Source organism: Equus przewalskii, chromosome 13 (genome assembly GCF_037783145.1).
Source record: "Equus przewalskii isolate Varuska chromosome 13, EquPr2, whole genome shotgun sequence".
NCBI classification, from domain to species: Eukaryota; Metazoa; Chordata; class Mammalia; order Perissodactyla; family Equidae; genus Equus; species Equus przewalskii.
In genome coordinates, this window is record NC_091843.1 from 69,593,303 (window position 1) to 69,729,222 (window position 135,920).

General features: G+C 36.6%; 2 protein-coding genes across 3 annotated transcripts; one reads left to right on the top strand and one right to left on the bottom strand.

The window, feature by feature from the left end:
* Nucleotides 1-20,854: 20,854 nt before the first annotated feature.
* Nucleotides 20,855-26,008, bottom strand: LOC139075144 (uncharacterized). Its single transcript, XM_070569603.1, has 2 exons — nucleotides 24,955-26,008; nucleotides 20,855-24,828 (listed from the first exon to the last, which is right to left on the bottom strand). Exons 1-2 carry the CDS (start codon nucleotides 25,897-25,899, stop codon nucleotides 24,685-24,687), a joined length of 1,089 nt encoding a protein of 362 aa, XP_070425704.1. The 5' UTR covers nucleotides 25,900-26,008; the 3' UTR covers nucleotides 20,855-24,684.
* CHD1 (chromodomain helicase DNA binding protein 1) lies at nucleotides 23,969-104,146 on the top strand. 2 transcript variants are annotated; one of them, XM_070569601.1, is made up of 37 exons: nucleotides 23,969-25,070; nucleotides 27,108-27,307; nucleotides 50,306-50,507; nucleotides 51,566-51,682; nucleotides 52,509-52,573; nucleotides 57,082-57,231; nucleotides 57,371-57,645; nucleotides 59,236-59,461; nucleotides 59,857-59,957; nucleotides 60,176-60,354; nucleotides 61,207-61,334; nucleotides 62,333-62,549; nucleotides 63,253-63,342; nucleotides 64,393-64,583; nucleotides 65,304-65,492; nucleotides 66,818-66,980; nucleotides 67,829-67,981; nucleotides 70,565-70,636; nucleotides 71,102-71,251; nucleotides 74,142-74,290; nucleotides 74,673-74,769; nucleotides 74,884-74,979; nucleotides 76,746-76,922; nucleotides 80,188-80,348; nucleotides 81,899-81,940; nucleotides 83,064-83,194; nucleotides 83,910-84,048; nucleotides 84,270-84,420; nucleotides 85,416-85,538; nucleotides 86,351-86,479; nucleotides 86,936-87,196; nucleotides 87,549-87,689; nucleotides 92,970-93,148; nucleotides 97,284-97,380; nucleotides 98,666-98,717; nucleotides 99,237-99,447; nucleotides 101,285-104,146. In XM_070569601.1, exons 2-37 carry the CDS (start codon nucleotides 27,255-27,257, stop codon nucleotides 101,628-101,630), a joined length of 5,403 nt encoding a protein of 1,800 aa, XP_070425702.1. In that variant the 5' UTR covers nucleotides 23,969-25,070; nucleotides 27,108-27,254; the 3' UTR covers nucleotides 101,631-104,146. The 2 variants fall into 2 exon arrangements, with proteins under 2 accessions (XP_070425702.1, XP_070425703.1); XM_070569602.1 differs by lacking the exon at nucleotides 86,936-87,196.
* The last annotated feature ends 31,774 nt before the right edge of the window (nucleotides 104,147-135,920 follow it).

The window sequence follows — 135,920 nt, forward strand, 5'->3', positions numbered from 1 at the left end:
AGAAGCTATAGAATTCCTGAAAGTAGTCTATGACTGCCCTCTCCTGTTAATAATATAGTGAAGAGAATAAATAAACCAACTATAAAGGGTTTTCATTTTAAACTAACTTATAAGATTCCTACTACCCCTCCCAATAAATATTCATTTACTCAGAAAGGAGGAAATACCTTAAAATACTACATTCATGTGAGTTTGAGCAAACATTGTACATTTTTACAGTTAATGAGAAAGCCCACGGCTATCATTGCATTAAGAAATTAACCCGGGGCTGGCCCCGTGGCCGAGTGGTTAAGTTCGCGCGCTCCGCTGCAGGCGGCCCGGTGTTTTGTTGGTTCGAATCCTGGGCGCGGACATGGCACTGCTCATCAAACCACGCTGAGGCAGTGTCCCACATGCCACAACTAGAAGAACCCACAATGAGAAATATACAACTATCTACTGGGGGGCTTTGGGGAGAAAAAGGAAAAAATAAAATTTTAAAAAAAAAAAGAAATTAACCCAAAGAAATAACATGAAACATATTAAGCAACATGAATTCATGTCATTAAATGTAAATGTAATACTTAAAAGAATAAAAACATTTTTAAATGCCATGAAGGAGCAGAGCTACTGTGGCTACTACTTTGCCTCCAAAAAAGCAGCAAGAAAATTTCTATTACATACACGCGTGCCCAAACCTCAAAGTTCAAGGACGTATCCCAAATGTCTTTAATGTCTCGTGACGACTAATGGTGCTATTAGGTATTTGATTTAAATTTCCTTTGTTTTTATTTTATTTTATTTTTTTGGTGGTGGTTGTTTTATTCTGAGCATCAGAAATCAGCATTTTAAAACTATAACATGAATTCCTTTACTTCTATATTCAAAATACAACTATTTCATTCATTCAACAACTTTTTTTTTTTGAGGAAGGTTAGCCCTGAGCTAACATCTGCTGCCAATCCTTCTTTTTGCTGAGGAAGACTGGCCCTGAGCTAACATTCGTGTCCATCTTCCTCCACTTTATATGTGGGACGCCTAGCACAGCATGGCTTGACAAGTGGTGCCATGTCCGCACCTGGGATCCGAACCGGCAAACCCCGGGCTGCTGAAGTGGAACGTGTGCATTTAACCGCTGTGCCACTGGGCTAGCCTCCAACTTTTTTTTTTAATTGACATATAACTCACATACCATAACCTTCATTCTTTGAAAGTGCATAATTCAGTGTTTTTTTAGCATAGTCACAAGGGACAACTATTTATTGAATGCCTACAATGTGCCAGGTTTCTGTTCAATTTGATATTCACGTACCAGAATTCAGAGTTTTCAAATTGTAACATGAACATTCCTTAGCCATGCCAGATAAACCAGGTACTGTTGGAATAATTCTTGGTTCTTGACCAGAGATGAATTTAGACAATATGAAAAATAGAACATGCTTCCTGAGTTAAAGACAATGCAGAGTCAAGAATTGTTTCCCCTTTGGCATAGCCTGGCTTGCTTGCGAACTTAGATAAAATCTTGGGTATTGGCTGGACAGATGAGCAATGGCTTGTCACCAGGCAGAATTGAAGACCACAGAATTTTAGAGCCAGGAGGTGCCTTAAAGATCATCTATATTTTATATCTCCACTGTACAGATCAGGGAACCCGAGAGAGTTAACGAACAGTTTAAAGTCACAAACTCAGAGCAAAGCTTTCAGATTCTTACCTAGTGCTTGTTCCTCTATAACAGTTTCCAAACTGTATTTCTCAGGGACCCAGGATCCCTGGAGGAGCCTACAAGACTTCTAGGATGATGGAGGGTGGCTGAGTGGAAGGATCTCTGTGTCCCTCCCTAACTTCAACTCCAGCATCTCTACTTCTCCTTCTTGGACTTCACAAGATTCTATACAAGCTTTTCTATAAAGACAGTGTCACTGCTAAAATGTAAATAAATTAAGAAATTTTGGAAATTGCTAAACTACTCCATATTGTCCAGAGGAGGTATGTACCTCTCACTGCACACACAGTTTAAATAATCTGCTTAGAAAACTGCTCAACACCCCTAAGCACTTAACAGGTTTCTTAGTAAACGGTATATGTTTTAAGAATTGCTCCTTTCTCATGCTAGCAGAATTTTAAAAACATATTGTGCATGTTTGCAAGCCCCCAAAAGAAAGCATTTTTTCATTTACTGACCTCAAATTCAAGTACCAAAATTACAGGAAAAAAATACATGTGGGTAGGTGATAGTATTTATTAACTGACTGCAAATCTATCTACATTCAAAAACATACTTCTGACTATAGTTTCTGTAATATTCATCTGAATTGAAAATAGAGAGCATCTTCCCTAGAACACTTCATTTTTAAAAAGAAAGTACTTATAAAGGGTTTCAAGTCAAATTATGCCTACAGGACTAATAAAGGTGCTTTGCCGAATAGTCTACTCAAACATGTATTCTAGTACTCGTATAGTGCTACTGCTGGTATAGTGAGTATTTGTCTTTTTCCTGGGGCACTGGTCTTCCAAGAGTGCAAAAGGCTGACTTGGCACCTGGAGTGACCTGCAGGCTAAGTGTCACCAAAATGCAGTTGAGGTAAAAAAAAAAAGTGGGGTGCAGATGCTCACTAGATCAAAGCTCTTTGAAAGTCATTTCAATAAATTTACTTCTGTAGGAACTTTGATGCTTTCTTGGGTCACTTGCTATATTAGTTTTCTAGGTCTGCCATAGTAAAGTACCACAGACCAGGTGGCTTAGACAACAGAAATTTATTTTTTCAGAGTTCTGTGATGCTAGAAGCCCAAGATCAAGGTGTCAACAGGGTTGATTTCTTCTGAGGCCTCTCTCCTTGGCTTGTTGATGGCCATCTTCTCCCTCAGGCTTCACAAGGTCTTCTCTCTGTACTTACCTGTTTCCAAATTTCTTTTGATAAGGACACCGGTCATATTGGATTAGGGCCCACCCTAATATCCTCATTTGAACTTAATTACCTCTTGAAAGACCCTCTCTCCAAACGCAGTCGCATTCTGAGGTACCAAGGATCAGGACTTCAATATATGAATTTGAGGAAGACACAATTCAGTCCACAACACTTACTAGGCAGCAATAAATGCTGCTGGTAAATGTTTAACAAGGAGTTCTCCAAAAAAGAAAGAGCCCTGAATTGTAGAATTTGTTTATTTCTGTGCTAAAAATGTTCCCACCATGGCCAATTTCAAGCTGCCGATGTGATTCCTCAGAATGCAGAGTTGGAAGGAGATATGCAGCAGCACACCATTTTATAGTATTTCCACCATAGAAATACATAGATGTAAATAACCGTAAGAGCACAGAGCAGCACTCAGCAAATTTTTCTGTATAGGGCCAAGTAGCCAATATTTTTGATTTGCTCAACTCTGTGTCGTAGCAAGAAAGCAGCCATAGACAATATGTAAATGGATGGGCATGGCTATGTTCCAATAAAACTCCAATTTGCAGTTGGCCGTTGCCTAGTGATAAGGAGTCGGGGAGATCCAGCGTTCTACTTGCTTCTTCATCAGCTTTCAACCAGCCCTCCCTGTCTCAGTCTTCCTCTCCATCCCCTACTTGCTTCTTCATCAGCTTTCAACCAACCTTCCCTGTCTCAGTCTTCCTCTCCATCCCCCGATCAAGTACTTCTGCTACCAGTTGTTGGCACCTTCTGAGCCTTCTTAGGCTAGAACAGTAAGGCAGCCATTGAAATACACTACTTAGATCCCCCTTCAAGATATAACTTGCCATTGAGCTGCAATGAGTGCCATTAAGCTAACTGCCTCCATCTGCAGCATTTTCAAGATCTGCTACACCATTCCAGTTGAGGTGACCTCTTCCCTGGCAGCCCTGGCCAGTTACTGGGCACGTCAATGGTACTAGGGCCTGGCCATTTCTGCCCAGTGTAGCATTTTGCCGAAAAGGCAATATTTGCTCCAGAGCTCCACATTGTGTTGGCTGAGTTTCTGTCAGATCTGTACCACAATCTGAAGCTCTTCCTTCCCAATCCTGCTTTCTCCCCCTTTATCTTTTTTCCAACAGACTTTTTGTACTCCTAACTTCATGTCATCTTCTGCTTCTCGGGACACCCAAAGTGACACAGTCAGTAAAAGGAGTGGTCTGAGAAAGCAGGCAGTAAGATGGGGTCTGGAGAACTTGATGAGAACTGTCCTACTTCAATGAACCTCATCAAACGCGGGATTCAGGGCATGGATAGTCCCTGGTAGAATGTGGGGGCCTGGTTACTAAAACTTTCGCCAGTTGTGACTTGGGAGATTATTCTGACACAGAAGAATGCCCTGGTTAATGCAAAGATGCAGGCAGTTCAAAAGTGTGTGTACGTTTATGAACAATGGATACAAGCTCTTATTGGCTGGCTGTTATGTTGCTTTGCGGCCTTCAGATGGTTAATGAAAACCTGAGAGCAGTTAGACAAGTGAAAACTCACTACTTCGCTAGTAGTGGAGCTCCTAAAGCAGGCCAGATGGCTTCTTTAGCAGCTTCCAAAGAAGCCCTTGTCTCCTGCTCTGGGAAAACAGAAAAAGCTTGAACACCAAACTCAGAACTCAATCATCAGGAAGCTTCAAAAACAACTGAAGCCAAAGATAGGTAACTTGCTGGAAAACTTGGGACCCTGACACACAGGATGGGGACATCTGGGTGGATGATCCAAAGATTCTGGCTCCCTAGACTCCTCTGAACACACAGAGCCTGCAGAGGTTGCCCACCTTTCTCATTAAAAGCTAGCACTCCTTCCAAGCAGACAGCCACTGCGGTGAGTGCTTCTGAACAAGGCAACAGAGTGCCCTCTCAGAAACTTACCCGACCTCCCTCCTCTCATGGCAGCCACGTCGATAACTAGGGTTAAGTCATAGCATAATCTGCATGGGAATGTGCTAGGCCTGATCTATACCCCAAAGAAGCCACAAGAATCAGTCGGCATATGTTGACAGGAAACAGGGGAATATTTAGGACTGGATTTTGAAGGTGCCTAGTCAAGAGAGGTAGAATATAAGATTGGATAATGGTGAGCTTATTAACTTGGAGGCACTCTTGGGATATGGGCTTTTACACCCTGGTAGCCCCCAGGGGATGGTGCAAACTCCCTGTTAGGATGGTTCCCAGAAGTCTGGAGAAAGTAATGGCCTGTGCTGAGAGATGTTGAAATGCCTAAATTGCCATGGCAGTCAGTGGAAGGTGGGATTAAAAACTCAGGGGAGTGGGCAGGCTGGAGTGCATATGTTATCTGAGGCCACAAGCCCACAGGGAAGACTACGAGAGAGGCCAGAGGATACACCATTCACCAAGGACATCAATAAGAGAGACACCTGGTAAGAGAGACACCACCCTCACTAAGAAGTTCAGTGGCAGTTCACCTTTGAGGGCCAGGGCTCAGGAGATGCTATCACAGAGGGTTGGCTTGTTAATAGCAGTGGGAATGATGGGGTCCAGAAGTACAGTAGATCCAGGAGGTAGAATTTAATGCCAGAAGTCAGAGTAGTCACAATTATTATAATGACTGGCAAAATCAGAGTGAAAACCAATGGAGCTTGACCTAGAAAGAGAAGTGGAGATGTTTTAAAGAACCCAGTGTCCCCAGGGGACAAATAGATGGGCAGGCAACAAGGGTACTGCCTAATATATGTAATCAAAGAAAACAAGAGTGGCTAAGGAGACCGAGGGAGGTCACTACAATAAAAAGTGTCATGATCCCTTGTCCAGTTCCCAGATCTGAGCCAATTTTCAGACCCAGAACCCATTGACTGTAGACGTGGCCAAGTCCTGGAGGAAAGGACCCCACAACATTAGGGCAAGTATATATTGTAATGATTCTTCTAGTCTTTTCCCAAAGGGTACTATGCCCTTTTCTCAGGTGACTATACACTGAGAAAAGGGGAGTATCTAGACATTTCAGGGAACATTAGACATAGGGTCTAAATTAACATTAATACTCAGAAACCCAGAGTATCATCTTGGCCTCCCCATTAAGAGTAGGAACATACAGAGGCCAGATGTAGTCCTGGCCAAATCCTGGCTCAGAGCAGGTACTCTGGGTCCATGGCAACAGCTAGTGGTCATTTCCTCAGTCGCTTAAGTTACGATTGTGATTAACATACTTGGCAGCAGGAGTAATCCCCAGATTGGGTTTTAGTTCCTGAAATGAGAGCTGTTACAGTGGGGAAGGCCAAAGAGAAGTCTTGGAAACTGATACTCAGCCCACTTGAGACAAAATAAACCAAAAGCAATATATCATATTTTGGGTGTGAATAGGAGAGATTAGTGCCACTCATAAAGATCACAGGGGTGTCTGGGTGGAGTTCTGTGATGGTTAATTTTATGTGTCAACTTGACTGGGCCTCAGGGTGCCTAGATATTTGGTTAAATGTTATGGGTGTGTCTGTGAGGGTGTTTCTGGATGAGATTAACATTTGAATCGGTAGACTGAGCAGACTACCCTCCTCAATGTGGGTGGGCCTCATCCAATCTATTGAAGGCCTGCATAAACAAAAAGGTTGAGTAAGGGAGATTTGCTCTCTCTGCCTGACTGTCTTTGAGTCGGGACATCAGTCTTCTCCTGCCTTTGGATTGAGCCATGGACTGGAACTATACTATCAGCTCTCCTGGGTCTCCAGCTTACTGACCATAGATCTTGGGACTTCTCAGCCTCTATAATTGAATGAGCCAGTTCCTTATAATAAATCTATTTTTACATATATCCTATTGGTTCTGTTTCTCTGAAGAACCCTAATACATGGTCCCTATCATACCTCCATTTAATTTACCTGTCTGCCCCCTGCAAAAATTGGATGAATCCTGGAGAATGACCATAGACTACTGCAAGCCCAATCAAGTAATAGCCCTGATTGCAGGTGTCAACTCAACGTGCCTCTCTTTTTTTATTTTCCTCCCCAAACCCCCAGTGCATGGTTGTATATCCTAGGTGTAAGTCCTTCCAGATCTTCTACATGAGCTGTGGCCACAGCATGGCAACTGACAGGTGGTGTGGTTCCGTGACTAGGAAAGGAAACCTGGCCACCGAAGGGGTAAGAGCATCAAACTTTAACCACTAGGCCATCAGGGCTGACTCGACCTGTCTCCTTACGAGAGTGTATTAATATAGCTTCAGTTTCACAGTATACGGTAAGGCAAACTGAGCACAGAACCCTCTGAATGTGTATACTACTTTCTTTCTTTCTTTCTTTTCCTACAGTTGTCTCATCCACATCTCATTTATCCAAGTATTTTTAGCTGCTTGTCTTTCAGTTTTTCAGAAGCATTCCACAAAATTTTCATAGAAACAACTCTTTACCTTCTTATTTCATCAATTCACATAATTTTTTCAAATACGTAATTGCAATAACGAGTACAACTAGCATTAACAGGCTTAAGAACAAATACACAACCTCTTAAAATATACAATTCAGCTTACAGGAGCAGAAGTGTGTGTTGCACTAGAGTAGCTTGCCACTTGTAAGCAGTTAGAGATTCCACATGTCAATGGCAGCAGTGTGTCTTATAGAAGGAAGGGAGAGGGTTGGTCATTCATTCCAAGGAGTTATAGTGGATTTAAGATTCAATGGGGCTCAGTTATGTGTGTTTACACTCAGAAAGGACAAGATTCTCCTCTCCTTCTCCCAGACCCATGTGTGTGTATGTGTGTTTGGGGAGCCATGGGGGCAATGGTAGAGAAATGTACTTTTGCTCTTGTCAACACTAAACAGAGCTGATCTTATCATTTGCCTGCTCCCAAACCACCGTCAGTCCCCACGGCCTTCAAGACAAATAAAAACTCCTTAAAGTAGTACATAAGGCCCTTCACCGCCTCAGACTCCCTATCTTTTCAGTCATATCTCTACCTTGTGCCATTTCCCCCACCAACCCTCCTATCATGACAAACCAGAGGAGATCATGCCTTTTCACTTACCCATGACTTTGCCACTCAGTCTAGAATGAATTTTTCCTTCTTTTTAGGGTGATAATTTGCTGTCCAAACTGGTACACATTCGAGACTGAAAGGGGACACTAACCAGATGGGACAATGGGAAAACAGAGACAAACTTGGGTAGGCCTGAGTAAACAGGCCTGTGGTCACCTTGCTCATTATGGGCCCACTGATTTCCTCATTTCTGTGATGCCAGTGCCTAGCACTCAGTGGGTACTCCAAAAATCTTAGTTGAAATTGATTACATATTCTGTGACCTTCTCCTATTGTTGTTCTTATTTTCCTCTCCAACTCTGGTCATCACTAATATGTACAGAAACTTAATGTGAATTACAAAATGTGCCCTTTTTCCTAGCAGACTACACAGAAAGTAGGCGCAAGCTGAGTTTCAGTCATCACTTTCTCCTCACATGGGCATTTTTGTGTGGAGAAAAAAGTACTCAGTGTGTCTCCAACTATTTATCCTGTATAAAAATTAATTGGTTGTGGAAGATACTGAAACACTCCACTAAAATATACGTCAGATGACATTTGAAATCTGGATGAGAAAAGACGCAAAGCGAATTTGTAGTAAAAGGACGAAAGGATCAAACATTTATCTGGAATTTTATGCAGAGTGAACATGAAAGGACTGTGAAAATCTATTGGGGAGTAATAAATTTGCTTCACACTGAAACAGGGAAGTATTTTGCAAGTGGAACATGGGGCCATAATATTACTCAGAAATTGATATTAATATCAATCTAAGAAAAAGAAAAACCGATATTCTTACCACTCAGAAACGGGCTATGATAACCTTATGCATAAAATGTCTATTTAGTTTTAAGAAACTTATCTTAACAAACCAGCATCTAGTGCTTTTTTGGTTGTTCAATAGTACATACATCTAAAGATATTAGCCATTAGGCACTTAAAAAAACAAAAACAACTTCAAACTTCTTATCTTTGAAGACCCTGCTTTCCTTTTATATCTATCTATCTACCCCACTCCTCTATTACCATTCTTACATCTAGAACACCAAATACTTCAATTTTTAAATTGCCTGTATTAAAATAGTAATTAAAGAAATAATTTTTTTAAATGGACTCAATTTAAAATTCTAATCTTCATTAGGTTCTTTTTGAAAAAGTCTAAATAATTAAAGCTGGTTAAGAAATCAAATAATTTTGAAAGGCTAACAATTAAAAAGGACTGTGCCTTACCTCTCTTGTCTCCATCTCTCTTCTCTCCACCCCGGTCCCTGTTTCCCTGAGGCAAACACTTTTCAGCTATTAAAACTGTTTCTTCTGTTAGCAAGCTCCATTTTTCTCAATGATATATATTCACAGCTATTTCTTCATCTACATATTTTAGATAATATATCTTGACTTGTTGTTAAGAGAGAGTAGGATTTTGTCAGTTAGGATGCCTCAACTTCGAGTAATCCCAATCCCACCGGGTTTAAGAAGCGTGAACTGCCTTGATTTCCACAATCAGAAGCCCAGAGTTTCTGAAGAACCTGAGTCAGCTTCATTCAGGGGCTGTAGCTCCATTTGCCTGCGGTTCCCTCAGTTCTAGTCTCCTCTGTGTGATGTCCCCATCCTTAGACTGCTTCTCCCATGGGGGCAAATGAGCTGTAACAGTTCCTAGTTTCACAATGACACACTCAACATCCAAAGAAAGAGGTTCATTCTCTGATCTTTTACATTAGAATAAGGGAATCTCTTTTTCTGAATTCCTAGACAAACCTCTTATGGCTCTTTACTAGAAACTGGGTCATATGCTCATTCCTGAACCATCTCCTATGGCCTAGTGAAAGCTGTGAATTTATTGGCTTAGACTTGCCCATCCATAAATTTATTGGAGTGGCAAGGAGAATGGGATTATGCTAATCAATTTAGATTAATCAGGCCAGCCTCTAAAGCTGGATTTCATGGCCACCGTGCATGGGGGAAAGTGGAATGGATGTTGGATGGACAATGCCAACTTCCACTATGGGCATTTAGCACTCACAAACCACCTCCACCCATACCACTCCAATAGAATTACATCACCATATTTATTTAAATCAGTAACAGTGTAAACTTCCTGATGACCATGAAAAAGATGGCAATAGGATGTTATAATTTTAATTCCTTTCTGTAGAACTTTTACGCTTTACCTGTAATTTTTAATTACTTTAAAAAAATCCTATGAAATTTACTTTTAACATATCCTTAATTTTTCTAAATGTTTTGTCACATTAGTTTATCAGGGAGCTTACTTTCTAGTAGGAGAGACGACAATAGACAAGTAAGACAAAATGAGGTAACTGTAAATCATGGTCATTACTGTGAAGAATAAACAAGGTAACTAGAAAAGGTAACTGAGGAAGGCCTCATTAGAGAACGTTGTTTAGAGAGCCTCTCTCAGGAAGTGACATCTGGCTTGAGACCTAAGGATGACAAATATTCTGCATGAGAAGAGCTGAGAAAGCATTCCAGGCCTAGAAACAACCAAAGCAAGCCTGTGAGTGGAAAAGAATTTGGCAGGCTTGAGGATAGAAAGGAGGCCAAGTGGCTGGAACATAATGAGTAGGGGGAGCCTGATGGGGGTAAGACTGGAGAGCTAAACTGAAGTGAGATCATGCAGGCTTTTGGAAGACCATGGAAAGGAGGTTGGATTTTTCTGAAAGGGTCTTAAACAGTGGAGCAATATGATTTGTTTTATGTTTTGAAAGACCCCATCTGGTTCCATGTTGACAGTGGATTTGGGGTGGGGGGGATAGGGCAGAAATGGAATTATGAGAAGCAGGTAGGATACTATTGCCACTCTCTTGTTTGTAGCAATTCCACTAGACTGTACTTTTTGTCCCATGGTTTTTTAAGAAGAAGTTTGTTTGAACAGTTTTAAAACTGTCTAATCAGCTTTATTTATTAATGTACTGTCATTTAAAATGAGATGTTAATTTAGCTACGAAGACCCATAGGACACCAAACTTAGACAAAGTACTTGCACTTATTTTCCCTTCCCTTCAAATACGTCTGTTTGTCTTGGCTAATTATTTCAGATGAATCATCTAGGCTCACCTTCCATCTCCTCTGGAAGTTTTGTTCGTGATATGTATGAAACAACAGTTTCATGTAATTTTTAGTTACATTTTTCTAACTAAAGTGATATTAACTAATCAGAGGGAAAAAATGTGATCCACAATACCAAATAATATTAAGAAACCATAAAATCAAATTGAGCTTTAATTTTTTTAAAAATAAAGTGCTTATAGGGGCCGGCCCCGTGGCTGAGTGGTTAAGTTCACACGCTACGCTTCGGCAGCCCAGGGTTTCACTGGTTTGGATCCTGGGGACGCACCTAGCATGGCTCATCAAGCCATGCTGAGGCGGCGTCCTACACGTCACAACTAGAAGGACCCACAACTGAAATATACAACTATGTACTGGGGGGCTTTGGGGAGAAGAAGGAAAAATTTTTTAAAAAAATAAAATCTTAAAAAAAAAGTGATTATAATCACTGTTATACCAAGTCTCCAAATACTTCACATGTCACGTTAAAAAATTAAGATCTATGGAGAGTTTAAAATAGGAAAAGAGACGGAGAAGCTTCTAGCTAAATGAGCATTCTTACCTTCTCAAATTAGTGTTGATACAAACATTAGCATAAAAAAATAAATAATTAATTGAAGCAAGCTGCTAACACCAGTGTTCAATCTACTGAAGTCCCATTAGATTCCTTGCTGGTCTTATGGCTTTTGTCCTCGTTCTTCCCTCTAGTGGAGTGCCCCTGCCCCTGCCCCTGCCAGACATCTGCAAATCTCTCTTCTCACCTTATCCAGGTCTTGGTTCACATGTCTATTACCTTATCAGAGAAGCTCTCTGTGACCTGGTTTAAAACACCTTCCCCATCACCCTCTATCCTTCTCAAGACACATATTTTTTCTTCATAGCACTTACCACTACCAGATACAACACGTGTTTATCTTCTGGCTCCCCTCACAGGAATATAAGTTCCAAAAAATGGAGGGACTTTGTTTTTTTGTTGATTGCTCTATCTCAAACACCTAAACAAATGGCATGATACACAGATGTTCAACATATGGTTGTTCAATAAAATGTGCTCTTATGAAATTGACTCATGTTCTTAGCATTAACTGAGTCTAGGCTGTCAAACTAACAATGATTCAACTATATCCTTTCCAAGTGAAGACTTTCTTGGCTCCTATATTATCAATCTCAGGGTCAGGGTGTGGGGCTACTTTCCTCCTTGTCCCCAAGAATATAAGCTCTTTTGAAGCTAATTTCATTAGCTCAACTACTGGTCAGTCCTCTATAGCCATCCACTTATAGTCATTCTCCTATTATTGCTAACTTTAGCTTCCCCGGTTACTATAATATTTTCCCTTTCTAACACTATATGTAGTCATTCTCAGCGACTTTCAAAATATATGCAGATGGCCCATCCAACAGCACAGTCTCTTAATTCTTTTCTGTTACGGGTTTTTTTTCTTTTTTTTTTTAATCTCTAGGATTTATTTTTATTCTTTCTTAGGATTTCCATCTCTCTGCTTTTGTTGCCCATCTGTTCTTGCACGCTATCAATTTTATCCATTAGAGCCCTTAATATATTAATCATAGTTGTTTTAAATTCCCAGTCTGATAATTCCAACCTCCCTGCCATGTCTGGTTCTGGTGCTTGTTTTGCCTCTTCAAGTTGTGTCTTTTTACCTCTTGATATGCCTGGTAATTTTTCTTGATAGCTGGACATGATGCACTGGGTAAAAGGACCTGCTGTAAATAGGCCTTTAGTGATGTGGCAGTGAGGTGTGGGGGAGGGGAAGCTTTCTATAGTCCTGTGCTTAGGTCTCAGTCTTGTAGTGAGCCTACGCCTCTGGACTGAGAACTTCACAGTCTTTCTCAGTTTTTTCTGCCCCCTTAGGTGGGACAGGATGACTAGAATGGGCTGGAGTTTGGTATTTCCCTTTCCCTAGGTCAGTTAGGCTCTGATAATACTCCAATAGGTTAAGCTCTGGTTAACTAGTTTCCCCTGAGGACAGGCCTTGTTTAGAAGAACAGAGTGCTCTGGGGTATTTCAGAATGGTCCCCTCTACCCTCTGCTTCTGCACAAGGGGATTTTTCTCAGATATTTACTGTGGAACCTAGTTGAGCTCCTGGAGGTAAATCTCACCTCCAGGAGTGGGGACCTCCCTGTGACTGGGTCCCCTGAAGTTTTAACTATCACAGTTGTCCCCTCTGAGCCTCTAGCTATTTGTCAGTTACAGTTCAGGCCTTCCCACCTTGGCACCGGTTCCGGAGGAGGTTTCTGCTCATGAGTCTCTGCTCTGGTAAGCGCTGCTCCCTATATTTGCCTGTCTATCTCTCTAATCCTGGGGGCAGCAGTTTGCCCTGTGTCCTCTCCTCTCTTATGGATCCAAGAAGAGTTGTTGATTTTTCAGTCTGTTAGGATAGAGTGGTGACTTCCAAGCTCCCTATACTCAGAACTGGAAAAAACTTACTCTTTTAAATTCATCGCCTCCAGAGACTATTAGGCAACCTCAATTCACACTCTGGACTAACCCCGGCCCATGTAAGCACTGATATCTGCACTACCTGTGAAATATCAATTCTGAACATTCTATTCAGTGCACCACCTCCTATCCATCCAGCTCACTTAAGCTTGACCATGTCTTTAGCCTCCTAGAAACCTCCAGTGCATTGTCCCCCATCACACACACACACACACTACTTTTTAATTATCTATACTTACTCCAATGTGTACCCAGCTTGGATTTCACGGTTCATCATTATAAGCATTCCTTTTCAAGCACAATCAACCACCTTGGCTCCCATCTCTCTCTGTTGAACTCGCTTAACAAAATCCCAAACCTGCTTGAACTCAGTTATGGTTCTTTGTGCAGAAACCTAAGCAACTTAATAAAGAAATATGATTAGCTGACTGATTTCTCTTTAAATCCATCACTACAGACCACAAATGAGTGTTCAAGCCTACCTGGCAATCCTACTATGCTTCCCTAGGAGGTTCATCTTTACATTCTATGAGGTAAAAATGTCATTTTTTTCCCCTGTGATCTCAAACTCCTCACTCTAGCCATTTTCAGCAGAAGATCCTACTCTACAATTCATTGTGAGTACAGAAACCATCAGAGAGGATTGACTTCATTTTCATTCCAACAAATATTCAAATCTCTCTGCATCTGTACTCACTCCCCAGCCTCCTCTGTTAAAACTGAGTGTCATTTTTCCTATTATGTGCAATTCTAACTTTTGACACCTATATCTTCTCTTCTTCTCAATATTTTGCTTCTTCGGTTATTCCATTTGCTATTTGTCAAAATATTTAGATACAAATGTATGGTAAACGAGGACCTCAACTCAAATGTTACTTTTGCATCTCAAATTTATCTTGATTCCATCTTTTCTACATCGCCAAAGCTACTCTTCTAATCCTAACAACCATTGTGTACTAATAGCTTTCCAAGTGGAGAGCTAGAGTGTGGAAAGCCACTTCCACCCTTGCTATTACTATCCATTTTCCATTCCATTCCATTTCCCAACAATCTTGTAGAAAGTAAATCAGATTATGCTATTCTTTGGTCTAAAAAGTTTCAATGGCATTCTCTTGTGTTTGGAATTAAACCCCAAATGCTTTCCATTGGCCACAAGGTTCCGGAGCAAAGGGGGTTCCTTGACTGTCTCCTCAATCTACTATCAACTTCCCAGTCACAATGTTTCACTTATACTTGCCTCCTTTAGTTCTTTGCAAGTAGGAAACCCTTTCCTACCTTAGAGTCTTCGCAATTGTTCTCCTTCCTGCTCTTCCCATGGTTCTTACAATAGGCTCCACTTCATTCTTCCAGTTCCAGCTCAAAGAAGCCTTCCCTAACCACCCTACTGCTCTTTCCATTTAAGCATCTCTCTTTACTCTCTCTGACATTACCCTACCTTTTCTTTACAGAACCCATCCCAATTTGTAACTCTATTTCTTTATTATCTGTCTCTTTTCTTCCCCTCCCTTAAACTAGAATGTCAACTCCAAGTGAGAAAAATCCTTTTCCATCTTTACACTGTTTTCCATGTACCTAGCCCAAAGATAGGCATATAAAGAGCATCCAAGAAATACTTGAATTAATTCTGCAGTCTGTGGACTAAATATCGATTTAACCAGCTCAACTAAAGTATATATTGCATCCAGCAGAAGTGGGATAGTAAATAGTAGGCTCTTGAAATCTTATAAGGCATGAGTTAACTGACCTGCATCCTACTCAGTTAGTAGAAAACTTGGCTGCACCCAATTTGGATTCATTTTTAGAGTCCTTCGGGGACACTTCTGACAAGGGACACTAAGGTTCTTCATTTGGGGCAAGGGTACCCACTTACCGCTGGTGCAGATTCTTTTGTACTGGTGAACAGGAGGTGCTTGAGGAGTTGAGATAGCCTGTGGTCTGAGTCAACTGCAGACTTCGGGTTTTATGGCATGCAACTGCTCCACTGTGGAGGATTGCCTGCCAATTTTCTTTTAGGGAGATTCCTTTTGTATTTAGCTAATGCTGAAGACCTTAGTGGGTCAGGTTTCTTCTTAAGTTGTCAATTCTTCTGGACTTCTGTTTCTTAGCAACAGCTGGGACTCTGCCCATCCTCATTGTTCTCTGCTTTGGCCTTAAAGCAAACAAGAGAGTGAGCATGGCAGCTTGTAGTTTGCCATTTAGTAATATCTCCGGACACACAGTGCATTCCAACCCTAGGGGCTACTGACAGACACTGTGAAGGATCATCCACTTTTGTGAGGCATGGAAGGGGATGGACAGTGGAAAATATTTTGGAGGGAGCTGAGGAATTAGAGTTCCTTAATATCATTTGTTCCTCCTTGTGAGTCCTATTTCTATTACTAAAATTTCACTTTCTGGCATTCAACGTAAAATCTTTGGTGTTAGAAACAAGGTGGCAAAAAACTTATTTTGCAATTAATTGAGCCCCTTGAGTAATTTCTTGACCTGGTTATATATTCTCAGACCGAAGGCAAACTGGCTGCCAATAATTGTCAAATTTGCTAAATTTGGCACAAATTGTCATATTCGCTCCAATCTACTTTCATTTGAGAACTTTGTTTAGAATTCCTCTTTCCTAATGTACTTTTCAAAACTCCACATGTAGTAACTGATGCACTTCACATTTTTTATATTTGGCTACTAAGTTCTCTAATGCCCTACCTCAGTGCTATATAGTCTGAGTTCTAAGACAGTGTTGGAGAAAGCTGTGTAAATGATTTACTATTTCACAACACACACAAAAAAAACAAGTTCCCATTTTAGGGCAGGAAAGTCTTTATTGCCTGCTACTCTACCTTGATTCAGCCAGTTTCACTTTCTCTGGGGTTTGTTATTTCCAACCCCATTCACAGTCAAACTGGAGCAGGACTCTTCCAGTTGCAATTGGCTGAAATTCACTTAAACTTGTTTAAGCAAAGACATGAAATTGTATTATGATAAATAATTCAAAGATACGGAGCAGCCTCGACCTTCTCAAAGGCCTGAGATCAGGAACTGGAAAGCTCTCAGGAACCAAGGCGGTCATTATATCTGTGTCTGATATGTCAGCATTGCTTCATGAAAGCATAGACTCTGGATTCAAACTGCCTAGGTTTTATTTTAGCCTTAGCACTTACTTAATTTAGTCAAGCTTCTCAGTTTCCTTACCAATAAAGTAGGGATAATAGTACCAACCTCACAGAGTTAGAACACTTAGAACACTGAGTGACATGGTAAGTAATCTGAGATTATTCTTGTTCTACAACACGCTTCTGAGTCTCCACATGCTGCCAGTAGGGGTTGGCCCCGTGGCTGAGTGGTTAAGTTCGCGTGCTCTGCTTCGGTGGTCCAGGGTTTCACCAGTTTGGATCCTGGGCGTGGACGTGGTACCGCTCATTAGTCCATGCTGAGGCGGTGTCCCACAGAGCACATAGAAGGACCCGCAACTAAAAGCTACAACTATGTACTGGGGGAGTTTGGGGAGAAAAAGCAGAAAATAAAAAAAGAAGATTGGCAACTGTTGTTAGCTCAGGTGCCAATCTTAAAAAAAAAAGACTTCAACTCGTTCAAAATTGGGTTTCTGTTTTTCCCCTAATTTTTGATTTTTAAAAATTGGGGTATAGCACATGCACAGTAAAGTTCACAAAATTTAAATGTTCAGTTTGATGAACTTTTTCATATGTATACACTCATATCACCACCACTCAGATCAAGATATGGAATATTCCCATCATTTTATAAGTCTTCCTTATGCCCCTTCCAAGTCAATAGCCATGCCCAGAAAGGTAACGATCATCCTGACTTCTATCATCATAAATCAATTTTGTCTTTGAATTTCATATAAATGGAATTATATAATATGAATTCTTTTGTCTATTTCACTCGACACAATCCATGTTACTATGTGTAGCAGTTTATTCCCTTTTATGGCTGTGTATTCCATGCATGAATATAATTCACTTTGTTCCAGTTTGAGGCCAAAATGAATTGAACTGCTATGAAGATTCTTATACAACACTTTTTGGGAGACACTTGTATTCATTTCTTTTGAGTATACACTCAGGACTGAAACTGCCGAATTACAGAATAAGTTTAACTAGAATGTACACTGCCTGTCAATTTTCCAGAGTGGCTGTAACCAATTTACACCCCCACCAGCAATGATACTTTCAGTTGCACTATAGTCTTCTTTTTTTCTTAGAAAGATGAAGAACATGGCCTTTCTTCTTTTTTTTTACTTTTTCTTGAGATTATGATAGTTGACAACCTTGTGAAATTTCAGTTGTACATTATTATTTGTCAGTCATATTGTAGGTGCACCACTTCACCCTTTGTGCCCAGCCCCACCCCCTCCTTTCCCTTGGTAACCACTAATCTGTTCTCTTTGTCCACGTGTTTAATTTCCTCATATGAATGGAGCCATAGAGAGATTGTCTTTCTCTATCTGGCTTATTTCACTTAACACCATACCCTCAAGGTCCATCCATTTTGTTGTGAATGGGACAATTTTATCCTTTTTTATGGCTGAGTAGTATTCCATTGTATATATACCCTATCTTCTTTATCCAATTGTCAGTTGATGGGCACTAGGGTTGCTTCCACATCTTGGCTATTGTGAATGCTGCTGCAATGAACGTAGGGGTGCATGGGCCTTTTGGAATTGGTGATTTCAAGTTGTTTGGATAGATACCCAGTAGTGGGATGGCTAGGTCATACGGTATTTCTATTTTTAATTTTTTGAGGAATCTCCATACTGTTTTCCACAGTGGCTGCACCAGTTTGCATTCCCACCAGCAGTGTATGAGGGTTCCTTTTTAGCCACAACCTCTCCAACATTTGTTATTTCTTGTTTTGGTTATTTTAGCCATTTTAATGGGTATAAGGTGTATAGTCTTTTTTTTAAACAGGAATATAATATAATCAGACTATTATGCTAGTCATTTCTTAGTTCTGCAAACGTATTTTATTTGAAGCTCTTTTGTTGTTGGTTATAAGTAAGGCTTAGTTTAGGCTAAGTTGTTAAGTAGAATAGACCCTCCTCATTCATTAGCACCCTTACCAAACCACAATTCCCATCCATTAAGATTTCACTAAAAATATACTACCTAGCTCACCTGCCTTTATTAACAGGGCTTCTCAACAATGGCAGTATTGTCATTTTGGGCCAGATAATTCTTTGTTGTGGGGGGCTGTCCAGTGCACTATAGGATCTTTGGCAGCATCCTTGGCCTCCACCCAATATATGCCAGTAGCACCCCCCACCCCCAATTCATTGTGAAAACCAAAAATGTTTCCAGATTTTCCCAAATATCCCGAGGTGCAAAATCTCTGCCTGCCACTGCCCCATTAATAACCACTATTTTCTAAATATTCCAGCCTTCCACACTTCATTTAAACTGTTATGAGTCAAGCAGTTGTTAATACAATGATGTCCCTAGTTTTTCAATACTAATGGCATATTAGAATCATCTTTTAAAAAGGAAAGCTTTTAAAGAATGCATATGCCAAGGCCCCACCTCAGAACAATGGAATGGAATCTCTTGAGGCAAGGCTTGAGCAATTTTATTTTAAAGCTCCTCAGGTAATTCTAAATTTTGGCACAGCTGAGAACTACCTTCTTAACGTATTATTCTCCCCAAGAATATACGCTTTAAAATAGATTTCTACCATTGAATTTTCAAACATTAGTAGAGCATGAGGCATGTATTTGGGGAGTAAAAGGCTCACAGAAACCTCAAATCACATCAATTAAGTGACCACCTATAGCCCATAATTACAAACAGTGATATCTAGTGTTTGGTTCCTGACTGAAAAAGAAAATGATTAATATGTGTTAATCCTTCCAGCTAATTCTTACAGCTAACTCTAATATATTCAATCTCTCTCAAAAGGACATTTCCCATTGTCTCTGAAACATCTTAAATCTTTCACCTAAACAAACAAATAAAAACCCACAACCCTCCAAAAAACAAACAAAAAATTCATATTCCCTCCCAAGTCAAAGTCAAACCATGTGAAAGAGAAATTTAGACTCATCGATTCCATTTCTTCATTTACCACATCACACTCCAATCTGGCTTCTCGTCCTATTAGTCCAACAAAATAGTTCTTGCTAAGGTTACAAATGACTGCCATGTTACTAAATCTAATGGATATTATTCAGGTCTTATTTCAAGTAACTTTTCAACAGCATTGGACACTACTCACCACTCCTTCCTTGAAGCACTTAAGCCTTTGTCCTCCATTGCACACCACCTTTCTGACATCTGCAACTCCTTATCCAGCTAGCTCTATCTAGCCAAAAATTGAACTTCTTCATTGCACATTCCTAGGTTGTCTTCCAAGTCTATTACATGTGTGCTCAAGACTTTAGTTTCTCCCTACGTATTTAACAGTTGTTTTCAGTCTAGATCTCACTTCTCAGCTCTAGACTTCTATCCAAGTCTCCTGGATGACTCAAAGGCATCAGAAACTCATTAAGTCCTAATGATATTTATACCTACTCATCTCCAACCATATTATCATTCAAGCAGATGTCATCATTCAGTTCCATTCCATTCCATTGTATGTACAGCTTCCCTCCTTTTCCTAACCCTGAATCCAATTGCATCAACAAATCCTGTGGGCTTTTCCTTCCAAATCTACTCTCCTTCTCAGTACCACTACCCTGGTTCATCAAGTTACTTCTAATCTTTTACCCGCTGTACCTGCCTAATTCATTTAAGAATATTGTATCTATTTTGACCTGCCTCTAATCCTTTTTTGCAATTTACAGCTGGAGCAAAATTTTCAATCTGCAAATCCCATCATTACCACCCGATTTAAAATCTTTCAAAGGTTTCCCATTGTTCCAAGAGAAGAACCTTACTTCTTTTCCTGGCCTTTGGGCCCTGAATGGCCTAGCCTCTATGCAGCTTCGTCTTCCTGAGTTCTGTCTGCTCCAGCAGTACTGAGTTTCTTGTAGTCCCTTATAGATAAGATGGCAATGTAATCAATCATCCAAACCACTTCAGAAAGTAAAAAAAGTCTATCCTTGCCAAACTGGGATGTAAACTGACATCTTTCTGGCCCCAGAGTTTTTGCCCATGTTTTCTTTTACCTGGAAAGGAGCTCTTCACATCCCTTTTGTCTGTTTAATTCTTCAGTTCTCTGATCATGTCACTTTCCTAAAGGACTTTTCTGACTAGGCTCCTCCGTTATGAATTCTCGCAGCACTGTATGCTTCTTCATACCATCTTTCTCAGTTGTGACTTTGCAGTGATTGTTTTCTGCACTAGACTTTAACTCTTGAAAGTATCTGTTTTTGCTCTACTCTAATTCCCCTCCTCCACCCCAGCAGAGTGTCTGGTATGCAATTTATTGAATGAATGTCAACATAATAAATAGGGAACACAGAGAGTCTGTGTTCCAAGAGCTCATAATGAAGTATGGAAGAAAATGGTTTATTACAATACAAAGACAAGCTGCACTTACAGAATACACAATTTGATGTCTGAAAAGGGAAGTGAGAGGGCTGCCGGTCATGTCCCACAGGGTGTCAGTCCAATTGGGTCAGGGCACTCAAAAGTTCTTGATGACTTACTTAAACAAACCTACAAGAGACTGATTCACAGGATAGACAGACTGTATCCATTAACAATGAGAAAGATACCTTTCCAACGGCCTGAAGAAATACGTAGCTAGTGTCAAGTGTCTGCTGGGAACGATGGGAGGCGATGCTGGGGTCAGAGTGAACAGACTAAGTAATTAAAATATTATGTATGTATGCAAATATATGTGGTATATTTAAATATATGTATTTAAAGCAGGAGAGTGCTTTCATTAGATTTCAAGTCTGAAAGGAGCCTACAGGGTGAGCTGGAGGAAATGATAAGAAAATAGGGTCCAAATAAACAAAGTAGTGGGGATTAAGAAGAAAGGCTGATGACAACAGATACGAGGTAAAATGGGCAGTAAATAAAGGATTTGAGGGGAAGGAAGAGTGACATAGCATCAAGACACCAACTTGATATTTTGAGATTAGCTACTTAACTTTTTTCTTACTCTGTGTGCACACTTAATTTTGTAAGTAGAGGAAGTAGAATCTTTGTGTCCAGACTTGAATGTCTATTAGCTTTTATACATAGCTGCCTCTTAGTATCATCTCTAAGAACCTTCCATTTAAAACTTAATTTATTATGATTCAAGAATTTATCAGTAAAAATCCCAATACAGTGGCCATAAGAGAGGTGGATGAGCTGTTGGTGGATATCAGAAGAATCTAGGATATTTTTTCAAACACTACCTAGAACCTATAAATTCTGCATATCAGGAGAGGGGAGGAATGAGAATGTCAGGCATGTGTAATTAGGAAAAAATTTCCTAGGTGACTGACTCCTGCTCCCTGCCCAACACTGGGAACGACAGCTCCTCTCCTATAATTTTCATGATTAAGAAAACAGAAAATGTGTAATACATTTTCAGTGTAAGGTGACTTAGAATTTCATGGGTGCTATTTATAGAGGACTTCGTAAATTTAAGTATATTTGGAAAGCTGTTCCTCTGTTTGGCAACATCCTGAGGGATGATGTCATAGGTTGAGATTCTAGGGTAGTTTAATACGGTCCTGATTGTTTCAGCAGCTTCTAGTAGGCAAATCCTCTAATTAACAAGAACTTAATTATGGAATTCAAATCCCATCTGGGCATCCAAAACATTAACAGAAAAGTAAGAGTTATCATTGTCTTTATGTTACACATCTCACAATTCTGGATAAGTGGTTCTCAATCTCTCCCCACCTAGTAGGATGTGTTAGAATTAAGGACTCACAAAGCGCTGTCCTTGATTTCATAAAAGCAATATAGTTTCCAAAGAATATGAAATGTCCCAAATGGGAAATCAGCTAAGAATAAAAACTTCCTGGTTGCTGTTATTTTTCAGGGATTTTTGCTAGTCATGTGTTGAGATTATCAACTGTTTGTCTATTGTTTTTAATACTCATAGGTAGAGATAAAGACAGTTTATTCAAACAAAGTGAAAGTGAGAATTTAACTACGCAGATAACAAATGGTCAAACAAATACTTTTGCCTTATTTATCAACTGACTTTAAAAACTGAACTGGCAAGATTGTTCCAATTTTCCACTTACCTTGTATTTCTCCATATTCTCAACAGTCATTCTAAAATCCTATGGAGTTATAAAGTATACTACGATTTTACCAGAAATATAAATCTCCAAGGTTCAATATTTTATTACAAATTTGGCAAGATTTTTTTTTCTGCAAAAAAGTGTCTAGGATTTATATGCAGCATATCTCATCCAAATGGCAAGTCAGTAGTTAAAAAACGTGTGACGTGTGCTTTCAGAAAACATATAAAATAGATTAAGAACATACAGTAGTTCTTTTTTGTAAGACAACAATAAAAGGTAGTATAGTTACAATTAAGGGCTCTTATTATCTCAATCACACTTCTGACCACAAAATTCTTTATCTGCCACAGTTACTGTTTTTCTGGGGCTTTTATCTTTTACTTACCACTCTAGCAATGCAAAAAAGAAATTAGAGGCACAGGAAATTCCTATCATTAAGGCACTTTTATCATATTTTTAAAACATATTAAAAATTAGCACTTGGTTCCTACTTTTAGGCGCTTCAGAGATGGAGATTTCTATGGTCTTGTTATTCCTCACAACCCAGCACTACAGTTATTTAATAACTAGGAAAAAAGGAAAGAAAAAAGAGGCGGAGCACAGATCACTTTGCAAACTATGGTAGTTTTCCATTTTGTTTCCCTCTTCCGTCGATCACTGACACATTCTTTTTCAGTAGCCCATGTGTACCTGCTTGCCTTCCCCTACTCCCCAAAGGTGAATATACCCTTCCATAAAATGAACTCATATTTGGAGTTATGTTTTGAGATCTTTTTGAATCAAACTGTTTCAACAGCTGGTAGATTAAAACGAATATTTCCACATGCGAAAAGAATTATTTTGGGAATGCAGCTACCCCATTCAAACTCATTGAACTCGGAAGTTGGGCCTTTACACCAAATCAAATAACTGAAGAATGGGATTCGAAAGTTTCAAAAACTATCGTTAACCTAGAATGATTCAAGACTGATCTGTGGACCGGAAAAAATAATGAAGTGCAAAACAATGTTGATCCAAAAATAAAAAAACGCTTTCAAAAAGAGTGAAGAGGGACACCACCACGCTTGAAAAGACAGAGTTTCCATCCACACATCTCTAGGCTTGTAACTGCGGCCCGCAGTTACAGTTACGAAACAAACCGTCAACTAAATTGCAGCACGTTAAACATGGACAGTCACCAACGTCCCTCGAGTTGCTTTTTTGTTGCGATTCGGCACCGCACCCTCCACCCGTCCTCCAGGGAGGGACCTAGAAAGGTTGTAAAAGTTTTTTCTGAACCCACAGATGAATCAAGAAGTGTCACAGGATGTCAACAACTTCGTCTCTATTTTCTCTCCGTCTCCTCAGTTGCCCCGCCCTTAGGAGGCCTGAGGCCCCAAGGGAGCCTCTGTCGCAGGTCGCCTAAGAGTAGGAGGCGGTCGGAGGTGACCACAGTTGCCCAACAGTTGGGGTCTCAGGCTGCCTGGTGTGACGCAGCGGGTCCCTCTCCGTCCCTCCGGACAGGCACTCAGACGGGGCCGGGGACCGGAGAAAAGATGCGGGCCGAGGCCTGGGCGACAGGACACCGTGCACGACCCGGCTCCCTGGGCTAATCCAGCGCGACCCTTCTGCGGTTCCTCGAGCCCCATCACAGTCTTCAGCATCTCCCCATGCCCCTGCTTCCCCGGTTCCCTCTCAGTCTCTCCACCGCGAAGTCCTTGCGCAACCGTCCCGAGTGACAGCAGCGTCCATACCCGCACGGAGCGAGCCTGCAGCTCCCACTTCCCGGAATTCAACCCCGGCTGCTAAGAGAGGGCGCCCGAGCAAGGATCAGCAGCCCACAGCTTTAGCCAGAGTCCAGCGGCCTCCGCGCCGCCGGCGTGCGCGCTCCCATCGGTGCGCATGCGCGCACTCGCTCTCCGCCCCGCCTCAGCTCCAATCGCTTTCTTCCTACGCCCCACGACTCCACAACGTAGCCCCTCCCGCCGCCCGCGCGCCAGCAGGAGGGGGTTCGGCGTGCGCGCGCCCGCCCACCCGTCAGCCCGCCTCTCGCCCAGTGGGGAAGGGGAGTGAGCTGGGGAGCTTACGTCGCGCGGGAGGCGGAGGCGACGGCGACCTCGGTGGCGGCGGCGGCGGCGGCGGCTACGACGGAGACGGTTGCGCTCGCTCTCTCGGCGTCATGGCGGCTGCCGGGAGCCGATAAGCGGCGGGAGCGGGAGCGCGCGCGTGCCTGCGGCGACGACGACGGCTCTTTACTTCTGGCTCTGGCTGCCCTCGCCGTTGGTGCTTCAATAATGAATTGATTGTTGGATCCGCTCCGCAGGGGATCGCGCGTTGGTGCCGCGGGCCGGGGCTTCCCCTTCCCCGCCGCGTCCTTCCCCGTCCCCCTCCCCCTCCCGGACTCCTGCTTACCCCGAGACGCCCGGAGCCCGAGGACTCACTCGGCGGCGGAGACCGCGGGCCCGGGCGCGGGGGAGGCCGCCGATCGGAGTGGCTCCCTCCGCCCCGCGAAGCCTGCACGTCCGCCGGTAAGAAAAGGGGCGGCGGGCGGGTCAGGATGTGGCGGGCAGGACGGGAGCCGGCCGGGCAGAGGGCGGGGGCGGCGCGGTGCCCGGGCGGCGGCCCAGCGGCCGGGCGCCGGGCGAAGGCCGGGGCGGCTCTGCGAGGGCCGGCGGCGGCGGTGGCGGCCGGGTTGGGCGCGCGGGGGGCGTGTGAGTGGCGAGCGCAGGCCGGCGCCGCGGAGCGCATCCCAGCGCTGGGCGGGCGGGCAGCTGGGCGGTGGAGCCCAGGCCTCCTCGGCGTGGGCACCGCTGGGCCGCGAGGGCAGAGCTGCGGAGCCCGAGCGGCGAGCCCTTGGCCGGCGCGTCGGTCCCGCCGCGACCCGGCCTCCCAGCACGTGGGGAGCGGCGGGGAGGGGGAGGGGGCGGCGGCGGCCCGGGCGAGCCCGGGAGGGCGCGGAGCGGGTCTGCGGGAAGTTTGAGGCGGGAAGAGAGACTGCGGGACGAGGATAGAGGCCCTGGGAGGGCCGGGGGTGGGAGCGTGCGTCCGGATGGGAGACTGATTGGAGCGAAGCTGCGATGGACGGCTGAGGAAGGAGGAAGGTTTCCAGCCTCCTTTCGAGGACCGCCTCGGAAACTTAGCAGGAGCCGGGCTGCTGCTGAAAGCCGGGCCGGGAGGAGGGGGGACAGGGTCGGCGACTTGGGGAAGAGTCATTGTTAGGACGCGTGAAAGGCCCGAGGAGCTGCGTGTGCTCGCGGCTTCCGAACTGACGCTTGTGAGAAGGGTCTCAGAAAGAGGACTGACTCGGAGAGGGAAGATGAGGGGAAAAAGGAAGTTACAGTGTGCAGAGAAAGCCATTTTGAGGGGCGAAAGGGAGGTGAAAAGGAAAGAACGAAACGAGGAGTGAACTTTCTCAACGCTGACAGAGTTTCGGGAAAGAGGCGGTTTGTTAGAGTACCTAGATTTTTCAAGACTTAATTGTTTACTAGTAAAGCTCTTTGACTAGTTGGAATTAATATTTAACAAGAGGGATAAATGTTGCGTGGAATAGTTACTTTTTGGATAACCAGTTCTTGCAGAGTCTACCGGCTCTTAGTTTCTGGAGAATTAAAATCCCGATCTAGATGCAGAGTTTGCTGTGATTAAGTTGGCAACAGCCTGTTTCCCCCCTCTTTTTTGTGGAATGGAAATAGTCGTAGGAGTGAGTTCTCTTTGCTGAGGTCGGAGACAGCTCTGCTCTCAGTCGGCTATCTCGGTACTTTCTGGCTGGGGAAGGATCTGACGTCTCCTTCCCCCGCTTCTTCCTCTCCCTCCCCTGCCAGAGATCTCCTTTGTTTATTCGTGGATGGCTTGTAGGTGACTCTCCAGTGTTGTGCTGAAATCTTTGAAAGGTGGAAATGCTGTGTCTTGGTCCATGATTTCTGCCCCAAACCGTTTGCTTAAGAAATCATAGTGGATGTTCATTACCTTTTTTTTTTTTTAAATGGAATCTCCACAAGTCCAAACTGGATAAATGTTATTTAAGTTTTATCATTCCCCTGTTGGCTTACCTGTGAAAGTACACATCTATTTTGACCTATAGAGTTTTTGCCAGGATTATATGATAGCCTTTTATTCTTCTGTTCTCATGTGATCATTTTCAAAACTTTCCCTCATTCAAGTATATGAAGTTCTTGGTGATAGGAATTAGTGCTTGATTAAAGGTAGCCTTTTTCCCCCTTACTTCGTTTGACCAAGTATCTAAGAAGACTCCATTTTCTATTCTTGGAATGTATGCATATGTTATATACTACCAGTGTGCTTTAGTTATCTACTTATCCAAAGTGTGTATATATGTATCGCTACATAGTTGCAGTTAGTCTAAAAGTTTTAGCACTCCACACATATTTTAATTTCTTCTATCAAAAATAAGCAGTGGTGTGCTAAATTCTAATAAGTAGTCAGGAATATAGTTAATAGAAGCCTAGCTGTTTCTAAATGGCCTAGGTAGATTTGTATAAGTTCTAAACAGACTTGTCTTTTTCTCTACAGGAAATTTTCTTATTTTCTTACTGTGTTTTCTTTAGGTGAATCAAAAAGGGTCCCAGGAAACCTGTGAATGTTGAAGGAAATTCATCTGTGAATTTTTGATATTCAAGGAGGAGTCAGTATTTATATTCATCTTTTAAACTGGGAAGATTTATATTTTATTTTAAAACTTCTTGATATTTACAATGAATGGACACAGTGATGAAGAAAGTGTTAGAAACAGTAGTGGAGAATCAAGGTAAGCACTTATTATCAAGTATTTATTGCGAAGAGAATTGAAAACTTTTGTGACTCTTTTAGTTTTCTTAATAGGTAGGGAATTTTCAGGTTCAAGTTCTTCCTCTTAGCTACCCAAACAGTAAAAAGTTTCTAATATATGAAGCTTTGTTGATAATAGAGGATTTTAATTATTTTTTTCCTTTGAGATAAAGAAGAATTTAAATAATAGAAAGTTTGAGTTACTTAAGTCTCCTTGGAGGTTTATATTGTTTGGGTTAATAATTGGAGCTAGTTGGGGCTGGCCCCGTGGCCGAGTGGTTAAGTTCACGCGCTCCGCTGCAGGCGGCCCAGTGTTTCGTTGGTTCGAATCCTGGGCGCGGACATGGCACTGCTCATCAAACCACGCTGAGGCAGCGTCCCACATGCCATAACTAGAAGGACCCACAACGAAGAGTATACAACTGTGTACCTGGGGGCTTTGGGGAGAAAAAGGAAAAAATAAAATCTTTAAAAAAAAATAATAATTGGAGCTAGAGCCAGTAAAAAAAGACATTTAAATTGATTTGACTGATAGTGCACTCTCTAAATAAAGGCAATAAGAATTTCTTCCCTCATCTTTTTCTGCACCTGTGCTGTCCAGTACAGTAGCCACTAGTCACATGTGGCTATTTAAATCTAAATTAATTAAAATTACAAAATACTAAAAATTTAATTACTCAGTCACACTAGACACATTTCAAGTGCTGAATAGTCCCGTGTGGCTAGCGGCTACCGTCGTGGACAGCACAGATAGAAAACAGTACTATCACTACAAAAAGTCCTTTTGACAGTGCTGATCTGGGCATTTGTTAAAGTATTGTAACTCTTTTTTTCCTCTATTTGTTTTTTTAATTTGAGTTTTAATTTAAGAGTTCTTACTTGGGCCATGTCTCTGTAAAGAAGATATCGTTTATGGAAATAAGCCACATTAAGCTATTTTAATGTGAAAATGTGAAAGAAGCCTCTTCAAATATAAACTCTCTTTAAATTCTTCTGTAGCCCCCAAATTTTGAGTTATCTGCATATTAAACAGTCCATGTAGTTAGGTACAGTTATTGTATGTAGATATCAGGAATATGGACATTGGAGTCAGACTGCCTGATTACTTATCCTGGTCCTGCTTCTTATTAGCTGTGTATTCACAAATTATTTAACCTCTGAGGTTTTGATTTTTGCCCTTATAAAATGGGAATTACGGTATTATTTATCTTATTTGAAGTTGAGGATTAAATGAGATGCTATATATAAAGGGCTTAAAATATTTCTTGATATAATGAACACTTAATATTTGCTTATTATAATTAGCATTGTGTTTTATGTAATATAGGACACTCCATAACTGAAGCATTAATTACAGTGATTGAGTAATGTGATGGACAAGAAACAGGAAAGTTTTGGCAGTTAGGAGGGTTTCAGAAGAAATCTTGGGTAGAAAATGAAGCAGTGAGATATGTATTTGATTTAGTGGAACAAGTATTGGTCTGGAGTTACAAAACCTGAGTCGACACCATCTCTCCACTAACTGTTTCTCTGAATGATTTCCCAACTATAAAGTAATAAGAGTTGAACTAAGTGATTTTGAAGTTTCATCCTACCGCTTAATTTACAGTGTATAATAAGGTTTCAAATAATAGAGTTTGGCTAGAATCACCAGAGTTGAGAGGTAAATTAGAAGACTTTTGAATTAGAATCTCAGCTTTGATTGAAATCTCTACAGGTTTATTGGCTATAGTAAGTGAATAGGAGAGTCACATTGTCCACATTCTCTTATTCATTAGTGAGCAATGAAGTGGTTAATAGGTAGAAATATCTAGAGGAAACACAGGAACCAAACTATCCCAAAAAATAGGAAATAAGACTCTTGAGAGTAAATCCTCTCGTTGAGTATGCAGAGAGAGCACATGCTGTTACTTTCTGATTCCTTACCTTTTCCAGAAATTTTCTTATATTTCACTGCCACATCTAAAGCAAAGGGGAGTAGTAAGTCAAATTTGATAGTATAGATGAAAAAAATTAAACTCTGTGAAATTAAATTGACTTAAAGGAATCTTTTATAATGCATACTTATTTGAAATAATTGCAAAGCATATTCTCTAATTATTCTGAATCGTTTCTACTATGCAGGTTATGTGCTTCTGAGAAGTATGATTGTCGAGTTATCTAGTTCTTTCAACTGCCTTGATGTTTATCAGAAGGAGGGAGGCCTGCTTCTATTTTGCTTTCATTTTCTTCCTTACTGCTGTTATGCTATCCTTTTCCTTTGCTCTGCTGTCATTGTTACTAACCCTCAGGCCCCTACCCCAGAGCTTTCATAACAAGGCAGTACAGAGAAGGGAGATTGTGCCTAGTTAAAAGGGCCGGGAGGTGAACTTTATAAACATAAGGGGATTTTCTTGCAAAAAACAGAAGCTACTGTTACTATGAATATTATTATAGAGTGGTGAGAGGAGAAATATACCCTACTTTTAAAATTAATGTACATCGTAAATAGTTTTTAAAGTAAAATTTGATTTTTATTGGCTGAAATTTTTAAACATATTTTTGGCTTTAAATTTTCTCTTGTATTGTGGAAGTTTATGAAATGAAATAGACTTAAGCAAGAAGTCATTTGGCATTTTTGGTTGGTATAATTAGCTTTGTACTGAAAAATCATTTTTTGATTCTTTCCATGTGGAAAATTCTCTATAACCATGAAGAAGAAGAAGAATTGATAGGAAGATGTCTCTTTGGCTGTGCTATAACTGACAGTTTTGAAACTTATTTACTAAGAAATTTGGGTCAGGATGCACCTGTACATCAGTTTCAACTCAGCACAAAGTTTATTACATAACTGAAGTTAAGCTTTCTAAAGATACTGTTGGAAGATTTCAAAGTATCAGTTCCCAGCTGTGTAGATGTGTTGTTATTTGCAACCAAGTTTTTCAAATCCTTGTTATTTATTTTAAAGTTGTCTTGAATGATGATTTACTCCAGGACTAGATTTATGGGTAAAGATCAGAAATATATGGTGACAGTTTGCTAGTTTTTAGATGATTGATACGTGCTTAATACTCAGAATTTCTCTGCTTGCCTGTAGATTAAATTTTCAATAGTGTAAGTTTTTCCATGTAAATTTGAGAATTTATTTGAATCACTTTAATTAGTCTTTATATATCATGCTCTTGAAAAATTCTTATAGAGGAAAATTGTTAGTGGTGTGCTATAATGGTCTTAACCATTTAGAATTAATCTATAGCTGGCAATGAGCTTTGTTGACCTGATTCTTAGAATTCTTTTTTGTTTCATTATAGCTTTTTATAGCATTAACAGTACTTGATTTAATATATTTACGTATATGTTTTAAATATATATGTGTGTAAATTTTTTATTTACTTAGAAGAACTCTGTGTAACGCTTAAATTTCCTTGGCTTATAGAAAATATTTAATTATTGTGTTATGCTTCAAGAATCTTTGGATCTCAGCTTTTAAAGTGTTTTGGGTAGGCAGTGAGTAGGGAGTATGATCACTGGAAATGTTTAAATGAAAATCTCCTTTTTAGAAAATCAGAATCTTTAAAAGGCTTTTTAAAGGCTTTGAGAAGCCCTAGAGTCTAAATGACCTGTTAAGTGTAAGGAGAACCAATTCAAAGTTAATTTGAACACAGGCCACAATTTTCACCATGTATCTGTTAGTGTCCTGTTGAATTCTACTGTGATATACTATTTTTGGAAACATTGCATTTGTGTATACACATACCAGAAAGATTTCTTGCCATCAAAATGTTAGTTTCTTTCACTAAATAAATTTGAACAATTTTTAAAGTCAATACCAGTTAAAATGGTGTTTGCTGAGCTTGCTTTGCGGTTATCTCAGAGTTTTCAAAACAAACATCATTTTTTAAATTTCAAGTTTGTGCTAAGAAACATATTAAGGAAGATGGGAAAATGTGAAATCACAAAGCCAGAACGGCTAGAAATCATTGAGTTAAGGAAACTGATTTTTAAAATTTTCTGTGATGTCATTAATTGCAGGAAAGTATGACTCTTACATCTCATTTTTTGTTATTCCGTGTTTCTCAGTTCACTGTGTGCTTTCTTCATCTTTTCCTATTTTTCTCTGAAATATCCTTTATATGCTACTGAATCCAAGATCATCTAAGATCATTTCTTATCCTTTGACAACTCAGTAAACTATTCAGCAGGAGCTTTAGTAATAAGATACTCTCTTTCCAAATAGAATTTACCAAATTAAAATTTTCACAGGATTTCCTAAGGATTGTGGTTAGTCTAGGTTACTATAAAGTATTTAGACTTTTTTAACTGATAAGGATAAGAGAATTGTATATGATGTAACTTTCCAAGACGTCGTTCAAAATGTACAACTGGGGCCCTACCCCAGACCTGCTGAATCAGAATCTTCATTTTAACAAGATTCTCCAGTAATTCATATTCATATTAAATTAATGCACATGTATATGAAGTGGTTTGCATGGAGTCATTAAGCACTTTGCCACTTTTTTTGTTATTGATGTTGTTGTTATATGTGGTTTTTATTTTCTGGGAAGCCCCAAAGAACCAGGTCATAGGCCATGCCAACAGGAAGCTGGGTACATTTCATTTCTCTAGAAACAATAGTAATGGTAACCAATAATTATTGAGCTCTCACTCTGAACCAGGCATGGCGCACAGTACATGGTGCATTATGTGAATTTATCACAGTTCATCCTCACAAAACTCCCGTAATATACGCAGTATTATGATTCCCACTCTCCAGACGAGGAAACCAGATTTATAACCATTTAAAAGAATTTTTTTTAAAAAACTATTAACTAAATTTCAGACTTTACTTGGATTTCATTGATTTTTCCATTAATGATCTCTTTCTGTTCCGGGATTCAACCGAAAGTTCCATGTTGCATTTAATTGTCAACTCTCCCCAGCGTCCTCTTTCCTTGATTTCCTTAACAATCTTGAGAAGTACTGGCCAGGTGTCCTGTAGAATGCCCCCAGTTTGGATTTGTCTGATGTTTTTGTTAAACTAGGATAAACTAGGGTTATCAGTTTTTAGAAAGAATATCACACAGATGAAATGTTCTTCTAGTCACATCGTATGGGGAGCCTAATATCCACATGACATTACTGATGATGATAACCTTTATCACTTGGCCAAGGCAGCATTTGCCAGGTTTCTCCACTGTCAAGTTACTGTTTGTTTTTCCCTTTCCATACTGTCTTCTTTGGCCGCAAATGTCTATGTCTAGCTCACTCTCAAGGGGGTGGGGGGAGTGGGAATTAAGTTCCATCTCCTTCTGGGAGGTAGTATCTACATATATTAAATGGAATCTTTCGTAAAGAAGTCATTTATCTCCCATTTAGTCAATCATTCATTTGTATAAGCTTGGACTTGTGTATATGTATTTTATACTTTGGGTTATAATCCAATAAATTGTTTATTTTGTTGCTCAAATTGTTCTAGCCTTGCCCATTGTGAGCTTTCTTTCAGGTTGGCTTCTGTGTACTTTTTACACATTCCCATTCTTTTGTCCTAGAGTCACTCATTTCTCCAAAGAGCCCTGGTTCCTTTTATTGGAGAAAAGGATGTTAGAAAGAAGATTTGGGTGCTGAGTATGCTCGTTGCTGCTCAGGTGTCATTGCTTCTAGGCCCTCTCAGCGGACAAAGCAGACAGAGCTACGTAATATATGTATATATACTAAACCACGTATATCAACATATCTACAGTTGTTTCTGTATCTGTTCATCTGTATATATATTGACGTAAACTTGGGTTTGTACTGATGCCTCCGACGGTAATCCTGTACTACAGGATTCATCCTAACCTTCCTTTCTTGCTTCTTTATTAACTTCCGTCTCCAACAGAGAGAAACCTGGCTTGCACCATCCTCCATCCACCATCCATGACCTCACCCTCAGCATACAGATAAAGTAGTTTCAGAATTTTTAGGCCATTGTCACAGAAGAAAGAAATTTACCAACTAGAATACAGTGTTTATGTACAGTGTACAGTTCCTATTATATTTAGCCTTAGAATTTCTAGTCAAACACTGTTTTCCAAAGTTACTCCAGTTAGCATCTTTCCCCCCACCCCCTTCAGTATGTGATGTCATAAATTTATAATAAAGTTACTCTTTTATCACAATTTGCATTCCATCCTAGGATTCTCAGTCACATGGGTTGATTTTTTTAAACTTGCATATATTACATTTACTCTGTGATAGACAGTTTTATGGGTTTTGACAAATGCGTAGAATCATTTATTCTCCACCCCAGTACTGTCAGAATGATTCTTTCATCTAAAAGTTCCCCTGTGTCTCCCAGATTTACTAAATCAGAATTTTCATTTTAACAATATTCCCAGGAGATTTCTATGCATATTAAATTCATATGCATATATATGAAGCTATTCACCTGGAGTCACTTAGTATCTTGCCATCTTTTAAAACTATAAATTAACTTGGAGAAAGGGTCGTATGATCTAGAGGTGATAATGGAATAGCCGGGTTTAAATACACAGTCAAGAAAGTGAGTATATTCCAATTCATGGGGCCACGTAGGTATGCAAGTGAGGTGAAAGAAAATGGAATTGGGCAAATTACTGGACTAAAGTACTGGGCTATATGGAAGTTTTCACGGAGCTCTTTAACTTTTGTAATCTTCATAATGATGAGAAATGATGTAGTATTGTCTGTCACTGTGATATGAGGTGACTGCTTAGTCAAAAGTCACCTTGTTCAACTGCTTTCGAAAAGTTTCATTGATGTGGATAGATTAAGTGAGATTTAAATTATCATTGAGATCAAAATACACAAACATGCAAAGTTCTGGCTAAGCAGTACTGGGTTTTGGGATCTTATGTCTGCAGTATGTCTCAGAGCTGAGGCATAAGGCACAAAAATAGTGGGGAGCTCTTTTCTTAACAAAAACCTTCTGTTAGCTATTTCACATCTCTCCTATTCCTACTTTCAGAACTACAGTTCTCTGTCCTCAGATAGTTATTTAGTGTAGATGATTAAACAACTGCTATATGGTAAATACCATGAAATCCTAAAATTTGAGATTCTTCTCTAAATCAAGAAAAAGACCTAAGCCTTACATATTTGTAGCATCAGGTGGATATGGTAAATACAGAAAGATGCAGTCTACAGCAGTTCAAAGGAAGAGACAGAGAAGTTTGATCCAAAGACAAATGGTTAATTTCTGCATCAAACCCACTATCAGAATGAATTTTTTTTAAGAGATCATTCAAAACGCTGATAATCTTAAATTATGTGCGTGTTAAAGTCCTGGTAATGTGACTTTTATGATATGGTGAGATATTTTGACAGGCTTAGGCAAAAAGTCAAGAGAAATTTTTATACCCAGGAAAAATGATGTTAGAAGGCAATAAATACTATGCTGAAGAGATAATATAAAGGAATGGGGCCATTGGAGAAGACTGGAGTTACAGTCTAAATTCCCTCAAAGAAGACTGTTCTTGTTTTTGTGCTTGAGGTAGATAATAATATGATTATTGCCATTTGATGCAACTGCCACAGTATTCCCAGTTCTAAATGACTAAATCTTGAATTATGTTAATAAAAGGAAGAAATCTGATCTGAAAGGAAATTTTATAAGAAAATAAGAATTACAGTTAGCTGTACATGAGTCCTGAAAATGTAAATAACCTCCTCTTTTTTCCAGTTTTAGCGTGTGTTTTATACCTAAGGATTGACCTAGTGTGCAGTAGCTTATCTCTGTCATACCATTCTATGTTGATTAGTTCACTTTTTCGTTTTTTGCTAAATGACTCACAGTAGTTGGAGGTTGTTCTTGTGTGCAGTACACTCCCAAGGATTTTGCAGATGGGTGAAATACCAAATTACAAATAATTTTGTTAGAAAGTAAAGCATGTATTGCTGAGAACTTTGTCTTTTTGCAACAGTATTCATAAAAGTAATTTAAAAGCATGTAAATATTTTAAAAACCTTTTTAAAATCAAATTAATCAAATGGATAATCTCCTTAAAGTTAGACTTTTAAATATAGACATATACTTTACTACTTGTGCTAACTTGAAAATTGTGGAGAATTTCAAGTATATGCAAAATAGTGACAATAGTAAAACGGATCCTCTTGTACACATCATCTGGCTTCCGCATATTTCATCTCATGGCCAATCTAGTTTTATGTCTAGATTCTATCTTATAACACTCCCTCACTCAATTACTTTGAAGGTTATTTCTAGACATATAATTTCCACATGTGTTAGACTTCTGCATGATAGGTAATTCTAATGGAGGGGGGAGTATCATTAGCTTTACCTACTTGTAATTATAAATTACGTTACATGTAGTTTGGAAATTACAAATTCTATAGAATTAGAGATCTTTATCAGGTCATTAATATTATAACAAATTGCAAATGTTTTATGAAACTACTATTTAGTGACTTTCGAGTGTATATATATGTAGTCCTTGTTTTTCATCTGATTGTCTGAATGCTTACTAAAGAAACTTTTGAGTTTACTTTCTTTATCTCAGATTCAACATGACTAAACCCAAATAATCATCTTTGAAATTAGTTGTGCTAAATGTTAACCCTTCCCAGCATCTATTTCTAGCAGTTTTATTCTCGTTTATTCAGTCGGACACTTTAAGTGATTGATAGAATCAACTTACTTTAAGAAGGTTTTACTTTGTAATAGAATTTTGTCTTGGATTGGTAGTTTAGAATGCTAAAAGGGACTGTTTGCTTGCTGTTTAGTGCCTAAAAAATCATTGCTCCTGACTGGTTTTCAGAACCATACAGATGGATAGATACTTTCTGGATTTTCTGAAACCTTTAATAGTTTTTAAGGCTTGTAGTAAAAGATAAGGTGGATAACAAATTTTAATACAATATAATTTTATAGAATATAAAGGTGGTCTGACCTTAGTTATCGTCTAGCTGAACCCATCTTATTTTCCAAATGATTTGTTCAAGGCAAATATATTTTAAATAGTGAGTTGCAACAATTAGAGTTTCATGATCAAAAAAATTTTTTTAAGTGAAAGAGAATAATGTAAACTAGAATGGGAAATAGAGTGTTCCTCTTGTAGAGTATTATTTCATCCAGCTTTTGTTATGCTTACATGTGCATGTGTGTGTACTGCATCATGATGTAAAATGTATTTATTATATAAGTCATAGTCCAAAAAGTTTGAAAGCCATTGCCTTTGGTCACTAATTCATTTTTTAAATTGTAAGTGTTTATTCAATACCTACTGATTTCCATATTGTTTCTCTAGTCCTGTGGAAATGGATAATGGTTTATAAAAATAAGTAAAATAAATGCCCAACTTAAGAATTCCAGGGTATAGTTAGAAGAGAGATACATGGATAAAATTAATTGTAATATTGTAAAGGACTTACTACTAACATATAAGCAAAATATTGTGAACACGTGGGCTGGAACAATGACCTTGCCTGGAGAAAATGGAAAAGATTACATAAAGGATATGATATTTTTGAGTAATCTTGAAGAGTGGGAAGTTTTATCAGTTTCTTCAGAAAGAGTTCTGGGGCCAGCCCTGGGGCCTAGTGGTTACGTTTGGTGTGCTCTTCTTTGGTGGCCCAGGTTTGCTTCCTGGGCATAGACCTAGACCCCTTGTCGGCGGCCATGCTATGGCGCAACCCACATACAAAATAGAGGAAGATTGGCACAGATTTCAGCTCAGGGCAAATCTTCCTCAAGCAAAGAGAGGAAGATTGGCAACAGATGTTAGCTCAGGGCGAATCTTCCTCAGCAAAAAAAAAAAGAAAGAAAGGATTCTCTAGAGGGAAAAGTATGGAGAATACTAACAATCACTTCCTCCATGAAGCCTTGCCCCCATTCCATTTCCTCGACCTCCGGTTCCTCAATCAGGAATCTATCCATCTTTATATCTTTGATTCTCTTAAGTTTTGCTTTTTCCCATGGCAGTTTGTTCCTGATAGAAATTCTTCCTCAATGCTTGTTAGTTGAAGAGGAGCAAATGAATTCAAAATATATATATGCAAAACTTATTTCAAAAGTGTTTGTTGCAGAAACATTATTATAGTATATTAGAGAACCAATTAAGGTGCTGTATATGTTATAGACTACAAAACACAGGGTCTCAGAACAGTTATTTCTTATTCACTCTGAGTTAAGTGAGCTCCACCCCTGAGGTTATCCAAGTACTCTGACTAGTGGGACAGCTTTACTATCCTTAACATAAGGCTTCCGTTGCTTCAGTGGTGTCCATTTTCAGCCAGGAGGAGGAAGATGAGAATGGGGAGCATTTAAGACAAGCCACTTCCATTTTAAGGCTATGACATAGAAATCCCATATCATTTCTAGCCATATTCCATTGGTCAGAAACTGTTCACGTGGCCACATGTAGCTGAAAGAGATACTGGGAAATCTAATCTTTAGCTGAGTGGGCATGTGCCAGTGAAAACTGGAGGGATGGTTATATAATACTAATGGGCAAACAGAAAATGGATACTGAGTGAATGAGGAGGGGCAAGGAGACAACATATATGTGGCACAAACGTAAAGGGATATTATTTTGAAATAATCACTCTTATCATCCTAAGATATTGGTGGCTCTCATTTTTCTGAATTTTCTTTCAATTCTTTATATGTATTCATAATTTGTACACTTATCATAGTATTGATATTTGTTTTCTTTGCCTTCTCTGAGCCTCAGTTTATTTGTTTATTCTATGAAACTGAAAGAATTAAATGACAACCCCAGTGTCTGGCACATAGTAATCACTGTGTCTTCCTTTTTTTATTAAACAATTTGTTTTGAAAGTTTTAGTATTTCAGGTTTTATTCATAGATATTGCATATATTTGTACTTAAAGTTATGATAGTCCAAAGAACACCTAAAGCAAACTTTGAAGTAATGATTCTGATCTTGAACTCAGGAAAAAGATTAATGGTTTTTTATTTCTAATAGCTGTCAATATTGAACTCTGTAACTACTGTATATCGTACAGTATGCTCTATGTCTCTTTTAATCTTCACAGTAATCCTTAAGTATGTTTATTATTTTCATATGCCAGGAACCTGAGGCTCATCTAAAGGGTGTACAGGTATAAATATAATTACAATGCGGAGAGAGGGCTAGAAAGCTAGGAGGAAATAAGTCGATTAAATGTTAGAACACCATTATTAGCCCTGAAGTTCCCCCCCAAGTGTCTCTCAAAAAATTCTCTGAAAAACTCCCCTAAAGAAGTCCTTTTGAATGGCATTGACACTTGAGCAGTAAAAGGGGAAGGGTGCAAGGTATAAAGTGAGAATTTAGTGCAGTATGCTCGTTCTTTAACATAGTAAATACAATTCCTGTATGTATTACTGTATTTGTCAGGCACGTAATTCTCTGTTACAATATTTCTGTGCAAAATCAATATACATTCTATCAGTGTATCCTATAGCATGCCGCCTCCTTCTCCCCAGAGTCTAATCCATCCAAATTCTGCTACCAGTTTAAGAAAAAGTAGGGGAGTGGGAAAGGAAATCTTTATGTACTAGGGGCAAAAAGAAGTAAATAAATGAATGCATTGTTTAATAGAATTAAAATGAGAAATCATTGATCTAAACCTTTGATGTAGGTAGTCTGATTTACATATAATGTTTAAATACACAGTCTTTTTTCCTCCTTCTTTAGTGCTTCTGTTTTGAGATATTCTTTCCATTCCTCCTTAGTACTTCCACTCCCACTCCTATATCACTTTCTTGACTTTTTCAGTCTATTCCAAGATTTATCAGGGCTAGTTTCTTCTATTCATGATCTCGTCATAGGGAAAGCAGCTGCCCATTGCTACCATTGTCTTAGAAGGTCACTCATTATTTTACTCATTCTTCTTTTGTGTTCCATTGCAGACTGGTTTCCAGTTGACAAAAATGCAAAGAATACTTGAAGACTTTTTTTTCCTTGTAATATGGAAGAATCTTTGTTTATGCACTTGAGACTATATCGTTCTCATCTCCTTACTAGGTCTTAGTGTTTTCTTTAGTTCAAAGGACTGATTTGAGTGGAGAGTTGGGTACACAGAAAGGAGGTGTTGCTATTCTGTCATATTCTGAGCTAAGCTAGCATAGACTCACTCCTGGAGCACTTCCTCCCCCACAAACACGTGAAAATGCTAAATAAGATAGAGTAAAGGGAAAAAAGTAGGTGCATGGCTGAACTTGAAAGCAAACTTCCATGTACCAGGAACAATAGGGAACTCAAAGTCCGAACAGTAAGCTCCAAGCACATATGGCAGCACAGGGGATATTTGGAGGGATACAGGCCCTCAGGAAGGAAGCCAGGGTTGGGATTGTAACTAAGTATTTGACTGTGAAATTAAGTCTCCTTAAAGCTGGGACCCTGGAAGGACTGTCTCCTCTGAAAAGGGGTCTAGAAAAATTCCCTATATGTGCGTTCAAGAACATTCTTTTTTTATGAAGATAAAATAGAATGCAGTATGAAAATATTTTGAAAGTTATAAAGAGCTATTTTAAATTTTGTCTTAGAGTATAAATGAGAGAAAGGGCCATAAGGGCCAAGCAGAAAACATAAATAAATGAAGCTGTCTGAGTAGGAGACATTTGTTTGAGGGGGACGACTGGTGAATTGGAGATCATTTGCATCCTCGAAAAGAACTAGTGCTACTTTATTTTATTTTATTTTTTGGAGGAAGATTAGCTCTGAGCTAACATCTGCTGCCACTCCTCCTCTTTTTGCTGAGGAAGACTGGCCCTGAGCTAACATCCATGCCTGTCTCCCTCTATTTTGTATGTGGGATGCCTGCCACAGCATGGTTTGACAAGCGGTGCTAGGTCTCCACCCGGGATTTAAACCAGTGAACCCCGGGTGGCCAAAGCAGAACGTGTGAACTTAACCACTACACCACCAGGCTGGCCCCTAGTGCTACTTTAGGTATAGACAGTTGTGACCATGTGGGAAGTGGACCCAGTGTTTCCAGATTTTCTGATTTTTTTCAAAAGAAGTTTCTTAAAATTATTTTACCCCAAGCAATTTTAAATTAGATGATTTGGAGGAAGAAAAAACCCAAAAGAAAAGTAGAGGCTGGCACCAGGAGGAAGGAACAAGGAGATTTCTGTGAAAGACTTAGGCTTGTGGTGTTTTCAAATAAAAAGCAAGAGGAGGTGGTATTAGCCTTTTATTAATCCACAAATATATTTTCAGAGTCAGGTAGAGTGCTAGAAAGTAGGGATACAGTTGTTAAGTAAAACACCCCTGTGCTCATACTAGCTTCTGTTAAGGAAGTACTAAGTGCCAGACATTGTGCTGAGAGTGTGTTCTCTAGTGTGGAGGAGGTGGTCTAGGAACACTCAATTTGAGAAGTGAGAGAGTAGTAGAGTAGGAGTACTAGGGAAGAAGGTGGAGTGGGGATTAGCAAGCTTTCCAGGTAGGGGGAACTGCTTCATACCAAGGTTCTGAGGGGAGAAAGCTTGGCAAATTCAAGGACAGAAGGAAGTCAGTCAGGCTAGGGTACAGCATAGAGATAGGAGAGTGGTTTTAAGATGGAGTTGGAGAAGCAGGCAGAGATCAGATTTTAGTCATTTTATCCCAAGAATGAACATACACCTTTAAAACCTTCAAGCTCAGCCTTACTGCTGGCTTCACCACGGGATATGTGATGGGGCCCAGGCATATGCAATTAAACAATTGGAGAGGCATGGTGATCTTGATGTTGGTTAGTTTGAGAAGCATTTCTCTAAACTAATGAGGAAGTAAACCATTGATCAAAGCTGCACTAAAGTTCTTAAAAATTTAACTTGAAAAAACAGTTTAAAAATGGATTTTCATGTCTTACTGAACAGAATATTAATTTTTTCTGGTCACTCAGGTTATTAAGAACACTGACTTATAATAACCTTGGGAATATTGGAAAAGAATATTGGTCTCTATACTAGAAGAACCTGTGGAGATGTAAATTTTGAGCAATTTTCCCATCTTTTCCTCCTGTCAGCTGCAAACTTTGAAGGCAAATCAGAAGGACCAAAAAAGGGAGCATCTCCTAGCTGAGTCAGCCCCCATTGAACAGTCTTCTGGAAAGTACAACCCAACATTTCTGCTTTTGTCGCATTTGTAGAACTTAAGCTGGTGGCCATGTTTAACTGCAGGGAGTGTGTGCTATGTACTCTTTTATACGGGGTGACCATGATGTTGGGATTTCTGTTACTAAGGAAAGGAAGAAGACATGCTAAGTTAGGCAACTGCATTTTCTTGGGCAGCTGTTGTATACTGTTGGTTTTTAATTTCCCTTCCTTAATATTTTTACCTTTTCAGGTCCCTTAAGGAAAAGTTCTGTGCAGTTCGTATATTTTCATCTGTCTAGGTTGACCATGTTATTGACTGATTTTACATCAGATGCTTTCATATTTCACATCACTGTTTATCTACTTGCGTGTTTCATGTTCGACTTGTGGCTTCTAAATTTCCTTTTTATACCTTTTACTACCTGCAAATGAGATTTCACAATACTGAATATTAGTAAAAGCATGTGGTATTGGAAAAATAATTTTTTTGTTCATTAACATTTTTATTTTGGATTAATTTCAAGTTACAGAAAAGTTGCGAGAACAGTACCAAGAACTTATTTAATACCTTTGCCCAGATTCATTAATTTTTAACTTTTTGCCCCATTTCCCTGTTATTCTTCCTTCTTTATATACTTGTATATATGATATATTTATTTTTCCTGAATTATTGGAGAGTAGGTTGCAAAAATCCATGCCCCTTTACACATTAATACTTCACCATATGTTTTCTAAGAACAAAACCCTATATAGTTAATAAGTTCGGAAAAATTTACATTTGAAACAGTACTTTAACCTTCAGTCTGTATTCCAGTTTGGTCAGTCATCCCAGTCATCTTTCAGGACAGGGTCCAGTCTAAGATCACATTGCGTTTTACTGTCCTGTCTCTTTAATCTTCTTTAATGTGGAACAGTTCCTTTCTTTGTCTTTCATGACTTTAGCATTTTGAAGGCCGTAAGGCTAGTTATTTTGCAGAATATATTTCTCAATTTGGGTTTGTCTTCTGTTCACTTATGATTCAGTTCAATTTGTGCATGCGCTACCCTGTGGATCCTTGGCTGGAGTACTGTGTAAATTCTGATATTTCTTTCTCAAATGTATCATATCTGGCAGCTCATATTGTCTATCTGTCCCTTTTGGTGACATTAGTTTTGATCACCACGACAAGGTGGTGTCTGTAGTTCCACTGTAGTTTCTAATTTACCCATTGTAGCTACTAAGCAATTTGTGAGAAGATACTTTAAGACTGTGCAGATATCTTACTCATCATACTCTTCCCCTAGGTTTAACATCTCTTGATGTTTCTTGCCTAAACCAGTATTTCGATGATGATTGCAAAATGATAACTTTCTAACACTATCACCCTGTCCACATTTACCAGTTGGCACTCAGAGCTCTATGAGAGCCCTCCCCTGTCTGTCTGTCTGACTACCTATCATCAGTATGGACTCAAGGACTGTTTTCTATTAGGTAATAATCCTTCACTGTCCATTTTGATGCTGAACTCAGATTTGGCCAGTGGAAGCCCCTTCAAGTTGGCTCCTGTGTCCTATTTTTTTTTTTTCTGTGTCCTTTTGACATGCCCTCATCTTTTTCTTTTTTTTAAGTATTTTGTTTTTTAGCACAGCAAGATTGTTTAGGTTCGTCTTGTACCTTTCCTGTTCCAGCCCTAGAATCTGCCATGTCTCAAAGGACTCCTAGTTTATTTAAGTGTGGGATAGTATTTAGAAATCGAGATCTGGGTGCTAGGTGGTTATAAATTTAAAACTTCAAAGGGGATATGTTTACTTTGGTTGGTAAATAGCAAATCAAGAGAAACACTGCCATAAATACCAAAAGATATCCAAAGGGCCGTTTTTTGTATATTGTTTGTAGTATCAAAGGACTGGAAACAAAGCATGTTCATCTTTCAGGGACAAGTTGAAGCTGTGATGTATCTATAAAATAGAGTATATGCAGTTGCATAAAGGAAAGGAGAATATATCTACTGCTGTGGAATGATCTCCAGGATACAATATGTGTATAATATATCATTTATATGAGTCTAAATATGTTAATGGTTATTTATGAAAGGGGGATATAAACATATATTCTTATTCATAATTTGCTTGTGTTGAAGGAAGGGAAAATAAACACTTAAAAATAATTATTGTAGGGGAGAGAAGACATAGTGTAGAGCAGACAAGGATGGAAGCTGGACTTTGACTATAATTTTTGTAGCTTTCAAGTTGGATCCAAGTAAGTAATAAAACAACATTAAATCAAAATGAGTAAAAAGCAGTTCCTAAAAATGAAAAAATGCAATGACCCTAGTTAATCCAAATTGCTGGCCATGCAGAAATAAATTGTTTCAGTTGAATTTAAAGCAATAATTTGATTATGGGTGTGAGGACAGAAAGAATTGTAAAGAAATCTTACCATTCAGTAATCATATTGTTGATAATAATAGTATTGTTATTTTGAAATTATTATATTTTTATTCTAAGATAAACCAAATTTATAAGTGTCATTTGGAACCAAGCAACTGAACCCAAGTGATGCTATAAATATAAAATCACAGAAGTAAAACACCAATGAGTTTGAATTGGGAATACTAGTATAAATTCTTAATGCATTGTCTGTAAAAAATACACATATCCTAGCTCATTCCATTAAAAAAAAATCTTAAAAACAATCACCAGGGGCCAGCCCCATGGCCGAATGGTTAAGTTCACGCCCTCCGCTTTGGCGGCCCAGGGTGTCATCAGTTCGGATCCTGGGTGTGCACATGGCACTGCTCATCAGGTCACGCTGAGGTGGTGTCCCATGTGCCACAACTAGAAGGACCCACACTAGAATATACAACTATGTATTGGGGGAATTTGGGGAGAAAAAGCAGAAAAAAAAAAAAGATTGGCAACAGTTGTTAGCTCAGGTGCCAATCTTTAAAAAGAAAAAAAGGCCATGTGTTTAAAAAAGACAATGACCGAGTCAGTAGTAGTAGTAGTAGGCGGCTCACCTAGTGCTCAGATTGCAGTTTAAAATTTCCAGTTTACACAGAAGCAGGACTTTTTGATGAAATGTCTGTGTTACAGTCTGAGACAAGAAATACAAAAATGAGCCTGGTTCGTCTTGTCAGACCAGAAAGTGAGGAGGCTATTAAAGAGTATTTGAGGTCTTGTCAGAAGGACTCAGGAACTAATAAAGGGTTTCCTGTTGGCTAAAGATAGGACAGTTTGGGAATCACCAATGATACTGACAGTGGATTAAAACTCATCAAATAATTTCAAATCCATGAGTTCATAATGAGACTTTAAAAATTGTCTATTTTGAAAGGATGCTAGCAATTTAACTCATTTTCAAAACTAGGAAATAAGGGAAAAGATTAAAAATGCCTTTCCTGTGTGAACAGTGACAGGATAACAAATATGATAAGGGAAAATTTCTCTTTATACAAGGATTCCACCGTTACTAGTGAAGAAATGATATAATATCACCATTTTACTGCCTCTAAATGAATAGTAGGTGAAGCCATGTGATCAGTGGCTGCTAAAAACATTAAGAATAGAGCTTATGGGGAACTGTATAAGGGATGGATAAGGCTGAAAGTACCTGAACCCACAGATCAAACTTAACCTCACACAAAAAGAGACAGCCAAACGTTAAGTTCCTTCTGATAGAAGTCCACAACAACTCTTAAATATATTCCTGCCAAGAAGCGCTGAACTCCAGATCTAAACAGCAGTTTACAAGAAATGCAAGGGACAGAAAAAAAATCTTAAATAATACCACAGAGATGCAGTCGGCAAAATCTGGAAAGCAGGAAAGTCTACAGGAAAAACTACCTAATTTCTTCCATAAAATAAATTGCAAAGCGGAGTGGGGGAAGAGGGAGAGGGAACTGTCAGATTAATGAACAAGACTTAAGAAATACGTGATTCAAGTGCAGTGTTGCACTTGGGATTCTCATTCAGTCAGTGGAAGAAAGATAATCATGCTACTAAAGAGGTAAACTGAACTGAATAGTTAATATTTGATTTCATATTTAATATTAAGGCATAAGTGACTTTTTAAAGGTGTGATACTGGTATTGTAGATGTTCAAAAAGTGTTGGGTTTCTTTTACATATGAGTTCTGAAGTATTTATGGATGAAAATTTTTTTTTTCCCTGAGAAAAATTTGCCCTGAGCTAACATCTGTGCCAATTTTCCTCTTTTTTAGTGTGTTGGCCACCAGCACAGCATGCCGGCTAACAGAATTGGTGTAGGTCCACGCCTGGGATCCAAACCCTGGCTGTCAAAGCAGAGCATACTAAACTTAACCACTAGGCCACCATGGCTGGCCCTGGATGAAATTTTAAAATGTCTGAGATTGTGTGGGGGGGAAAGCTGGATTATTTGAAACAAGATTGGTATAAGTTGATGATTGTGAAGCTGGGTGATACTATGTGGTAATTCATTGTATCACTGTCTTGTTTATATTTGAAATTGAATGTAAAAATAAGCTTGAAAAGAAACTTTAATTTGAATTGCTGTTTTATCTTTTAATTGTGATATTTCTACTTAATTTACCGTAAGAAAACAATGTAATTTTATCAAAGTACCCATAAATATGATGATGGGTTTTCTTTTGTGAATTGAGAAAGATGAGGAAAAGAATTCAGTGTTTGCTTTATTGTGCTAGTAAGATTTAATATAATTAATAAGGATAACTCTTCAGTAGTGTTCGATACTTATGTTATATAGAAGATCAGTGGTATTGATTATTACTTAAATAAATAAAATGTTAGTTGGAGCTCAGAAATACTTCTCATAGCCAAATTATATTTGTGAATTTTATACAAGAATTTGTACCCGTATGTATCTGTGGTTTGTTGATCTATACATCCATCCACCCTTCAAACATATAGAGTTCTTGATTTAATACTCAGCATACAAAGGGCAACAAGTGAAGACCCCAGCAGTCTAGGAACATAAGGTAGAATACCAAAGGTAGGATACCAAAAAACAAAACAGAAAACTACAATGATTTTTACGTGGTGTGCTCACAGCTCAGATAGTAGTATGCACAGGATGTTTTTGGGAGCGCTGAGGAAGGATGCCTAATTTAAGGTTGGATTGAGAGTGGAGTCAGGAGATAATTTGTTGGAAAAGTGCATGTGAGGTGAGGCGCAAGTAAGAATTTTATAATGGGCAGAGGAGGGACGTAATTGTGCAGAAGCAGGAAGTGAAAAGAGAAACCGGCTCTCAGAGAATTACAAGTAGTTTGCCATCACTAGAACTAAGGGTTTAAGTGGAAAACTGGTTGGAGATAGGTTGGCAGAGAAATTCCTGCATGGCCTCATGGATGTTTGAACTTTGTTATTGAAACACTGACGTCTTAAAAAGTTAGCCCATTCTCAGATTTTTATTCTAGAAAGAACTTTAGGAGCAGCAGCTGAAATAGAATTACTTTATCAGGGAGAGACATTTCACCTGTTTCAGCTCAAAATTTTATGTCAATAGAGATTTTTTTCTCCTCAACCTATATATATCTTTCTTTGAATTTTTAGGAATTTCTTTTAAAATAAATTCTGTAAAACATTTACATGGTTCTAAAAGTGACCACTCATTTCAATCCTCATGCCCTCTCTTCGTTCTCTACCTTCCTCCCTCCCTTTGTAGGTAACCATTTTTAACTTAATTGTTGGTTTATGCTGCTGTTATTGCTTTTTTAAAAGTATAAGCAAGTGTGTATAAATATTTCCCCTTTCTTATGTGAAGGAAGCATACTATAAACATTGTTTTGTATCTTGCTTTTTTTTTTTTTACCTAACTATATCTTGGAGATCGTTCTACGGCAGTATATAAGATACCTTACTTATTCCTTGTATATTCTTAATCCTACTAAGAACAACTAAATAAAGGGAGTAAAGACTTTATGCTTCTAATACCTGATGTAAAGCCATTCTAACAATAAACCTGTGCCATTAGAGTAGCCTGGACTTCGGCTGTTTGCTTTTGTCTTCAGCCAGAACTACTACTTCCCAAAAAGCAGAATCTCTGAAAGGTTCTTTGAAAGAACCTATGAAAGGAAAGATTCCTACATTCACTTAAGAATTTTTTTTATTGTTTTTTAAATTTTTTTTAAAGATTGGCACCTGAGGTAACAACTGTTGCCAATCTTCTTGGTTTTTTTTCTGCTTTATCTCCCCAAACCTCCCCCATACACAGTTGTTTATCTTAGTTGCAGGTCCTTCTAGTTGTGGCATGTGGGACCCCACCTCAATGTGGCTTGATGAGCGGTGCCATGTCCGCGCCCAGGATCCGAACCGTTGAAACCCTGGGCCACCGCAGCGGAGTGTGCAAACTTAACCACTCAGCCACGGGGCCAGCCGCTCACTTAAGAATTTCGATTTATTGACGAGGACTTTTGGCTAGCTATTCATCTGGAATGACTAATCATGATATAATTAAGAATATAGGCCCAAGATAGCCCCCTAAATTCAATCATTCATTACTTTTCAAATATTTATTGAACACTTACATGATACCACTGTGTAAGGTACTGTGGTAGGTACTATGGAAAAAATAAACAGTACCCTCAAGAAGCTTATAAGCAATTAAAGTGATACCCCTTCTGCTTAATTCTTCTTTCCTAAAGAATTAGTTCAACTGCACCTTCTTCTAAATGTTCCTCGATTGCTGTACCGGTTGTATCTTCAGTGCTCCCCATACACCTGAATCAATTATCTTAAACATAGCACAGAATGATATTTAGTGGTTGACATGACTCTCTCTCCATACTAGGTTAGAAGTTCTTTTTTTTCCTGAGGAAGATTAGCCCTGAGCTAACATCCGCCACCAGTCCTCTTTTTGCTGAGGAACATCGGCCCTGAGCTAACATAGGTGCCCATCTTCCTGTACTTTATATGTGGGACGCCTGCCACAGCATGGCTCTATAAGTGGGGCGTAGGTCCGTGCCCAGGATCCAAAGCTGCAAACCCTGGGCCACCGAAGCGGAGTGCATGAACTTAAACTGCTACGCCACCAACCTGGTCCCAGAAATTCTTTTAATGTTAGAGATTTTGTCTCATCTCAGTCTTCCAATGCCTAATACCTAATAGTTCTCAAAGTTTATTGAATAAATGAAAGATGTCTCTTACCTAGTGGGTTTAAGGAGAAATAAAATTGTGTGTCAGGAAAATATCTTCTGTAATATTCTTGCTGAAATTTCTCTCCAGGGACCCAAGTAAAATATGGTAGTGTTTTTTCTTTTTAAATTAAAAGGCACAATGTTGTTTTTGGAACTCAGAACCATGTGACCAGAGGGTAGAAATTATGGCAAAAATGATCTTGATATTGTAGTCTTTAAGAGGCAAATTTTTGTTTACTGTTTCTATGAAGAAAAACGTTTTTTACACTAGATCCCTAGATTTTAAAAATTTGTGTTTTGGGGGGCCAGCCCCGTGGCTGAGTGGTTAAGTTTGTGTGCTTCCCTTCGGCGGCCCAGGGTTTCACTGGTTCCGATCCCAGGCATGGACATGGCACTGCTTGTCAGGCCATGCTGAGGTGGCATCCCACATAGCACAACCAGAGGCACTCACAACTAGAATATACAACTATCCAGGGGGCTTTGGGGAGAAGAAAAAGATTGGCAACAGTTGTTAGCTCAGGTGCCAATCTTTTTTTTTTGCTTTTTCTTCCCAAATCCCCCTGGTACGTAGTTGTATATTTTTTTAGTTGTGGGTCCTTCTAGTTGTAGTATGCTGAACTGGCGAAACCCTGGGCCGCCAAAGGGGATTGTGCAAACTGACCTTACTCGGGCATGGGGCCAGCCCCTCAAGTGCCAATCTTTAAAAAGAAAAAAAATTGTTTTTGTTCACACTTTAAGCATTTAATTTATATGTAACTTTTGGAATCAAAAGTCTTCTTTCAAACTTTTATGTCTGTGTTTCATGAAGAAACTATTAATTCCTTGCTCTAGAAAAAGAGAAATTAGTTTTAGAAAGGAATTACTACTTTTAATATTGTGATGTTTTCTTAGAGTAATACTTCCATCTGGTGGTATTTCTGAAAATTACAGCAGTGGACATGAAGCTTTAATTTTCCTGTATATACATAAAACATTACCTGTTGTTTCTCATAAAGCCAGATGAAATTACATCAAAAGCTGAGTCTACCATTGTATCAAAAATTTAATGCCGTAGTTTTCAACAATTCAAATGTAAACACCATGTGAACAAATGGCCTTGGGGATAATAGCAATTTACAATTAGGTGTTTAGTCCAAACCTTTTCTAGGCTACCTTGGGCTGAAAATGGGTAATGGAGAAAAGGATAGTTTCCCAATGAACTTTCACACGTGTATGTGTAGAGGTTAGGAAAGATTGTGAGAATCCGTTATTATTTTAGATTTATTACTGTGGAACCATGCAGTGATTTTCTCAGAGAAGCAATTACTGATTTTATTTTTTGGTAAATTGTATTTTGTCATAGCTTAATTATATTAAATTATCTTCCGCTGGAATGATAGACCATAGGTATAAACTTGAAAACAAAGAGAAACTGCTAATAAGTTTCTTTTCTACCTGTTACTCTGAGAATCTTCAACACATTTAACCTTTTCTTTACACGGTTCCTACTTTTTATTTACTACAGCTAAATAGCCTTTTAAGAGTAGGGACTGTGGCTTAAACTTCTTTCCAAGTTTCTAGCCCAAGGTTCTGCACTTGATAGATTTGGCTCGTTATCTTGGAGGAAGAGTGTGATCTGATTGCTAATGTTTTAACCAAAACTGTACTGAATCTATCAAGTATTTGTTATTAGTGTAGATTAACATTAGTTCCTGTTTCTATTTGGCTATAGAAAGTTGAAATATGAAATATGCAAAGTTTAATGATTTGGAGCTTTCTTTTGACTTTTAAGAAAAATTAAATTCCTGATGAATTTTGTTTGAAATCTGTTTATTTTCAAATTGTAGCCAGTCGGATGATGATTCTGGGTCAGCTTCAGGCTCTGGATCTGGTTCGAGTTCTGGAAGCAGTAGTGATGGAAGCAGTAGCCAGTCAGGTAGCAGTGACTCTGACTCTGGATCAGAATCGGGCAGCCAGTCAGAGTCTGAGTCAGACACTTCCCGAGAAAGTAAAGTTCAAGCAAAACCCCCGAAAGTTGATGGAGCTGAGGTAATAAAGTATCCAATGAAAAGTAGATCCTTGTATTACTTGTATTGCTTTGTAATATTTTGTAATACTTTTGTGTTACTTGTAATTCTTTCTGTCCCGTATACATTTTTATAGCATTGGTTTATAGCATTGTTAATCTAGCTTTTAGAAAACATTAATTTTAAACATTTCAACTATTCTCAAACTTGTGGTTAAATATGTATGGGCTGATTGGCTTCCAAGAGAAGCAGTCTGTAACTTCATAACAGCAAGTACAAAATAAACACACACAAATAAAACTTTTTCTTCTTTCTGAGGCAGAAATTGAGTTTCATAAATATTCAGTGTCTCGTGGATAAAAATTAAAGGCCATTAAGGTCTTCTTGTTAGTCTTACAGTGTCTGATCTCTACTCTCAAGATCTTCAAAGGAGACACTTGATTGCTAATAGCAGAAGATTCCACAGAGCTCTGCTTCCTTGGAGATACTTGATATAATAAGCTCAGGGCCATTCTGTTTGAAAAAAGCTACTGCGAGATTTGCTAAAACTTGACTGTACCTCATAATAATATACAGTAATGTTACTTAGAGTACCAGTAACGATAAGATGCTTGGGCCAGAATATAAATGAACACACAACTTCCTTCATGGAGAAAATCTTGTTACTAAAAAAGAAAGTCAGCTGAACTAAAACTGTGCTTAGTGACATAGTTGATTTGCGTTCTCACTCAAACTCTTCATCTCACACCAGTTAAAAAAGTAGGCAACCACACTTTGAGTAGCACTAGTATTTCAGGTTATCACTTTGTTTTTGAAAATAATACTCTTACCACCAAAGAACATACTGCTTAATATTGTCTGTCTATGAAACTCACCACACCATAAATTTTTTATATACAACTAAAGCTCAGCATTTTAATTATATTGCAATAATAGTGTGTTACATATAATGTGAATATTGAAATAGTTTTAATTCATTATTTGGAGGCAGTGAAAAAGTTGATACTGCTTTTCAATAAATTAATCTTTTTTCAGTTCTCTCAAACCTTTCTCCTTCACTGATTAATATTTCTGTTAAAGTTTTGGAAATCTAGCCCTAGCATTCTGGCTGTTCAAAGATCTGCAATGCTTAAGAAGCAGCAGCAGCAGCAGCAGGAGCAACAACATCAAGCTTCATCTAATAGTGGATCAGAAGAGGTGAGTTTTCATTATGAAAGCTGTTATTTTAAAAGAAGACACTTTTGTACTGGGTAGGTATATATGAAATTATTAGAAACAGTTAAGTGTTTTGAAAGAATAGATAGGAAATAACTGCATTTAAATATGTGTGTCAAGAGCCTTAAAATATAGACACATTTTTATCCAATAATTCCACCTTCAGGGATTAATCCAAAACAAGCAATGGTAATTTGTGTGTACTTAGTCATAATAGCAAAGCTAGAAATAAATGTGAGTACAAAGGAAATATACATACACGAACACAATGTATGCACACACATAATATGAATGAAGAAATATTGTACTATTAAATCATTTATATGGAAGAATAATAGAATTCTCAATGTAGTTTTAAAAGAATAGGCTGCAGCTGTAAACATTGTAGTTCCTGTGTGCACATGACCTCACATGCATGTGTGTTTGCACAAAACCATTCAGGAAGAACTATATCAAAAATTGTCTATTGGGAAAGAAAAATAATAGGTAAAATTTGACAAATGATGATTCATTTTTAAGGCCATGCTAGGCAACAGTAATGGTCCCCAGAGATGGTAGATTTTAAAGTTTTGTACAAAATTCTGACATTGTGATATTTACCTAATTTCACTGGTTGGGTTATAAATTTGCAATGAAAGTGTTATTACTTTGTGTGCTAATTAATGGTGTAAATATAACAATATGGAATAAGAGAATAGGCTTTACAGTTATTCTTATTAGCAAAGCGAAAAATAGTATGGCAAGCAAAAATTTTATGTAATGGTTAAATTCTAATCATTAATAACATTAACTTTATTTTTCTCTGCAGGATTCCTCTAGCAGTGAAGATTCTGATGATTCATCGAGTGAGATCAAAAGAAAAAAACATAAAGAGTATGTCATTTTGTTCAACTGATTACCTTCATAGCAGGCAAATCCTAATGATTTTATATTTCTTCCTTTGTGAAAAATTGTTGCCAAAAGCGGACTTTTGTGAATTCTTGGTTCATGGCATTTTATTAGGTTAATTTAAACCATTAATCCTTAACATTTATTTTTCTGTGGTGACCCGAGGTTTTTCTGCCACTTGTTTGTCTCCTGTAACCCTGTTCCCCTACATATTTTTAAATTTCAAAGATCTACATAGTCATAATATCAGAAAATCTTAATAACTTGGGAAACCTATATAGGAGTGTAAGGACCAGTGGATGATGAATTTTGGGTGGTTCTGTTAATTTATGTCAGTACCTTTCCTTACTATTCATCTACACTTGAAATTTATTTCCTCTGTAGAACTCATTTAGAAACTCACTATAGTTTCCTAAAGATCTTGACCCACAAAGTCTGAAGAGTATTTCAGATTCCCAATTCAGATATTTAGATGATCTGAGTTTTTTTCTCTCTTATTTCTTCAGAAACATTGTTCCATTGTCTTATCTCTTATTTTTCTATTTGTCTTTGATATTCTGCACGTTTACTTTGCTGTTCTAGCTTTGGATTTATTTATTCCACTTTCTGTACTTTGTTCTGTGCACCGTTAATGTGAAAGTTGCTGTGTTTTATTAGTTTCTGAAAATTCAGTCATTTTATGTCCAGACTTTTTCTCTTTTTTGTTCTGTAAATCTCTCTGTACTATAGGCCTACCTCGTTTTATTGCACTTCACAGATACTGCATTATTTGCATATTGAAGGTTTGTGGCAGTCCTGCATTGAGCAAGTGTATCAGTGGCATTTTCCCAGCAGCATTTGCTCACTTCATGTCTCTGTCACATTTTGGTAATTCTTGCAGTATTTCAAACTTTGTCATTATTACTGCATTTGTTATGGTGATCTTGATCAGTGATTTTTGATGTCACTGTTCTAGTTGTTTTGGGGTGCCATGAACCACACCCATATAAGATGGCAAACTTAACTGGTAAATGTTGCGTGTTTTCTGACTGCTCCACCCACTGACAGGTCCTCTATACCTGTCTCTCTTTGGACCTCCCTGTTCTCTGAGGCACAACGATATTGAAATTAAGCCAATTAATAACCCTACAGTGGCCTCTAGGTGTTCAAGTGAAAGGAGGAGTCACATGTTCCCGTTTAAATCAAAAGCTAGAAATGATTAAGCTTAGTGAGGAAGGAATGCCAAATGCCAAGATAGGCTGAAAGCTAGGCCTCTTGTGCCAAATAGGTAGCCAAGTTTAGAATGCAAAGGAAAAGTTCTTGAAGGAAATGTGAAGTGCTACTCCAGTGAACACATGCATGATAAAGCAAAATAGCCTTATTGCTGATATGGAGAAAGTTTTAGTTGTCTGGATAGAAGATCAAACCAGCCACAATAGTCCCTTAAGCTAGACCCCAACCCAGAGCAAGACCCTCTTCAATTCAGTGAAAGCTGAGAGGTGAGGAAGCTACAGAAGAAAAGTTTGATCCTAACGAAGGTTGGTTCATGAGGTTTAAAGAAAAGAAGCCGTCTCCGTAACGTGAAAGTGCAAGGTGAAGTGCTGATGTCGAAATTACAGCAAATTATGCTGAAGATCTAGTTAAGACAATTAATGAAAATGGCTGCACTAAACAACAGATTTTCAATGTAGATGTAACAGCCTTATACTGGAAGAAGATGCCATCTGGGATTTTCCTAACTAGAGAGGAGATGTCAATGCCTGGCTTCAAAGCTTCAAAGGATAGGCTGACTCTCTTGTTGGGGACTAATGCAGTGAGGCTGGTGACTTAAAGTTGAAGCCAGTGCTCACTGGTTTACCATTCTGAAAATCCTAGGACCCTTAAGAATTATGCTAAATCTGCTCTGCCTGTGTTCTATAAATGGAAAAACAAAGCCTAGATGACAGCACATCTGTTTATAACATGGTTTACTGAATATTTTTAGCCTGCTGTTGAGACCTACTGCTCCGAAAAAAATATTTCTTTCAAAATATTACTGCTTATTGACAATACACCTGGTCACCCAAGAGTTCTGATGAAGATGTACAGTGAGATTAATGTTGTTTGCATGCCTACTAACACAATATCTGTTCTGCAGCTGGTGGATCAAGGAATAATTTCAACTTTTAAGTCATGTCACTTAAGACATACATTTCATAAGGCTGTTGCTGCCATAGATAGTGATTCTTCTGATGGATCTGGGCACAGTAAATTGAAAACATTTCTAGAAACGATTCAGCTTTCTAGATGCCATTAGTGAAATTTGTGATTCATGAGAAGAGGTCAACATATCAGCATTGACAGCAGTTTGAAGAAGTTGATTCCAACTCCTGTGGTGGATGACTTTGAGGGGTTCAAGACTTCAGTGGAGGAAGTAATTGCAGATGTGGTGGAAATAGAAAGAGAACTAGAATTAAAAGTGAGCCTGATGATGTGACTGAATTGCTACAATCTTATGATAACTTTAACAGACAAGGAGTTGCTTCCTGAGATGGAAGCTACTTCTGGTGAACATGCTGTGAAGATTGTTAAAATGACAACAAAGGAGTTGGAATATTACATAAACTTAGTTGATAAAGCAGCAGCAGGGTGTGAGAGGCTTGACTCCAATTTTGAAAGAAGTTCTGTGGGTGAATGCTATCAGACAGCATTGCATACCACAGAATTCATGAAAGGAAGAGTCAGTCAATGCAGCAGACTTCATTGTTGTCTTTTTTAAGAAATTGCCACAGCCACCCCAACCTTCAGTAACCACCACACTCATCAGTCAGCAGCCATCAATATCAAGGCAAGACCCTCTACCAGATGATAGAATTTTTTACCAGTAAGGTATTTTTTAATTAAAGTATGTAAATTTTTTTTTAGATATAATGCTTTTGCATACCTAGTAGACTACAGTATAGTGTAAACATAACTTATATGCACTGGGAAACCAAAAAATTCATGTGACTATTTTTATCGCAATATTCACTTTATTACAGTGGTCTGGAACTGAACCTGCAGTATCTCTGAGGTATCCCTGTCTTTTTGGATCATATCTGTTGTTTGTATCTATTGGATCATCCATCCTATCCTCTGTGAATCTTACTGTATCATGTTTTTTATACCTTTCTTGCTATGCTACATTCTGGCTAATTTCCTTAGATCTGTCTTCTAGTTTACTAAGTGCATTTTCAACTACTGTGCCTCATCAGCTATGTAACTTTTCCACAGAGTTAGTAATTTCTAAATTTAGCACAAGTGCAAAGAATGTTTTTAAAAACAAGACTAATTTGGGATGATGGGTAGTATTTCTTGGATATAAAAATCATTGTAGTTTATATTATAAAAATATAAAATGGAGACTTTTTGATATATCCTGCCTATTGCTACTTCTAATGTGCAAATTCTGAAAAGATCTCAAGATAAAAAAGAATTTGCTTCTCTGATATGTTTTTATCATAAGCCAGGTTTTATCATATGTGCTTGCTTATGTAACCCTTAACATAGTTATAATTTATGCAAGAGATACAGAGCAGTGGAGTAGCAGCAGTAGCTGTGAGGTAGGATATAGTGTATATATAAGAACTTCATGTGTAGCTTTCATTTGAAGATTATATTATAGCAAAATGTTAACATGTGTATGCAGTATTTCTCCTCTACATGTTCACTGGAATTAAACAGACTAAATAGACTAAAAATAGTATGAACCGTAAGGTAATCATTTAATGTTGGTTAAGGTGGACTGATTTTTTTTTTTTTTTTACAGTTTTATATACTGTATTGTAAGCTTCTTAATGAATGTGTCGTTTTTTAAAAATCAGTTTTGAAGGGTAGATTTTTAAAAATCACAGTTTTCAGAAAATTAAAATGAAAGGAATTAGAATCTCTTTTTGAGAGGGTAAGTATGACAACTATATACGGTTTTCAAAATTAAATCCTGTAAACACTTTAAATTAGCCTGTTATGTTTTCATCCATAATGATCATCAAAATAACATTTACTGGAGCTGGCCCATTGGCATAGTGGTTAAGTTCACACGCTCTGTGGGTTTGGATCCCAGGTGTGGATGTACACACTGCTCATCAAGCCATGTTGTGGCGGCATCCCACATGTGAAATGGATGTTAGCTCAGTGACAGTCTTCCTCAAACAAAAAGAGAAAGATTGGCAACAGATGTTAGCTCAGGACTAATCTTCCTCACCAAAAAAAAAAAAATAGTAATAATAACATTTACTTATTTGCTGATAATTGAGGTATAACTAAATGAATAACAAAACTCCTGAGTTATGGGGGAGATAACAGGAGTGTGATCCAGTATTTTTCTTGTTCTACAGAGACATTTTAATATTCTTAGTATAGGTGAAAGCAACAATATGTTTGATATTAACTGGAATGTAATTTAGTTTATTTGATTATTTTTGTATTTTATTGGAGATGAAATTTACTATGTGATATATGTATAAACAAACATACTTTATATATTTTATGTACAGTGAAGATTGGCAGATGTCTGGGTCAGGATCTCCATCTCAGTCTGGTTCAGATTCAGAATCTGAAGAAGATGGAGATAAAAGCAGTTGTGATGAAACAGAATCTGATTATGAGCCAAAAAACAAAGTTAAAAGCAGAAAACCTCAAAATAGGTAAGTATAGTATGTTCTCTGTTTGATGCTGAAAAATGTTAGTTACTGAAGATATTCATCCTTTTTGTATATACTTTCTCAAATCTTGTTTTATGCCAGTGTTTCTATAGAACACCTCTCTGTCCCTGGTCTTCCCTAGATCTAAGTCAAAAAATGGAAAGAAGATTCTTGGACAAAAAAAGAGACAGATTGATTCATCTGAGGAGGAAGATGACGATGATGAAGATTATGATAATGATAAAAGGAGCTCTCGTCGCCAAGCAACTGTCAATGTTAGCTATAAGGAAGACGAAGAAATGAAAACAGATTCTGATGACCTACTGGAAGTCTGTGGAGAGGATGTTCCTCAACCTGAGGAAGAAGAATTTGAAACAATAGAACGGTTTATGGATTGTCGGATTGGGAGAAAAGGAGGTGATTTTTTTTTTAAAGCATATTTATTGCTTGGTTGTTTCACTAATATTTGCTAGAATAAAGTATTTTTTGAAGACTTTTCCATTTTGAAAGCCAAGAGAGTGGATTTTCTTCTGTTTTGCTTATTTGCTGTAAAATATTCTTTGCTTATTAGCCTGAGTGTTTTCTTCCCAGAAAATATCCACTTGATCCCACTTCTTTCTGCAGATAATTAGAAAATTTTCATCCTGCGTATTTGAGTTTTTCTGTCGCCATGCCTAAATAATAGTTCTTATTTAAAGTAGTTTAAATTTCACGAACAATTTGGTTTTTTAAAAATGTCTTTTTCTTTCATTTCAAATATGTAGGTTATTTTTAGTTATCTTAACATACATTTTTTCTTTCAGTTTTACTGAGATATAATTGATATACAGCATTGTGTAAGTTTAAGGGGACAGCGTAATGACTTAAATATTGCAAAATGGTTACCACAATAAGTTTAGTTAACATCCATCATGTCATATAGATGCAATTTAAAAAAAGAAAAAGAAGGTTTTTCCCTTGTGCTGAGAACTTCTAGAATGTACTCTCTAAGCAATTTTCAAATATACCATGTAGCAGTGTTAACTATTGTCATCATGTTGTACATTACATCCCCAATACTTAAACTTATCTTTTAACTGGAAGTTTGTTCCTTTTGACCAGCTTCATCATATCCCCCCTGCTGGTAACTACTAATCTGATCTCTTGTTCTGTGAGGTGTTTTTTTATTCCATATGTAAGTGACATCTGGTATTTGTCGTTCTCTGACTTATTTCACTTAGCGTAATGCCCTCAAGATCTATCCATGTTGTTGCAAATGGCAAAATTTCTCTTTCTTTATGACTGACTAGTATTCCATTGTATATATGTTCTCCATTTTCTTTATCTGTTCCTCTGTTGATGGACGCTTAGATTGTTTCCACGTCTTGGCTATTGTAAATAATGCTGTAGTGAACATGGGGGTGCAGATATCTCTTCAACGTAGTGATTTCAAACATGCAGTTTTTAAAGATGATTTTTCAGGGGCTGGCCTTGTGGCTGAGTGGTTAGGTTCGCTTGCTCTGCTTTGGCAGCCCAGGGTTTCACCAGTTTGGATCCTGGGGGCGGACCTAGCACCACTCATCAAGTCATGCTGAGGCGGCATGCCACATGCCACAACTAGGGCCCACAGCTGAAAATATATACAACTATGTACTGGGGGTTTTGGAGAGAAGAAGGAAAAATAAAGTCTTTAAAAAAAAATGATTTTCCATTATTCTAGTTTTCAGTTATCAGTGTTGCAGTCGTCAGTTATTATAAATTTTTGTATAATGTTAGGTATACTGTTGTCTTTTGATTTTGTTTTTTCTCATTTTAAAACCAATGAGATTAAATTAGATAATCTTTCTGTTCTAAAATTCTGTTTCTTTTATATGTGTGTAATATAATTTTCCATAAATTCTTGTACCCTAATACTTTAGTGATTTAAGAGAGCATGTATTTTTCTATTCATATTCTTCAATTTTTGAGTTTGAAAGGAAATACTCCTATAATAGACATACATGGAATTTATTGTGCTTCCTTTTTCAGCTACTGGTGCTACTACAACCATCTATGCAGTTGAAGCAGATGGTGACCCAAATGCAGGATTTGAAAAAAACAAGGAACCAGGAGAGATCCAGTATTTAATTAAATGGAAGGGATGGTCCCATATCCACAATACTTGGGAGACAGAAGAAACCCTTAAGCAGCAGAATGTTAGAGGAATGAAAAAATTGGATAATTATAAGAAAAAAGATCAGGAAACAAAAAGATGGTAAATATGTCTTATACTTATTTTTTAATAGTTCAAAGATTATTGCTGAGCTTTTTTGTTAATAAGGAGTGCATAGTCAGGAATCAAATGATAACCTAAAATAACTGTTTCTAGACTTATTTGTATTTCATCTCAAGGTAAAACTTCTTAGGAATACCCATATCTAAATTTCTCCATGATAATAGACACATAGAATGTGTCTCACATATTACAAATTACAAATTTTTAAAGTTAAAAATTAATGATGCTTTATTTCTGTTTCAATTTCTTCATTATTCAGACTGGCTCACATGATAAGTGGTAAAATGGGAGATTTTGTGCTACAGATAGTGTTTGGGGGGATAGGTTATGTAGGGGAGATTTTGAAGTCTATTCCTGGATTAATAATCTTTCAGGTTGAAAAATGCTTCTCCAGAAGATGTGGAATATTATAATTGCCAGCAAGAACTTACAGATGATCTACATAAGCAGTATCAAATAGTGGAGCGAATAATTGGTTAGTAATAAATGATTCTAATTCAACTTTTATCTTTCCATGCTTGAAATCGTCTGAAAAAAATCTTAAATTTACTCTTTAAACATCAAATACAGTAGCTTGTTCTTGTTAGAGTATTGTAAACCAGACGACTAATTTTTACATTTGTACTTTTTACCAAGAATTATTCCTTGGATAAGATTCAATGTAAAAAAATAAATACCTGATTTATCTCACAGCTCATTCCAATCAAAAGTCTGCAGCTGGTTATCCTGATTATTATTGCAAATGGCAGGGCCTTCCATACTCAGAGTGCAGCTGGGAGGATGGAGCTCTCATTTCCAAAAAGTTTCAAGCGTGCATAGATGAGTATTTTAGCAGGAATCAATCAAAAACCACTCCTTTTAAAGACTGCAAAGTGAGTATTGACATTTTTAGTTACTCAAAATGTATTCATTCATCATAAATATTTGTAAGCCCAAATAGAGAGTTGGATCCTGATTTCAGATGGGCTAAGGGAGAGAATTGCTTGGTTGGTAGTAAGAAAATGGTCCTATAATTGCTGTGTGATCAAAGATGTGGCACAGTCTTTTATCCCTGGTGAGTGAATCTGTGTCAGAAAGATGATAAATTGGCATTGGTTGTTGTGGGAAGTCGGTTGGGGAGACCGAATAGGGAAAATTCCTTGGAAACAGATATATGTGCTTGGTTTAAAAGGTAGTGAATATTTTCTTTGAAGGTAGAAAAGGAAAAGAGGGATGTAGCCATAAGAAAGTACCCAGGACTGCTTTGCCTAATTTAAGATTTGGCATTTAAAGTGATAGTTTTGGGGTCTATGTACTGCTAGAATTTGTTTTCTTATTATAAGACTGAATTAAATTCATACTGGTAATATAGAAATCAGAAATCAAGTGGAAAGTTAAGCCAGTGTTATGGCTTATTTCTAGATCATGCCTGGTGCAGTGGTTGAATGAATGAATGGAACATAGCTTTTGCTTGTAAAGTACATGAGACCCAAGTATTTCAGCAGGAACTTGCTTATCTCCATCCTTTTTGTTCAAAAAAGAGGACAGAACTGTACATTCTTACTATAGTAATTGAAAACTTTCTCCTTTGGCTGAATCCTTAGATGTATTTTGAGTTATAGAATTTCTGAGCTTGATGATTTGAGGTGAAATTTCAAAATTTATGGTAAAAGCTGAGATTGTCACCTTTAATATAATTTCTTATGTTTAATAATTCTTCATATTACCTTTTATTTCTGCTGAAGGTATTAAAACAAAGGCCAAGATTTGTAGCACTAAAGAAACAGCCATCCTATATTGGAGGACATGAGGGTTTAGAATTAAGAGATTATCAACTGAATGGTTTAAATTGGCTTGCTCACTCTTGGTGCAAGTAAGTATATTCTGAATGGTCTAATAATGAGAGGGTAAGAATTTTACAAATACGGGATTTGGAAAAGATTTCCACCAACTTAAGAATAAGACCCTTTTTTATTTATATGCAAGTCTTGAATTTTCTAGTATATAAACAATACATATTACATACTCAGAAGAAAATACGGTGGAGTTGGAGTTGAGCTTGGTTGATTGTTGCAGTACTTAAATAAGTTTTACTGAATTTAAAATCAGAATATATATACATTTCTGTCCTACACTAGTCCTAGACTATTTCTCTTCCTTTCAGTTACTTCTTTTTTGTTTTTTTGAGGAAGATTAGCCCTGAGCTCACACCTGCTGCCAGTCCTCCTCTTTTCGCTGAGGAAGATTGGCTCTGAGCTAACATCTGTGCCCATCTTCGTCTAATTTATATGTGGGACGCCTGCCACAGCATGGCTTGATAAACGATGCTAGGACTGCACCTGGGATTCAAACCGGTGAACCCTGGGCTGCCGAAGCAGTGCATGCAAACTTAATTGCTATACCACGGATCTGGTCCCTTTCAGTTATTTTTAATACCCATTTAGGCCTCTATTTTTTCCCCCTCTCTCCTATGTCCCCTACTCTATTCTTGGCAATATAGGTTACTCTAGGGTGCAATTTTTTTTTTTAACTTCACCCTAACTGTATGTTCTTTCTGCTTACTTATTCCTTATTTAATATAGCTCAACTCTACCACTTGTAGGTGGATTGTGTTCTTGGCTACATAATTGACTAAAGATAGTACTGTCAATTTTTAAGCTTCTTCTGGCCTAAAATAGTAGACTTCCTCCGCTTCTCTAAGACTGTTACAAAGGCCTTTACATTTATTATTTATAGCTAATAAAAATGGTATATTATACCTATCAGATTGTTTTAACTGTTCGTATAAACTTCCATATGGGTTATGTAAAAACGTTTCTTTGTAAATTTGAATCTTGGTTACATGCGTGCTTTTTGTTTTTAACTTTGTAGAGGAAATAGTTGCATACTTGCTGATGAAATGGGCCTTGGAAAAACAATACAGACGATCTCATTTCTGAACTATTTGTTTCATGAGCATCAATTATATGGACCCTTTCTATTAGTAGTACCACTCTCCACTCTCACTTCTTGGCAAAGGGAAATTCAGACATGGGCTTCTCAGATGAATGCTGTGGTTTATTTGGGTGACATTAACAGCAGAAACATGGTAAGTTGTTTCTTCACAAATTTAGAAATCTGGACATACTTATTTTGGGAGGACAAGTATTTTATTTGTCTTTATAGACCTAGCTTCTAGAATAGAACTTCCTACAGAGTGCCCAATAGATGTTTAATTGGCTGTAATAAAAACCAATTTTTTGGTTTAGTGTTACTTTATATATAAACTTTAAAAACCAATTTTTTGGTTTAGTGTTACTTTATATATAAACTTTTTCCTATCTTTTATGGAAAGTTTCAATTATACATGAAATCAGACAGAAGAGTATAATAAACCTTCATGTGCCCATCTCCAGCTTCACAGTTTTAACTCATTGTCAGTTGTGTCCCATCTGTACCTCTGCGTGGTAATTTCCTCCCAATTACTGTGAAGCAAACTTAAGACGTATTTCATCCATGAATGTTATGTTATTAAATGAGTTAATCACTTGTGTTTTGTTAAATAACTTCCTTCAGTGAAAAATGTTTGCTTTATTTTTTATAGAAGGTCTTGATATGCTGTGGTATTTACATTTTATTTATGATAAGATCAGTGTAGTTTATTGGACTATATAAAAAATAATTTAGAAACTTTTATTACATAAACATATATACATAATTTTTCATGTATTTTGAGTTTTATTTTAGATATTCAAGTAAAAGTATACTTTCTGTAATGTTTGTTTTAAAATTGCCTATAAATTTCTTAATAGATAAGAACTCATGAATGGATGCATCCCCAGACCAAACGGTTAAAATTTAATATACTGCTAACAACTTATGAAATTTTATTGAAGGACAAGGTGTGTATTCCCTGTATTTTTTTGTTAGACGTGGTTCACTTTTCCTTTCGCTGTATGTTGTGGATAGCATGAGAAGATAACTTAAATCAGGGGTCAGCAAACTACAGCCTCTGGGTCAACTCTGGCTTAATTTTTATCACTTTTGAACTAAGAATGATTTTTACATTTTTAAAGGGTTATAAAAACAATGTGTGACAGAGACTATCACACGTTTGTCTGCAAAGCCTAAAATATTTACCATCTGGCTCATTACAGAAAAAGTTTGCCAACTCCTGACTTAGATGAAACTACTTTAGTGTAGTTTCCATTGATCGGCAGGGTCTTTAAAGAGTGAGAAGACACCTAGGAGGATTAAGCTACCACTGGGTGAAGCAGTGTGTGCTAAATGCTTTATAGCTGTTGTCTTATTTAACTCTTTATAGTTAATACCTCAAGTAAACCCCATCTACTTTATAAGGTATGGCCATGTTTACTTTATTGGAAAGAAAGATCAAATCTCAGAGGTTAATGACCTTGCCTAAAGTCATACGAGGATTAGGTAGCAGAATCAGGCCTGTCCCTATTTTGAGTCAGAGACCCCCATTTATATATTATAGATCTACAGTTCATTAAAATCATACGCTGAATTATACCTACTCTTTGAGTAAGACACCGTTCTAAATCTTTATCATATTTTCTCCATATTGGCATTAATAGAGACTTCTACTGGGCTTAAGCCAAAATTCTTTTGTAAACTTTTTAAATGATGTTATTATTTTTCTTCCTTTATTTTCATTGTGTAAGCTGGTAAAACTTGTCACTTGATATTCTGTTCTGCTTTTTAATGGCTAAATTCGTAATGTAAGGGACTTTATATTGCATATTGAGTTACTTAATTTGAGGATTCCAATGAATCTTGAAATAATACTTAATTTTTATTTGAAAATTAGATGAAAATTTGTCTTTAATTAGTCTCACTTTAATAGTTTGAATTCACATCAAATGGGAAGACTAAATTTGAATTCTGTTTTTCTCTCAAAATACTAACTATGTTCCTCTGTTCATTTTAAGGCATTCCTTGGAGGTCTAAATTGGGCATTTATAGGTGTGGATGAAGCACATCGATTAAAGAATGACGACTCTCTTCTGTATAAAACTTTAATAGACTTCAAGTCCAATCACCGTCTCCTTATCACTGGAACTCCTCTACAAAACTCCCTCAAAGAGCTTTGGTCTTTGCTACATTTCATTATGCCAGAAAAGTAAGATAAATTGGGATATACAATTTTTAATGTTAGTTTTCTATGCTAAGTTTAGCAGGAAAATAATTAGTGTAGGTAATACGGTCAGTAAGAGGTTTTATTGCCCTAAAACATTGGACCACAGATTATTAAAAACTTAAAAAAAAATGGGATGGAATATTTCATATATAATATTATTTTAATTTTTGAATTTTGTAAGTAAACAAATTTGAGTCCTGTAATAAATTGCAGCACTTGATTTTGCCCATGTTTAAAGTATATCTTGTTGAAAAACAAAACCAGTATCATTCTTAGTATTTAATAATAGTAGTAAGAACAGTGATAAGGTGCTGGTAATCCTGTTTTCTAAATGAGGAAAATCAGACTACATAAGGATAAATAACTTGTCCAAGGTCACATACATATTCTCTTTCAGTAGATTCAGGACTTGGGAATTATATTCTTTGAGAAATATTTTAGTGATAATTATTCCCATATTTGAAACTACTCCATCTTTATTTAACTCAAGGAGAATCATAATTTTTATAAAACAACTCCCTGTGTTTCACATTTAGGTAGATATAAAATGGATTTCTTGGGAAGGATAGTTATTAGAAGTGACTAATTTTAGCTAATTTTTTCCCTAAAAATCTGTATTTTGTTTACATGTGACTACCCTGAAAAATCTCATATGCAATTTGACATTTTTCAGTGATTCTTTCATTTTCTTAAATTTTTAAGATTTTCTTCCTGGGAAGATTTTGAAGAAGAGCATGGCAAAGGCAGAGAATATGGTTATGCCAGCCTCCACAAGGAACTTGAGCCGTTTCTGTTACGCAGAGTTAAGAAAGATGTGGAAAAATCTCTTCCTGCCAAGGTTGAGCAGATTTTAAGAATGGAAATGAGTGCTTTACAGAAACAATACTACAAGTAAGCTGTAAACAGAGCACATGTTCTGAATGTTTAATTGTAAATAACTCCCCTGTTCCTGTCTCATCAAAGTCTCTTTCCCCCAACCCGCCACTAGGGTCTTAGAGCAGTAACTATTCTTGAATTTTAGAATAGGTTTATTCTATGGCATACTGGGGAAAAGAAAGATTTAATAGCATGTTCGAGATCATGGGTGACATAAGACTAAATAATTTATCTTCCAACACATCATTAATTGCTTTTCTCTATTTCATACTCTGTTACATTATAGAGGGTTTCTTTTAAGTATTAGGATTTCCATGATACTAAGGCATTATTATGTAACTATGATAATTATATAATTGACAGAGGTAGAGGCCAGAAAAAGAAACTTAGAACAAAATTTTAGGCCCCCTTACTTTTTGAAGAATATTAATAAATCATATTTTGTATAAATTGTGTGTCAGATCTATACAGTAACACTTCAAAGAATCAAAAAGGAATATCTGTTTTAATATCCATTGAAACATTTAATTGCATAAAACACACTGCTGCGTGCATTTGAATTCTCAAACATATTTTATGGTAAAAATTGTAAGTGCCATACATTTAAAAATATACATTTATTGCATAAATTTTAGGTTTTTATTATGGAAAATTTCAAACCTACAAAAAGAGGATAATATAGTAAACTCCCATCATTCAGCTTAGTTTTCAACTCATAGCCAGTCTTATTTTATCTCTAGCCATCCCACTTCCTCCCACCCCCTATCATTTTGAGGCAAATCAGAGAGATAATTGTTTCATGTCCCTTCAAAGACTAACCCTGTAAAAAGGAAGGAAATAAAAAGTGGTAGAAGACAAAGTAGATCATGGTGAGAGGCAAGGTTATGTATAGTTTGGAATAATAAAATAAACACCCATAATTTTTCTGTAAGTTGTATATGTATCGTATAATTGTAGTTTAGAGAAGGCAGTGTGGCTAAACCAAGTATCCTCATGAGGTTTCTTTTATGTCTGTGCATTAGCTGCCTGATGTGAAATTTGTAGGAAGGTTAAGACAGATAATACAGTTGACCATTTTTAAAGTAAATTTTTGGGGAAAAGAGTTAAATACATTATACTCTGTTACATTAAGTCTTTACTGTGTTTAGTTAATGGTTTAGATAACAAGTTTTATGTTCTCATCAGTGTGGTGAATGAGGTTTGGTCCGTTGTGAACAATGAAGTTGTGAATTTCATAATAGTGTGATTTTGCTTTGGTGCTTGATTCTTTTTTATAGTTTTATAATTCATCCTGGTAATTGTTCTACTAAACATCATCTTCATGATTTTTTTTTAAACAGATGGATATTAACTAGAAATTACAAAGCCCTCAGCAAAGGTTCCAAGGGCAGTACCTCAGGCTTTTTGAATATTATGATGGAGCTAAAGAAATGTTGTAACCATTGCTACCTCATTAAACCACCAGATAATAATGAATTCTATAATAAACAGGAGGCCTTACAAGTAAGAACTTTAAAATGTTACTTTACGGTAAAGCAAAATCCTAGAAATGTTTATTTCGGTTATAACTGAAAATGGCACAGTGCATTAATATGTTGGTTAGAAGTTCTCTTTGGTTAATGGTTTGTTTAAATAATGGTGTTTATTTTTTAGTCTTAATTAAAAACGTTTTAAATTTTAATTTATCTACTTAATTATTTTGATCATTTTTCTAAAAATTGATCTCTCACTGAGGGCTGTCATAATTTATCCAGCAAAAATCCCTTGGTGTATCCTTAATGGTGGAAAAAATTCACTAATAATGATTATGCTGAATTCATGATAGAGCAAATGATAGTCTTAAGAAGGACATCTTGATCTCAGATCTTAGCTTTCCTATCACTTCTGGAAGACAGAAGTATGAGGAAGGCACTCTTGCCATCCAGCTACTTGAGTGCTTTGAAGTGCTAGGACCAGTGACTGGTATGTATAAATTAGAATACATTTTCTTACTCTTTTAAAAACTTTGAATTTTTAGTTGCTGCTTTATTCAGTGTATTGTTTTTCAGCTACGATTTTTGGAGAAACAGTGTAATAACTACGAAATAGAGTAAAACAGTGCTTTTTTTCCTCCTAGAAATGTAGCAAAAACTGAGGTGCTAAATGGCAAGGTTTTTTTTTAGCTTAAGTCATAAAGCTAAGTGATAAATGTCCTCGAAAATTTTGTAAACTGAAGTAAAATGTTTTCCAACATCATGAAAATTTAAAATCTCAATTTAAAGTAATTAAACTGAAGTGTTAAGTGAGGTATTCGTTTCATTCGATTGGTTCTTTTAACATGTTGTAACAGTTGTAATTTATTGTTTCCTTAGCACTTAATCCGTAGTAGCGGAAAATTGATTCTTCTTGACAAGTTGTTAATTCGCCTAAGAGAACGAGGCAATAGAGTTCTTATTTTTTCTCAAATGGTGCGGATGTTAGATATACTTGCGGAATATTTGAAATATCGTCAATTCCCTTTTCAAGTAAGCATTTCATTTTCTTCTCTGTTGATTTAAATTTCATCCAATTCCTAAGCATATTCTACAAAATTACCTTTGAAATTCTTTTGTAAATGAAATACAGATTTTCATATAACCTCTACTTTTAAGAAAATATATCTATTTAAAAAATTTTATCCGTTATTATTCCCTTTTTTTCTTCTTGACCTTAAGTTTTGATTTTCTTTTAATTCTGTATTTCTTTTCTATGATCAAATCTAAAGGGACAGCTTTCTGTATTAGGCTTTTAGTCTGAGGAAGGAAAAAAGAGAGCAATGCAATCCTTGTGAATGTTACCAGGACTCATGCAGATTCTGAACATTTATGTGCTCATAATTATTCTAGTGCATAGTTTGCTGAATAAAACTAGATGATTTTAGGGTAGATACCAGAGACCAAAATGGGCTTATATTTTATCTAGTCAATATTCATTTTGAAATTTATTCAGTATAATTAAAGTTCTTGTGGATGAGTTTTTTAATGTTAGAGTCAGGTGCTAGTCTCAGTACTTTACATCTAATAATTTATTTTATTTTATTCTTTTTTTCCTTTTTCTTCCCAAAGCCCCTGGGTACATAGTTGTGTATTTTTAATTGTGGGTCCTTCTAGTTGTGGCATGTGGGACGCTGCCTCAGCATGGCTTGATGAGCGGTGCCCTGTCCGCACCCAGGATGTGAACCTGCGAAACCCCAGGCTGCCAAAGTGAAGTGCGTGAACTTAACCACTCAGCCACAGGGCTGGCCCCCTCTAATAATTTATTTAGTCCTTACAACAGTTTTATGAACAGTGCCTGGAACATAGCAAACACAGTATGTACAGCTAGTAAATGATGTATATTTAGTGCAGGCAGTAAAAGAGAAGTAGAATTATAGTGATAAACCCCAACACACATAATCCCTGCTCTGTTGGAGGTTACAACCTGGTGTGGGAGATAGACGTTAAGCAGGTAATTACAAATAAATACAACATTACAACTCTGGTAGGTGCTGTGAAAGACAAGTGTTTGATGATATGAACATGATTGAGAAATATGTAGTCATTTAGGGGAAAAAGTAGAAAGAGTACCATTGTTTGGGTTTTTTTTTTTTTTAAGATTTTATTTTTTTTCCTTTTCTCCCCAAAGCCCCCTTTTACATAGTTGTATTATATTCTTCGTTGTGGGTCCTTCTAGTTGTGGCATGTGGGACGCTGCCTCAGCATGGTTTGATGAGCAGTGCTATGTCCGCGACCAGGATTCGAACCAACGAAACACTGGGCCGCCTGCAGCGGAGCGCGCGAACTTAACCACTGGGCCATGAGGCCGGCCCCGTTTGGGTTTTTTTTTTAACGGCTTTATTGAGATACAATTTCCTTTCCATGCAATTCATCCATTTAAAGTGTACAATTCAGTGATTTTTAATATATTCACAAATACATGCAGCTGTCACCACAATTTTAGAATGTTTTCATTACCTCAAAAAGAAACTGTACCCTTTAAGTATCACCCTTTTCCCCCCATCCCCACCCCAGCCCTGTGTAGATTTGTTTTTAGATAAGCAACAGTTTATTGTTATAAGCAACAGTTCTCTGCCCCTATTACCTCCTCTTTCCCAGACCGCTTCCCGGAGAGAAACATTTTTAACATTCTTTGGTTTAGGTCATGCCTCAATAAATGATAGATCATTATTGTTTAAAAGTTTTTACTAATTGCAGTTTTTAGTGGGAAACAAAACACTATTTAAAATTTTTTTCGATATTGAACATCTGTTTTAGCTAGTGTTAGTAAGCACTTGATATATGTCAGCCACTGTGCTAAGTGTTTCACTTTGTTTTCACTGAATCCCTTGTATTCTATGAAGGAAGTACTACTGTTAGCCCATTTGCTGAGGAGGAAACTGATAAGAAGAAAAGTCACCTCACTTGCCCAAGGCATCCATGAATACTCAAGACACTCAGATCTGGGCTGTTTGACTAGAGCCTGCGGTGTCCCAGATCACTGATTGTCACTGATTAACCAGAGGGCCTTTGCTGGACCCCTCCCTCAGACTTTCTGGTTCAGTAGTTCTGGGATGGGGTTCGATAATTTACGTTCTTAAGTTGTCAGGTGATACTGATGCTGTTGGTCCAGTAACCGTACTGGACTCAATAGGTGTTTTTTAAACTGTGGGCTGTAACCTAGTAATGGATCTGGGAATTGGTTTAATGGGTTGTACCAATATTTTAAAAAAATGAAATAAATTATAAAATATTGAGGGTATATCACAGTACATTGTATCATGAAACTTGCTTGGGGTATACAGCTGTGTTCTCATTCACATGTAAAATGTATTTCTTACACTGATTCTAAGGCAGAATGACGACAGTGCTGTTATTTACTATTAGGGAAAGCAGTCCTAGTGATTAAGAGCACAGACTCTGTAGACAGAATGCCTGGGCTTTGTTTTTCTGCCTAATAAATGCTTTTGACTCTTAACAGTCTTAGCAAAAGCAGTGCTGCATTTTCATACTTACTTAATTTTGTAATTGATTTTAATTCCTTTTAAAATTTTTGATTCTTTTATTGCAGTATTTTAATGTGTTTTATTCTAGAGATTAGATGGATCAATAAAAGGGGAGCTGAGGAAACAAGCTCTAGATCATTTTAATGCTGAAGGATCAGAGGTATGATTGCTTTTAAAATTGTAAATAAGTTGTCTTAGCCATTATTTTAGTCATAGTTGTAATTTGTTAAAAAAAAAAATCTTACCGGTGCTAGCCAGTTTTGACTTGCAAGTGAGGTTTTTAAGTCAGTATTCTACAGTAAATCTGAAGAATTTTGCCCTTTCTTATGAATACTTTTTCAGCATATGAGAGTTAATTTTCTTCAAACTGAATTAGCCCACTTTCATTTAGAATTCTTTTGAATTTGGTGTCTAGTATTCCCATATCTCTTTGTATTTTGGAGTCTTATTGATTGGTTTTGCTGGAGGTTTATGTATTTTATTAGTATTTTTAAAAACTACCTTTCAGTATTATTGGTAAAATACTTTTTAAGTTAAAAAAATCAGTTGTGAAATTCTCATATTGATCATCCAACGTCACAGTTAAGAAGAATTTAAAATCATGCCTATTTGTAATTCTTTACAGGATTTCTGCTTTTTGCTTTCCACAAGAGCTGGAGGTCTAGGAATTAATTTAGCCTCTGCTGACACTGTTGTTATATTTGATTCTGATTGGAATCCACAAAATGATCTTCAGGCACAGGCTAGAGCTCATCGAATTGGGCAAAAGAAACAGGTATTTTTTATTCCCCTTATTTTATTCTTTTAGAATCTTTTTTTATGATCAATAAGTGATTTGGTTTACCCTCCTGGTAAGATTGTTGGAACACAGTCATATTGCTGTTTAACAGATAGGATACTGAGGAGCTCAAATGTATCAGAATCACCTGGGAAGTCTGACAGAACTGAAATAACTATACTTAACTAGGATTATGCAGTCTCTTTTGATTATACGTTCTTTTTACAACTGTAGAGTACAATGTTTTGCATTTAATATATAAACTTTAAAATGTCTTCATTTGCTTATTTTAACTAAAGATTTTGCTTAGTACATTGCTAACTTTTTGTTAGCCTGTGTTTTTTATCCATGTGTGTACAAGATTCTCCATGCAAAAAAGCCATTCTTATGTTATAGTCTTTATACAGCTCTCTGTAACAGGCCTTGAGAAAAACCATTTGTCATCCTTTTAATGCCTTGGTCTTTGTATTTTAATTCATTTACCTCCATCTAAAGTAGTGTTGCTCAAACGTATCCAAAGCAGGAGATATGAACAAGTAGCACAAAAAGACTTAGCTCATTTATATTACCTTTTTAAACATTCATGTTTTCTACTGAAACATATATCCATAACTTAAAACTAAATAAATTTTTTACCCAAATAATTCTCATAAAACTATGCCTCATCAGGAATATATCATACATCATCTTATAATTTTTTTATATTCTGGAACAGCATTTCATACCCATAAGTGAAAGTTTGTATTTAGAGTAGTGGTTCTTAACTTCATCAGACCCAGAACCCGTTTTTATGAAAACTACCCTTAGAACCCTGTTTTCTATTTTGAAATGAATATGTGTCATTTGATAAGTCAGTCTAATGCCCTAACCATAATTTAGGCAAAAAAGAGACGTCTTTTCATGTAATGTATATTTCAATATATATCACTATACTGGGATATAAAAAATAAGTTTAGAGTTGAGAGAATAAGAGCAGGACTCATAAGTACAAAAGAACAAAAGAGCAGGGGTGCATTGGTGCGTAAAAGAATAAAAATTAGTATTAGGTTAGATAATAACAGACTTTTTGTACGTTGTAAAGAAAGGGAAACTTGAAGTAGGGATAACAACGTGCCAAGATAAATTACAGACTATCAAAGAGGAGAAAGTGAGGAAATGTGATATTTTCACAGGTGAGTTGGGTCTAATGTATATGTGAAGAGTCAAAATATCCCTCTCCCTGTGTTATGAATGAGATTGGGAATAGTGATTAATTGCACTGAACAGATGCCTCCTGTACTGAAATGCTCAACACATAGTGAGACTTACATTTCATTTATACTACTTAAAGACCTCTGCCACCACATTTTCTAGTTGGTGATAGAAAATAGAGGATTCATTAGGAGAAGAACCAATAAGACAAGATACTATAGAAAGTTATGTAGTAGACCTGGGAAAAGTATCTGAAAAAGATCGCAAAATAATGGCAATACCGATTTTTTTACCATTATGTTAAAAGGTTTTTTTAAATATAAACATGATATAAATATGAAATGCATTTTTATTATTAATGTTTCTTTAGATACATTCCTTATTATTTCATTATTAATGAAATATAGTAAGATTCCTGTGCTTCATGTACCTGCTATTTTAGCAGTATTTGGTTTTAAATCTGACAAAAAGGAGTCTCAGATCTCATGTTAATGTTAAATATTTGCATGCAACAACTACAGAATGAGTCGTCGTAGATGACTAATACAAATGAGTTTTATTGGTGATGCCAGTCAATATAAGCATTTGGCAACCACTTGATAAAGATGCAAATAAGACAATATCCAGTTATCTACTGATTTATACCATAGTTGAAATCCTGAAAAAATTAGTGTGTATTGTAACTTTGTAAAAATGCTTTTGTTTATATTAAAATAGAGTTAGAATTTAGACTCAAGATATTTAAAAAGGGTTTTTAAAAAACATTTTAAAGACTTGAAAGACAGAGGATAATTTTTCATTGTGCCAGAATGTCCAGTTTAATATAAAATGTCTAGTATCCCAGGTCCCTGCGCTCTAAATGCTGGTAAGCCCACCTAATTGTTGTGACAACTAAAACTGTCCCCATAACTTTTCAAAATATCCCTATATGATGGTACTATTTGATATAGAACCCAGACTGGCCTTGAGAAATAGGGCAAAATTACTACACATCAATTTTTGTCTATTTTGGAAAGCTTTCTTCTAATGAAGGGCATCATTAATTTAGGGAGTGGTTCAGAGAATTTTGGATTATGTGGAATGATGAAACATTAATCAGAATTGAGGGAACTGGTGTAAGGTTGTTGTAAGTTCAACATTGTTTTCCTTCTTTCCCAGCTAAAAAGATAATTTAAAAATTATTGTCATTCCTTAAAAAAAGAAAAGCAAATAAAATCCTCTATCCAAAATGCAAGAAGGAAGAGCATACCCTCAAAAGAATCTTTATTTTTTTTTTTTTTTTAAAGATTTTATTTTTTTCCTTTTTCTCCCCAAAGCCCCCCAGTACATAGTTGTGTAGTCTTCGTTGTGGGTCCTTCTAGTTGTGGCATGTGGGATGCTGCCTCAGCGTGGCTTGATGAGCAGTGCCATGTCCGCGCCCAGGATTCGAACCAACGAAACACTGGGCCGCCTGCAGCGGAGCGCGCGAACCTAACCACTCGGCCACGGGGCCAGCCCCCCTCAAAAGAATCTTTAAATTGGAGAAACGCAGCTTTAAACATTGCTATATGTTTTTTTTATTTTCATTTTGCTTTTGACCAGTGAAAACTTCATTTAAGATAATCTTCAGTCTATTTACCAATATTTGGGCACTTCAGATTAGCAAAACAAATCTTGTTTTACGGCATTGTATGTTTCATCACATGTATCTTTACAGGTGAATATTTATCGCCTAGTTACAAAGGGATCAGTTGAAGAGGATATTCTTGAAAGGGCCAAAAAGAAGATGGTTTTAGATCATCTTGTGATTCAGAGAATGGACACAACTGGGAAGACAGTGCTACACACAGGTTCTGCCCCCTCAAGGTAGTTACTTTACTATTAAAAAAAAAGTCATTTTAGAATCATAGCATACTCGTTTCTCTGAAATGTTATATACTGTGACTAGGTCATTGTACTATATTTAGTGTTGTAATTTTTTTATTTTTTTAAGCACTGGACTAATTTCTAGTCAAAGGCATACATTCAGTACCTGGTTTCACCACTCTAGTTTTGTAATCTTGGGCGAAGTCCTGTTAGGTTCTACGCTTCAAGTTCTTTAGTTTTAAAATGAGCATATGAATAGTACTTGACCTATCTTTGTTGTATAACTGTTGTAAAGGCGACTTTGTCAATAATTAATACAAGTGCTATGTTAAATTTTTAACTGTTAGTATGTAGTATTTTTATTTGTTTTTCCTGATTTTAGTTCTACTCCTTTCAATAAAGAAGAGTTATCAGCCATTTTAAAATTTGGTGCTGAAGAACTTTTTAAGGAACCTGAAGGAGAAGAACAAGAGCCTCAGGTAAAAATAACTTGCCTCAAAATGTGTCGTCTATTTTAAACTCTAAGTATGAAGTATACTTACTTTAAAATATATTAAAGTATATTTAAAATAAAGATTTCTTTCTGATTATAGGAAATGGATATAGATGAAATCTTGAAGAGGGCTGAAACTCATGAAAATGAACCAGGCCCTTTAACAGTAGGAGATGAATTACTTTCCCAGTTCAAGGTAGATTTTCTTTTTCTTTTTAATTTTTCTTTGTAGTTATATAAATTGAGAGGGACTGATTTTTTTTTTTGTCATTCAGTATTTTATTAAATATGTTCTTTAAGCACAATTAGCAAGATAATTTTTGTATAAAAATTTTTCTCCCTTATTCTGACAGAGCAGTAGCAACCTGATTTGAAAGGGACCAAATCATTTATGAATAGTTACATTTAGTGGGATTTGAAGTGCTGTTACTTCCTAATTAGCACCTACAGTAGTGCTTGGCAAATAGCATGTCCTCAGATATTTGGATAAGGAATGAATATGATCTGTTATTTAGATTTCCCCAACTGAAGGCTTTTAGATGATTTCTATTGTAGCAGTTTTTGACATTAGGTTAATTTAAACAGTGTCACAACTAAGAAAACTCAAGTAGATCAGTCAAAGTAAGCAATAAGCTCCTATTAATACTTATAAATACCCCTGGTTTGGTGAAGACTAAAAGGTTGCAAGGAGTCCTAAAGCAACACAAGTCAGCTGACCCCATAGAGTAAGTTGTGTGCCAGTTGTTTAGTATAAAGAAGCAGGTTTCTCTATATCCTAGCCATTTTCTACAAGCTAAGATTTTTGAGGATTAATTCAGTTTATGTCATTTGTTCATTCAGCAAATTTGCATTGAGCACCTCCAACGTGCCACACACAGGGATAGAGCAGTGAATAAACTTGTGTAATTTTAATGGATCACTCTGGCTGTAATGTGGAGGATATACTACAGAAAGGCAAGAGTTGAAGCAGGGGGATAAGTTAGAAGACTATTTCAGTCATCCTGACCAGAGGTGAAGGTTTCTGGAACTGGCACTCACTCTGCGTGTGATGTAATTCGCTCTTTTTCTTTACATCAAGTTATACTATTTGCTTTTAATTTGACTATTTGGCAGTTTGAAAAAAGTCACTGATAAGTTACCTAGAGTAAATACTGATTATTTTTATACGAGTGAGTTGATACTCATACACAGATTCCTTTAAGGCTGTCAACACATTTAAATGACAGACATGAGAGAATAAACACTACATTTTAGCCCTGTTCCTTATGTGGCATAAGCCTAGTTTTCTTGTCTTCGTCCAATTAACTATAAGTTTTAATGTACTAATATTGGAAGTTAGCTTTAATGAGCGTTTTCTTTATACCAGACTCTGCACAATTCCTTAAGTGTATTATCTTACTTCCTCACAAAAGTAAGTGTGCTGTTACTATCCCCTTCTTTTGGAGATGAAGAAACTAGGGTTTACGGAACCTAAATAAATTTATCTATGGTCTCAGAGCTCTTTATGTCTTGTCAGTAGCTCTCTGGGTACTATTTTTATGATCATAAAAATTAGAATATTGAATTGCTCTATAGCACCTGGTAGTTAATGGACTGGTGTGGTACTTCCTGCAGAAGGGGATTTAGCATGTTACTACTATAAATTACTTTGTTGTTCTGTTGACGTCCTCTCATTCTGTTGTAGTAATAATTTTGTTGAGCAGCAAGGCAAAAGAGAATCGTTCTTGAAAGAGAATTCTTAGACCTCATTTGGTTTGATCTACATGGTCTAATGAAGAAATGAACTTAGATAGTTTAGTAGTCATAATTGGTTTAATCCATAGTCATATTCAGTATCCTGAGGATATTTAAGTTTTATTGTCTTATTCTAGTATGCCACTTACTCTCTCCCTAAAGAAGAAAAATATGATTTAAGAATGAGTTCTTCAGTGCTTATTTTGTTAAAATTCTGGAATTTATCAGGTTGCCAACTTTTCAAATATGGATGAGGATGACATTGAGTTGGAACCCGAAAGAAATTCAAAGAATTGGGAAGAAATCATTCCAGAAGATCAAAGAAGACGATTAGAAGAGGAGGAAAGACAAAAAGAACTTGAAGAAATTTATATGCTCCCAAGAATGAGAAACTGTGCAAAACAGGTGACTTTCTAATTGAAAAGATACTTCTGTAATTTAAGAGTATTCACACCTGTGCTGATCTTTTTTTTGGTTATGAGAGCAGTTGGTACATAGTTTTCTTTTCTTGTAATGTCTTCATCTGATTTGATAATGTTTGCCTCATAAAATGAGTTGGAAAGTGTTCCTTCCTCTTCTGTTTTTGGGAAGAGGTTGTGTGGAATTGCTATTATTTCTTCATTGAAGATTTGGCAGTATTTGTCAGGGAAACCATCTAGGCCTGGAGTTTTCTTTGTTAGAAGATTTTTTGAGTATAACTTCAATATCTTCTGTAAATATAGAACTATTCAGAATATCTGTTTCTTGGGTGAGTTCGTTTCTTTTAAGGAATTTATCCGTTTTATATAAGTTGTTAAATTTATGGGCATAAAGTTATTCATAATGTCCCCTTATCCTTTTAGTGTCTATTGAATATTTAGTGATTCCTCTCTTTTCATTCCTAATAGAGGTAATTTTTTTCTTGATCATTCTAGCTTAAGGTTAATTTTTTTCTTCTTTTCAAAGAAACCACTTTTTATTTTCATTGATTTCTGCTCTTATTAAAATTTCTTCCCTCTTGCTTTTGCTTTAATTTGCTCTTTTTTTAGTGTCTTAAGGTGTGGGGTTGGGCCATTGAATCAAGATATTACTTTTCTAATATTAGCATTTAATGCTACAAGTTTCCTTTTAATAAGCACTGCCTTTTCTGAATCTCCTAAATTTTGATATCTGTTGTTTTCCTTTTCATTCATTTAAAAATATTTTCTAATTTCCCTTGTGACTTCCTCTTTCACCCATAGATTTTTTTGGAGGTGTGTTGTTTGATTTCCAAATATTTCTAGTTTAATTCTGTCATGGTCAGAGAGCATACCTTATGTGATTTGAATTTTTAAAAATTTCTTGATGTTTATTTTATGGCCCAAATGAACAAAATAATCAGATTTTTAAATAATGGTAACAGTATAATGCCAAGCTATATTGGATCCTGCAGCAAAAGGACAAAAACCTTAATACTAGATTTTTTTACGTTAACTTTTGTTTTGTAGAATATTGCATTACAAGATGATTTGTCTTGATTACTGAGTTTTCTGGTGCCTCCTTAAATTTTGAGTCTGAAGCAAGTGAGGGACTTGCCTCACCTTCATCCTTGTCCTGCTACCCTTCCCCCAGGGGTAGAGTTTTTGTTGTTGTTATTGTTTTTATTGAGGTCATAACACTTTGTAACGTTGTGAAATTTCAGTTTTACATTATTATTTGTTAATCACCGTACGTATGTGCCCCTTTACCCTTTATGCCCATCCCTAACCCCCTTCCCATCTGGTAAGCACTAGTCTGTTCTCTTTGTCCATGTGTTTGTTTATCTTCCACATATGAGTGAAATCATGTGGTGTTTGTCTTTGTCTGGTTTGTTTTGCTTAACGTGATAAGGGTTGAGTTTTTTGTTTTCCTTTTCTTCTTCTACAACCATATCAAGTCTTCACCTGTGCCCTCAGTTCAGTAGATAAGAATGGTCTGGCAAGGTTTCCTGCCTGTCTCATCAAAGGTGACTACTCCCATTCTCCAGGCCTGTACCCCAAAGGAAAGTTTTCTCTCATCTTCCACCCTGCTTCCAGTCTTTCTCCTGAACACCTGGTGGAGAAGTGCCTGAGGGCAGGTGCAGGTCCTATGTCTTTGGTTCCCAGGGATCCTATACTCTCCTGGTAGCCCACACTCAGCCTTTAGAAAATTGTAGCCAGCTTCCTCCTACCTGCTCATATGGTACTTGATGTCTACCATTCATGCTCTTCACAGGTGAGCCAGCATTCAAGTCCCATCTCTTCTTACAAGATGCTATATTTCCTTATATTTTAGACTACTAGATTGCTTTGTGATTTTGATGCATTTAAGAAAAGTTAAGATTTTGTAGATTAGATCTATTGTTAGAGTGGGAGCAGCCTACCAACTGTCTACATCCTAGCAAAAAGGAAGCCAAATAATGTGTTTGGCCTGCAAGTGACCATGTATGTAGTTCCTTGTTCATATTTACTTCTTTAAACCCCATAATAGTTTCCTTGTATAGTGCATGGGAGGCACAGCATTATATTAGATCTTGTGAATGGATGAGAAGAGGTTAGAATGAGGAAGAACTGAATACCATCCTTGACTTTCACTTAATTTTCAGCATATTAGGAATTTAGAATATGTACTGAGACTTTGTAAAATAATTCCAAAGACTTACAGAAAATATGTTTTGATGCATCTCTTAAAGAACTCTAATGGATGTTACAAATAGGCTTTTATGTAGGTTCAGCTGGCCTTTTTCTCTTTTAAATATTTGGTCAGCCTAATTAGAATACCCATAAGTAGATATTTAGGAGAACAGAAAAAAATGACACATAGTCAATCTGTCCACCTGGAGATATCACTAGTAATAATATTTTTATGGTGTACGTAATTCCAGTATTTTGTTTAATACATGTCATTTGCCAGATTTAATGGAGTCATATTTGGAACTTTCTTTCTTCCCTTTGACAGTATATAATGAATGTTAATTATTCTATAGCACAATTTTTAATGGCTTCTTAACTTTCCATTGTCTAGATTATTTGTCCATTCTCTTTTTTGATGAACATGTAAATTGCAATTTTTTTTTACTTTTATGATATAAATTATTTTATTGGCCAGTGTTTCTTCACATTTCTGATCTCAGGAAAAATGCCTAGGAGTGATGTTGCTCTGTCAGCAGAATCATAGTTTTTAAAGCTTTTGATATAGTATTGCCAAATTGCCTTCTGTTCCAGTTTAAATACTGAGCAGAGTTGTATGACTGTCCTTTTTTTGTACCATTACCAATGTTGGCTATTATTGCTTAGTTGATATTAGTCAAGTTGATGGATTAAAAAAAGAATTGTGTTTCTTTGTTACTTCACATTTTAAAAAATTTGTCAGTGAGGTTGTATAATTCTGTGTTTATGTTATTTGATTGCTTGTTAATAACCTTTCTCATATTTTTACAAAAGGACAATGGGTGTTTTCCTCCTGACTTATAAGAATGCATTAAATATTAAGGCTTTTAATAACTCTTTGTCATTAACATGCTATATTTTTCTTTTGTTTGCTTCCATAATTTTGTTTGTAGAACATTTTTGACATATAGGAGAACATCTAAATTTGTTAATTCTGTCAAGCTCTCCTCTTAGAGTATTTTTTTAAGCTCTTTCAATAGAAGGCTTCTTTAAGGTGGGGTAAATTTTTTGTTTTCAAATTCCAGATTAGTTTCAATGGAAGTGAAGGGAGACGCAGTAGAAGTAGGAGATACTCTGGATCTGATAGTGATTCGATCTCAGAAAGGAAAAGGCCAAAGAAACGTGGAAGACCACGGACTATCCCTCGAGAGACTATTAAAGGATTTACTGATGCAGAAATTCGGCGGTAAGAGACTTCAGACCATTTTACTTCAACTTGCTTTTGTTGTAATAGGTTGAAACTAAAATGTGGAAATCCCATAATTATTATGATGAAAGTTTTAGAGGAGGCAAATATATAATTTTATAGGGACTGTGTGGTTCCGCTTTTGGGTGTTCATTATTACTATGAAAAAAACTAAGTTTGAGGGGCTGGCCCCGTGGCGGAGTGGTTAAGTTCGCACGCTCCGCTGCAGGCGGCCCAGTGTTTTGTTGGTTCGAATCCTGGGCACGGACATGGCACTGCTCATCAAACCACGCTGAGGCAGCGTCCCACATACCACAACTAGAAGGACCCACAACGAAGAATATACAACTAGGTACCAGAGGGGCTTTGGGGAGAAAGAGGAAAAAATAAAATCTTTAAAAAATAAAAAAAAGAAAAAGAAAAAAAAAGTTTGACATCTAATCTTTGCACATTATTTACTTATTGTTAATTTATTCAGACTGCTAAATTTTTTTTGGTTTTATTAATGTGGTTCAGAATAGTGGCCCTTTTGAATAATGAATGTTTATTTCAGTACATGAGATTTATTTATTAAAAATTTTCATTGTATTTATGACTCCCAGCATTACTATTTTTGTGTGGGAAGTTTCATATTTTCCTACTTTTTTTAACACTGAGATGATTTGCTTTTTGAAAGTAACCATGTTAAAAGCATTTCTCCGTCAAGCTAGGAATCGACATAAGATTGGCCATGCAGGGAAGTTGTAGTTTTCTTTCAAAATATATTTGTTTGTATAGTCAGATTTATTTAAGGAGAATGGGATAACAGCTTATTTTTGTGTATGTAATATTTTTGCTTATGAAGTTTGTAAAAAGGTTGTTCATTGTTGTGTTTTGAGAGTTTTTTGTTTCAAGTCATTGTAACTCTTTTCTTTTAAATCATAGACCTGACTGATAAAGTTCTTCCTCATTCTTTCTACCAGAAAACTAAATACACTCTTAGATTTAATTAAGGGTGCTTTTATGACCACCTGATTTGCTGGACTTTCTGTCTTTAGTTGAAGAAGCATTTCAACTTCTGCTTTTTCTGGATATTTCCCCTCATCCATCAACCACTTGGGTAGCTTTGTTCTTAAGTAAAACTTTTATTTTCCATTGTTGGTATAATACCACACATCTGAATTAAAGCTATATTCAGTAAACATTTATCAACACTTGGAATGTGAGGAGGTGTAATATGATTGATAATTCTGGAGACACTTCCTGTGCTAGCCTTGAACCTTTTTTATCTTGTGAAAAAAATAAAATAATTTCTAAAATAAAATTTAGCTTCTATTGTTTTATTTATATTGGTTTCTAAATGTCATCTTGGGTGTTAAAATATGTCTTGTCTTGGTATATCTTAACCTTTTAATATTTTTGTTTCTAGCATAGTTTATTCATTTTTGTTAGTCCCTTGAATTAATTTTTGCACTAACAAGTATTTTCTTATTTTTATACATTGATAAATATATCTATTATTTAATGGATAATTAAGCCCACATTTAAACCAAGCAATTATTTTCTGTTAGGTTTATCAAGAGTTACAAGAAATTTGGTGGCCCCCTGGAAAGGTAAATACATTTATCATTCTCATAGAATTATTGAATGTGTTATTTGCTGTCAGCTTTATTTATTTATACTAATATTCAGTTTAGCTACTTTGTTAAATTTGCTTTAACAGTATAGTTACTCTGTAGAAAGCAAATTTCAAATAGACTTTTCTGAAAGGTTTTTGTACTATCCTTAATTTTTTCTAGTCTCTAAAATTTTATCTACAAATAAAGTTTTCTATACAATGCATGTCTATAAATTACTTTGCATTTTTATAATTATAAGGTACTTTTCAAATACTGGCTCATTTTTTCATCACAAAGTTCTAAAATCCTTAGAGATTTATCCTTAGAAAAGTTGAGTTGCTAACCTAGCCTTTTGACTTAAAGACCGGTTCTGTTTTCCCTTACTAGGGGAATTTCGTGAAGTTTTCCTAATTATAGCTTTGTTTACACAAACTATTAAAATTCAAATTGTCAAGTCAGGTTTTTTTGAAGTTATTAGTTAATCTCAATAGTTGTTGGTGATTTGAGTATTCTTTTGTCTTTTGTTGTGGCAAACCCACTGAGTATAGAGTGGCAAAAGACTCACATTGGTTTAATTTTATTTTTTCTCCCCAAACTCTTCTCTTAAGATAGAGGTATTTTCTGTTTTATTTTGAGACGACTTGCATGAAATACAATGGAATACTTTCATAATTATTTTAGATGATGAAAAAATGTTTTGAACATTAATCATTATTCATATTATTTACTCAGTGCATAGTAATAAAAATTATATAGCTTTAATCTTAATATCTTTTCATTTATAATTATTATGATACTTTACCACCTCCTTTTGAACTCAAGATTCAATCAGTTATGAAAAGCTTTTATAGAATTGTTACATAATCTTCAAATTTGGAGCATACCATTTGCTCTGCAATGAATTGGTCAACTTTGTTATCTTTGAATGTATAAATGAATTTTTTTCCCCGCCTAATCATCCTGGTTCTTAGGTGTCTTGTGCCAGTTATGTGAACTAGAATTTGTAGATCATGCAATAGTTACTTGTAGAGCTTAAGATAGAGTGAAACTTGGTCTGTCTTATATGACTCTACTTTATTCTGCATATTTACCTGAAAAATGTATTATTTTATTACAGATTAGATGCAATTGCTCGAGATGCTGAATTAGTTGATAAGTCAGAGACAGACCTCAGACGGCTAGGAGAATTGGTACATAATGGTTGCATTAAAGCTTTAAAGGATAATTCTTCAGGAACAGAACGAACAGGTAATATTAAAATGAGAGGGGTTTTAAGAGAGATAAATAGAAGTTTCAAAATATGCTTTCCTTGAGTTAGGTAGGTACTGTCTCTTAAGTTACCTATTCATCAGTCTTAAAGATGTTGTATAAAACAAAGCAAGGCCATTCCTGGGTAATAGGAAATGGGGAACAGAATTGTATTATCGAAGGCAGTAGAATCTATCTACCTGATGTATTCTGGCTGGGAGATATATCAGGAATTATGGTTAGTTCTACTTTTTAGTATAGATGACTGGGAAAAGATTATAAGCATACATATGTGATGTTGGTTTTGGGCCTAGTTACTTCATTATAATTACTTTACACTTCATCTACCTAAATAGAAATATTTAGAGAAGATTTAGTAATCAGGTGTACTGGAAAAAAATTTTATTAGAACTGTTACTTAGAGGCTGATAGTATTAATAGATGGATATATCTTGTGCAATTGATAAAACACTTAATTACGTGAAAGGCTTTTTGTGAATCCGCATCTGCTATATTATAGTCACTATTGTGTACTGAAATACTTGTGAAATTCAAGGTTTTTCAGCAAGCCTCCCCTTGATAATATAAATAAATAACACTTATTAATGTAGGTACATAAGTAATACTTACTAATGTAAGTAAAAGCATATGTTATTTTGTATTTTGTAGAATTATGTATTTTATACTTTTTTACACTCTTTTAAAAAAAACTAAGGTGGTAGACTTGGAAAAGTGAAGGGTCCAACATTCCGAATATCAGGAGTACAGGTGAATGCCAAACTAGTCATCTCCCATGAAGAAGAATTAATACCATTGCACAAATCCATTCCTTCAGATCCAGAAGAAAGAAAGCAGTGAGTTATTTACTTTCTCCATTGTAAAATATTTATGGTTATTCAATAATTTAAATATGAATATATGTTAAAGATTTTTATGTTACTGGCTAGTTTGAATCAAATGGTTTTAAAAATAAAGCGTAATATTTTGAAATTCTGATGACTCAAATGTGTTTTTCAAAATTAATTTTTAATAAGGCAATTATAAACTTGACAGTGGTTATTAACTTTAATGCTAGGTATACTATCCCATGCCACACAAAGGCAGCTCATTTTGATATAGACTGGGGCAAAGAAGATGATTCCAATTTGTTAATTGGTATCTACGAGTATGGCTATGGAAGCTGGGAAATGATTAAAATGGATCCTGACCTCAGTCTAACACACAAGGTATGTATATATTTCAGGATTCTATTGACTATTATAATGTTGAATTTAATTTTTGCCTTTAAATTATGTTAGATGTAAACTCAACTTGAGAGTCAGGAAACCAAGGCTCTAGCTAGCTGTGTGTCCTTGGCTTCTTTAGAATCTTGTTTTTATGAAAGGATTGACTTTAAATGATCTCTGAGATTTCGCTTTACTTCTGAAATTATATTTTTGTTATTAAGGCATAGGTATATTTTTCTTCGTATTATTAGGTTAAAAGTAAATTTCTCATTCCATCATTAACTATATTATTGAAGGGCAAAAAAGGATTCTGTAATCACTTCAAATTTTTTTTTAATATCAATCAGTGTTTAGAATTTTTGGTGATTTGACGCTAGCACACTAGCTAAAATCATTTCTTTGCCTAGAATGGAAAACCTGGAAGCATTGCCTTATTCTTAGTATTTAAAAGTTATCTTTCTATATTTTACTTCTTCACAGACAAACGGGAAGCTTCAGATATTGATGCTCTGTCATTTGCTACTATGAAGCAAAACTTAAATAGTTTAGATTCCCACTTTAAAAGTTTCCTCACAATGAATGCTTTGGGTCATCTTCTAGATAGATGATACTTTGTATTCTAGGAATTTTTGTATACATTATAGTTAGTATACTGTTATTGAGAGAGGAAGGAAATCTAAGAATACTGTGATGTTTAATAACACTGGATGCTAAATACACTATTGTATATTTAAAAGAAATTTCTAACCTCACACGTCGAATTCTCATTTCTTGTGTGTTTATTTAGAATTCATTCCCAGGAAAATTAAGTCTTTGGCCGTGCCAAAGGTATAAAAAATTGTAATTTGCATTCTAAGTTGTTTATTCTTAAAATTTTAAGAATTGTGACATGTTAGTGAATTATATATATTTTTTTAAATGGGTAAGCATTTTTTAGCCAATAAATTTCTCACGTTATTTATTAAAGACAACCTGAAAAATTAATTACTTTTCAGATTCTTCCAGATGATCCTGATAAAAAACCACAAGCAAAACAATTGCAGACACGTGCAGACTACCTCATCAAATTACTTAGTAAAGATCTTGCAAGAAAAGAAGCTCAGAGACTTTCTGGTGTAGTAAGTTAAAATTTGGATGCTTAAGGGCAGTTTACTTTTCAGTAAGATAATTCTGGTGTACTAAATCACCATAGACATCTGTGATTAATATGAGCTTATAGTGTATTTTTCTGTAATTTAGTAGCTTTAATTGAATATGGTAATATTTTGCCTCCAGTTATCTGAGCATTGGTGGTAAAACTGGTGAGTCATGTTTTTAGAAGTGGGATCCTAGTTTTTTTCTAGTATTTGGAGAGGAAGTCAGGGCAGCTTGTTTAGAATGCAGTGCTTTTTGAGAGGTCAAGCCTCTTGCTGTTTTATTTGGAGACATTGGAGAGCAAGAGGGACGGCATTAAAGATCACTGAGCTTATTGATGAGGGGGCTCCAAAAAAGTGGGAAAAGACACTAAAAGAGAGGTGATTGGAAACTATAGTAACATTTAAAAGTTTACCCATGACCATAATGTCAATAACTACCTTTGTAGCATTAAAAATAATTTCTAGTGCTATCTTTGGCAGCATCAAATTTAGTTGAAGATGATAATAATTTAGGAAGGTGAAAAGCCCTCCATTTCTCTCTACTTCTGCTTTAATCATTTTTTAAAGGAGTAATTAATTATAGTTGGTTAGTATTTATTATTCACGTTAATATGTATTTGATTCATTAAGTTGTATCACTTTTGTTGACTTTCTAAGATTAGTGTAGCTTGTTACCAATAAACTAAGGATTGGGTAGGAATATGTGTTCTTTTAGCTTTTAGACTTAGTATTTAGGAAGGTTTTCTTTTACTGAAATCTGTGGAGTTGGTTAAAATAAAAATAATTATTTTTAGGGAGGTTCAAAGAGGAGAAAAGCAAGAGCTAAGAAGAATAAAGCAATGAAGTCTATAAAAGTGAAAGAAGAAATAAAGAGTGATTCTTCTCCCCTACCCTCAGAAAAGTCTGATGAAGATGACGATAAGGTAAGAATGTGTTTTAGAAAAGCAATCTGTTATGTGGAAAGGGACATGGCATGTTTTACTTTACATTTGAAATTTGCACTAAGTCCGAAAATTTTACTTTTAGATACTGACGTTCTTTTTTATAGTTCATTATGTAGCCTCGTTTACACAACAGAATTCTACCCATCCAATAGAATATTACATATCACTAGAGAGATAGAACAAAGGTCCTTCCTTTTCAAACATTTGCCATTCAAATGAGGTTCTGTCTCCTTTAATTTTATTCTGAATTTTGAATGGGACTGGCTTACCTTAGTTTTTATAGGAAGATAAATGTTGCGTGTATCGTTAATAATGGGATTCTGGGTTATTTCTTTCAGAATCCACATACATGCAATCTATAGTCATGCAAAGAAAAGAAGTTAGTCTTTGTCAAGATTTGGTTAGTAATCCATTGGCCATACTTGCACTTTGCAGGATGAGATCACTTCTGTGAAACATCCAAATAAAAAAATTAAAACAGAAAGAGACAGTGAAGAAAAACCTGAGCCAGATGTTTGTATAAAGAAGGAACCAGAAGAAAAGAGGGAAGCAAAAGAAAAGGAGAATAAAAAAGAACTTAAAAGGGAGATAAAAGAAAAAGAGGATAAGAAAGATATAAAGGAAAAAGATTTTAAAGAAAAGAAAGAAAAAGTAAAAGAAGCTATGCAGAAAGAAAAAGACATAAAGGAAGAAAAGGTATGCAAATCGTAATATAAAACTTTAGAAAGTGACACAATCAGCATATTTACATTTTAGGAGAATAAATGCCTATCAGCCCAAATTAGTCTGAATAACTCAGTTCTTTAAAAATACATGTGCGTATCTAGTAGAGGAGAAAAATCCTTTTTTAAATGTGTTACCTATAGGGTAACATTACAGAGTCACTTTATTTTTGGTTTCCCCAAATAAAATTGGGAGAAAGATAAAATAGATAAGAATATTAAATGAATAAACAATTGTAGAATAAAGTGAGACAGCAACTGTTTTCTGGAAGTATAATCATTGTGCCTTTGTTGTTGTTGGATTTTTGTTTTCTTTTTTTCTTCAGTTGAGTGAATCCAAGTCTGATAGCAAGGAAAGATCTAAGAAATCTTCAATGTCGGATGCTCCAGTGCATATCACTGCAAGTGGTGAGCCAGTTCCCATATCTGAAGAATCCGAAGAGCTGGATCAGAAGACATTCAGCATTGTAAGTAGTAGACTTGCTGGTTATTACTAATAATTCATATAATGTTTTGTTTAAATTTTAATTTCATCTTTTGGATCTTTTAATTTAGACATGTATTTGAATTTGATAGAACTGCCATTCAGATTGATAGAAGGAATAGATTTAAATTTTGAATATAATATCTTAAATTTAGAGTCAGCTTGGAAAAACTTCTCTTTTTTTCTGCTTTTTCTCCCAAGATCCCCCCAGTACATAGTTGTATATTTTAGTTGTGGGTCCTTGTAGTTGTGGTATGTGGGATGCCGCCTCAACATGGCCTAATGAGTGGTGTCATATCCACGCCCAAGATCCGAACCAGTGAAACCCCAGGCCACTGAAGTGGAGCGCGCGAACTTAACCACTGGGCTACGGGGCTGGACCCTGGAAAAACTTAAAGACTTTAAGGAGAGGCATTTAGGGAGTACTGGGAGTGAACTTTTTTCTTCCAGCTTTAGAATTTTAAACTTTTCAATTCCTGAACCCATTATCTATATAACAGTGCTTCTTATCTACATTGAACGACTAGCTTCTTTTCCAGTCTTTTACAGACCAAGCCTTTTAGAAAATACAATAAAAATGAAAAGTGAAAATGTTTTGCTAGAAAAGTGAAAATAAAAAAAATAGATACAGAATACAAGCTCTGATGTTTTATTAGTAGATTCAGTAGCATAAAATTTATACCATCAAATTGATACATAGATTTCTAAATTTTCTGTACCTATCCTGTTGTGGGCTGGCATAGGTTCGTAGACCACACTTTGAATAACACTAGTCTAAAATACACTGATTTTAAATGCTACTGTGCTTTTATGTTCATCAAAGTTAAGGGAACATCTTTCTTGGCCTTTTTCCAAACGGTTTATGTATTGGATATAATCAGGAACCCAAAGTGGTCTCAACTGTGAAATTAATTGTGATATAAATTATGAGGAAAACTTTATAATGAGGTTGCAGTGTGGGAAAGCAGTATGGGTAGTGGCTGAGTGTACTGGCTCTGGAGCCGGAGTGCTAGTAGTAGGAAAGTATGAGAATCAGTGAGTTGATACATGTAAAGTTTTTGGAACAGTGCTGTGCTCTAAAAATTGGTCGTGGTTGTGGGAGATGTTGTTACGGAATTCAGACGTGCCAGCAGATTGCTAGATGACCAAAATGCCAGGTATAGAGCACAATCAGGAAGGAGTAATTTAGAGAAAAAAGACTGAATAATATGAGACAGGTAAGAATTATCAGAGCTTGAAAAAGAAATATATAATTACAGGTAGCAACTGAAGGGAAAATTTATAGTCTATATATAAATGATACATTTATATATAGTTATAGAATGCACAAGTATATTTAAATACATATTCATATAAGAATATTTCGTCTTTAGAGATTTCTCGAATCTGAATCTTTTATACTGCTTGGAGCTATTAATATCCTTCTGTCACTTGTTAGACTTGGGTATAATCTTAAGTCACTTTTATCACTGATATTAATCAAATGCTATACTTGGCAGATGAAAATTTTCACCTTCTAAAATTGTTTGTTTGGCCTACTATGCTGTTCTAGATCCCCAGTCACCTTCTTGTCCCATGTTTTCCTATTTTGTGTGCTGTCTAGACAGTGTTGATTAATGTACCTGTTTATTCATTTCCTACCGTTTCCATGACATGCGCTAATATAGCTTCAGATATTTTTCATGGTCTTTAAAAGAGTTCTTACCACGATTTTCTTGTATGCTCACTCTTAGCTGTTGGCATCCCTTCAATCCTTAAGAATATGGGAACATTTAAAGCAAGCTACTCTTGCTCCTGCCTTCCATCTTATTTACTCAAACTCTATCTTATCTCTGGACTGTCATTGTTATGTCTTCTCCAGGTTCACATGCAGAGATTCCTCAGCAACTTTTTAAGGCTAACCTTTCTGTTTGTGACCTCGATATTAATCTAGCCTCTCTATCCATTTTCTATTGATTGTTTTACCCTCTCTGTTTTGGGTGGGAGTGGGGGGAGTTTTGGTGTGCTTTTGCTTGAGCCGCTCCCCCTGCTTTACCTGCTCCGTTACTGAGTTAGGTGAAATTGCAGCTCTTGCCTCTTTTCTTTGCCCACATTTTCTCCTTAGCCTTCTTACTTGTTTGTATAACTGCTGAAATGGAAAATTTCCATTTGTGCCCCATGCACAAGTTTCTTCTCCATTAACCTACATAAATGATCTTAAAATCTCTTGTACTATGGAGAGGAAGAATGGAATAGGTTTAAACATGGACTCCAGAGCCAGACTTTCTGAGCTTGCATGATTAGGATTTTACTGCTATATAAAAAGTTTACTTGGGAATAGTTCCAATTATTAAGAAATTGAGTGACCTTTTCTCAATATTTATTTTCCTTGACATATTTGCTTCATTTCACAGCTCTTGAGTTTCCTTGTGTCTTATTGATTTGTCTTCCTAAATATCCGTATAATTTAGTAGTCAAGAGAGAGTGCAGAATTTGAGGTCAGACCTAGGTTTGAGAGATGTCATTTCATTCTAAGCTTCAATTTCTTCTATAAAAGAGAGTATATAGTATCGCAAAGGTTTATTGTCACAATCAAATGAGGTGCATTTAAAGCAATGCATAGCCTCTGGTACCTAATAAGTGCTTTATAAATGTTAGTTCTCATTGCTCAATACCCATCTTCAGGCCTTGCCCTTAGCATAGGTTTTAGTCATCACTCTCTCTCTTTTTCCTCCACTCGCATTCAGTCAACGAGCAGACTTTATTGGCTCTACTACACTGGTCAAGCCACAGCCATTTCTTTCCTCGATTATTTTAATAGCTTCATAGCTGTTTTCACTCCTTCTACCCTTCCCATCTCACCCTTTACTCTCTTCATACCCCAGTTTATACTCCACACAACCACCAGAGTGATAATGACTGTTATAAGGGGAATAAAGTCACCCCATGTTAATTTTCTGCTTAAAACCCTCGATTGGCTTTCCCTCTTATTTAGGATAAAAGATTCATAGCAATGGCCTAAAAGATATAGCACCTGATTTACTCCCATTATCTCCTGCTACTTCCTTCATTCAGTTGGTTCCAGCCCCACTGGACATTTGTTCTTGCTCTTCCCTCTGCTCAAAATGGCTTACTTTTGGGGCTGGCCTGGTGGCACAGTGGTTAAGTTTGCATACTCCACTTCGGCAGCCCGGGGTTCGCAGGTTTGGATCCTGGATGCAGACCTTGCACTGCTTGTCAAGCTACACTGTGGCAGCATCCCACATAAAATAGAGGAAGATTGACATAGATGTTAGCTCAGCGACAATCTTCCTTAAGCAAAAAGAAGAATATTGACAACAGATGTTAGCTAAGGGCCAATCTTTGTCACAAAAAAAAAAGGCTTACTTTTTCATTTTCTTTAGATGTCTGCTCAAACATCACCCTTCTCTGAAATCTTAAAGTAGAAAGCTCCTTGCTCTTTCTTGCTTTTTCTTTATCACAGTTGTAACCATCTACCACACGATGTCCTATTTATTTATTGACTGTCTTATACTAGAGTACAGATTCCATCAAAGCAGGGTATTTATTGCTCTCTTTCCCGGGTCTAGAACAATGCCTAGAATTAGTATGTGCTCAATTTAGATATGTTGAATAAATCATTTTCTATCAGAATATAAACAACCAAGATTGAACAAGAAACAGGAACTGTAAAGAACAGAAAGGAATAATAATAAAAATTAGAAAGGAAATTAGAGATTTTTTGCCTTTTTAAAAAAGACATCAGGTTGCTGGCCCGGTGGCATTGTGGTTAAGGTTGCCCGCTCCACTTTGGTGACCCAGGGTTCACCAGTTTGGATCTCAGGCGCAGACCTACACACTCCTGTCAAGCCATACTGTGGCAGGCGTCCCACATATAAAATAGAGGACGATGGGCACAGGTCTTAGCTCAGGGCCAGTCTTCCTCAGCAAAAAGAGGAGAAGTGGCAGCAGATGTTAGCTCAGGGCTAATCTTCTTCACAAAAAAAAAAAAAAAAAAAAAACGGACATCAGACCTGGATGAGTTCTAATTTTAACTAAAGAATACCTAATTCCAAGGTTACTTAAATTATTCCTGACAAAAGATGGAAAACTTCCCAACTGATTTTGACAAATAGATTAATAAAACAGAATAAAGTAATAAGAAATAAATCCACACTTAGATAAACACTTAAGTTATAGTAAGAGTGGCCCTTCACAGCAGTGATGTGAAGATTTCTTTTTTTAAATAGTGTTGGATCAACTAAATATATTGTCTCTAGTTGATCCATCCTTACATTCCTGGAACTAACCCAACTTCCTACTTGTGTATATAATTACTGTTAATTTTAAGTTTGTTTTTGCATTTATGCACATAAAATTTACAATTTGTTTTTTTGGTAATTTTTATTCTGGTTTTGTTATAAAGTTATAGTTTTTATTACACAAATTAGACTGTATGTGAATCATACAATTATTGATATGTCATCCTTTTATTAGCATGCCAGCGATATGCAGGCCAAGGAGAAGGTCTCTTTCTATCAACCACCTCCACCTCCCTGACCACCCACAATATGACAGTAGCAAAATTCATCATTAGCTACTTTGTTTTGTCTCAGAGATTTTCAAATAGACAATTTATACTTGTGGCTGTATTGATTTTAATAGCTTTGCCAGTGTATTTTATTATATAAAGATTCTTATTTTTTTACATGTTCTATATTATAGTGAATATAGGATATTAAGTTATACTCTGAAATAGCTTATTATCTTTAATATTCTGTGTTTGAAACTGCTTTGAATGGTGTGCTACAGTATAAAAAGTAAAAATTTATAAAAGTAAAAACCATAAAAAGTAAAAATTTAGGGACTGGCCCTGTGGCATAGTAGTTAAGCTCAGCGTGCTCCGCTTTGGTGGCCCGGGTTCATGGGTTCAGATCCCAGGCATGGGCCTACAACACTTGTCAGCCATGAGCCATGCTGTGGTGGCAACCCGTATACAAAAAATAAAGGAAGATTGGCACAGATGTTAGCTCAGGGTGAGTCTTCCTCGGGGGAAAGAAAACGTAAAAATTTATACTGAAGGCAGGTAAAATCCAAAGCTTTTACTTACAAAAGAGGGAAAAACCACTGATATCTACAAGCTGTGAGGTGAGATTTAATGCTTATTTCATCCTCAAGCAATACTGTATTTACTCATGTAAATATCATTGAAAGAAGTTGATCTTTGTGGTTCATGTAAAAATTTTAATGTATGTATTTATATTCTTATTTTCCCATTATACAGTGTAAAGAAAGAATGAGACCTGTCAAAGCAGCTTTGAAACAACTTGATAGGCCTGAGAAAGGCCTTTCAGAAAGAGAACAACTGGAGCATACTAGACAGTGTTTAATAAAAATTGGAGACCATATCACGGAATGTCTGAAAGAGTATACGAATCCTGATCAAATCAAGCAGTGGAGAAAGTAAGTAATGTGCCTTTCAGGAAGTGGTATGTTTGTAATTATGTAATCATCTGGTCTCTTGTATTTCAATTTGTTTTTCTACTTCTTAGGCAACAAAATAATGTTTAAAGAGGTAACCTGAGGATGATTTTTTTCATCTTTTTCTTTTACTTTAAAGAATTTTATTCATGATTGATTGCTTAATTATGCATCAATATAAACCACAGGTGACATTTCTGCCTTTAAGTAAGAAATGGTGAAAGCTGTTTTATTAAAATTCAGATTGCATTTTATTTTTAAAAATCTCAGTTCACCAAATTATTCTTGGTAATATCTTTAGAAATTGTGCCAAACAAATTTATTGTTACATAAATTTAGCAATTCGTCTTCTGGGTATGAATATAAAGGCTTGTAAAAATTAACATCCTCAAGCATTGTAAAATGCAGACTTTTATTTTCCCCTGTGATGCAGTAGCAACCCAGGTGATCTTAAAATTGTAAATCTGAGCTGCTATAATATTATATAAACCATTTAATGATTACCAGATTCAGATCAGTGTTAAGCCAACTACTAGACAAGGTAGAAAATAATGAGAACAAACCAGTTGTGGATAACAGTGTATCAGTTTGCTGATTTTACAAAATGAAAGAAGATAAAGACTTTACCTGTAATTATAGAGACTTGACCCATAAAATAGTGGAGCAGTTGACATTAAGCAGGTTTTTACCGTAACCATAATTATCTGCTTCATAGCTTGCTCATAGAAGTTTTTATACATATCTATTGACCAAATGAATATTTGGTATGGAAATGCAACAATAGTTTTTATTTAAAGATCGCTTGCAATCAAGGGATAACCATAATAATATAGTGTATATTTGTGTTTCATTTGTCTCAAAGTACTTCCATATGCCTCATTCTAACTGATCCTTTTAACAATGTCATGTTTAGGAAATCTGAACAGTTGTCACTTCCATTTTACAGAAGAAAAAATGACTCAGGTGAACAGCTTTGTAGGGCTGAGACTGGAGTATGGCAAAGGAGGCTCCTAGAGCAGGAACTTGAAAGTGGTGCTCGCCCGTAGCTTTCTGGGAATACTCCCGCTAGTCTTGGCTCTGGTGTTGCACAGGATCACCCAGTTCAGCAGGGGATGTCATTAGGACCAGAATCTAATTCCTGATCATATTTCTCTAGGGAAAAAGAAGCATTTTTAAAAAGGAATTAATTATGAACCAAAAGTTTATTAATTTCTTACCTTTTACTCCTATGAGTTAACTGTAGAATATTAGATATGTTAGAGTTTGTAAATTCACTTAAAGGCTAGATGAATTTTCTCAGCTACTGTGGATTTCATTTCAGTCAGGTATCATTCAATTAGTTTTCTCAACTAAGTTTACTTTTAAATTTTATTTCAAGGTTTAATATCATACCTATAGTGTATATTTTTGTCTTCTGGTGACCTCTACCCATACTTAGCTTTCTGTTGTAGTAACAACAAAATAAAAACCAGAATACATTTATCTTTAATAAATGCTCAACTGTTTCATATGCTAATAGAACCTGATGAACAATATAGTCATCATTTTAATTTTAAAGTAAGCTGGTTTAATTTAATGGCAAATACCAGATAATAATAGGATTTGGCTAATTAAATTAGATGTCAATTACAGAGATTTTTACGTAGTGCTTTTAGTATTGAAGTTGTTGAATGATTTAATTTTTCCAACTGCAGTCTAATAACAAACTTTCCTAGAATTTGTTTAAAGAATTATCTTTCATAACTTGGCATTAGCTATTTCTTCCTTCCTCCATTTCACTGATAATTGGTTACATGGGGTATTGTAGTCTGGAGAATATTGCTCAATTTTTTGGACCTTTTTTTTTACCTCCTCCATCATATATTAAAACTCTTGGTATAAGAACTTAGACATTGTGAAGAGGCAAAACAGAACTTTCTTGATATGTATTTGGGTTGTCCAGTATATTAATTTGCAAAATTCAGCAAGTATAAACTTAAAAATTGTGCATTTTATTGTATATAAACTTTGTTTTCAAAGAAAAAACCAAACAGGTATTGACTCTAGTTAGTGTATGTTGAAGTGTTTAGTGGGGTTGTACTAATACTTGCATTTTTATTTGAAATGCATCAAACAAAAATTAGATGGATTGACAGAGGGATGAATGTATGGAATGATATCTGATAAAGCAAACACAGTAAAATGCTAATAATAGAATCTAAGTAGGAGGTATATGGGTGTTCATTGTGAAATTTTTTCATCTTTGTGAATATTTGAAAGTTTTCATGATGAAAAAAATTAAGAAACAAAAACTATGCATATGTATTATGAAAGTGTCCCATTAGTTTAAAATAGTCTGATGATGATATTAGTCTTGATATGCCTTGATGATATGCTGTAATATATTTAAATCGCCCAATTTTACAGGCTATGAAGTATCACTATAGAAGCAAATTTTGAGAGTATGATGCATATATATATGTGCATTAAATATAAGGGGATGGGTGATGGGTGACTGCTTTTTAAACTGCATTTTTACAGTCTAGTTTTTGTAAAATTATAGGCCAAAATATTGATGAAGAATAAGTATCACTATATGCTGCAGTTAAGCAAACAACTCTCATAAACTAAACTGATAATAATAATGGTAATTTATAATTAATAAAACAGAAAGAAAGGAAAGAAAGCACTTGAGAAAGCCACACCTGACTTAACACTGATAAAAATTCTTCTCGAAAATCATCAGATAACCACCTCTGTATTTACACGAGTTGGGATAATTTTGTAGTTAATGCATAACTCAAAGACTTAACACATTCTAAAATTTACTAACACATAGCAGTTTTTTAGTAGTTTACTAGCAAGCAGCTTTTCATGTGTATCAATGTCCAAAGTCAAAAGGCTAGGAATTACTCATCTTAGTGGAAAGAATTAGGAGCCCTGTCTTCTAGCTTTGCTTAAATAGTTATGAGTGTAGGAAAGTGACTTGGTTCGTTACCTCATTTGTTTGTTTGTTTTAAAAATTGTCTGTTGCACTTAGCTGTGCCTACCTAAAGGATGGCTATTTGTGGAATTAAATAATAGAAAAGAGTTTTGAAAATGAAAAGCTGTATAAAGTACCTGGTATCAATAACATCTGATTCAAGGCTTTGTAATTTAATGTATGCTTTGTAGTGATATGCGATAGATGCAAGTTATTTTCTAGTTAAGAGTTTTCACTTTCTTAGACCTTCTTATTTCCATCACTGTCACTGGAAGATGGCTTTCCTTTGGGAAGCCATTATTCATAAACAGAGCTTTATTATTTTTTTGAAAATCTATTGCTTGACATCATTAAAGATGTTGATGTCCACTAACCTCTACCATTGGCTAATAATTTCTTTATGCTGTTCATATAAGCAAGATTCAAAATCATACTTTATACCTACTGAAAAATTAGTGGTCTAAGAAAAATTGTAAATATATAGAAGCCATTACTATTTTAGTGATGGCAGATGGACTTCAGCGCAGTTGTCACTGATTATCAGTGGCTGCCGAGGAAGCTGTGTTGGGAAGGATTCATAGGCTGCATCTGAATTTATCATGAAAGAGTACTATGATCAATTACTAATCTCTGCTGTGGTGAGACAGGCCTAAAGACACCGTGCTGTCCCTGGTTTATAGTGTTTGGTCATGTTACTCTCATGACCATTACATCACAAGCATAAAATGACAGTTGCTTTTTAATGCATTATTTGGGACCCTTCTTTCACAAGCTTAATCCATGTTATCTGGTGGTATCTTTACTCAAACTGCTTTATTAGCTTGTTCCTTTTATATCTAATCTGAATCACAATATGAGTCCCTTCTTGAGTTTGTAAATTTATACCTCTTTAGTTTCGAATTAAGATTGATTACTACTTTTCACTCTAGAGATTATAAAATAAAGGGATTTGGAAGAAAAGTAAAACTTCATAATGTGCTTTCATTTGGAGTCTTTTCCATATATGCAATTTTAAAAAATACTGAAAATAATCTCCTTAGACTTTGTTCCACAGAGGGCCAAGTATGTGTGTACCTATGTTTCTGTCTGGAGGGAAGGGGTTCCATGAAAAAGCTAAATATTTTCCACCAGACTAATTGCCTTTTCTCCTTCTAGAAACCTGTGGATTTTTGTATCTAAGTTTACCGAGTTTGATGCAAGAAAATTACATAAATTATATAAGCATGCAATTAAAAAACGGCAGGAATCTCAGGTAAATTAACACATCGTATTTTTTCCTTTAATTTATATTATTAAAACTGAGACATTTTCCTTATAGAAGAATTCAGTTAATAAATGTAGAAAGAATGAAAGAAATAGAAAATCACCATTAGATCACCACATTAAAAATTGTTGGATGTAGGGGCCGGCCCGGTGGCGCAGCGGTTAAGTTCGCACGTTCCGCTTCTCGGCGGCCCGGGGTTCGCTGGTTCGGATCCCGGGTGCGGACATGGCACTGCTTGGCAGCCATGCTGTGGTAGGCGTCCCACGTATAAACTAGAGGAAGATGGGCACGGATGTTAGCTCAGAGCCAGGCTTCCTCAGCAAAAAGAGGAGGACTGGCAGTAGTTAGCTGAGGGCTAATCTTCCTCCAAAAAAAAAACAAAAAAAAACAAAACAAAAAAAAAATTGTTGGATGTAAGATCCTTTGAAGGAAGCTAAAGTTAGTGGGCAAGAAAATAAGATATTAGCATAATCTGAAAGTGTCTCTTCCAAGATGTTTATCAGTTATAAAGAGGAAAATAATAATTTTATAGAGGAGCAACCTGCCTGACACCACTACAAACAAGAAGTCAAGGTTAACATCACCAGTAATAAGACATAGCAGACATAAACCCCCGTTACATGCACTGAGAAAGGGACATCACTTCTGCAGAATTCTTGGCAGAAATGCATGACCTCAATCTAATCGCAAGAAAATAGCAGATACATCCCAACTGAGAGATATTCTGCAAAGTAAATATCCAGTACTCTTCAAAAGTGTCAAGGTCATGAAAGATAAGAAAAAAATAACAAACAGTCCCAGATTACAGGAAACTGAGAAGACATGAAAACTAAGTGTGATATGGAGTTCCAGGTTGGATCCTGGAGGAGAAAAAGGACCGTAGTGAAAAAAATGTGAAATCTGAATAAAGTCTGTAGTCCAGTTATTAGTACTGTACCAATGTTAATTACTCAGTTTTGATCATTATACTGTACTATGGTCATATAAGATATTAACATTAGGAGAAGCTGAGTGAAAGAATGGGAACTTGATGCTATTTTTGCAGCTTTTGTGAGTCTAAAATTATTTTAAAGTCAAATGTTTTAAAAAATCATGAGACAAATAGGTTATGCTTTAGAAAAGATATTTGCCAATGTTACATTTATACATTCTAATATCTTATGTGAGGACTTCTTTCAGCATCAGAATTTTCCTCTTAGGGATTTTTTTTTCCTGTCTTGTAAGGATATTTGAAGCCACTTAAAAGATTCTTATGTATGTGCATTTATTTTAGCAAAATAATGACCAGAACAGCAACTTGAATGCTCAAGTGATTAGAAATCCAGGTAAGTCTTACTAATTGCTTTGGAAAGTAAATTTAAAAATTGATTTTCTTTTCTGTTTTGTTTTAGATAATACATACCCATGTTTTTATATCAAATCTATTATCTTAAACAGTAATCCTGTTTAGCTTATCATTAACCTTTCCATAAATCAACCTTTTACTAGTTTCTCGAAATTGTAGAATAATTGTTAAAATGGACGTATTTTTAAAAAATACTATTTTGGAATAATAGTGCCTTCTTTCTGTTCTAGAGTCACAAAAGTATAGTCTGAGAAGGAAATGGGCCTTATTTTTTTCGGTTGTAGTTTTTCTCCTTTCAGGAGAAAGTAACCCTTTTGTTGTAAGCTTTAGTATTGCTTTTATAGATTATTTCTAAATTATTTAACTGCCTTATTTGGGGACTGATTTTATTTAGCTGGAGTTGAATCAGGAGTTCTGGTAATATAGCAGCAAAGTGGCTTTTATTTACCATGGCTTTTTTTAGTCTTTAACAAAAGTTGAACTCTTTCATATCTAACAGATGTGGAAAGATTAAAAGAGAACACAAATCATGATGACAGCAGCAGGGACAGTTACTCTTCTGATAGACACTTATCTCAGTATCATGATCATCATAAAGACCGGCATCAGGGAGACTCTTACAAAAAGGGTGACTCAAGGAAAAGACCCTATTCTTCCTTTAGTAATGGTAAAGATCATCGTGATTGGGATCACTACAAGCAAGACAGCAGGTAAACTTGGCAGTCCGTTTTGAAATTTTGCTCATTCATGTCTTCCTCTTTTTGATTCTATTTGCTGTATTTGACCTTATCAGCCAATTCAATCTTTTAAATAATCAAAACAAGTCTTATGTGAAATAAGGTGTTTGCTTATAAATAAGGAAAACCAATGTTACAGTACTTTTTTGTTAATATTAAGAATTGAATTTCTCTATACAATGCTTTTTTAATTGGGGCTGGCCCGATGGTATAGTGGTTAAGTTTGCACACTCTGCTTTGGTGATCCAGGGTTTGCAGGTTTGGATTTCTGGGCACAGACCTAGCACTTCTTGTCAAGCCACACTGTGGCAGCATCCCACATAAAATAGAGGAAGATTGGTACAGCTGTTAGCTCAGCAACAATCTTCCTCAAGAAAATAAAAAAAAGGATTTGCAACAGATGTTAGCTCAGGGCCAATCTTCCTCACAGACACACAAAAATGTTTTTTTAATTATAAATTTAAGATCTAAGTATGCAATAAGAGATGAAAGTTAGTGTAAGGAGTTTTATAATTATAAGTCATGGGATTCATTGTTGGTTTGGGAGAATATTGGCCTAAATGCTCTTCAAAATATAATAATAGAGTCAAATAAAAGCTCGATGGAATATGGCTGAAATTTGGTGGGGGGAATTGTGTATTCCGTTCCATTAAAAAAACTCATGGGGGAAATTAATTTATGTGAAAACTCCCCGTTGAAGTTAAAGTTAATCATAGCACTAGCAATCTGGGATTGTCCTGAAGTCAGGAAGTTTTCTCTGTTTATTATTGTTGTTTTTGAAGCCTTTAAGCTTTACTGCTTAACCTGAATATAATAAAAAGACATTTTACTCTTTTATTAGTAAAGGAATATTTTCATTAGTTTAATGACCACTACTAAAAGCAGAATAAAAAACTGAGAAAACAATGTAAAGATAGGAATAAAGTAATAGATCTTTTTTGTATTTTAGTTGTGCTCACTGCAATAATTTCTTCTGAGAAGCACTGTCACGTTATAAACACATCAATTGTAGAATGGCCCCTAAAATTAGAAAAGGGCACAAGATGAAAAGGAAAAGCCATATTTGTAATAGTAAATATTTATAATTTCACAGGCTTATAGAATATAGTTATATCATTTATAATAACGATCTTTTGTAAAACAAATTACGTTCAGTGTGTTTTATTTGAAAAGACCAACATTTTAGAGATTACTTCTTATTAAACTGCCATAATTATTTTTTAGCAAACAGCCACATTTATGTATGGAGTAAATTTTGCAATAATGATTCATGTGTCAAGTCTTATTATATGTATACAATTAGTCAAACTTAAGGAAGCTTTTAAAAGGCATCATGAATCAATGCATATTCTCTTTTACAAATTATTTCATAGTCTGCATTTTAGAGAGTTTATTTTTTCCTGTTTGGAAGCTCATAAAAGGCTCTGATTTTGAGGGTACTCTAGATTGTTGTAGTTACCTTAATTCCAATTTCCAGATAATTAAGATGCATTAATACACATGATGCATAGAATAAAAAGTAGCAGCCAATTTAAAATGGGCATGTGAAATTAGATGCTATCTGCGGTGCTTTGTATGGTTTACTTTAGTTTTATGAATCAAATAGTTTTTCCAAAGGCACACAGAAGGTGTTTCCAGTGATTTTTGAGCTCACTTAGGAAGTTTTGTAATAAGACACTGAGTTTGTATACAGTTAAGAGTATCCTTTAAAGTATTTTTGTGTTTTATTTTTTGATAAGATTTTATTTATTTGGAAGCATTTAATTTGCATTATTAATTTAACCAAAATTCCTAATTTCTCTTGTTTTAGATATTACAGTGATAGAGAGAAACACAGAAAACTGGATGATCACAGGAGTAGAGATCACAGGTCAAATTTGGAAGGAAGTTTAAAAGATAGATCTCATTCAGACCATCGTTCTCATTCAGACCATCGGCTACATTCAGACCATCGGTCGAGTTCTGAGTATACGCACCATAAATCTTCCAGGGATTATAGGTATCACTCAGATTGGCAAATGGACCACAGAGCTTCCAGTAGTGGCCCCAGGTCACCACTAGATCAGAGGTCTCCGTATGGCTCCAGATCTCCATTTGAACACTCAATTGAACACAAAAGTACACCTGAGCATACCTGGAGTAGTCGGAAAACATAACAAAAACTGATACTTTGTCTTTCTGGACTTTTCTTTTAGCCATATATCATAAACCAACACAGTAATTGCCTTACATGACTTGAAAGATATAAACAGATCTTCTATCAGTAGCAGTATTGTTACTTCTTTCCAGGATGCAAGGTCTATTATCCCAACAGAAGAGAAAATATTTTTATATTTAAGGATTATGCTGCACTGTACTACAAATATTGTAGTACTTTTTTTTTTTCTTTTTTAAAGAAATGGAAAATGTTTACTATTATAGGGACCTCAACACTGCCCTTCCATGTAGGCTGGATAAAACTGTTTTTATGTCAGTGATTTTAGACTGACCTCCATTTAAATTATGTTTGTATATGAACTTTACTCTGACCTGTGATCATGTTTCAGGAAGGAATGAAAGAGAGTTCTTTTCTTAATAAAGAAAAAACACTCAAGGACTTTGTTCACTTTCCAAAGCTACTTGTTTACATTGTACACTGCGACCACCTTGCCGCTTTTCATCACAAGCTTGAATATTTAAATTCTGTACTTATATCTGTAAAATAGCCAGGAATTTCCTGTTTGTGATCTATTATTATGCCTTTTTACACACACACAAAAAATGGCTGTAAATTATTGTAAATGGATTAAATGAGCTTTCCTTATTTCCTTCCCCTTCTCAGGCTTTTGTTGACTGTTCCTTTCCCTACCAACTCAGGCCTTCTTATCATTTAAAAAAAATATCAGTGTAATAACACTTTTTAATGATTTGTCTTGATGGAATCATTGTTTAGAATGTAAAAATGGGGAAAGGGGCCACTTAATTCCATTAGTCCTCTTTTTATATTGACTATTTTATTAGATACGTGTTATTTCTTCCTTTTTTTTTTTCTCTTTTAGTCACTGTTGTGTTTGTAGTAACAAAATGGTGAGAGAATATGTAGAATCTAAACTGCATGCTCTGGAAACCTTTTTTTCAGATGCATTTGGTTTAAAAGGGTAGGTGTATGAACACTTTCAGAATCCAAAACGGCCAAAAGTTATTGTAAATCCATTTGTTTTCCCTTTTCATGTGGGCAATAATGTCAAATGTGCTATGCAGCCAGGTAACATTTTAGATAAACTTGATTGACTTTTAATATAAACTGTTACAATGCACACTGATTGTATATAAAAACCTTATATATGACAAATTAAATTTAAGAAAAAAGGATATGTGGGCTCCTGTAATTTTCTGCTGCATTCTTAGTCCCTCAAGCACTTAACTTTTTTTTTTTTTTTTAAAGTAGTAACATTTAGCTGCCAGAAAAAGGATATTTTGGTAAGCAGGTGAATATTGTTAATGTGTAGCACTACAATTAAATCTATTTTGAAGACTATATGAATCTATGAAGTAAAGTTTAAAAGATCATAGAAATCTAGTTGGACTCTTTTTGGTTTTCTGCAGATATTATTTTAGAATGCCTTATATTTATTCACAGATTTTTATTTTGTTATATTCAGTGGGAGTTTTTGTATCATGTGGCATACATTCTTGGATGTGTGCTGTGATGTAACAAATTTGAATTGTAACTTTGAAAAATATAAGTATATTGATGTATTCCTTTAATATTCTTAAATGTGCCCATATTGATTAGCTGTAGGAGAAATCTACAGAAATTTGTCCATAGATGTATTTTTTAATATTTTCCTTTTATACAGTTAGGTCTAAAATTTACACTATGTGTACAAAACAAAGCTCCCCCCCACTTTTGTTTTTTTTAAAAAGCAGTGATTCCTCTGTTAGATATTTACCCTGAAGCATGATAATCTGTTTTTTTCCTGCTATATCAGGTAACATGAGGAATAACTCAATTTTTAAACATCTAATTTATAATTAAATATAAAAGTGATAAAAACAATTTAGTGCCAGTACACATTTTTTAAGCTTTTTCACTTTTTTCAACATTTAGTATAAATGATTATTTCATTCCACAAGATAGTATTTAACGAAACATTATAATGCTTAATGAAGTCATAATATTAAGAGTAAACAGATCAGGGTTGCATTTTTAATTCTTCACTTTGTAGCTGGGACATTTGCATTATATCCTATTGTGTCAATTTCATAGAAGAAGAATATTACATTTTTGAGACAATGGAATGGGCTCTAACTTTCTTAATGCTACATTTAGTTTAATATTTCAGTCAACTAATTAGCTGAGTTGAATGAAAAATCTAAAACTGTATGTAACATTTATTAATTAATTGATGGAAAATATGTTCATTATTTGTAAGAAGCCAGCAGTTATGTAGAAAAGGAACAAGCCATACATTTATTAAGACACAGTTGAGAAGAACATTAGTATTAGCACATAGATATACCAGGGAACATTCTTTATAAAAATATGCTTAATTTTTGTCTTTGACATGCTCATTCTGCTTTGCTCCTTTTATCCGTTTGTGTTTAATTTTTCAAGGATGAGAGATTATGCATAGTACTGTACCAATTAACCCTCCACTTTAATAATATAAATAAATGATTCTTACTAAAAGCAATGGCCTGTTTGCTTATAAAGAAAATATTCTTTGTTTAGGATATGTTAGAAAATAATTTTCAGACTGGAAAGCTGTGGCAAACTGGAGTATGAATGATTTGTTCATTAATTTCAGAGTGAGTGGCTTAATAAAATTAGATCCTTTACAGTTGTGTAAAATAGAGTAGATTACATATATGATCATTTACCTTTTGTAATGTTTTCGTAGTCTAATGAAAGGGTCGTGTAGATTATATACTGATTTACCTAGATTTTACTTCCTTGAGATTTATCAGGAACATGCACCAGGGGTAAATGGCATAATTCTTGTCTTTGTACCACATAACTCTGTTTCTGACTAGAAGATGATCTTTGGACCATAAATAATAACTCATAGATTTATAACTATCACAGTTTTTAGGTAGAGGGGAGGTTAGAAAAGCAACTGATCTTTAAAAATATGGGATTTTTTTAGACTTTCCCACCTTCATCTGAAACTTAAATGTGAACTGGTAGATATGACTTAATTGTTAAAATTTTGAGTAGTTCATTACTTAGCAAATAATGCAAAAAGTATTTTGTGTTTGTAAATTGAGATACTTAAGCATATTAATATAGATATCTATCAAACATAGACTACTTAAATTCAAGACTCAGTTTAAAAATACAAACAAAACTATTACATTTTCTTGCAGCACCTTATGCAAGATTTGTGATGAGTGGAGCGAGTTTAAGGGGAGGCAACTAGGCAATAGTGCAACAACCAAAAGATCTGGGGACAAAATGTCAACACTTCCTGTGTTAGAATCCTTAAGGCATCTAATTTTACATATTTAAAAGAAAACAATTCAATTGAAATTATGTTTCTTCTAGCAGTGACTATATATAGTAAGTGATTTTTGTAGAACACTTCATGCTAATTTTTTCTTTTCATTTTTTTAGAATCTAATAGTTTGATTTTATTACAGAAAATCTTTGGATTCTTTGTAAGGAAAGACGTAGGGATAGGAAATATTTTGCTATGTTAATGCAAGGTGAGATTATTTGGTAAAGTAGGATTAAAAACATACTTTTCAGATTTTTCCAAGTGTACAAATTCTCCAGTGGCGCTTCATGTGCCAGATTTTCTATTCTAAGAGACCGTTAGCTACCTTGTCCTTTAGTTGAAAATAAATAAATAACCTTTATTCGAAACAGGATTGGGAGTTCAAACTCGCAAATGAATGAGATGCTTTTAATTCCACGGCCGACTCTACATTTGAGTCTGGATCTAAATATTAAATTGAAGAGGTGTAAACAGTCTAAACCCTCCCCCCACCAGCTCAACGATTCTGTTAAATGAGCTAAGGATTGATTGCATGGATGTTATGCATACTTTATCTGGCAGAAATGTGAGCTGCTTTGTAATTTCTCTATTATAGGCTACTATTAGGTTTCCAATCTGTAGAGTGAGCTGTGGAATTGAACTGGCACTTTTTACTTGTTTTTTCTATTTACTTCTCAAATCCTTGCTTTGTTTCTGGTGTTTTGCAGTTTCACTATGCTGAGTCTAGATGTGTTTTATTTGTTTATTTTCTTTGCTCAGGTCTTGCCTCTTGCCCAATTCTTTTTACTTTCTAGAATTCCTATGGTATTGCTTTCAGATGACTTTCGACTTCTGTCCTCTGTTTCAACAGCTTTACTATTTCCTTCTCTTTCCTTTTCTGTGCTGAGTATCTTCAGCTTCAACCACTCCCTGAACTCATCTCCACTTACCTGTCTAATAGGTATCTAATCATAAAATATGTAAAACCAGACTCAACCCTTCTCCACCAGTGAGATTTTAAAAACTCTCAATGTTCCGTAATTTCTGATAAATAAATGGATTTGGCATTCATTGCTCTCTAGCCTATGGCACTTTGCCTCTAACTATTTATGTTCTTTTTGCCTCACTCAAACTACTCCCACTGCTCTTAGAAAACTCCACAAGATATTACTGGGTCTTTGCATTATTGTTCCCTCTATCAAGAATGCTTTTACTCCTGATTTGTACAAAGTTTGTTCCCTCACTTAATTCAGGTCTCAGCGCAAATGTAATCTCAGGTCTCCAAATTAGTACTTTGCCCCTGTCTTTTTTATATTCCTTATTGTGCTTTTTGTTCTAGCAGTTAGCATCACTTGACTTTATTATTTTTTTCATTTGTCATTGCCTCCTCACTAGAAGGTAAGTTCCCTTAGGGTGGGGAATTTATTTTGTTCTCTGCTGTATCACCAGCACCTAAAACAGTGCCTCATGTATCAACTGTATTTTTTTTATTATTTTGGTGTCTTTCCCAGAAATGCTATGTCCCATAAATGGCCAGCATTACCAAACTTTTTGTCTTGCCATTATTACCTGATCTGTTAGTATTATTAGAAACTTTGGGATGCTTTATCAGTATCTATTACTAGAGTGTTTACTATCTTCCAGTTTTTAAACTGGACTAATAAAAATCACCTGAGACACTTGAGAAATATAGAAACTCCAAAGTCTCATTTCTAGGAATTAGAATTGGCAGAGAAAGACCCCAAGTAACAAGACTTTAATATTTATTTTATTGACTTGGATAATACAGAGGTTAATTCCACTATTATGAATAATACACCTATGCCTACATATAAATGAAAAATTTTCTGTAACTTATGATTACTTAGGTAATATGATACTTTGCGAAGAGATACTCAGAGATGTGGTAGGTAAGAGGAAAATATAAAACTGTGATTACTTTATCCCTTTATCTTTTGAAAAGAAATATGTTTTTAGGTGGTATGATACACTATCTTTTCCTTGTCACAAGTAAAGAACACAACTTGTAAAGACACTATGATGCAAGAGAAGTATGTTTCATTTCCAATGTTTTTAAAGTGAAATAGCGAAAAATCTCCGCTCTTGCTGGTACTTGCTATTTTTTTCCCCTTTAAAAAAATTTAGGGGGCCGGCCCAGTGGCACAGTGGTGAAGTTTGCAGGTTCTGCTTCTCAGTGGCCTGGGATTCCCCGGGTTGGATCCCGGGTGCGGACATGGCGCTGCTTGGCAAAAGCAGTGCTGTGGTAGGCGTCCCATGTACAAAGTGGAGGAAGATGGGCATGGATGTTAGCTCAGGGTCAGGCTTCCTCAGCAAAAAGTGGAGGATTGGCAGTAGTTAGCTCAGTGCTAATCTTCCTCAAAAAAACTCCAACAACAACAACACCCCCCAAATTTTTACATAAGGTACATTCATCCTTTTTAGGTATACAGTGTGATGAACTTTGACATATTATACAGTTGCACGACCAAGAATGTATTTAAGATATAACATTTCCGTCACCCCAAAAAAGTTATGCCACTTCCCTACACCTAGCCCGTGGCAACCTCTGATATGTCCCTGTAGTTTTACCTTTTCCATAATGTCATATAAATGAAATCATACAGAATATAGGCTTTTGAGCCTGTTTTTGAGATTCATCCATGTTTTTGCATTTATCAGTAGTTACTCCTTTTTTTCCTGAGTAGTAGTCTTTGTATTGGATGTGCTACAATTTGTTTGTCAACTGGGTTTCCAGTCTTTTGGCTATTATGAATAAGGATGCTGTAAATATTCATGTACAGGTCTCCGGGCAGATGTATTCTAATTTTTCATTGGTAAATACCTTGGAGTGGGATTGCTGGGTTGTGTGGTAAAGTATATGTTTTACTTTATAAAAAACTGCCAAACTTTTCCAAATGTATGTGCCATTTTTACATTCCCACCAGCTGTAACTGAAGAGTTCTTGTCACTCTGTATCCATGTAAATATTTTGTATTGTAGCTTTTTTTCATTTTAGCTATTCTGATAGGTGTGTAGTGGTAACTTTTAATTTGCATTTTCCTAATGACTTAATGATATTCAACATCTTTTAATGTGTTTATTTGCCATCCTTATCTCTGATAAAGTATCTGTTGAAATTTTTTCCAATTTTTTAAAACAGAATTGTTGATACGAGTCATCTATCAGATAAACTGAATATTTTCTCCTATGGCTTCTCTTTTCATTTTTCTTAACAGTGTCTTTTGAAATGCAGGATTTTACAATTTTTGACAAAGTTCAATTTATCCATTTTTTTCTCTTATGGTTCATTCTTTGTGTGTATAAATGTTTACCTAACTTGAGGCCACAAAGATTTTTCTTCTGTGGTTTCTTCTAGAAAGGTTATACTTTTAGGAATTCCATTTAAGTCTATGATTCATTTCAAGTTGATTTTTGTATATAATGTCAGGTATGGATCAAAGTTGTGTGTGTGGGTGGGTTTTTTAATTTGTTCTTTGGATATGGAGATCCAAGTTTTCCAGCACCATTTATCGAAAAGACTATCCTTTTCCAGTGAATTTTTAATTCATCTTATTGAAAATTAGTTATCCATATATCTGTGAGTCTGTTTCTGGACTCCCTATTCTGTCCTATTAATTTATATTTCTGTCCTTACGCCAACATCACATTGTCTTGATTTCTGTACTTTATAGTAAATCATGAAATCAGGTAGTGTAAGTTCTAAATTTTGGTTTTTTTCAAAGTTGTTTTGGCTTTCTAGATTCCTTTGCTTTTCCACATACACTTTAGAGTCAACTTGTGAATTTCTACCAAAAAGCCTGCTGGGATTTTGATTGAGATTATATTGAGGTTATATTGAATCTATAACCAATTTGGAGAATATTGACAATTTAACAATATTGAGACTTTTGGCTTATGAACACGGTATATATGTCCGTTATTTAGGTCTTTAATTTCTCATCAGTGTGTTGTGGTTTTTTAGTGTACAAATCTTGCACATATATTGTTAGATTTACCCTTGAGTAGTTCATATTTTTCTGCTATGATAAATGATTTTTTAAAATTTCAATCTTTAAGTGTTCCTTGATTTTTGGATTTGACCTTTATCCTATGATCTTACTAAACTCACTAGTTCTAATAGCTTGTTCCAGGTTCCTTTGAGATTTTCTACATAGATCATCATATCTTCTGTGGGAAAAAAAAAGTTTTATTTGTATCTTCACAATCTTTATGGCTTTTCTTCTTGCTTTAATGTACTTTCCAGGATCTCTAGTTTAATGTTGGTAAGGATGGGCGTCTTTACCTTCTTCCTGGTGGGGTTGGGGGAGGTAAGAATTCAGTCTTTCACCACTAAGTATGGTATTAGTCGTAGGTTTTTTGTAGGTGACCTTCTAATCTTAGTTTTCTGAGTATTAAAAGAAAAATATCTTTTATTCTTAAAATAACCATAAGTACTTATTCATGAGATATGTGTACCTGCTGTACACCTTCTTAAATTGTGGAATCAGCTTGGAGACTGCCACTCTCATTACCTGTTCCACACTGATTTTCTCACAGTACTTGCTTCTTATCAAAGAACCCACCAAAAAACAACTTCGCAATGTAGTAGGATCTAACAATGAAACTGAACTATCTCAAGCTGGTCGTTGCTGTTGTTTTGGACCAATGGACATTATCACCGTGTTTTCCTTGAAAATTTAAAATTTTCTGCCGAACTTGTGTTTACACTGCATTTGCAAACCACAGCACTAGCCCACACTCAGCCTTTAAGAATTCATTAAGATTTAACTGATTTATTCTTACCTGCTTTGTGCGCGCTCTCTTCCTGTCATACTATGTCAAATATAGTATACAGTTCATATGTATCAGCTCACTTGGTTGCCTGGTGATCTCTGCTCTCTAATGGGTTCAAGAAAAACTTTGATTTTTTGGATTAACTGTATTTTTTCTAGTTAGGATAGGAGGAATGTTCTCTTACAGCCATCTACATCCTAAGAAGAAAGGAAACTCTCAGATGGGTGGTGTTTTTAGTCAATTTTATTGGGGTATAATATATATGTAATAAATGCACATACTGTAATTGTCCAGTTTGGTGAGGTTTAAGAAATGTATACACTAAGATAATCATGGTATAGAAGATTTCTGACACCCTAGAACTTTACATTGTGCTCCTTCCCTGTCTGTCCTCCTATTTACACTGTGGCCCAGAAACCACTTACTGATCTGCTTTAAATTACTACATATTAGGTTTATCTAACTAGAGTTTAATATGTAAATTAATGAAATCATAAGGTATGCACTCTTTTTTGTCTGTCTTCTTTTGCTCAACAGTTTTTTGGACATTAGTTTGTGTCACTGCATTTGCATACATAGTTCATTCCTTTTTATTGCTGTGTAATATTCCATTGCGTTACTGCTTACTTAATGAATGGGTTCCCAGTTTTTAGCTAATATGAATAAAACTTCTATGAACATTGTTTTACAGGTTTTTTTGTGCAAACGTTTTCATTTCTTGAGTAAATACCTTGGAAAAGAATTTTTGTCTCATGTGATAAGTACTTATGGAACTTTTAGAGAAACTGCCAAACTACTGTACAAAGTAGCTGTACCATTTTGAATATATGAAAGTTCCAGTTGTTTTGTGTTCTTGCCAGCACTAGCTATTGTCAAATGTTTTGCTATTATAATAGTTGTGTAATGCAGTCACATTATGGTTTTAATTTGCATTTTATTGATAACTAATGATACTCATCTCTTTTGCTGTGCTTTTTGGCCATTTGTCTTATGTAAAGTACCTGTCAAATCTTTTGCCCATTTTGTAGTTGGGTTGTTTTCTTGTTATTGGGTTTTAAGCATTTTTTTTTTCTGTTGTATTTTTTAATAGATTTTTTTAGAGCAGTTTTAGGTTCACAACAAAATGGAACCGAAACTACAGAGATTGCCCATATACCCCTGCCCTGACACATGCATAGCCTACCCTATTATCAACATCCTCTGTAAGCATTTTTAATATATTCTGAATACCAGTCCTTTATCAGATATGTGTATTAAAAATATTTTCTCCGGGGGCCGGCTCCGTGGCCGAGTGGTTAAGTTCGCATGCTCCGCTGTGGCGGCCCAGGGTTCGGATCCTGGGCGCGGACATGGCACTGCTCGTCAGGCTACGTTGAGGCGGTGTCCCACATCCCACAACTAGAAGGACCTGCAACTAAGATATACAACTGTGTACAGGGGGGGTTTGGGGAGATAAAGCAGAAAAAAAAAAACAAAGATTGGCAACAGTTGTTAGCCCAGGTGCCAATCCTTAAAACAAAAAGGAAGATTGGCAACAGTTGTTAGCCCAGGTGCCAATCTTAAGAAGAAAAAAAAAAAAGAAAAACATTAAAAAATATATATATATATTTTCCTCAAATCTATGACCTGCCTTTTTCTCCTTAACAGTAATTTTCAGAGTGGAAGCTTAAAATTTTATGAAAATTTTTTTTCTTTTTCTAATTTTTCCTTTAATATTTCATATATTTTTAATCCCATCCAAGAAAGCTTAGTGAACCCTAAGGTCACGGAGATTTTCTTGTGTTTTTTTCTAGAAGGGTTATAGTTTTAGCTCTTATGTGTCCAGATAGTGCTGATATAAAATGGGTTGAGCAGTATATTCCTTTCCTCTGTTTTCTGAAAGAGTTGGTCACAAAATACTTTCCTACATTATATTTTATTCAGTTTTTATAGTTTTAGATTTCACATTTAAGGTTTCATTTGGAAGCTACTTTGTTCATGGTTTTAGATGATAATATAGGTTTATTTTTCTCCATATTGTGAACCAGTTCCTCTAACACAATCTAATAACACTCCTTTCTATTCCCATTGATTCATGGTACATAGCCTTTGACATATATCAAGTTCCTGTGTATACATGAGTCTAATTTTGTCTTTCTATTTTGCTTCAATCATCCATTGTCTGAACACTGTATTATATCACAACAGTGTTGCTATGTAGCAAGCCACATCTACCCCCTGCTGTTCTCAGAGCTGATGTGGGGATTTACATATTTTCCTCTGTACAGTGTCTACTTAGGCCTTAAACTTTCTAATTAATTTGTACAAATTAAAAATCTAGGATACATTTGATGCAAAATTTCTGTGGTTGGATTTATATTTTTTGGTCTATGCAAATCATCGTAAAATAGTTAATGCCTCTGTATGATATGTTTACAGTATATTTATGCCAATGTCAGAGCAATTAGTAGAAGTATTTTTATATTTTAAATTGTTTTATTCTATACTCCTAAAGTATTTTTGAACTAAATATATGAATACATTTAGAGCTTTTTATTTACATAGAATCAGACAGAGAAATTAATCATAGAATTTGCTTTATTTATTTCACTTAGTAAATAAGAAAATAGAGACACAAAGAGGTAAACTGACCTGCCCAAGTGGATACAGGTTAATTATTGGTGAAGTCAGTAGTAAACACAGATTTCTTAACTTTCCTTTATTATATAGTTCTGAACATATCTATAGTATATTTGCTGCTGAGTCTTTGGTTCAATTACGACACAGAAAACATATTTGGAAGCATGCGTTTTTCAGATGTTAAACAAATCTTTTTCACATTACTTTGTTCCTGCATGACCCTCATTATGGGGTTAAATCTTCTGGGTGGTGACAATAGTAGTTTTGATAAATTTGATCAAAACTGAGGCTAGAGAATGGCAGTTTGGTAGAAGTCTCTTGCCATTATAGCAAGAAACATATGTCTGTAAAAGCAACTGCTTTCAGAATGTACATTCTCACTATCTGCATATTTACCCAGTTCAGGGTGTAGTTTGGTGGTGATATATGCTCTTATTTATAACTTCGAGTGGAAATAGTAAGATGCTTGAGCAGATGCAGGTATTTTGCAAAACATGATACTAAAAGGGTCTGATAAGGATGGATGTAAATATTTCAGTGTTCTTCCCAAAGGCCATCTTATTAGATTACAAAAAAGTAACACCACGATAATATAGACTCTCTTTCATAGGAGACTGGCATGTTTTGGTACCTTTGTAATGTGTCAACTTGGCAAGGCTACATTACATTCCCCAGAATCCCCCTTCCTTTGTGTTGCCAGTTAGGGTGGGCCACAAGTACCTTCACAGCAACATCTAGACTGCTGTTTGACCAAACACCTGGGCACCATAGCCTAGGCAAGTTGACACACAAAATTAACCATCACGGTGACCCTGCCACTCTTTGGCCATAGCAAATTGGGAAAAGATGCTCACTTTAAAGCTGGACTAATAAGGTTTCTCTCATGGGAATTTATCGTGAGGGACTTAGAGACTCTTGTGGGTCTTTGTTGATTCCTTGACCTAGAAAGTTATACATTGGTAGTCTTCAAAGGAGCATAAGAATGAAGCCGACATGCAGAGAGAAGCAGGAACAAGAGACCACGTACGCCCGGAGCAGCCCAGGGAATTATCTTACGGGGCTTGGCTGTATTTCCTGCCCTTGGATTTTGTGAGATATTAGATTTTTTCCAATGAATCCTTTTCTATCTAAGTTACTTTGAGTGAGTTTATATTCTGTATCACCAACTCATTCCTAAGACACGATTTTCACACACCATATTTTTTCTCATTTAAGTGGTCAACTGCCAAAGGTGCTAGAGTCAGTTAAGAACAGAGAAGATTTTATTGGATTTCATGTCAAAGAATTAAATTTCTGAGCTTGACAAGAGAAGTCTCAGCCAAGTGGAAGGATATATTCCAAATGGAGTAGATTGAAGACAGCATGTGAGGTAAGGAAATAGAAACTTTTTCAAGTTTAGTGGTAAAGGAGAGCAGAGAAATAGGTCATTATCTGCAGGGTCATGTGAAGTACAAAGAAGATTGTTTTTAGGGAGTGGAGGTTGTTTGAAAGAGAAGCAGATACTTGAGGATATTTTTCATTGATGGTAATGATCCAGTAGAGAGAAAAAACATGATGGCAGTGGAGAAGGTATAATTGCAAGGATCAAGCCTTTATAAAGGTAAGAATAATTGAGTTCAGGGAACATGGGGAGGAGTTGGTCCTTGATAATTAGTCTCCATTGTAAGAGAAGTGAGGGTAGCATATGGGTATGATTGCTCACAGCCTGGCCATTTTGGAGGCTGCATCTGTTTTCTTACTATGAACCAAGTCCAGTCACCTGCAAGAGGGAGAAGAAAGAGGAAATTTAATAAAGATGAAAAAGAGTGAAATAGTTCAGAGAATGGGAAAGAAAACACTTAGGAAGAAATATGTGATGGCATTGCTGTGACTGAATAAATAAAAATCACCAACATGCCCCAACAAGTGATTCCCTGTGACTATATTCTCCAAATAGACCTGCTCATCTTTCAGATGTTAAAAAAAAGCAATAATTACAGTTGGTTGCTATTACTGAGCACCTTATCTATGAGTTTTTACAGTTTTACATGGCACCTGTGAGCCCAGTATTTTAATCAATTTACGGTTGAGGAAACTGACCAAGAGAAGTTAATTCTCCCAAGATCACAGCTAGTGATGGCTGGGGATAAAATTCAGATATAGTTCTTTCAAATTTCCTTATACCCTGCTCTTTCCACTAAGCCATGCTTTCTCCATAATATACATCCTAGTTACAGCCAGCATCAGGGCACCGAGTCCCTGGGGGCAGAGGTGAGCAAGGAGAGAAGGCAGTCTGGGAGACAGACAAAGGTAAGTCTCCACAATTGCACTGAGAACAACTAGAACCTACGGGCCGATTTTGCATTCAGCTGATGGAGTGTCTGCGTCATGTCTGGACTCTTGAGCAAAGATCTTCTAGCTTAGTTAACGCCAAATCATAAGCATTAAAAGCGGACAAGCTGATTTTTTGATCCATTATGTTGTCAAATCCTAATTTTCAAAATTCTTTTACTATATCCACAATTCATAAAACTTATGAAAATATATGAGATGCAGTCATCTCTACAACAAGTTGCTAGTTTTTCAATGCAACAAGAAGGAAGCAGAACTCCTGTTTCCAAAACGCCACAAGTCCAACTTTGTACTTCATGTGTTCCAATCACTGTAACCACCAGAGGGCAGTATGAATCCATCCATTAAACTGAACCACAGAAAAGACCTTTACTTTTTTTTTTTTTTTTAAAGATTTTATTTTTTCCTTTTTCTCCCCAAAGCCCCCCGGTACATAGTTGTGTATTCTTCGTTGTGGGTTCCTCTAGTTGTGGCATGTGGGACGCTGCCTCAGCGTGGTCTGACGAGCAGTGCCATGTCCGCGCCCAGGATTCGAACCGACGAAACACTGGGCCGCCTGCAGCGGAGTGCGTGAACTTAACCACTCGGCCACGGGACCAGCCCCTAGAAAAGACCTTTGCTTTTGACAGGTGTTCCACAAAATCTTTGCTCTCGGACTTCCGGAAATAATCTCAAAAGCTATGAATCCCTTTAAACAGTTTAAGTTGATATCTATAAATTTTCAAGGTTAGGACATAATTTTTGTAAAACAAATGATATCTTTTCTGGTATATTTTAAATATTGATTGTTTAAAAATAAAATGTATATGACCTATTCCATATAGCCAAAGGAATCTAAATACCGTGGCAATGCGATACCCATCATCATTCATTTAAAAATTATATGGTGGGGTACAGGGGAAGGAGGCCCCCAGACGATCTGTGGTTTCCATGGGTGATGTCCCTATACCCTGCCTGGCCTGGCCTCGTGATTGTATTTCATTAAACAACCCCTTTTTTAAACCCTTAAAAAAATTATATGGAAAAGGTTTCTTTAGCAATTGGAAAATCTGTATCTTTTTACTTTCTTCTTAACTTGTATATAAATTCCACTTCCATCACAACACATATACTTGTAGAGTTTTTGGATAACCCTCTCATACTTCCCCACAACAAAAATACGTATATGAATTGAAATATAGTTTTAAAGAATTTCAAGTGACCACAAGTATTGCAGTCATTACTAATATGTAATTAATCACAGTAGCATAAATGTATTATAAACATTGATAATTATTAAACCTAAAAAAGTAAAATTGTATTTGAAATGTAGATATTAATGAGATGGATGAGGATGTATTTATTTCAGGATGAGAAAGGAATTGGCATCAATTTTATTTCTATTATTCTGACAAACTTGATCACATAAATAAGTGAATGGAAATAGAAGGAGTTTGGTTCAGACAATATCATAAAATTCCTTGAACTCCTCCTGTGTTTCATGCCCAAAGTCACATCGTGATTTGTCATCAGAAATGTTTGAATGATTTATTAGTTGACGAATGGTTTGATTCTCCTATTTCGTGGTAAGAAATAATTGAAAACTACTTGATTTGTACAGTAATTGTTACCCTTTGTTAGAGTCATTCACTTTGCTTAAGCAATATTTTGAATCGTCCCACGGCTTGCTGCTCCAGAGGTTTTTCAAATCCAGGAATTGTTCATGGTAAGTCTAGGGATGGGTGAGGGATATGCATTTCATTCGTAAGCTGGGAGAAAGGTGATCATGAAGGGCGAGTGGGCAAGGGAAACCAGCACGACCTTCAACCCCGGGGACGGCTTCCAGCAGACTTAAGAAACACCACATAGGAAACGAAGGTTTGGAGAGCCTCTGCACAAACCCCTCGGAAGGTCTTCATGTAAGCCAGTGGGAAGGTCATTGTCCTAACTAACTTAAAACAAATAAGAACACAGGACTTTTCTTACCTCTGGAGCTTTGAAATCAATTGTATTGAGAACATGTGATGAAAACTGAGAAGTATGCAAACTCCAAATTTGACTTTTATCTAAACAAACATATGACTTTAAAGCTCAAGGAAGGAATTTCTTCCTCCAAATCAGTGTGTTTATTAGTCCATACCTTGTTCTAATTCTTGTTCATATCATCATAGATATGATTTTGTATTTTGCATTTTAACTGTTTGAAGTATAGTTTTAAATTTCTATTGAAATTAAAAATACACACAATATGAAGACAGAGATACCTCCACAAGGCTTTAATTAAACACAGCAGTCCTGCGTCTTAGCCACCTCACCCCAGCAGTGTTCACCTTCCCTTTTAATTCTCTCGCCTGATCTTTTGGTTGTAATGGACATACTCCTAAATAAAATGTGCATTGCTACTTTTCAACCTTACAGTTTTAGGCATTAACTAATAACTTTCCATTATGAAAGATGAGAATTGAGTTTAATTTTGCCTTTATCTGCACCCGACACACAGTTCCTATGCCCTGATCCTTCCTGTAGAGATATAACTTTAACAGGAACAATTCCTCATGATGACCATGTGAACACTCTCTGCTGCTGAGCCAGGTGGTACCCTGCAAGTCCTCTGTCCCGCCTGCACAGCATTTTGTGTCCCTTGGAATTTGTCAGTGTCCTGTTTTTCATTTACATAGCTTTCTGTGTATTCAGTTCAGTTCCAAACTCTCCCCGAGTTGCATAAATCCTCAATTAACATGTTCAAACACATCAGGTGATCTACCAATTTCATCTTCTTTAAGAAGTCTCTTCCGAAGTCTTCTGACCTCCCCACATGGGATGGGTGTGCCTCTAGCCTGCTGTGCAGCCGTTGCCTTGGGATCTTCCTTTCCCTCATTTAGGGATTCTGCTGGCTTCCCTCCTACCTTGGAGTCCCTGGTTCCTGGATCCCATATGTTCCTCCTTCGTTTATCCCCTTATTTTGGTGGAGCATATTCTCCAGTAGCATTCTGAGAAAGGATGAATAGGAATTAAGTTTTTGAGAGTGTGTTTCCAAAAATGTCCTTTTTTAAAAACTCCAACTTAATTGATAATAGGGAAGGCTTCAAAATTCTAGGTTGGAAATCATTTTTCCTTTCTTCTAATCAATGTGGTTTGGCAGAACATGTTACTTTCCAATCCTTGTCCATATTTATGGACATATTTATGTCCATATTTATTATCTCCTTCTCCATTAATCCATTGTGTCAGACACACAATCTCATCTGGAAATTCTTTGAGATCAGATATGCTTCTACCTTTGGGAGAGCTTTGGAATAGAAAAAAGCTCAAAAGCTTCGAGAATAAATGGAGTTTTATATGTCAGCACTGTAGGAAACAAAGAACTGCCCTTTGGATTACTTTTACAGTCATTTTCTATCTTCCATATACTAATTTTTCCCTCCCAGGAACTGGTCCATCGCCACCCCTAACATACCTCACTTTTCACTCTGCTGTGCCTTTGCTCGTACAATTTTCCGGGCCCTGAAATATATCTATTAGCAAAGTCTTACTTGTCCTTCAATTTCCACTTGATTTCCTATTTTCTTCATGACATTTTCCTCACTTCTTAAGAAAAAAAAGGATATTTATTCGATTTTTGAACATTTTATGCAAACTTCCAGTGACTGCGGGCCACTTTACGTGCAAAGTTAACCACCGATTTTTACGCAGATCAAAAGCAAGAATTCATCACAATTTTAAAAGGGGGAGCAATACTTAAATATTACTAATCTTTGTTTCAAGCCATGGAGAGGAATGGCAGTGTGTGCCGTCGTCATGAAGGTAGCACAGTGACGGTCCACATCTGGGGGATTTCTTATCTTGATCCCTGCTTCAATTGAACTAGAAAATCACATTTATGTATCATTGAGAATGGAAGCAATTGTTTGATAACAATTAGTTTTCCATGTCTGTATTGAATACGAAGCTCGAAGTTGGAGATTGCTCACTGAAAGCAACTTTCATCACTTTGTCGAACAGCCTGTAGATGAATTATCACACTACAAACAATAATAGCAACAACAAAAACCTCTAAAGTTGATTGCTTCCACATACACAACTGAACTTGTAGGTTTCATTTAGCTCTGGAATCTTGCTTCATGTTCTGTTTTAGCATCTAGGTGGAGACAAAGTTTGCACAATAATATGTCATTGATTTTTATTCTCTGAAGAATGAAAAAAAATCAAGGGCTTGCAGAGTCAAACTCCTCAATGTAATAATTTGAACCAAATTTTATCTTCTTAGGAAAATTTATATTTTATTTTTAACATTAAAATTTGTGGGATTTTGGTCTTGAACTGTTAGATTCTGGCTATTCACTAGAGTAACACAACACGAAACTAAAAATAGCATCTTCACTGGCGTTTTCAATGTCGTGATGAAGTGTTTTAATCTCATCTCTCCTTTCAAAAACTGACATAGGCAACTTTCCCTTCAAAAACCAGTTTAGTGTGGTATGTAAAAGCAAAGTCATTTACTTACTCATTATTTCTTCACATAACATGAAGACAGGAGTTAGAGATATCACCACAATTTAATTATATGAATAATTTTCACAATTTTACTTAGTGCTGAGTCATGATTGTTATATTTTCTACATAACTGTTCTCTGTGAATAAAGTAGGGTGTAAATTGGCATTAATATATAAATTATTTGCAATTTACGTCTCTTCCTTCCTGCATATCAGCTGGAGCGTTTTGAGACACACATTTATAGTCTGTATCAGAGGGTCAACAAACTTTTTCTGTAACTGGCCAAAGAGTTAATATTTTAGGCTTTGCAAGCCCTAGAATCTCTGTTGCAATTGCTCTGACCTTGCGGCATCAAAGTAGGAAAAAATAGTTTATAAATGAATGTACCTGTGTTAAAAAACACTTTATGAACTCTGAAATTTTAATTTCATATAATTTTCATATATCAGGAAATTTACTCTGTATACAATTTTTTTTTATCATTTAAAAATATAAAAGCTATTATGGATTAACAGGTGGTGGGTTGGAGCTGGCCTGTGGGCCGTAGTTCGCTGACCCCTGGTATATATGATGTCTCAAGAAGAAAACCAATCAACAAAACAGAACGTCTATTCTCATGGGGTCTGGGTTTTCAGTGACACGCAAAACAAATAACTCATCAAATACTTCTACCTTATATGTATCGCATAGATGCCAAAATCTGGAACACACCTTGACCATCAGTGATTAACAATGAAGTAAATTATCTACCAGCACACAGAAGGAAACGATTACTCTTCCACATTGTATGCCATTTATATCATATAACATCTACCAGTGTCCTTTGAAAAAGCAATTTTACCAGTGGCTTAATTTTTATTTGTTCATTGGCAGGCAGACTATTTAATTATTGGTATTCAAGTTTCATAATAAATTTGTTCCATACCAGCTTTTATTCTTTTGTTACAAATCGTAGCCAAAAAGATCTCAGCTCAAGCTCAATTGCTTTTTAAGAAAAGTGTGTATTCATGAGAATTCACAAGAAGTTGTGTGTGTGTTTAAATCCTGATTCACGTCTTTCATCAGTTTTAGAAAATATTCAGCCATTCTCTCTTTAAATACACCACTCTTCCATTCACTCTAAGATTTCTTTCTGGAACTCCTATTTTTATATATTATGGACCTCACATTCTATCTGCCATGTCTCTTACACATTCTTTAATCTTTTTTACCAAAAACTATTTTAAGCAGAAAATAGAGAAATTATAGAAAACAATATAACCCACATCAGTAAGTCAACTTTGTCAAACCATAGCATTTTGCCATATATGCTTAAGTTATACATATTTTTGAGACAGAAAATATTAGAGATATATTTGAAATCTCCCTGGATGCCTTCTCTGAATCTATTTCGCTTCTTGCCTCTCCCAAGTTAACAATGATTCATTTTGTTATATTTTTGTACATAAATGTGTCCTAAAATCTCATATCAAAATTAAATATTTCACATGTATCAACCTTTTCTTCATGTAGTTTGCTTGTTGTGCTTTTGGTATATTGTTTAAGAAATTCTCACTTAATTTAAAGTCATCAATCAATCAGTCAATCAATCTATATTTTCTTCTAATATTTAAAAAGGTTTTTCTGGGCTGGCCCCGTGGCCGAGTGGTTAAGTTCGCGCGCTCTGCTGCAGGCGGCCCAGTGTTTTGTCGGTTTGGATCCTGGGCGCAGACATGGCACTGCTCATCAAACCACGCTGAGGCGGCGTCCCACATGCCACAACTAGAAGGACCCACAACTAAGAATGTACAACTATGTACCAGGGGGCTTTGGGGAGAAAAAGGAAAAAATAAAATCTTTAAAAAAAAAAAAAAAGGTTTTTCTTGTGGCATATCTTCAAACCATCTGGAATTTATTTTCATGTAGAGTGAGGTAAGGATACAATGGTAATTTTTCCATATGAATAAGCAACAGTTAAGCACACTTTATTAAATACTTCCTTCTTTTCCCACTGATTTCAATGATCAGTTCCATGATATATCAAGTTCCTGTGTATGCTTTGGTCTCTATTCTGGCCTCTATTCTGTTGCACTAGCTTATCTTTCTCTTTCTGAGGCAGTGTCACCTTGTTTTCATTGCTATGGTGTTATGTAAGTTATCAATATCTGGTGAGACATGTTGTTTGGACATGTTTTTCCTCAAAATTATTCTGCTTTCTCTCCAAAATAATGCATGATGTTGGCCTCTTTTGGTTTTAAAGTCTTCACAGCAATAAAGGGTAGCCGGTGTACAAATATGAATAAATAGTCTGAATTTTGGCCATTTATCTGCCTTCAGAAAAACATTTAAGCAATTGTGTATTGAATAGCGTTATTTTGCATAGTTTTGTAAAACTGTGATTGATTTTATAAGAACAGTCACTGTGCGTGACATCCTCCAGGGCCATCTGCCCCTACAGACAAGTGTTTTAACAGATAACACGCTGGCACCAGTGGCAGTGGATCAATTTTCCAATAAAGTTCACTGACTGTATATTCATCATCTACTTACACTTTTCTTGACTGGCTGCTTGTGCAAAACCATTACACACAGATTTCCTTGCTCATTCACACTCTATATTTACACTGGACTTCTGCTCCCTATTTATACTTCCATTTTTATTTTCAGTCGCAGTATTCACATTATCATTTTTATCACTCTTTTAATCTTTAATGAACTGCTTTTAAGCTATGGATATATTTTCTTTTAATCAGGATAACAATGAAAAATGCAAATTTAACAAATTTAAAGGATGATACTCAATTGACTTGAAAACACCATGAACAAAGAGACAAGATTTCACTTTAGTTGAACGTTAAGCAAGAGTTTCTGATCAGTACAGTCCAAATAGCACACGGACAACCTCTAAAAGCTTAGAAATGATTAGAACATAACGAGATTTTAGCAAACATTATCATTAATCTTACATTTCAATTTATGAAACACATGCAAACAGTTGCAAGTTTTAAAAAATGTTTTAATTACCAAGCAGACTAAGGATCTTTCATGGAACATGAGGAACCACCAAGGGTCTGAGGAAAACACTTTGAAAAGCACTGTCCTAAGCAGTTACGTCAGAGTTTAAAAGCTTTTGTGCTGTTTTAGAGAAGTAGAACTTTAACAGTCTGAAGACATGTAAGTGATAGAAGAGCTTATACCAACCTCAGGTGTAGCCAGATCTTGATTCTGACCTGAATCACCTTAAATTTCACTCTGTCATCCAGGAGATCAACTATGATGTGTCATCAGACTATCCCTATGCTTTTGGTGAACAACAGCCATTTCTCAAAGGACAGTTATATTTTGTGATCTGAGAAGTTGGTGTAGATGTTTTAATCATATTTTTAATTTTTCAGAGTAATCACGATCCCTGTTTTGAAATTTTTTGAAGTACCAAAAGGCTTAAACCCCATACATAGTTCTGATAACCCTTTCACACCCAAATCCCGCTCGCCAAAAGTAACCACTGTCAACTTTTAGCTTTTGTGCCTCTGGTATTTACCTCCATATTTCTATATATTTATTGTTTTCTCATAATTCATCAATTTTAAGCATTTTCTATTAAATTTTTCTAATAGCAGATAACAGTTTTTGCCCTCTTCCTTCTTTCCTCTGTGTCTTTCTTTCCAATATGGTATGATAAGTTTTAGTTAAATTCATATAATGTTTCCATTAGTATATTCACATGTTTCTCTTTAATGGACCAAGTAGCCGCTAGGACTTTTCTTGTACCACCCCTCCCTACACCCCCAGGAATTAATTGTTTCTTGTTTTCACTTGCTTGGCATTCTTCAGATCCCTTCTTCAAATTGCTTTTTCAGTTCAGCCTTTCTGGAACATTCTCCTAAGAGTCAATGTTCACATCCAGGATTGATATTCTAAATAACACCAAAAAAAACCTTTTTTTCTCCCACTGTCCATCACTTTGTTTTTCCGTTCTACCTTTTTGGAGATTCCCTACACTTATTTTCCAGTTCTCCTAATGATATCTTTAGTTATGCTATCATATTTTTAATTTCCCAGAGCTCCTTATTTGTTTTCAAGGTTTAAAAAAATAGAATCTGGGGGCTGGCCTGATGGCATAGAGGTTAAGTTAGCGTGCTCTGCTTTGGTGCCCAGGGTTCCCGGATTCACATCCTGGGTGTGGACCTACACATCGCTCATCAAGCCAACCTGTGGCTACATCCCACATACCAAATAGAGGAAGAGGGGCCCCGTGGCCGAGTGGTTAAGTTCGCGCACTCTGCTACGGTGGCCCAAGGTTTTTGCTGGTTTGGATCCTGGGCCCCGACATGGCACCACTCGTCAGGCTGCGTTGAGGCGGCATCCCACGTGCCACAACTAGAAGGACACACCACTAGAATAGACCACTATGTACTGGGGGGATTTGGGGAGAAAAAACAGAAAGGAAAAAAAAAAAAGAAGATCGGTAACAGTTGTTAGCTCGGCAACAATCTTTCTCAAGCAAAAAGAGGAAGATTGGCAACAAATGTTAGCTTGGGCCAATCTTCCTCACCAAAAAATAAATAAATAAAATCCAATTCCTTGGCTGTGGATGTGATACCTCACACATCTGAAGATATCCTCTCTGCATTGCCCCCATTTGCTTCCTCTCTGTCTCTCTCTCCCTTTCTCTTTTTTAAGCTTGGGGTGGGGATAGAGGTTGGGGTTGGTCTCGAAGTAGGGGTGTCCCTTGGCTTGCTGGTGATCCTAGGTCTCCCATTCATGTTTGGATGTGAGCACTCAGAGGCTCATTGAAAGCTCCAGATGCACAGTGGGTCTTAGTGCCCCAGTGGGGAGCTTCACCACAGGGCAGCGCATGTGCAGCTGTTAGTTTAATCCGTCTCTCCCAGCCGTAGTATCTATGGGCCAGTTTCTGAGTGGAGACCTGGGGTCTTACTGCTTCATATATAGTCTCTCTGGGTTCAGCAGCCAGAATCACCCAAGCCTTTCTTGGTGCCTGGTTCCTGCCATTCTGGATGCTTTCAGACATGCTGCAAGCACACTGCCTTGCTTCCTACCGTATCTTCCTCTCCCCTTACCTGCACTGGGTGCTGCTTCCCTCTGGTAGATGAATAACCAGCCCCAATTCACTGCTATTTACATGAGGTTTAGGGAATATGGATTTCTTTTAGTATCATCAAAAATTGACTTTCTGTCTCTTTTCTTTCTCACTTTGGGGCTGATTTTAAAGTGAATAAGGGGTCAAAAGGTATTTTCTTTGCCATTTGGGACCTAGTAGTGAGATTAGTCTTTTCTGAGCTGATAATGCCTCGTCAGCCTGGGAATTCCAGAGCCAAAGTCAAGGGCGCAGGGAGTACAGGACTCACTCACCCACTCAAGTTTACTCAGTGAATTCACCCAGATGTCCCGGGATTTTCAATAATGCAAGGAGCTGGTCACAGCCTGCCGCACTAAAAACCTGAAATGAGCCTTGAAACAGTCACGGAAACGCTGCTCCTGGGTTCTCAGGAGTTTTGGGGGGACTTGGCTTATTTCTTCTCAGGCAGCTGACAGTGCTATTAACCAAGAAGCTGAACGACTAGACTGAGGCAGTTCACCAGATGGTCGTTAACTCTTGTGACGTCACACAAGGTGAATGCTGAGTGAACACTGCTGCGGGGCATGTCCGGGCACTAGAGCCCGCTAAAGGAACAGGTGGGAAAGGCCTCAGAAGGCCCGGAGCAAGGGTCCTAGGAAGCATCAGATCACCGCCCAGATTTCTCACCCGGGGGCTTTGATCAAATCACGAGGTGTCTTAAGGTCCTCAGGAATCCAGAAAACATTTTAAAATCACGTGAATTTAAGTGTATATAAAAAATATATATATATATGTATATCTGGTATATTTGGCCTTGCTGGGAAATAAGGTTATACATATAAGTAAATTTTCCAGTTGACTTTATTAATTGTTTATGGACTGCTATACATTTTCTTATTTTCCAAAAAGATTTTATGTAGATTAAAAGATACATACGATAACTAATCTCTCAATGCCTCAGTTTTTAATTATCTATAAATGGATATAATAGTACCGACAACATAGCGTAATTATGAGAAATAAGTGAGTTAATACTGTAAAGTGCTTAGAATCATGCCTAGCACATGGTAAATTCCATATGAATTTTTAAAACTAAAACAAACAATATAGCAAAAGCATGTAAATTCAAGATAAGTGAGAAGGATGAGGCAATTACACAACAAAAGGTACAGAAACAAAATGAAGTACACAAAATAATGCCACGACATCCCGTACAGGGAGGAGAAGTGGGTCCCGGTGTTAGCTTTGAACCTTCTGGTACCAGGGCAAAATAGGAAAGGTTATCTGATTCATAGAGTCCGTAACTTAAAAGCAAGAGAGAGCATTAATCCTTGTATTAAGAACAGAGGGAAATGCATCCCCAGGTCCTAATATCTGTTATTTCCGCTAAGTTTCTCGTAGTTAACAAAGCAACAGGTTTACTGGCCTTGTGTCTCATCATCCACTTCAGCCGCATCATAAAGGATCCACGGAGAGCAATCTGGGGCTGCAGCAAACCTGCAGAAGGCAGAGCACGGCGGCGGGTCAGTCACTCACTATCTTTACGGCCTGGCTTAGTCTAGGAGTAACTGAGAATGTCATTAGGAATGAGTAGATAGCTTATCTTCCAGGCTTCAGTGGTCTAAAATTAAAAACAAAAGGCAGAGGATGGAGTGGAGCTTCGCACGTGGTAAGCACTCGATGTCTACTTAATAAGTGAATGAATGAAATCCTTTATTTCAGCCGTTTTATTTAAAAACTTTATATAATGGGCAATACACATTCTGCCTTCTTATCTGGTCTATTCAAAATATAATGTAACCTTTTCTTGATGACTCAGTTCCACTGTGATGAACATGAGTGATGGCCCCAGGGGATGTTGAGATGCATAGGCTTGTTTGCTCCCACACTCCAATTTAGAGTGATGTATCTTTTATTCTGATGTATGTTTTGAAGTTCTTGCTTCCGCATCCAAAGCAGTTGTCAGGTTTATTTTTGGTTATGGCCAGTGTGTCTGCTTCCAGTAGCCTTCTTTCTTCCCTCTGAATATTTATTGTTTTTCTTCTGATGTCGAATAAGAAGTTGATTGATTAGCATGTAAGAATTGTATCTAAAATAGAAATAAACCCTGAGTGATTGCCAGAGAGATTCTTCTGTGAGTCAAATGCACAAGATTTTGTGCACATATTCTGTAAGATTCCTTTGGTGGGTCAAATGACTTTTTATCTTCCTATTTATTCTTGGCTGTGTTCTGCTTGGTTGAATTTGCCAGATAACTGATCTTGGGACAAATGGAATATTAATCTACACAGGCTACAGTATTATGCTGAGTATGGTGTCAAAGGGAGAGCTTTCTTGCAACATATTTCATGAGAAAGAGATTGCAGAAGTGTTGCTGGGAAAGTCATCTTGTACAGAAGAGAGTGTTGTGTTATAGATTAGTTAACCAAGAGCTCCTGGTGAGTGGGGACCAGATAAACCAGACTGTAGTACTGACTCATCCAGAGGCGTTGAAGGCCCAAGGCTTAGAGCTTGAATGTCCTAGATATCCATCTGTACCCATCTGAAATGTCAATTGTCCGCCCTTGGAGCAAGAGTTTCGGGTTAGTCAATGCCTCTTTATCATTTTCACATTCCATGGGTGGAGTGAAAAGAACACTCCTTTCTTCTCTGAACTTTGGGCATGTTGCACCCAATTTTCATTTAGTGATTTCTTTATTTACCCTAAACATTGTTAGGTACCTAGAGATACGTGGGAATGACACAAAAAATGCAGGGACAATAGAACACCATATGACCTTAAGGAGTTCCTTTTTTGCAGCATGAACAAGGATAACTAAGGTCAGTTTAGCTTTTTAGGTGGATCAGTGTAGTTCAGTAAACTTGAGAAGTAGAGTAAGTAAGATTCTCAAGAGAACAAGGAATGTAAGCTGTAAAGAAGCAGCAAATCTTTGAGATTGTTTTTCTGGCAAAAAAGTGTTATATAACATACTACTGACACAGTCAGGAAAGAATGCACTGAGTATTTTTAAATCTGATAAAATTTGGCCCACACTTTCTACCTATTTGGGCATATTCTTCTTCTCATTTTAATCAGATAATTATTTGCTAGCAATTGAGCTTGTTGATGCTGCTGCCAACTTGATTAATGAGATGGAGTATTTGGAACATTGATCCATTTACTTCTCTGAAAAACAAAGCATTTATCTTTATTTCTGAAATTTCTTCCCACACTCCCACCACCTTGGGCCCTACCAAGTTCTTTCCAAAGATCTAAGTGCATCTATTTTCTGTAAAAAATGGGTTTCATTGGGGATGATCATTTCATTGTAAATTGGCTTGTTCAATTTACTTTAAGGTCAAGTTAAAACTACATTATCCCAACTATAATTTGAGGTCAAACGTAGCCCAAGGAAGTAACCTTCTTCACTGAGCCACCTGAGCCCACTCCCAGAATTCATTAACCCACATACCAAACACATGTTCTCAATCGATTCAAAGTGCCCTTCAGTGAACCAGCCTCCTGCTACTTTCTTCGTAACCTCATCATTCAGAGAGCTTGGGAGGCATCAGGACTTCGCATCCTGAAAAATGGCAGCAAGGTTTATGCTGGGGATGGCAGTTAGGTAAGGGGACTGGGCCTTTGCTTGTGGAGAATGTGAGGTGAAGGTAGCAGTCTTCTCCATTGTACCAAAAGGTGAGGTAGGAGAAAGTTGTTGTCAGGAAAAACTGCAATCTTCTAATATACTTTTCTCTCTTCCTGCTACGCCAGAACCTGTATATTTACCATCTGGGGTTTTCTAAGCCCTTCCTTAAGTAAATTGTCTTTGTAAGAAGACTAAAACATACAGAGACTGAGAAATTGTTGAGCATCAAGAGAATATTTTGGGATTTTCCAAGCCTACCTAATGATCCTATTCAAACATGAAGAGTTGGTAACAGTTTTCCTAAAGTTAATTTATGCTAATTATTGTGAAAATTATTCATAGTTCTCTTTTATATGGAGCACTGCAGAAAAATGTTGAGAATTTTCAGTGATCTTGTCTCTATTGATGGGCAAACAAGAGATGCTTGAACTTGTTTTGAAATTAATGCAGGTTAAAAGGCAGCCTACTCAAAATGAATTCTGTATTTTGTGCAACTTATTCTGGTAGCCATTTTGGGGGAAAAAGCCAAAAACCAAAAACACTTAATAAGGGACTCATCAACCGCTGCTGAAACTCATCATGAAGCGGCAATATTTTTCTGCCCTTTGGCATAGGTTGTAAATTCCAGGAAGACATGATTTCTGGATTATAGGCTTTTATACAGCCTAGAACACTTAACAATATCATATAGATGATTTCAAAAGATTAATTTCTGTTTGGATTGTTGAAGAGCTCAAAGGATATGACCCTCTAAGATAAGCACTTACATTTATTATCACTGAAGACTGTGTTTGGATTTATTAGCTTGCCATGAATAGCAAAGACTTGTTTCTGTGCTGCGTAGGGTGTGGGGTGTGAGGCGGACATTTTAGACCTGAATTAGTACTTGTCTTACCATTTGAGGGCATTTCTTCCCCCAAAATGAGGCATTTCCTTCTTTGTCTTAGGAAAGTATAGATAGGCTAACTCTGTTGCCCAGATAGATGATGATTTACTGCATTTAAAAGTTTTAATACTAGGTTAAAATGATTTGAAATAAAACGATCAAAACAATGATTTTTCTATCCGAGGCAGATGGTGTTTTTGAAAGATATGTAAAGATAACTCAAATCCCACCTTATTTTCTACTAAGCGATCTTGATACTCCCTCAGCAAGAGATACAGTTTATTTCTCTATGTTCTTAAATTCAGATAAGCCCTGTGACTGCTTTGACCTATGAAATGCAGTGGAAGTGATGCTGTGCTAGTTTCTGTGGTAGCCCTTAGCTGTATTTATCTTCCATGGACATTAAAAGACTGCTTTTACACTATGCTCACTCTCGATGTGCTCCCTCTTAGAGCTGTATTGCCACGTATGAGAAGCCCAAGTCAAAGTCACATGAAAAAGCCATGTGCTAGTATTCTAGTTCACAGCCCCAGCCGACCTCCCAGCAAACAGTCACCATTGACTGCCAGCCCTTTGAGAGGGCTATTTTGGATGTCCAGCCCAATTGAGCCTTCAGATCACTGCATCCCCAGGTGACCTCTAACCACCACTGCATAAAAGATCTCAAAGAAAAACCACCCAGCTGAGCCCAACAAATCCATAGAACCATGAGAGAGAGTACTTTATTGAAATTGTGGACAGACATTATAGAAATGAATTACACTTACTATATAAAAGCCATATGAACCCATTTTAAAACATTTCATTTTAAAGTTGAGCTCTGAGGGTTGAACGTAATCTTTTTGCTAGACTACAAGTTCCTCTAGGTAAGGAAATATAACTATTCAGCTTTGAATCTCTAGAATTCAATAGTGTTTTATACTTAGTAGGTACTCAATAAATGTTTGTTAAACGAATAACTCTTCCCTTTCTTATTACACTCAATCCAATTTTCCTGCTCATTGAGATCCCCCTTCAATTGTAGTGAGTTATTTTATAAATTGAATTCATAATCCTATCCCGTGATTGCCAAAGAATTTGGTTTGGATGAGTTGACAAGTTTTGGCACATTTTTGTAAGCTGATTAGGGATGCTGAAACTTCTATAAGGTTTTATTAATGTTCTCCACATACATATGTGTTTATATAGGTATCTACACATCAAATAGGCTAAACATTCTTTAATTTTTGACCCCACTGATTCAAAGATGAAGTTTATTTTTATAATAACTAAACTAAGTGTTCAATAAGTAAGATTATAGGTCTATTTACCTGCTTATGACAATATTCTCAAATATTTTAGATGCCTTGTTAGCAAACTGTTAAAATGGTAATTTGTAGTACTTACTTATTCGTAAAAGAAGGTCTGTTTAATAAGCTATTTATCCAGACTTTGTTAGCATTTTCTTTCAAGTAGGTACTATAGTGTAATGTCAACCACACAGCAACAGTAAAACGTTATTGGGCTGGAGCATGGTTTCCCATGGCAGGCATGGGCTTTACAGTCCCAGGGAGCCTGATGCTAATGTAAGCTCCACTCCTCACTGCTTGGTGATCACAGTCTAATTACTCAACCTCTCTGCTCAGTTTCCTCAAACGTCAGGGTTTGCAAGGTGCCTGCATCGTGTCTGGAACATAACAGACGATCAACAAATATTAGATCCCTTTGCTTCCCTTCTGTTGGATGCAGGATCAGTCCAGTTCCACAATCAACTCCTTCCCTTTCACACAGCCTCCATCTTGATGTTCCTAATAGGTAAGTTTCAGAAAAAGTGGTTACCGTAAGCTTGAAGTCTTTCTGATTACAATAATCACATCTGTCAGCTTATTCTTGACTCCTCCATTCTTTGTTTCTTCTAATTTCAGTCTGAGTTCTACTCACGAGGCATCACTGAGTTGAATTTCAGCTTGCTTTCCTTCCTTTCTTCCCTCCCTCCTTCCTTCCTTCCACAAATACTCTATTAATACATAGTGGGCACCATTGTGTTTTCTGGGTACAAAACAGTGAATAGGAAAAAAATCTCTGCCCTTACAGAGTTTACGTGCTAGCAGGGGAGACACACAATAAACACATAAACATGAAAGGCAAAATATTGTAAGATAGTGAAGAAATAAATAAGTAGGGCTTAGGAGTAGAGAGTGAGGGAGGGGGCCATCATTTTAGATAGGGTAGTCTTGGTGGGCCTCTCAGAGCCTGAATAAAGTGGGCCACACCACAAATGTCCTAGAGCTCCAAGGTGCCAAAATTTCACAGAAGCTTGTGGTGAAGTGAGGGAGAAGCCCACTGTCTATTTTGTTATGCTCACTTATCTGGCCTAAGCTGTGCCAAAGAGATGCCCCTAGGAATACGAACTCTCTGTAGGTTGATGGAACCATAACTCGGTAAGGTCGCCATATTCCACCAAGAGTGCCTGTGAAGTAGAGAAATTAGCCTGCAGAGCGAGAGAGAAGAAAGTGCTTGTAGAGTCAGAAGCAGAGATGAGACCCTAACAGCTTTGCAGACTCTGTTTCCAGCCTTGTGGGCCTGGCTCCGTTCCTGCCCTTCATTCTGTAAGACACTCTGTAACCTTACGATAAATGCCTCTTTTCCCTCTTTGTGCTTGACGTAGTTCAACTCGGATTTTGTTGATGAAATCAGAGTCTTGATCAATTATCACCCTCTCCTATGCCTGAGGGATGTGTAATAAATTTTAAAAGCAAATATATATATAAAAGGAGGAAATGATGGTTAATTTTATATGTCAACTTGACTAGGCTTAGGGATGCCCACATAGCTGGTAAAACATTATTTCTGGCAGTGTCTGTGAGAGTGTATCTGGAAGAGATTAGCATTTGATTCAGTAGACTGAGTAAGGAGATCCATCCTCAGCAACGTGGGTGTGCATCATCTAATCTGTCGGGACCCGAATGGAGCAAAAAGCTGGTGGAAGGGTGAATTCTCTCTCTCTTCATGAGCGTGGATGTCCACCTTCTACTGCCCTCAGATATTGGAGCTCCTGGTTCTTTGATCTTTCACTCAGGAACTTAGACCAGGGGTCCCCCAGTTCTCAGGCCTTCAGACCCAGACTGAATTATACCACTGGGTTTCCTGGTTCTCCAGCTTGCAGATGGCAGAGCTTGGGACTTTTTAGCCTCTATAACCACGTGAGCCAATTCCTATAACAAACCTCCTCATATATATATATGTGTGTGTGTGTGTATACAGTTCTCATATATATACATATGTATATGTATATTTATATAAATACTTCTCATATACATATATGTGTATATATTTATATATGAGATTATATACAGTCATGCATTGCTTAAAAACGGGGCTAAGTTCTGAGAAATGTGTCATTAGGCGATTTTGTTGTATATAGAGTGTACTGAAGGGGAACAAAATTTGCTACCCCAAAATGCCTATAACATGAGGATTATTTTAGGCTGATTATTTTGAGGAAACAAAAGACTCAGAAAGTTTTCTTGTTACCCCCTCCTCCCACTTAACTGCCTAAAAGAATTCAGATTAAAAAGCCTGTCTCAGGAAGCAAGCTATCACTTTAGCATAACATGAACTAGGTGACAGACAGGGAGGAACTTGTTTGTTGGGCTCCCCTCTGTCTTCTTCTATTTCTATGTGGCCAAACAAACACTTGTTTTCCAAATGTTTGCTCCTCTTCACCTACCTGCGAATTGCCTTCCTTCCCTTTGAAGACGCTGACTCTCTGCACCCCCAACATCTTTTGTCTTTAGCTGAGGATGGTATTTAAGGTGAGGGCTTTGGCCATTTTACCAAGTTACTCAGTTCTCCTGGGTTTCTCCCACATATACATGTTATTAAGCTTTGTTTGTTTTTCTCCTGTTAATCTGTTTCATGTTGATTTAATTCTTAGATCCGTTGGAGGAACCTAGATGGGTAAAGGAAATTTCTTCTTCCTCTGCAGTACTTACACAAACCTCGATGGTATAGCCTACTACACATGTAGGCTATAGGGTACTAATCTTATGGGACCACCATCATATATACAGTCTGTTGTAGACTGAAAGGTTGCTACGCAGTGCATGACTGTACATATTCTATTGGTTCTGTTTCTCTGGAGCACCCTAATACAGAAGATATCTGATTAGTCAATGCCACTGTTATTTCTCCTAAGTACATCAAGCACTGCCTGCATTTTTGTATCTCTGCCATGTTTTCATTTGCTGTGTACCACTTTCCTCAATCATCCCACCTGCACCTTCTACTTCTTTGTCACTTTCCCCTTCCCATTTCTACTATTTTTGTAAGCTTTTTTGAACGTCTTTTCTTTTCATTAGCTTTTTTCCATGTTAGCTTTTTATTGAGTGTTTGGGTGCAATTTCTCACAACTCATCTCTTCTTGCTTCTTACATTTGAAAAACTCCTAAGATTAGAAAGAGGAAGGACTCATTCAATGGGGCGAATCTAAGTCTGTCCACTGCCGTGGTAGCCCTCTTCTCTTTCCTTTCTCCATTTTCCTCTACAAGCAATTCTGAGAAGACAGGAATGCTATAACTGGCCTGGACCGAACAACTAGAAGTGATCTATGGATGAGAGTGAAAGGTATGATGTGAGCACTGGAGGCCCTGCTTCCAAACCTTCCATGTGCACTCCAATCTAGGAAAACATTTTAGAGTGTCCTTGCCCAAAGTCGGATGCTCTCTCCCTTGGGACTCTTATTTGCTTAGGTGTATAACACGTGGCCAGAAATCTCTAACAATAATTTCACTGGTAGCCACTTTTCTTCAGAGTTCTTCCTATCTCCAGGCCACCCTTAATCCCCAAAGTTCTCTCCAGGGCAAAGGGTTGCTCACAAGTCAGGATTAAGCTCTTAGTAGGGGCCTTCAGGAGTTGATGCTGAGATTTCTGGGGCAGCTGCAGTGAGGAGGCAAGGAGGCGGCACCCAGTATGTAAAGCTTTTCATTTGATCTTTCCCATTCTCCTAGGAGCCATGGACAGAGTTCATGTCACTCATGTCTAAACTCAGGTATCTGCAGAACCTTGACTCAGCCCTAAGGGGGCATAAATGCAAATTTAGTTCTAGGAATAGCTCAAGGGTTTACCAGTTCCCCAAAGTGAACATACAATTCTCCGTCTCAGGCACATTTTTGAGTAACATATGTTGAGCACCGTCTGCACTAGACTGTGCTAAGAACTTTAGATGTGGTAACACCTTTAATTCTCACAATGAATGTTTGAGGTGTGAAGTTCTATTAAGAGCTCCAGTTTAAAGATGACAACATGGCTTGGCACGTCTAAGGTGACACAACTAGCAAAGTGGGTGGATTTGAACTCAGACCTGTGAGATTTCATAATCCATAATCTTGAACACTATGCTACCTCCTCTAAAGTAGACTATAGAAAATAAATATTTACACACAAATGAACCCTTAATAATGGTCCTGTGGCCTAAAATGGAATCAGTATGCATTCCATATTTGTCATTCCGATTTGTGAGCTCTTCCTGTCCTCTTGCTCCCCAGATAAACTTTCGCCTCTTTCCCAACCTCTAAATCCCACCCAAATTTCCAGTTTGACAGGACACGGAGAGTCTTATATTTTGTGCCATCCCAAGTTGTTTCACTGCTCTTTCCTCTTCCTTCCCAAGAAGGAAGATGAACATTCAGTTGGGCGGTGACAATGGCCCAGAATCCATCCCTTGTACTTAGAGGAAGTCAATCGATAGCTCTCCCTACTGTCCTTACTTCACCGAAGGCCAACAATGTGCTAATGGCACTGCTATTTGCCAGCTCAAAAGAGGGTCTTGCTAGAAAATAAACTTATTGTGTCCCTCCCCTCCCCGTCAGTACCTCCTACCTTACTGCTCCCCGTTAGAAGGCTGCAGAAGCTCTTTGCACTGTCAAATAGCACCATCTTCCTTGTCAGTGCAACGTTATTGATTGAGATAATTCTGTTTTTTTAAAACGTCACTTGGTGGCAGGTGCAATTCCTACTCGGCTAATACAGGTGTGGTTTGGTCTTGTATATTCAATCCGGTAGCAGAGGGCCTTTTTTTCCTTCTGGAGTCGGGAGTTTTCATTATTGAAATAAAAAATGAATCACAGAACTGTTACCCATGAAGAACTCTCAGTGAGAAAATATCGCCTTGTTGCTTTCTTCTTGCTGGAGCCTGATGGATCTACTTTAACGTATTTTAGTTGCCTGGACTGGTTTATTCCATTTGTTTGAACATCATTCTAATGAGGCCCAGGGCATACATTCCATCTCTGGAGATCTTTTAGTGTGCCCTCCTGGACCCTGGATGCCCTGGTCTCCTTGTAAATCTGCGCACTGCTCACAAGGGAGAGGAAACACAAAGACATCCCTACTCCAAGCACGTACCTCACAGACGTCAAATTTTGGGTACAAAGGAGGAGTGTATATTCTATTATTTAGTTGATAGTGTCAAACATCTTGCTTACTAGAGGTACTTGGGAAAAGAAGAGCAGTAAATTCAAAGGAAAATACCATCTAAATACAATCATGTGTCACTTAACAATGGGGACACGTTCTGAGAAATGCAACATTAGGCAATTTCGTCACCGTGTAACATGATACAGCGTACCTACACAAACTTAAATGGTATAGTATACTATACACCTAGGCTGTGTGGTACTAACCTTAGGGGATCACCATCATATATGCAGTCTGTCGTTGACTGAAACGTCATTATGTGGCACATGACTAATAATGGTGCAAATATGACTTGTCCATTTGGAAGACATACAGAAAATGGATGGAAGCAGAAACAACATGGTGAGCCAGGCAGTGAAATGAAAAACTGTGAACTGCTTCCTCTTCCTTGAACATCTTGCTTACATTCTCTGTGAGGGAAGGAGATGTTCCTTGGTTCACGTACAAATAGACATTTGTTTATAGGAACAGGGGAAAAAACTGTAGCAAAGTATCTTTGCTCAGAAAGGACTGCAGCAATCCAAGACTGTTATTCCAGCTGATTCCAGGCAACAGAATGCTGCCAAATGCTGTGGCTACCAAAAAAAAAAAAGAAAATCACAATTCTTTGGGTTTGTTAAAATCACTGTTTGCTGTTTAAGACAATGAAGACTTCCCCTTGAGATTTTTGAAAACTTTTGCAAGTTTCAATCCCTGAAAAGCTAGAGGTCTAGACATGAATAGCGCATACTGAAGAATTTTT

What these genes read in the sequence shown, in the direction of transcription:
- LOC139075144 (XM_070569603.1), bottom strand. Translation starts at nt 25,899, where the DNA reads ATGGCTTTCTCTGCACACTGTAACTTCCTTTTTCCCCTCATCTTCCCT. An exon ending in CGGGCTCCGGGCGTCTCGGG is followed by an intron (nt 24,829 to 24,954) that starts GTAAGCAGGAGT and finishes TCATTATTGAAG; the next exon opens with CACCAACGGCGAGGGCAGCC.
- CHD1 (XM_070569601.1), top strand. Translation starts at nt 27,255, where the DNA reads ATGAATGGACACAGTGATGAAGAAAGTGTTAGAAACAGTAGTGGAGAA. An exon ending in CTCCTTTTAAAGACTGCAAA is followed by an intron (nt 60,355 to 61,206) that starts GTGAGTATTGAC and finishes TTTCTGCTGAAG; the next exon opens with GTATTAAAACAAAGGCCAAG. An exon ending in CAAATCAAGCAGTGGAGAAA is followed by an intron (nt 93,149 to 97,283) that starts GTAAGTAATGTG and finishes TTCTCCTTCTAG; the next exon opens with AAACCTGTGGATTTTTGTAT.